Raw genomic sequence first — 139,657 nt, 5'->3', positions numbered from 1 at the left:
CAGAGCTCATTCTAGGCAGGGTAAACAGGGCGCAGCACCCTGTTGCCCTTTTAGTCAACAGAATCCACCCTGTTGCCCTTTTAGTCAAAAGAATCCACCCTGTTGCCCCTGATGTAATAGACTCTAAACCCTTTCTTTCCTCAATCCTTCTTTATTTTTTCTCCAAACTGTACAATGGATTTCTTAAATTTTCAACTATTTTTATTTAGTTTGTCATTGCTGTCAATACATAGATTTATATGGGGAAAAAAAATAGCCATCACACCCCCTTGTTGCACTTGTCTTAGAAAGTTTGCAGTTGCTTCCACTATCATTAAATCATAGTTATTATTAATCAATTTAATTATTAAATCATAACTACAGACACTTAAAAACATACATTTATTATTTTATTAATATATGCAAGCATTTTAAATAAATTACTAAGTTAATTAGCTCAATAACTTGATATATATGTTAATTTATTAATAAAAATGAGTAAATATGATTGCTTTGCTATTGTTAGTAAAATAAAAAAAAATTCTTTCACTAATTGACAATGTTTTTTCATAGAACTAGATCGTGAAAAGCCCATAGATAGAAATTATTGCCCTTTTAGAATAATAATGTCCTTTTTTTAAACGTTTGCATCCAGCCGTTTTTTCTGTCTAGAATGAGCTCTGGCAAATCATGGTGAATTTATAGGCATAGGGTGATCCGGGGTAATTCAGTATCACTTTGTTTCTGGGGTAAATAATGAACCCCTAAGTTTCATTTACAAAAATGAATTTTAAATTCGAGACATGGACAAGACTCCTTGTATACTTTTTACTCAAGTATAACTACAATACATTAACTTAATATTTTTTTTTTGTTTAATCTAACAAAATAAGTATCTTTTAAACTGCTTTCTGTATTTTCCATTTTAAGGATTGTGCACATTTCTGCAAAGATTTCCCTTCCAACCTTAATAGTAAATATTTTGAGTTACTTTCTTTTTCTTTTATATAAAAATAATGTAAGCTTTTGATTAGTTGTTTCACATCTACTGTAAACATTAAAATAGATTATAGGAAACTATATCAAATGTATGTTGCCCCTTACAGATGGAGTAATTATTGATCACTGGGGTAATTCCTGATCATTGTCATTTCTACTTATAAATATAAAAAATAGCTGATAAATATAATTGTTTTTCTTAAATGACAGTTCATTTTTATTAAGTGTAACAACTATAAAATATATTAATTTAATTATTAATATATACCAGGGTGCGAAGCCAGATTTTTCAACAAAAAATAAGCACCTTTTCAGTACTCCTTAACAGGGTTGGCAAAATTTTGCCTCAAAAACCGTCCTGGCAAAAACAGGTTTTTGCCAAGCAAATTGGCAAAAACCTATATTTTCCAAGATGAGAGGACAAAAACACATTTTTGTNATAAAAATTATTTTTTTCTATCATTTAAAGTTCTTAACTTATAAACATAAAATCAATAAAATTCAAAAACATTACATAATCACAATAAAATCACTAGTTTCCGATATATATTGCAGAGAAAATTTAGAAAATCATGCACTTTAAAACAACAATCAACACAGCAAAGAAAAAAAATATCTTTAAAAGTATTTAGCCTATACTGCTCAACACAGAATAATCATTTCGGACGAACAATGGAAACAAAAATCACTCACATTTTTAATAATTTCAATTGACCTATTTTAAATAATGCAACTTAGTAATGTATCACTTTTAATGTGTTACGCATTAAGTAAACTTAAACAATTCTTAAATTTATATATTATATAAAAAATTGCCAGAATTTTTATTTACATAATATTCTATTAATTAATTTTATGAATAAATATAAATTGATCAATTATTTATTTACAAAAAAAATTCATTTTACATTAATAAAAATGTGGACACGATGTTTGTAAAAGTAGAAATATTTTTTTAGAATACATTTGGAATTTAAACTTAGGGAAACTTAGTTTGTCTTAAACCATCTCTCCTCCCTCCCTGGGAATGGTTTATTTAATTAACAAAACAATAAAGAAGATAAACAAATTTGTGAAAGGTCCCATTAAAAGATCAATTATTTTGGGAAGGGTCCGTTTTTATGAAAATATATTTTGTGAAGGGTCTGTTAACGGATCCCAATATCTTCTAAACAGACCCCTGACTAAAATACATCTATAAATAAACAGGGCATAATAGAGCCCCCCCCCCTTCTCACTCATGAGATACTTCGTGATTACTATCTCTTTTTATATAGATATTTTTAAGGCCAAGTTTAGGACTTTAGAAGCCACTTTTGGCCTGCGGCCGTCTCTTAGTGGATTCATGCTTTAACAATAAAGAATTAAAGAGATCCTATGCTTACCACTGTATTCCATAACTTTTCCTTCCCTGAAGAACTTGATAGTTGGGTATCCACGGACACCATGTTGTTCAGCTAGTTCAGTTTCAGCTGTAGCATCCACTTTAGCTAAGAGCAATTCTGAGCCCTCTTTACTCAGGCTCTCTGCTGCTTTAGCATACTCAGGCTCAAGAGCCTTGCAATGTCCACACCATGGAGCATCTGCAAACACACATTTTTAGATCAGAATGAAAGATACAGAGCTATTGGGACTAAAACATTGCAAGACTTATACTTGTATGTGTTTCTTATATGACTAGCATGGGCATGTAAATAATTAAAAATCCTGATGCGTTACACAAGCTATATTCCTTGAGTTATATGATCTGATGATTTTTTTTCATAGTTCTTTATGGGCTTTTACCCGAACTTTTACGAGCTTTACCCTAACTACCAGCAGTTACCATATCTTAGTGATTATTTTCCTGCATTACTGATATTGAAATCTACAATTTACTTCTTGAATTTGCTTCCTTTTGTGATTTTTAGGAGATTTCTGCATTGGGATATGTAGCAGGATAATGACCAAGTCAAGTAACCAAATTTAAAATTCAGAGCCTTGGCGATTGTAAATGGCACTACAGATCACTTCCCTTTTTATTTTAAAACTAGACACTGCTTGGCTGTAATGATCATTACTTTCATGCAGGTATTGACAAATATTTTCAAATGGTATTTTTAAAATAACTGATTGTTAACAATCTATAGATCTCAAAGTAATTAAGAGTATAAATTACAAGTAAATTTAATTATTCAATAAAAGTACTTAAATCCTCCTAATAACTATAAATAAGTCATTTAAATTCGATTTTTTTTTCTTCTTTTTCTTTTTAAACTTAGGACTTTTTTAATTCCTGCATTTTTGTTGACATGGACTAGAAGTATCAGATCTTTTTTAAAGACAGTAAAATGTACTTAACGCAACGATCAAGCATTGAGGAAAACCTTGTACACAGCAAAAAAGGAACTATTTCTCGACCAAATAAAATACGTATACCCGGCGATGTCTTAAAACATATGGTAATACATTTTAATTCATTTTTGTTATCTTTGGAGAAAACTAGATTTACACTCAAATCTATTTAATAAATGAGAAAATAATTCAATATCAATAGCATATGGAGGAAACAATTTAATAGCACAATCAAGCGTGCAATTAAATCATTGCACGTAGTAACGTGACATATCATTTACAAATGCGTTTCGATTATTACTTAAACATTGAAAACAAAATAGTCATCATTTAATTCTAGATCAGTCATAAAATTTGAAACATAAGAAGTTACATTATTTCAAATATAACAACTTCAAATTATACTTACAAAATTCGACTAGGACATTTTTATCTTTAACGGCACCTTCAAAATTATCTTTAGTCAAAACTAATACATGATTTTCTCTCTTAATATCATCGGTAAATGCTACTGTGAACAGGTATGTCAGAAATATTAGTTTAATATACATATTGGAGGATTATACTAATATTAAATCTGAATGCCGGCGATTTATGTTTGCTACACCTGACACTGAACTTGACTAAACGATAATCCTCTAGACTGAGAAAAAAGTCAAACGTGGCAAGCAGTGGCAACAAATGATGAGGAAGCGTTTATAGCTTCACCAACACTCGTGTGGCGACTTGATTGGCTGAGAGGGAGTATCGCGTCTTCATTCAGTGGTCAAAGGTCTTTTCGGTAGAGCTCATTACTTTTTTCTTCTTTTTTTTTAAACTATCTATAATTTCACTTTTAAAATACACGCGTAATTAACTTCTTAAAACAATTCAAAGAATACCTAAAGATTAATATAAAAAAAAGAATAGAAGTTCTTCATTTTCACATTAGATTTGGTTGGAGCCGGTCGTCGATTTATGACTGTTTTTGTCTTATAAAGATTTATATAAATCTATATAAATTTCGGTAAAAATAGATTTTTTTTAAAAAATTTTTCTGATCTCTTTCAATATAACTGCTTAATTAACCAAATATTAACTAAAAGTGGCGTAACCTTTGCAGCGTGCCATACTTTAAATTTTAAGATAGGGCCATGATTTTAACATGATAATGACTTTAATATGAGATAAACGATGAAAATGATTTTTGTAGATAGGGCTTTGTAGGACAGTAGTGGCTCTGAAACGATGGCCCGGAACTTTTTAATGAGACGGAAAAAGGTTCCGGAACTCATTGGCATCGTCAAATAAAATTTATTTGTAGGCACCACCATGTAGTCCAACAAGAGCCCGTGAACACTAGACCTACATCATAGTTTATTGATGTTTGACTGAATGTAAACAATAAAAAGCTTCCTAAAACGGAAAAAATTTAGCAAACTTCAGATGTATCCCTCCGCTTTTGTTAAGCTTACGAGGCGATGTTTGAATAGCCTTGATATTTTAGGAAATTTTATTTTATGTTTAAACTTACGCATAATTTTATCATTCATAAGAGTTTACTGTAATCTATAAAAGCTAAAAATAAGGTGTACGGTTTGCCATATTTTAAGTGTTATCTCTTATTTAGCTATATTTGTAAGAAAATAGTGCTGCTTGTTTTATTTTGGGTTAGCATCATAGCAGGCTTGCGGAATCTTCTGAATTCATTTGTTGTTTGTTTCGTTGAAAGACAGATTGCAAGAATGCGTTATATTAAAAACACTACAAGAATAATAATTTTGGATAGTGCGTTTTTTCAAGCTTAGGTGTAAAAATCGGTCGGAAGTAGTAACCAGGAAGTCTTACGGCGAATTTTGACCACCAGCGCCATCTGAGCTTTACACGGTCAACCATCCATAGCGTTACAGCTATGGCTACACTAACGAGACAATTCAATGGGGAGGAGTTATTATTATTTTTTTTTATTCAAATTCCTTTTCTAAAATTGAGCAAAAGGCACTGTTTTCAGTATCGCTCAGGGCGTGAACACGTCTTCCGCCACACTGCAGAGAAGGTGACTTTTGGGACTCGCGACTGGAGAACGAGAGAGATCGAATGAAATTATAATAAGATTATGAAAAATAATTTGCATAAAATATGTATATAATTTAGTAAGAACTTAACCCCTTCAATTATCATCCCTGCCCCACGCTTTTTTCTTCCGATTTTCAAATTTTAACCATCGTTCTTTTTCCTTACTGAAAAATCAAGGTATTTTTGAGGTATAAATGATGCATTTTTCAAAGATATAAAGGAGGTTGTTATTTGAATACGTGTTAATTTGAAAAGAGTGCAAATGAACACCTCAAATATACCTCATAGCTCCAGAGGTATATATGTATCAACCTGAGGTGTTTCATCTTGCATCTGTGGAGAGGTAGATATCTACTACTTTAAAGTGTTTCGTTTTCAACCTTACGTTATCACTTATCAACTTGAAGTATACTTTTTTACACCTGTAGAAGTATTTATTCAATAACCTAAGGTGTTTCATTGAACACTTCAGGTTATTTTTGATCTACCTCAAGTGCATTTTTTGGCAGTTGGAAAGGTAATTTTTTACTGATGTGAGGTGTTTTATGTTCTACCTCAGGTTATTATATTTCAACCTCAAGTATATATTTCTATGCTTGTAGAGGTATTTTTTTAGCAACTTAAGCTGCGTCATTTTACACATCAAGTTATTATAAATCAGCCTCAAGTTTATTGTTCGACCGTTGGACAGATTGTTTTTTATAAACGTGAGGTTTGCATTAGGTTATTATCTTTCAACTTCAAGTGTAGATTTATATAGTTGTTGAGGTATTTATTTATCTACCTAGAATTTGCCCTTTTACACTTCCGGTTATTATAAATCAACCTCAAGTTTATTTTTTTGACACTTGGAAAGATTATTTTTTATTAACATGAGGTGTTCCATGATCTACCTTAGGTTAATTATTTCGTAACCTCAAGTATATATTTTTGTATTTTTAAAGGTATTAATTTATCAACCTAACATGCGACATTTTACACTTCAAGCTTTTATAGCTCAATCTAAAGTTGCTCTTTTTAATACTTACGAAGGTAATAAATCACAAACGTTAGGTGTTATGCGGTCCACCTAGTTTATTAATTTTCAACGTCACTATTGTTAATATTATATAAAGAATAGTGTATATCCTTACATTTTTTCACTAGTAGAGATCTTCATTTCTTAACCTGAAGTTTTTAATATTACACCTTCGGCAGTAATTTCTTCTTTTGTTAAGCTATAAAAGAAAGTTTCAAATACATAATTCTTCTGTAATTTTAATACATTCAATCAAATTATCTGGAAATGACACTTATAGGAATTTCAGAGTTAAAAAAAAATTATTTGTTGGTACTTACATTTTTATAAGGTAGATATCTAAGGTGCTTGAATTTTTAAAGCTATAAAACTGCAAATTTAAATAATTAGCTGACAATAAATAGTCAGCTGACATTCAAAATACTTTTATTTAAAACTAAAATTTCATTTTTATTACTAACCAACAAAATTATTTCAAATACTGATTCTGTCTCCCTGTTGAAACTAGGAAACCTAAAATAAAAAAATATGAATTAGTAAAAAAGTCGCATTTACAATAATAGCGACAGGTATTAAAATATTATAAATTGTTTTTTTCGTGATTTAAATTAACTGGATGAATTTAACTTTCTTTTTCAGATAAATGGCATTCCACTTCTGCTTGATTTGTTAGTTACGAATATTTTTCTTTCCACCATTGATTTTCTTATTCCACAAAAGATGCGGAAAAGAATGAAACTGATAACCTGTAATTGTGTGCCTGTGATTTTTTTCGCATGCGAATGAGATAGGTGAAAAATATTCACCCGCGAAAAACTCGCCAATCAGGTTCTCTTAGTTGGTCAGAAGATAGCGCTTTCGACAATGCCAACGCCAATCTTCATCTATCAAAAGGTACTTCAAGATTAAATCGAGTTAGCATGTTTTATATACTAGTGAATAGATGTTTAATTTTCGAAGTGGTAATTACGCCACAATGCTCCCTCACCGGAATTTTATCGGGGATAGAATTCGATAGACGGATACCACTAGTTGCCATATTTGCGAAAGACCGGAAGAGCTGTATTAAGTTAACCAGATTATGAGTGCTATTGGTGAGCGCTGTATTAAGTCTACAGTTGTTTGTATAGCCTCTCCTGTGTGCAGATGCCCGTTATGTGTAAATGAGACTGAGAAGCAACATCGTGAGGAGAACGCAGTAACATATAGCAAGTCAACTGTACGACGTGGACAAACTATAGACGTGGGCGCTACTTTCGATGCAAGCGAGTTCATATCACGTCCTTAGTTTACCAATCTGGGGAGAGTGCTTTATCGACTATGTCAACCTTAATCCATCAATAGGTACCTTAAGATTGAATCGATTTTGCATACCTCATATACTAGGGAGTTGATATTTAATATTCGTAGTGGTAGTTACGCCACAACGGGCGCAAAAAAATCTGCCGACAGAGAGAGAGAGGTTCTCCAAAATGGCATACGGTCCTAAGAATGCAAGTAAATACAAAACCCCTATTAAGTAAGTGCGAGTCGTGGTGGCTCAGGAGATGGAGGATTCGCCTCCGGATGATGTGAAACGGGTTCGAATCCCAGCGATGAATGGTTGATATGAATTCCGCACCATTCGTTCACAGTGCTAACGTTTCCAGTGGTAGATGGAGGATAGGTTAGAATTCCCGTGGGAGGTTTTCGCGGTTTTCCTCTGCTTGTAACGCAAATGCGGGTTAGTTCCATAAAAAAATCCTCCATAAATGCAATTTCCTAATACTGGATCCTCCCTTGTCTTCTGGATTGGGTTCAAACTTACAAGGTTACGGAGTTGAACATTGGTAGCCGTAAACTCAAAATTGAGTCGGCTGTCCAATATAAAATAAAATTAAATTAAATAATAAGTATAAATAATAATAAGTGAGAAGCTGTCAAAGAAAGGACTGTACATTGAACGGAATGTGATTAAGTTTCTCCTCGTTTTCATCAACTTTTTACCACCTACTAAGAGAATGGTACTAAAGAGTAGAAGTTTTTTTTTTAGATTTTAGGGTTATGTCATTTTTTATGTCTAGTGTATGGCGATAAATAGATCTAAGACAGAACTTTTTATACATAAAGACACTTAGGACTTATATATATCTAGTTACACGTCTTACATTGTTATCAAGACAAATGATATATTCTTCACTATGCTTTTTTTAAAGCTGAATCGAATAAAATCAACCACAAAACAATAGGACTAATTATTCAGAATTTATAAAAAAATTATGTATAAAAAGTAACATTTTTGGTCTGTACTAGTTCAACATTACTATCCTTACAAATATGGTATTAGTTGCGGTGTATTTTTTTACATGGAACCGAATGAGACTATACACAATCCAATAGGACAAATAGTATTATTTTGAATCAAATTGTATTTTTGAATGATGCTTGTATTTTATATGCATATTTTGCGAAATATTGCAATTTATTCTGCTTGTGTGAAACTAAATAAATTTGCGTTGTTTATTCTGTTTAAAAAAAATTTTAGATTTATTTTTAAATTTCAATTTATTTGTTTATAATAATGAGTTATTAAAAAGCAAAAGAAAAAAATTATACCTAAAACATACATATTTTTTTAACAAATTTCCTGCTCTTTCGATAGATAATCACTCTTATATTAATCAGTATTTGTAAAACTTTGTCCAATCAATTTCAAACATTATGAAAGCATTCTTTTTAACAAATTCCCTACTCTTTCGAAAGATAATCACTCGTATATTAATCAGTATTTGTAAAATTTTGTTCTATCAATTTCCAACATTATGAAAGTGTGGAAATATTTTTAAGATTACAAACAATAAGAAATAACGCTAAGTATACTGGGAACATTTATAAATGATTGTCAATGAGGAAATCCAGCATTTATCTTCTTAGTTTCACATATTATCTTGAGAGATATAACTAGAGAGTGAAACCTGAACAAATTTGAAAGAGGAAAATTAGAAATGTTGAGATTATTTATGCAACACTAGCGGTAAAAATTCAAAGTTACTACCGATTTATTTATTTTTTTAAAAAATGACAGCTCTTCTGCACGATGAAGTAATAAAACATAATAACAATATTAAATTCAATTACACTTTTTAATTTGCTCTCTTTAAAAATCTTATAAAATATTTTTGCTACACATTTTAAGATGAACATAATACCTGAAACATTAGTGGAGACTATTTAAACTCAATTTTAATAAGTTATATGCAATATTTTAGTTATTACTTCATCATGCAAGTTGTTTTCTAATTTTTTTAATTTTATTTCATACTTTTTCGTCTTAGGATTCATTAAGTACTTCAAAAAAAATGTCACCTTATTTTCTATCCACGGAAACACTTTTCAAAGGCATAACTATTAACGAAATAAACAAGTGGTTTCAGATAACTTTAGGAATGCTAATTCGCTGACGTAGTCCCGATTCCTCATGCCATTCACGTTGATGACTGAATATGTAGAATAGTTAATAAACATTAAAGAAAATGCAATCAAATCTTAAACAGAATAGTTAACAATTTTATTTATAACAAAGGATAATGCTAAACTAATGCGAAAGAAATCATTTTTCCCGAAAGAAATACTTAGAACTTTTAAACGATTTATCGGATCGGGAATTGCTCCTCGTGGTCAGAACTCTAGCGCCAACAGACTGAGTAAACATTCATGACTTTTATTTATTGAGCATAAGCAGGAAGTATATAGAACTCAAAAATTAAGTTAAAAATATAGAGAAAACATGGAAAACAATAAGGATTAATGAAAACAAGAAAAAAAAAAATCCTTATAATGAAATATTTTTAAAAATATTTCAAAAACAAAATTTATTTTTAAAAAAAAATTTCAAAAGCCAGAAAACAAAACAATAAAAAGATATAATTTCTTCATCAGCTCACACGATTATTTCCGCAAAAGGAGTGCTCTCTAAAATTGTATCAATATAGCCAAAGCAAATACAATAGTGTGAGGAGCACTAAAAAAATTGAAACAAAAATAGAACACATTAAGTAAAAAATATGTACGAAACAAAACATATCAAGCAGAAAACAGAAAATAAAATGTAAGGAAAATGCAGGGCAAAACTAAAAACGAAATCTATAAAGCGAGCTGGGAATTCAAATGAACTTACACGCATCAGAATCTTTCAAGAATGATTTAAAATATTTCCGTAATAAGATTGCTAGATTACAAAAGATGAAAACTGAAGCGCAAATAGAGGTTAGAAGCATAAATGGCAGGGAGCATTTATGGCGCGTTCTTACTGCAGTACTGAAGCACGTTTGATTCGTTACTTACATTGGATTGACCCGAAAATGGATGTGAGCAAGTTAATATTATACAGAATAATTTAGGGCCCGGAAAGCCTGGTTGGCAGAGCACTGGGCCCATGTCCAAGAAAGCGTGGGTTCGATCCCCGTCTGCCGAAGAAACCCAGTGTAGTAAATAGTGACTGATGCACATTAAATTTGCCGAGTCACAAAGTCTTCCATGTTCCTATAACAACCTCTGGCAGGACTGATCCAGTAGCTTCCTTGTCTTCTGGATTGGTTCAAAACTACAAGGCTACGGAGTTGAACATTAGTAGTCATAAACCCAAAATTGGTCGGCTGTTCAACGACGGTTATAAAATGAAATAAAATACTGGATAATTTAAAGTTTACAATTGATGAGGTTGATATTTAATTATACAACTTTAATGATTTTAGAAAATTAACGTGTATTTTAAAAAAAGAAACATGATTTTCCCGTTTTGCACAGATTTTTAGCCACAGATTTGCCCGAATTGGATTTGCACATGGTAAAAATGTAAATTAACATAGAAGTTTTCAGTAAAGTTATTAATAATTAACAATTAACGCAATGATTACTTATAGAACCTAATTACATTAGTTGGGAATCCGCTGTTTTTTTTAATCAAATTTTAAAAAATGTTTCTCTATTTGTTTTTTGTATAAAAATGCCGTAACACATATTCTTTAAATTCTATTAATTTGATTAAAAGTAGTATTTAAATAAATGTTTTTAGAAACAATAGAAAACCAAGTAATTAGTTTATTTATATTAAAATTAAAATCTTTTTTTTTATTGTATAAATCAACAACGCTATAATATTTTCTTTTTTTTTTAAATACTTAAATCTAAGAAATTTAAATTAATATTATCATCATGATTACGAAGCAAGATTAATTTCTCCGGGTAAATATTATTTAAAAAAATTGTATGATCTTGAAAATTAGAGATAATTAAATCATCAATTAAAGATAATTAAATCATCAATAAATCTAAAAACAAATTAAAAAAATAGAGTAAAAATAATTCAGCTAAGATAGACGAAAAATTAGACCCTTGTGGTATTCAATCAATTTGAATAAAAATTTAGATTTTAAAGATAATTATTAAAAAGACAAAAATTAATTAGAATTTTCTACTAATCAAAATCGCAATCAAGGATATTTTTAAAATCATAGTAATAACTCAAAAGAAAACCTCTTAATGTTTAGAAAGGGAAATGCAAGTGAAGATATCCTGGAAATCAAAAGTTGTAATAGTAGGGAACCGATTATCCGGAACGATCGGGACCATCGCTATTCCGGATAACTGATTTTTCCGGTTCTCTGAATTGCTACAAAAAGCCGTTTTTTTTATTGTTAAACCCAACTAAAAAAATATATATTTGGAAATAATCTTAAAAAGAAGAAAAAACGATCAAGTTATACACTAATGATTATCTCCAAAATGATGGTACGGTAAAAATCTTTCAAAAAAGAAAGAAAAATCCTAAAATCTTATGAGGAAAAAAACATTTTTTTAAAAAAATGGTCGGAAAATTTATCGAATTTCGTTCCGGTTTTTTGGTTTTCCGGTTTTCTGATTTCCGGATAACGGGTTCTGTACTGTATAATTAATTTCGCTTTGTTTAATAAATTCTAAAATCGGTTGATTATTAGTGATAATCCAAGAAAAACCTTCCATAATAATATTGTTAATAATTTTATTTAAGTAGTTAGAGAAAATGGTGCCAGGTTCAGTTAGGTAAGTAGACCCACATGTGATTGTTCTAAATTTTATAGGAATTTTATGAAATTTTGGACTGATAATTAAGTAAGGAAATTATATATTGCTAATTTTAATTTTTAATGTCTTATATAAAGCTAAAAAAAAATTATGATAATATTATTATTTAAGTTATTAAGCTTACAATTTTTACTTTTTTTAACGCCTTATTTAAAAGTTTAACATAGATATTTTTACAAAAGATTGCATAATTATTGCTAGCTTTGTAAATGGGGGTAATTACAAAATTGTTTTGTACTTGCTTAATTGATCGATCAATTTTAGAAAAATTGTTAAATTGTTATTTAAATTTTCTTTATTATTGGAAGCAAAGTTTTTCAAGCAATAATAAACAACCCATTTCCATTCTGTCAATATATTGAGTTAAAGATAATCTATTTGATATCTTTAAACAAAAATTATTGAGAGCATAAAGAATTTTATTAATTAATATATGGTGAATGGGTCTAAATTTTGTCCTTTTTATCATTAAATTCCTAAGTTCTAAATTTCTATCATATTTAAAGTATCAGTAATAATATGCTTATGATGCTTATCAACAAATTCAAGAAATATTTTGAATTTATAAGAAGAAATATTTTGTGTTCTATTGTAAGTAAGTATTCTATTGTACTGTTTCTGGTTGCCTAATTTCAATCCTCATTCATAAGTAAAGAAAAATCGTATTTCAATTATAGATAACATCAGAGTTCGTGGATAATAGATGAAACACCTGTCATCAGTGTATTATATTCCATTTTTATCATAATTGCGTGATCAAACATAGTAAGCGGAACATGTTTAACAAAGTATAATTTGGAGAATATAATAATCCCATTGAAAGGAAAAAAACATAAATGGTATTTTTCCCATTTCACCAACGTATTTATATCCACTTTCACAAATAAATTTACTTGAAAAAAAAAAGGCATGAAATAAAAATTAGTTTTGTATCCACTTTCACAAATAAATTCACTTGAAAAAAAAGGAATGAAATAAAAATTAGTTTTAAATCCACTTTCACAAATAAATTCACTTGAAAAAAAAGGCATAAAATAAAAATTAGTTTTAGATACACTTTTACAAATAAATTCATTTGAAAAAAAAGCACGAAATAAAAATTAGTTTTATATCTACTTTTACAAATAAATTCACTTGAAAATAAATATAAATTAATTTTATATCCACTGTTACAAATAAATTCACTTGAAAAAAAGGCATGAAATAAAATTTTGTTTTATATCCACTTTCACGAATAAATTCACTTGAAAAAAAGGCACGAAATAAAAATTAGTTTATATCCACTTTAAAATGTTAATTAGCTTTTTTTGGATAACGATTTAATTGAAAAATAAAGTTTAAATATTTAATTATAATGTGTACTGTTAGAAGTTAAATGTATTTATGATATCCTGGACACTTTCTCATATGTACGGATTGCGTGTTCAATTAAAACCATTACTTTACATTCATAGAGCTGTTACGGCCGGTAAAGCCAGCGCGCTGTTACATTTTCAAATCTCTTCGAGAAAGAGAGGGACTTTCGGCGATGAAAGCTTTTTTAGAGGCAAATAAGAAAAGTTAAGATTATTTTTCAACAAGACCCTGATAAATTAAAAATTATTATAGAATTTCAATTTTTTTTTAATACCATGTATAAACTGTTCACAAATTTACAAAAATAAGAGGCCGGGATAGCCTGGTCGGTAGGGCACTGGTCCCTTTTCCGAGAGTTCGTGGGTTCGAACCCCACCGGCCGAAGACTCCTCGTGTAGTAAATGGTGACAGATGCACGTTAAATCTGTCGAGTCGGAAAGTCCTCCATGTTCCCATAACAAATCAGTACCTCTGGGGTACAGGATTGGAGATCGATCGTTCTCTGATTCAGGTCAAAATTACGATCTGTGGATGAATGAATGGATGTAAGAATGGATCCGCCCTATAGAACGGGCTGTGGCTGCAGACGAATTCTTGGCCATAGGATGGCGCCACTAAAAAAACAGGAAACGCACACTCTGCCTTAAATTTGCTCGGTTTCACCAAGCAGGCTTGCCCGTGTGGCAAGTAGCATTAGAAACAACAACATCNTTGATTCATTAATAATGCTCAAAACATCTGGATTTTTTTTATCCCCAGCATGTTCCATTTTATTAATTCTTCCATATTGAAGTATAGTATTAAAAAATACGTGTTCAAATTTTAATCTAATATGGCAAACAACGTCTTGTAAAATGATGAATATCTTTTCACGGGTCCCTTAAAAGAATAAGCATCTTTTCTCCATTAATTTTACTTTCTAGAAAATAGTTATTCTTAAAAAAAAAAATTTATTATTACCTAATGACAAATTTCAATAATAAATAATAATCCAAGCATCATTGGCGTCAGTAAGAGAATGATAATTCTTTACGTTTCTCCTGTACAAGTTATTGCTATTTCTCCATTAATTTCGCATATACATACATAATCATATTTGCCACATATATTACCACATTTGCATATACATAATCATATTTGCCACATATACAACCACATTTGCATATACATACATAATCATATTTGCCACATATACAACCATATTTGCATATACAACCATATTTGCATATACATACATAATCGTATTTGCCACATATACAACCATATTTGCATATACATACCAATACATACAATTTTTTTTAATTTTAATTATTGTTAATTTTAAATTGTTTTGTTTCATAGATTTACGTTTAAAAGGCATAATTCAAATAAATATTGTGGTTTCAAATAACTTATAATTATATTTTCAGTACTAGGTGAGGCAAATATTTTTTTCTCTTAAAAACATAGTAAACTGATTTATGTATAAGATTTTCAATGAGATTCTTATTTAATAAATTATTACTGTATATTATTGTTAAGAACCATCCATTTCCGGTCATTCACAGTAACATATGTTATACTCAAAAAGCCTGAATATATATGTTTGTATGTGTATAATATACTATATCAAATTTTTAAGAAAAAATCGTGTATTTAAAATTTGATTTCACAGAAACTATTCAGCAGATTTTGTTACAGATACTCTTTAAAAATTGTTTCTTTGCATGGAATCATCTTTGGAGAAACAAATTTTATAATTGTGTGGAAATTTCTTTTTTTTTTTACAAATACAAATTTGTTGACGTAATCCACTTATGTTTCCATGTTCATGCTGATCATTGAGTTAAACTAACCGAGAGAATAAAAAGCAATTAGATATTAAAGAACGTGCAAAAAACTCTTTTTTTTAAAATGAAAGCTAGTAAATATCACTGATGTGATCTGTAAAATATTTAAAGATAATCGTTAGTAGTCTCATTTTTACCAATGATGAGTTCAAAAACAATGAAAAGTTTCATTTTTTATATGGCTCTACCGAATGAATTAATTGAAAATTTCGAACCTATTTAATGATCTGAGGTCTTCTTGCAGCCGCTGTTCAAATTTAAGGTTAATAGAACAAACGGTTCTGAAGTTATAAGAGAGACTCACAGTTTAACTGTTCATTTTATAATTATTTAGATAATAGTTTTAGTTTCAGAAAAAGTTAGATCTTAGAAACTCTAGGTCAATCAGCTTTACTAGTTCAGTAATTATAGCAAACAAGAAAGAAAAAAATATATAAAAGAGAACGAATTATAGTGTTTTGTTNAGTATTGTATTAAAAAAATGTGTTCAAATTTTAATCTAATATGGCAAACAACATCTTATAAAATTATGAATATCTTTTCACGGGTCCCTTAAAAGAATAAGCATCTTTTCTCCATTAATTTTATTTTCTGGAAAATAGTTATACCTAAAAAAAAATTTAATTATTAGCTAATAACGAATTTCAACAATAATAGTCAAGCATTATTGGCGTCAGTAAGAAAACGGAATTATCTTTGGAGAAATAAATTTTATTATTGTGTGCAAATTTCTTTCTTTTTTTTAACAAATACAAATTTGGTGGCATAATCCACCAATGTTCATGCGAATCATTGAGTTAAACTAACGGAGAGAATAAAAAATAATTAAATATTAAAGAACGTGCAAAAAAACTCTTTTTTTAATGAGAGCTATAAGCTGGTAAATATCACTGATGCTATCTGTAAAATATTTAATGAAAATAGTCTCATTTTTACCAATGATGAGTTCAAAACCAATGAAAAAGTTCCATTTTTTATACGGCTCAACCGAATGAATCAACTGAAAATTTCGAACCTATTTAATGATCTGAGGTCTGCTTGCAGCCACTGTTCAAATTTAAGGTTAATAGAACAAACGGTTCTACTAACCATTGTTTGAACCATTGTTATAAGAGAGACAGACAGTTTAACTGTTCGCTTTATAATTATTTAGATAATAGTTTTAGTTTCAGAAAAAGTTAGATATTAGGAACTCTAGGTCAATCAGCTTTAATAGTTCAGTAATTATAGCAACAAGAAATAAATAAAAGGATACGAATTGTAGTGTTTTGTGTATCCATAGGTCGCTGGTTATCAAAATCAAATTAACGACAAATGTAGTAATGGCTATGAAATTTTTATTTAAGAATATATTTACATATTTACAAACAGCTCACACCATAGGAAGCTGCATTTACTATCTTGTAGCCACGAACTGGCCAGCAGGAGGATTAAATATCAACTGAATAATTAAAGCGTACATGCGAGAGGGTGCTGTTGTACTAACGGAAATATAAAATTAAATTTCAAATTAAGACCGAACATAGAGGTTTATACGAAGAAATTAACATCCAAGATATTTTTTTTATAAAAAGTTTTGCTATGTCAATAGAAATGATACCCTCCTAAAACTTCCTCTGTACACTTATTCCCTTTCTTTTTAAAAAAAAAAAAGTGGGGGAATCGAATTTTTTTCTTTTCTTAACTGGCAAGTGGGGCATTGACACTAGTAACCTTTTTAATGAATAATAAGCACTGCGTTTGACATCCTTTACAAAAATTAAAGGTATTTCTGAAGAGTTGAGGTTATTTTGAGGTAATATGAGGCATATTTGAGGTTGCTGAGAAAACAACCATAAAATTTATATCTCATAAAAGGTTGTAATTGAGGGTTACGAGGTTGTTTTACATACACTTCAGCTCATTTTGAGGTTGTTTTAAATTCAACCAGACTGATGAGGTGATTTCTAAGGCATAACAGGTAGTTTTTCTGACACTTGTAACAAAAAAGGTATTTATGACGTATAAAAAAATTTACCTTATTTCAACTAAAGAGAATGAGGTATTTATTGAGGTGTATGAGGTAATCTTATTTATAATTCTGAAGATCATATGATTCGAATATTTTAAAACCTACCGCTATTATTGCAAATATGATTTTCTTACTAATTAATATTTTTTACTTTTAGGTTTCAATACTTCCAAGTTTCGACAGGGAGGCAGAATCAATATTTAAAATAATTTTCTTAGTTTGCAAAAAAACGAAATATAAGTTTTAAATAAAAGCATTTTGAATTACAACTGACTAATTATTTAAATTTGCAGTTTTATAGCTTTCAAAAAACAAGCACCTTAGACACCTTATGAAAATGTGAATCCCCACAAATAATTTTTTTTTTTTAACTCTGGAATTCGGATAAGTGTCATTTCAAGATAATTTGATTGAATCAATTAAAATTACAGAAGAATTATGTATTTGAAACTTTCTCTTATAGCTTAACAAAAGAAGAAATTACTGCCGAAGGTGTAATATTAAAAACTTCAGGTTGATAAATGAAGATCTTCATTAGTAAAAAATATGTAAAGATATACACTATTCCTTATATAATATAAATAATAGTGAGATCGTTTAGGTGGATCGCGAAGAATTTAAATTTGTAATGGTGTACGGTTAGCTTATAACAACTACTCACTTGCTTGATATTTCACTTTTCCATTCTTTGTTGCCAATGAATAGGAAAGAAAAATATCTGGTTTTTAACAATATGCTTAATAATAGTGTTCTATACATATAATATTAGCGGGGTCAATATTTTTTGTTATTTACGAAGGGCGGGTATTCAGCTGGTAAACAATGAAACGAATGACTAATACAATTAACAATTTTTATTTTGCACAGCGATTTATTTACGAAAATTAATTTTTAGGAGAAAGTATTAATAAACTGACTGATAATCAAAACAAACCTATTAAGTTATAATTGTTACTTTTGGCGTCGTTCTGAAAAGGTTTTCACACAAAAATATGTAATATGTATCCTCTTTTTTTTTCTCCTTCCTCCGACTAGTCTAGTCAATACGATCCTCTTGAATGTTTTGAGAAGAGACGCCCTAATTTTAAATCTATTGAGACACGTATAACAGGAAACGATTGTATCTTTTTTGTTTTGTATTGTTCAGGTGCATAAATAAAGCGACGTGGAAAACAAACTTGTGCCATTTCGTCAAGATTTAAATCGAATAAAACCAAGGCCATTGATTTAAAATTATCTTCTTTTCTTTTTTAACAAAAATCTTGAGTACTTAAGAAAATACTGAAGACTTCAAATAATTTTGAAAATATTTAAGAAAAAAATGAAATTTTTTAATTGTTTAGTCAATAATTAGGTTATATGTCAGGCAGTTGGATTCACGGGTTTGTAACAGTTTCTAAACTAGCTTAAAAATTGCTTTGGGTGTTGGAGGTAGAAAATGAACAAAATAAGTTCAATAATAGTTAACGAAAAAGAACTACAAAAGTGAAGCATAATTTATTATTCCGGAATATGTTAGTTCACTTTGAATTGAAAAACTAGATGAAAAATACTGACGTTCTTATTTGTTTTTCGTAATTTACACCCTTATGCAACTGAAACGTGCTTCTATAGTTTGTCTAAAGTAAGAACTCCCCTAGTCATCCGTCTGGACCCGTGGCTATGGTAAAGAGGTATAACTATTCCAAATAGGGGTGTGGGGTCACTGTTTATGACAGGGTTTGGCTCGGGTACATTGTGTTAGTTCTAGAGGGAAGAGAAGCTACCCTCCCTGAAATGCTTTATTCTTGTTTCCATAGCATCAGACAGCCTCAGACTTTACGGCGGGGGAAGTTCTTACAGTAGACAAACTAGATGGTTGACTGAATGTAAACAATAACAAGTTTCCTAAAACCGAAAGAAATTTAGAATACTTCCGGTGTATCCCTCCGCTTATGTTATGCTTAGAAGGTGATGTGTGAACAGGCTTAATGTTCTATGAAGTTTCATTATTGTGATTTGTGTTTAAATTTAAGCGTAATTTTACCATTCAGAAGAGTTTTCCGCAATTTATAAATTCTAACAGGTCGTGAGCATTTAACAAAATCAATATCACAGCATAAGTAAAGTGTAAGGAGTGCCATGTTTTGNAGTGTTATAACTTCATGAATCAAATTTTTTTAGTCTTGAAAATGTTTCTCTTTATATTTTTTGTGTGACTCCGGAATGAGCACGGATAATCCGCAAACCGGATAATCCGCGGACGGATAATCGAGAGTGTACTGTATTTGTGTAAAATAGCACCGTTTATTATTTTTTGGGTAGCATCATAACAAGTTTGCAAAGTCATGCAGGAAACGGATTTTTTTATTTTTAAATCGAGCGGAAACCATTAGTTCGATCGAATTTTGTTTCAATATCATACGCTGTTATTCAATATACGATCAAACTTGCTTGTAACGAGTACGCGTAACTGGATTTAACAAAGAAATTGAAAATATTTGGTTGGAACAATGTTGAATCTATTGCAGCAAAGCACAGTGGGCCAGCATTCAAGGTTTCGTTTCCAAAATTAGTATTTCCATAAAATTTGTTTCAAAATTTGGGGGGTTTTATATAGTGGTTTTTATGTGCAGGTTAATTGAATTCATAGTTGAAATTTTGAAATACTCTAAAATACCCACACAAAAAAAATGGCGGCTGAAATATGGCGAGCAAAAATAAAAAAAAATATTATAGTACGTTTAAATAATTAAATATAGCAATGAAAATATAATAATTTTCGTAATTTTATATTCAAAATGAAAAGCAAATTATATTTCCGACGTAATATTACAAAATAACGCGAATTAATTACAAAATAACGCGAAAACATGAAGGAAAAAAAACATAATTTTTGTTTTTCGGTATATTTTGTCCACTTTTGCAATACGGGCAAATTGGGGCATGTTTTTTTGAAAGAAGAAACATAAAAGAAGACAACAAAAAAAAGTTTAGCTAATTACCTCGTGGAACTTTTTGGAACTAAATTTCGAAAGTCATTCAAACATTGTAAAATGTCAAATGATAAGATGTAAACTATAAGTTTGTCAAGAGTATTAACTAATCCAACAAATTGAAAAATTATACTATAATTTCAGACTAGTTACTCTGATAAAAATGTAACAGTAAGGTGAAATTTCTGTATATATATCTGAAATAAAAATTTAAAAGTTACATTTAAAAAAAAAAATAACATATTTTTCACTACATTGTACTCTTGTCGGTCCAAAAAGTAAATTAGAATGTTTGTAATGATTATAAATACTACTTAATTTGAACTATATTAAAACTGCCTACACATATTTTCGTTGAAAATTTAATTTTTTAGTTTGGCTAAAGATCATGGTGTTCTGGCCCACAGTGCAGAGTTTGCTTGCTCCAGATCAACTAATTCCTTCTTGGAAAAATTCTTTTTTCGGGATTGGAGTCTTATTTGAAGAACACAACAAGGAGACAATAAGATAGTTCAAAGCTACTTATTTTGTACAGTACAGAAATTTTAAAAAAAAGTGCTATATTTCTATAATTTAGCAAGCATGTAAGAACTAAATGATAAATAAAAATGCTTGGGGAACAGTACCTCACTTGTCGAGATAGCAATACGTCATTAAGTATGAGCACAAATCCGTATTACATATATAAAATAAATTAATTACCTAACTGTTAGCCCTATTGATTTGGGTTTGGTTTCATTCGATTCAGTGTAAAATAATGCACCCATATAGCAATACTTAAACCCCTGTATCTTCCAGAATACGAAATTCCCCCAAAACTGAAAGTTATATACAGTCAAACCCCGCTATAGTGAACTCCCGGATATAGTGAACCAAATGTTCGGTCCCGTGCCTTGCTATACACGCATAATGTTATTCTTTGTGGATATAGTGAACCAAAAAAGTGAGGAAGTTGGATATAATGAACTTTTTTCTGTCTTCGACTAATTTTTTCTTCATTTTTTTTTTTTTTATATTTTCAGGGAATATAAACTATTTAAATGTGAAGTTTGTAACAAATGGAAAAATAGGCAATTAATAATTTCTGCTCATGAAAAAAATTTAGATGGCAGAAAAAAGTAGAGAAAAGCAGATCACAAGGATGTTGAAGAAGCATTGCTGAAGTGGTTCACCATTAGAAGAAGCCGCAATCTGGACAAATGTGGATAAATTTGCTAAGTGATTTTATGAGACTACTTTCATGTGCTCGAATGGCTGGTTGGACAGGTTTAAAAAACGGAATAACAGAAAATCAGGAAAAATTATCTGAGAGTCGGGAAGTGCTTCCATAACTGATGTTGAGGATTGCTTATCAGCTAAAGATAACTAATTTTTCTTGTAAGCAAGACGAAGAGTAATGAAAAATAACACATTTTTTGCTACTACATAATATTCAGTCATTTGTTTGAATAATGTGTAATAAAAGGGAGGAGTTTGGGAACCGTTAGTTAAATTGCCTGCGTTACGGATATAGTGAACACCCGGTTATAGTGAACTGAAATTTCGGTCCCTTGAAGGTTCACTATAGCGGGGTTTGACTGTACTAACAAGGATATATATTTCGTGTTTATATCACTTACAATCCTTATAACATGCCTTTCTAGATTGTAATCACAATTAAAGCTGTTATCAAAGTTGTAATCACAATTACAAGTAATTGATTACTGCAATTGTTTGTTGTAATCACGATTACAGCTGTAAGCAGTCCCGCAGTGGACTGATCGTTAAGACATGGTTCCCAGCAGATCACCGAAGTCAAGCATCACTGACTGCGGTCAGTGTGCGGGTGGGTGACCACTTAGATCAGTCTGCGTAGGGACCGAGGGTGTGCGGTATTGGTCCTCGTTAAACTGTTCTACTGTAAAGTGCTCGACTTCCCGCGCAGGTCGTCGGGCTACCGAAGCGAGGGTGCCATTCCCTCTGCAGAGGATCAAAATTGTGATCGCATGTCTTCGGATCATCCTCAGGGATGTTCCCCAGACCGTCGCCAATAGCCCATTATGCAGCTCTAGTGCAACATAAATGAACTACAACAACAACTACAGCTGTAATCAAAATTATGTTACGTTGTAATCATGCTTACAAGTAATTGATTACTGTAATCGAAAAATGTAATCGATTACATTTTTGCCCGATTCTGGTTCACACTGGATGTCAAATCATTTTAACTTTCAAAAAAGATTACACTGCAGGGTGGTTGTGGCAAAGAAAACTGACGTTATTCAAAATTCGGAGAATGTTATGAGTTAACCAATGATATAAATTTTTAATTAAACTTTAAATGAAATAATCTCATTAGCGAAAATATGTTTTTTGAAATTAAATTTTTTTATTTTTATTTTAAATCATTTATTTAAAACAGGGTGCGTAGCCAAATTATTCAACAAACACCTTTTAAGCACTTATCAAGCACTCAAAAAATATTTTTAAGCACTTTAAAAAAATATATAATTCGGCAGGGTTGGAAAGTTTTTGACAATCGACGGTTTTATCTTGTTTTAATCATCATGTCAAAAAAGAAATTCTTTTGCCATTGTTTTTGACAATTGTCAAAAATCATGAAATTTTGAATCATGTGAAACGAATGGCGTTTTCATACGCTACGGACTGACAATACGCCGAAATAGATTGGGGTTGAATGAATTGTGAAAACGTTGAATAGAAAAATGTGAACTGTGTCTTTTTGCATAATTTGAAGCGAAAATCAACGTAGTAAAGGAAAAATCTCATTTTGGAAAAAGGAAAATTAAGCCATTTTCAAAAACATGAAAAAAACACCTTTAGGGCTTTTAAATAACGAAAATCGAAAATAAGCACCTTTAAGCACTTTTTAAGAATGCTACGCACCCTGTAAAACGTTTGTAAAAAGAATCATCACTATATTTGCACATTATTCACTTTTGGTAAAGAGTGAACAACAGAGAGGTTCCACAAAAAAATCCAAAATGATCGGAAAAACTTTTCGCGCTTCTACAATAATTTCAAGAGAGGGGTAAAAAAAAAAAAGATTATTCCACAATCGGCTAAAGCAAATAAATAAATGAGAAATTTTACAGCTGTCGATCATTATCAGCTCCATTCAAATGCTTATCAGAAGCGATTGTTTTTGCAAATGTTTTTTCAACAAATTTCCTTTATGAATGGTGGATCGTGTAAAGGTAAGCACAGATGGAACTAGGATATAAAATTCGTCGTAAGATTTCCGAGTTACTACTTCAAATGTAAAGTTTGAATAGGCCTTTATTAGATGATTAAATTTTGTAGACAGATTAGATTTTAACTCTAATACGAAGATACATATTTTTTTTCTGTTTATTTACAAATATTATTCCGATGTGCTTTGAATGCTCCTGCTCTAAAAAAAAGAGACAGAGATTCCATTTTGTTTTTACTTGCATAAAGAAAAACAAAAAATTTTCTTTTTCATATTTAATAAACCACAATAAAGAAGGAACGTTATAATGCTACACTGAAGACATCTCCAGTCAGTGTAGTTCTGCCAGCAGCCATTCGTCACAGATAACAACGCCCCCTATAGGTCGTTCGTTACGTTCGCGAATACACGATGAGTCAGTAGTTGTTGATGCTGTAGTTCATTTACGTCGCACTAGAGCTGCACAATGGGTTATTTTATTTTTATTTTATGAGCGTCGTCGAACAGCTGATCCAATTTTTGAGTTTAGGACTACTAATGTTCAACTACGTAGCCCTGTAATTTTGAACTTAGTCCTGAAGACAAGGGAACTCCTGGATCAAGTATTTGGAGATATTTTCTTTCGTGGAGGACTTTTTGATGGAAATAACCCACATCTGAGTTTCATGGAGATGAAGACCACGAAAAACTCCCACAGTTAGCCTGGCAGTCTGGGAAACATCCCTGAGGATGATCCGAAGACATGCCATCACAATTTTAATCCTCTGCAGAGGGGACAGCCTGCGAGCGAAGTCGAGCACTTTGCGGTAGAACAGTTCAACGAGGACTAATACCGCCCACCCTCTGTCTCATCGCAGGCGGATCAAAGTGGTCACCCACCTGCACACTGACCGCGGTCAGAGATGCTTGACTTCGGTGATTTTCTGGGAACCGGGTCTTAACGATCCGTCTACTACGGGACGATGACTCAGTAATACATTAATTAGTACACGACTATTTTTACTAAAGTTCATTAGCACTTAAAAAACTGTTTTAAATATGTCAAAAAATTTCCAGGTCAATTATAACCGCACTGACAATAGAAGTAGTAATATCTTTAAAAAAAAATTTTTTTAAAGATTTCACGTTCCTAATTTTAAGAAGTTTTTGGGAGGCAGTTTTATAACTGATCAATAGTATTAGTTTTACTTTTTACATATTTTGATATTTAACATCAAAACAGGTTTTGACCAAGTTTATTTCATGATGAATAACATAAAAATTTCTTAACAAAATGCAATTTAGCTTCTGTATAAAAACGAATACTGTTTTTAAGTATTTGTCATAATTAATATATAAAAACAATACAATAACTTTGTTTATTTGGTTCTTAAATTTTTGAGCTATCTCTGTTGTGATTTTTGCAACATTGCTAGGTTAGTATAACCTACATAAACTTAACCAATTTTTGCTTGGCGTCCTTTTCAGTACTAGTGGTTCATTGCTAGGATTAATTTTGCAGAAACATGGCAGCTCTGTCTACCATAAAGCATTAATAATATAAACTTTTATAAATGGATCTGAAGAAAAACACATTACTTTCTTAAACTTAAAGTGGTAGGTAACAGAAAGAAATATCCACTTGGTATAAGTTAATATGTACTACCACTTTTTCAGATAGTAGTTTTTCATACATAGACCGCTATTTGTGCTTAGGCATAAATAGATAAGGAAAGGTTTTCTAAATGAAAATTAATAAAACGACGATAGCTTTAGAATTTATTTTCCACATACTGAAAGTTCGAAAGAAAACTGGTAGTGAAGCCATTTTATTTGTAGCTGGTTTTATGGAGGAGTAAAATATGCTCTTACCGCTTTTAATTATAAACTCTTCATCACTATTTCCTTTCACAATGCTAAAAAAAATAATCTCGGTAAACATGGATATTTGCCTGAAAATAATCTGGAATTAAATGATTTTTTTACTATCCGCTTCGATATACTAGCTGCCAGTCCAGCTAAGCAATGTATAGTTAATTTATCTATATATAGTGGTAAACGATTATAAAATGAATTGAATAATCTATAATTACTTAATTATATTTATATAACTTGAATTATACATATAATAATTTGAATTAATGAAGTAATAATTAATATCTTAAATTGAATTGAATGCAGGGATGTTACAGATAAATATAAAAAGTAAAATGTAAGAAGTGGTAGAATGTATGAAGTGGCACTAAAAACGTTAGAAGTGGTAGAAGCACTACTCATTATTTTTTTAAAACTTGTTTAATAATTCAATCGTCACTACCACCATGACATACATTGAAAAATTATTCATATTTAACGCGAATAATTCCTTTGCTGGTTTATCGCCCGCCAAACGCTGTGCAAAGCGTGAAGGTGACGGGTTCGAATCCCGCTGTAACCCTTCGTGACGTCCTTCTACTTCACAAAAGTTAAGTCTAAATTGAGCACAAAAATCGGAAAAAGTATGTAATTTCAATAAAGCCACCCTTTGCTGGTTCACCTTTAAAAGTAACGTGTAAGAAATACGTTACGAAAAAGTTACATATTTTAATCTCTTTTAATAGATTTTTCCTTTTTATTTATCGCCACTTTATATATTGCCATGGAATGAAATAGAAAAACATGCGTTTTGTTATCACTATAAAAATAAAACCTTCGCGAAAATTTGAAAGAATTAAGTTCTTATTCTAGACCTGATGAAGAAAATTTCTTTCTTTAGCTTTCTCCTAACCACCATGAAGAATATATTTTACAGTCAGACTACCAATAGTTCAAATGCCAACATATAAACTAGCCATTTTCGTAATGCAACTTATACATAGATATTTTTATAGTATATCTTTGCCCAATAAACTTAAATTTAGTGTATCTTCTTTTAGAAGATATTCAAGTTCTGATAAAGTTATTATCCATATACAGGGCCGGATTAACCATTAAGCAAACTAAGCACGTGCGTAGGGCACTTGAGGTAAAGGGTGCGTAGCCAAATTTTTCAACAAAAAATAAGCACCTTCTAAGCACTTAAAAATATTTTTAAGCACCTTGAATAATATCATTAGACAGGGTTGGCAAGTTTTTGACAATTGATGGTTTTATCCGGTTTTATTTACAGTGACGTAAGATGATGGCGTGTCACAAACGATGAAATCAACAAGAGAAGGAAAAAAAATGACAATGGGGTTGGTCCCCGTAATCAGCTAAAATTCGAGAGATTTTTCGATTCTATTACAAAATAAAGTCTGAAATTGAGAATTTCTTGCAAAATGTAGCAGAGTTGGTTGCACATGAGAGACAAAAAATCCTTACCACTGAATCAGCTCAGTATACGCAAGTACTTCATCAAACATGTAAAGCAAATGGTGTTATAATACACTACAGACCGATGGTAAGCCGAAATAGATTGGGGTTGAATTAATTGTGTTAACGTTGAACAGGATAATGTCTTTTTTTATATAATTTGTGGTAAAAACCAACATGGTAAAGAAAAATATCACGTTTCGAAAAAGGATAAGCACTTTTTAAAAACACCCATGGGAAAAAGCACCTTTAAGGGCTTTTAAAAAACGAAAAAAAGCACCAATGAAAAAAATTTATTTTTTCTAGAAATTTTTTTTTACACATTTTAATTCGATTATAAATTCTTACAAACGTTCATGGTTTAAATTAAATTGCGTTATATTTATTTCAATCCCGCTGAAACGGAGAAAAAAAAAGTTGTGTATAGCTGGTACCCCATCATAAAATGAACAATGCTCTTTCTTAACAGACGACCATTTATAGTGCGGTTTTGAGAAGAACTCCTCCAGACTAAAAGTCTGTGGCTGTCTGCTGTTATGGCAACAAGAGAGAGCATATTTCTAATGGGGGTGAAATGAAGGTGTGTACTCACGCTGACCTATGCCAAGATCAAGACAAAACTATTCACCCCATACCCCTATTCAAAGTGACTTTTCCTCGTAACCATGGTACCGCCACGACACGAAACTGATGTCTGGAGTTCTCTTGAAAGCCGTACTATACATAGTCGGTGAATAGCTGAGATCTGAAATACAAAACTAGAGCAGGGAAAAAAGCAACTTTCACAAGACACAAAAAAGTACTTTCTCAGAAGAAACATTTCTTTTTTTTACCCTTTAAAAGTGGGAGAGGTATAGTTGCAATGTGGAAAATATGGTCCCAATAATTTATACAGGAAAGCGATTAAAAGTTTTGACCCCTTCAAGATAATTTCACTTTTTACGTGTTTCGCTTTATCTTTGGAAATTGCTAAGCGAATCAAGAAGTTTTAGCACGCAATTATAAAATTCACTTATCCGAATAAAATAATAATATATTTTATCTAGTGAAGGGAATTTTAAATGCAAAGTATTACATTGTTAAGTATGTAATTTTCAACAACAAAATACAAAATTTAAATGAAATTGGTGGAATAGTTCTGGAGAAATCAAGTTTAAAATCTGTTAACTCGGAAACAATTCGATCTACTTTTCGTTCAGATTTTGTATTTGAAAATTACATGCTTTTATAAGGCTGTAAAAATTTTTATGCATTAGAATTCAAAAATGTTTTGACTGCAGATAAAATAATGATTATGCACATAAAATAATTAATAATTATTAAAAAATTTTTTAATTAAATTATCATTAGATTATTACGAATTTTATAATTGCGAACAAAAATCTTTTAATTCGTTTAAAAAAATTTCCTGCATTAGGGAAAAGTGAAATTAACATATTAAGGTCCTAACTTTGGACTGCTCTCTTGCCTAAACTATTGCAACCATATTTTCCAGATTGAGACATCCATATTTTGATAGTCAGAATTTCAAACTCAAGGAAATAAAATGTTTATTCAGATAAAGTATGTTTTGAGTCTTATTTCACAATTTATTATATCATTAAAATATCGTCTGCATTAATTGGCACATTTAAGATTTGACTTTTGAATCTAACTTTTGAGTTCATAAGAATTGAGCATGCCTTTGATCAAAAACGACTCAAGATTAGTTTCGAACTTTTAATGTTTGGACATTCTTCTTTTTTAAGAGAAGAGTTTATTTTCAGTTGAGATATTCAAGCTTTCCTACTTGAGAAGTCGTATACTAAGTTTTGAAATAAAACTACTCATACTGTATTTCTGTTAATTATGGCATTATAGTTAGTTATGTGAGCCAGAATTCTTCTCAAAACTTTCTGTTCTAAAAATTGAATTTAGTAATATTTTTACATCAAAAAAAATTAATAAATGATTAAAAATCTTTTCTTACAATTGTAACAAAATACGGAAATAAACAACCTCCTAAAATAAAAGTGCTACTTAAAGTTATTTAAAAAATTTAAAGCTTTTCATTCCACCAATACTGAATTAAAAAATATGTTTGGAACTTTTCCATTTCTAGTTGGCGTAAAAAAATCTACTTCTTAAGAAAGCTACATGAAGTATCTACATTAGAATATTAAGTAAGTATTACCAGTCAGGGTGCGTAGCCAAATTTTTCAACAAAAAAAAGCACCTTTTAAGTACTTTTTAAGCAGTCAAAAAAATATTTTCAAGCACTACATTCATTAAAAAAAATGCAATATAATTTTCAGACTTTACATGATCATGATAAAATAACCAGTTTCTGACAAAGAACTCTTATCTTGATTAAATTAACCATTATAAAAAGATCAGGTCAGGTTTTATCACCATTATAAAAAGAGGTTTTCCGGTTCGATATCTGAGGGTGGAAAATGAAACCTGAAATCGAGAATATCTTTCAAAATGCAGCAGAGTTGCATATGAGAGTACAAGAATCTCACCGAGTCCAGCTCAGTATATTCACATACGAACCCACAAATATATTTCATCAAACATGTAAAATGATTGGCGGTTTCGTGCGCTATGGACCGACACGACGCCGAAATAGATGGTAGTTGAATCGATTGTGAAAACGTTGAATAGAACAATGTGAAAAGCACGCTTTCGAATAATATGTGGCGAAAATTTTCATGGCAAAGAAAAATAAATCTAATTTTCGAAAAGGGAAAATTAAGCACTTTTTAAAAACACCCATAAAAAAAGCACCTTTAAGGGCTTTTAAAAAATAAAATCGAAAAAAGGAACCTTTAAGCACTTTTTAAAAACGCTACACACCATGCCAGTAGTGCATATTTCCCTCGAATTACAGGAGGAAGTAGTTTGATTGTGGTAAATTTTAAATATGAGTTGATGAGCATTATGACAGATGATACTGAATACAGTTAATCTTTATTTCGATGGGATAACATGCTTTGCTTAATCCAATAATTCAAAGTCATTCACAAGATCAACAAATAATAAATATAAAAAAAATTAAATTTTATTATTTGTGTCGATATTTGTCATTTGCGAAGGATTTTGTAGTATTGTTCAGTGCTGATTCCCCCCCCCCTATGAAGAACAGGTATTCAGCTAGTTAATTAATAAAATAACAATAAATAAATTATAATTAACGTCACTATTTATACAATAACGTTTTGTTATTAGTTAAATGAAAATAGCATTTTAAATTACGTTTGCATTTCAGAACTTACTTTTTTAAAGGGGAGATGTCATATGACATCTGGAACATCATTATCTTGCCAATAAAGATGCTTGCGCTTTTAACATACTTAGTATTTAATTATTGTTACCAGTAGTAGAATTCCAAGCGTAACAGAGGGGAAATCACATAGGTATTTTATCCTAAAAATGTATTAAACATGTGTGAAAACAAAAAATTGTGCAATAATATGCTACTTAAAGGTGCAATGTTTAATTTAATTGCATAAAATAATAAAAGACCCTCATAATTTAATTGCCAGGTAATTAAAAGCGTCGGTAACAGAGGGGAAAAAGAAAATCCCACATTTTTGACGTGCACTGTTATTTCCGCTACATTATGTGATTTCTGTGAACATCCAAAACATTATTGGTAATTTTTTTTTTAATTATCAGATTTCAAGGTAAAATAAATTATTATAAGACTTTTTAAATTGCTTACACATTTTTATTAACTTAAAAAATAATGCAATGTAACAGAGGGTACATTTTTCAAATTTGACAAATAGTTACAGGGAAATATCATGCCATTTAATTAGACATTGCACCTTAAAGTAGCATATTACTGCACAATTTTTTTTGTTTTCACATATATCTAATAAATTTTTTATGATAAAATACCTGAGTGATTTCCCCTCTGTTAACACTTGGAATTCTACTACTGGTTTCAGTTCGTCATGGAATTCATTACAGTTAACAAATATTATGATAAAATACGTGTTACAAATAAAATATTAAAGAAAGTAAGAAAAAAACTAATTTAGACATCAAAAATGTTGACTTTAAATAAGATTATAAGCCTGAAACAGGAGTAATTAGTGAACAGTCCCTAAATAAAACCATCATGCGCTTGTCATTATTAAAAATCATTATTAAATAGAATTTATCATCGAANCTTCACTTCTGTTGTCACTTTTAGTGGTAGTGTGCTCTGCTAATTTTTCTATTAGTTCTTTTATATTCTAGCCCATAGATGATAACGATAACCGCTTGTATTCTGGAGCACCATCGCGTTTCAGATGTGTGACCTGCCATCACGACCGCATTATCGTAATATTGCGATCTGCAGTTTGTTAATGAAATTTCATCATAATTTAATTTCTCTAAAATTGCATTTTCGATCGAGGCTGCATCTTTAGCATGTATTTCAATAAAACTCAAAAAAGATTCTTTGGTGGAAACTTTTTTATTTATAAAATCAGCATCTACATACCTAGCGACTTGGGACATTTGTTCTCGATGAGCGATATCAGGAGTTGAATCAAACAAAAGTCCATAATATTTATTTCTTTTGATATCGTTTATTAGTTAATTTCGAACTGTAGATGCCTGAATTCATTTTGAATCTGTGGTGACAAATATAAGAACAACAAATTTTTTCATACTCTATTCACTTAATCATAGAATCGTCGAGTAGATGTAGTAAGTAATCTTATTTGATTTATTACTTACCAAGAATGTCTTGAACTTGAAAGGTAGTAACATAGTGAAATATACAATATAATTTATGCTGACATTAAACTTACATATATCATTTCATTTTTATTCTAAGCAGTGCGCGATGACAAGGACGTGAATTAAACATTGAAATATATTTAATATGAATTTAATATAATATTTAATATGAATTAAATATTATGAATACTATTTATGAATTAACATTTATTATATTACACTGGCAGTAATTTAAAATATATTTTCCAGAAATCAATTATAATAAAAAAAAACTATCCAGCAATTTTTTGTTTTGCGGACCATTTGGCGCCCCTTTGTGAGTAGCGCCCGGGGCATGATGCCCCGGGCGCCCCTCGCTACGCCACTGACAATGCTCTTTCTTAACAGACGACCACTTATAGTGCGGCTTTGGTAAGAACTCCTCCAGGCTAAAAATCTGTGGCTGTCTGCTGTTGTGGCAACAAGGGAGAGCAAATTTCTAATGGAGGTGAAATGAAGGTTTCGATTGGTTTACTCACGCTGACCTATGCCAAGATCAAGACAAAACTATTTACTCCATACCACTATTTAAAGTGACTTTTCCTCGCAACCATGGTACCGCCACGACACGAAACTGATGTCTGGAGGAGTTCTCCTGAAAACCGCACTATACATAGTCGGTGAATAGCTGAGATCTGAAATACAAAACTAGAGCAGGGAAAAAAGCAACTTTGTGTAACAAACTGATTTTCCACATAAACGTGCCAAAGCATTCTTTTCTTCCCTGAAACATCTTGGGAACCATTAAACCGCCCCCTGTACTTTTGCTTTTTATTTTACAGCCGACGCCACGACACGAAACAGATGTCTGGAGGAGTTCTCCTGAAAGTCGCACTATACATAGTCGGTGAATAGCTGAGATCTGAAATACAAAACTAGAGCAGGGGAAAAAAAAGCAACTTTTTTGTAACAAATTGAATTTCCACACAAACGTGCCAAAGCATTATTTTCTTCTCTGAAACATCTTGGGGACCATTAAACCCCCCCCCCTGTACTTTTGCTTTTTTTTGTTCAGAAAAAAATACTTTTCTTCTATATACTGAAGATAAGACAAACTTGAAACTTTTAAATTGTCGTTCTTTGTGGGAACATCTGTTAGAGAGAAGCGGAGGGCTAATAAAAGAGAGGTTCCTTGATTGATATATTTTTTTTAAAAAACTAATTTCATGATTAGGAGCGCACACTTGCAAATTGAACATTTAAAACTTCCAACAGATTTTGGAATGCGACTCGATCTTGACTCAGTGTCTGTTTTGTTTATTTCATGTTCAAGGAGACTTAGCTTGATACATACTGTTGTCAAAATAAAAAGTAAACGCTCAGAGTAACTTTTGATCTAATCTAATTAACGGATTTTCACATACTCAATAGTTCGAGGACTTTATATGTTAATGAATAACGCTAACGATATTTTGAGTTGTGAAATCAGACACAAAAAAGTACTTTCTCAGAATTAAAATTTTTTTTTAAATATTTTTTTGACAGATTTGGTTTTTTGCCCCTTGAAATGCGGGGGAACGGTAGCTGCAATGTAGAAAATATGGTCCCAATAATTTATACAGGAAAGCGATTAAAAGTTTTGACTCCTTCAAGATAATTTCAGTTTTTACGTATTTGGCTTTATCTCTTGAAATTGCTAAGCGAATCAAAAAGTTTTAGCACACAATTATAAAATTCATTTATCCCAATAAAATAATAATAATCATAATTTATTTTATCTAGTGAAGGGAATTTGAACTGTAAAGTATTACATTGCTAAGTATGTAATTTTCAACAACAAAATACAAAATTTAAATTAAATTGGTGGAACAGTTCTAGAGGAATCAAGTTTATAAATTGTTAACTCGGAAACAATTCGATCTACTTCATTCAAATCTTGTATTTGAAAATTACATGCTTTTAAAATGGTGTAAAAATTTTTACACATTATAATTCAAAAATTTTTAGACTACTTTCAGATAAAATAATTAATAATTATTAAAAAGATTTTTTTATGAAATTATCATTCGATTATTACGAATATTATAATTGTGTACAAAAATCTTTTAATTCGCTTAAAATTTTTTCCTACATTAGCGAAAAGTGCAAAAAGTGAAATTAACATATTAAGGTCCAAACTTTGGACTGCCCTCCTGCCTAAACTATTGCGACCCTATTTTTCAGATTGAGACTAGCTAACATCCATATTTTGAGAGTCAGAATTTCAAATTCGAGGAAATAAGATATGTTTATTCAAAGAAAGTACGTTTTGAGTCTCATTTCACAATTTATATCATTAAAATATCGTCTGTATTAATTAGCACATTTAACCCTTTGACTACTAATGGGAATCATTTGTCCCAACAAATGTTTAAAAATTACTAATGGACATATGTATCCCACCATTAAGTACGGCCGGGACATATATGTCCCAGCCTCTAAATTGATAACCGCTTGTCAGAAAAATCCCAAATACTATATTTGCCTTATTTCTGACCTATTTTGTCCTTTTGAATAATAAACGGGACAAAAAAAATCATTTCTTAAAATTCGTAGTCAAAGGGTTAAGATTGGACTTTCGAATCTAACTTTTGAGTTTATAAGAGCTGAGCATGTTTTTGATCAAAAACGACTCCAGATTAGCTTCGAATTTATGTATGATCTACCACGCTTTGTTTTAATGTTTGGACAACATTTTTTTTTTATGAGAAGAGCTTATTTTCAGTTTAGATATTCAAGCTTTCCTACTTGAGAAGTTGTATAATAAGTTTCGAAATAAAATTATAAAATAACTCGTACTATATTTCTGTTAGTTATGATATTATAGTTACATTTAAGGATCTACTTGAGTCAAAATTTTTCTCAAAAATTTCTGTTCTATAAATTTTGAGTTTAGTAATATTTTGCATTAAATAAATAATTAAAACAAAAAAAAAATTATAAATAATTAAAAATCTTTTCTTACAATTGTAGTAAAATAATACAGAAATAAACAACCTCCTAAAATAAAAGTGCTATTTAAAGTTATTTAAAAAATATAAAGCTTTTCATTCCACCAGCACTGAATTGAAAAATATGTTTGGAACTTTTCCATCTCTAGTTGGTGTAAAAAATCTACTTCTAAAGTAGCTACATGAAGTATCTACATTAAAATATTAAAGTAAGTATTACTAGTCAGGGTGCGTAGCCAAATTTTTCTACAAAAAATAAGCACCTTTTAAGTACTTCTTAAGCACTCAAAAAATATTTTCAAAAACTACAAACATTAAAAAAATTTAATATAATTTTCAAAGACTTCACATGATCATGATAAAATAACCAGTTTCTGACAAAGAACTCTTATCTTGATTATATTAAGCATTAAAAAAAGATCAAGAAATTTTTCGGATCTATTTCAAATGGAGAAAAATGAAGCCTGAAATCGAGAATATCTTTCAAAATGCAGCAGAGTTGCATATGAGAGTACAAGAATCTCACCGAGCCCAGCTCAGTATATTCACATACAAACGCCTAAGTATTTCATCTAACATGTAAAATGATTGGCGCTTTCATGCGCTACGGACCGGCTTGACGCCGAAATAGATTGTGGTTGAATTTATTGTGAAAACGTTGAATAGAACAATGTGAAAAGCACTTTTGAATAATATATGGCGAAAATCATCATGGTAAAGAAGAAAAAAAAATCACATTTTCGAAAAGGAAAAATTAAGCACTTTTTAAAAACACCCATTAAAAAAAAACACCTTTAACAGCTTTTAAAAAAATAAAATCGAAAATGAGCGCCTTTAAGCACTTTTTAAAAATGCTATGCGCCATGCCAGTAGTACATATTCCCCCGAATTACAGGAGGAAGTAGTTTAATTGTGGTAAATTTTAAATATGAGTTGCCTCGAGCAAGAGCATTATGACAGATACTGAATACAGTTATTCTTTATTTTGATGGGGTGGCATGTTTTGCCTAATCCATCCAATAATGCAAAGTCATTCAGAAGATCAACAAATAATAAATATAAAAATTTTTATTTTATCTTTTGTGCAGGATTTCGTAGTATTGTTCAGTACTGATTAATTGCTGCTGGTTATTTACGCTATATTCTGTGATTTGGAACATCCTAAACATCATTGGTAATTTTTTTTTTAAGTATCACATTTTAAGGTAAAATAAATTATTATAAGACTTTTTAAATGGCTTACATATTTTTATTAACTTCAAAAAATGTAATGTAACAGAGGGGACATTTTGCAAATTTGACAAATAATTACAGGGAAATATCATGCCATTTAATTAAACATTGCACCTTAAAGTAGCATATTATTGCACAATTTTTTGTTTTGACATATAATTAATACATTTCTTATAATAAAATACCTGAGTGATTTCCCCTCTGTTACACTTAATTCTACTACTGGTTTCAGTTGGCATGGAATTCAAAACAGTATCATTACAGTTAACAAATAATATTATGATAAAATAAGTGTCACAAATAAAATATTAAAGAAAGTAAGAAAAAAACTAATTTAGACATAAAAAATGTTGACTTTAAATAAGATTATAAGCCTGAAACAGGAGTAATTAGTGAACAGTCCCTAAATAAAACCATCATGCGCTTGTCATTATTAAAAATCATTATTAAATAGAATTTATCATCGAATAGAATTCGTGATTAAATAGAACTATCATTATTTAATAGAATGAAAAGTAGTTAGAATCATTCCAAAAAGATTAAGTTTTGAATTGTATCTCCCAAATCAAAAATAAATAAATAAAAAATAACCCATCAAATTTAATGACTATTTTCACAACTTATTAAAATAAGATAATAATTATTAAAAGGATTAACTGTATCCTGAAAATAGAGTGCAATAAGACATTATCAACACCTATTTTTAAATAATGATATAAGAGTGCACCCCAGTCTTTTTTCTAAGAAACGAATAAAATAAAAATAAGACCTCAGTTCCATAATAACTAATTGGGTCCTTTAAACAACTTCAAGAATCATAGATCCTTTTAAATAAAAAATAATACTTATTTTACAATGGACAACAAACTTACAATACAGCAAAATAATAATTGATTCTGTTAAAGTACCGAATTTCTGACACTCCAAAATTTACATATATTTCCGTAAATGTTTCTCATAGTTGGATAAGTGTTGACAACTGCATAACGGTACCTATTATAGCAGATAGAGATAGGGTAGAAACACAATAACTGTCTGAATAACTCTACAATCAAATAAACAAATGGATAAACAAAGGAAAACAAAAACTTAACATTATTTTCTTTACAATTAACTTACAAATCGCAGCCACAACAGGTTACTCTCAGCAATGTTTTAACTTTTATACTAGACATATTTGTGCTTCAGCAAATGCATACTAGATTCTCTTATTAAAAAGGAAAGAAATTGTAACATGGAAGAGTACTTTAAAAAATTTGCTCAGTCGCCTACATGTGAAACACATAAGCAAGGGCCTGTAACTGACTTATGATGAAAAAAAGGCAAAAAACGACAAAAATTAAAGACTATTCTTTAAAAAAAGTGGGGTTGTTCAGAAAATTCGGTAATAATTAATTCTTCTGAGGAAAAGGGGAAGATAGAGAAGAGGTTTTCACGCTAACTCTTTTTTAGTTGAAACAATCTTTGGATTTCAATTTTTGAACAAAAGCATACTAGTTTTAACATTGATATATCAAGTTTTTTCCTACTTCTTTTCTAGTGAAAGAAATTTTGATTCTTTTGAAATTGCGTGTTTGTAAAAAGGGTATATTTTGAACAAGCAAAAAAAATAAATTCAGGAATATCAGGACAAAAAGTGAAAAATCAAAAGAAATAAAGACAGAATATTTCGTATAAGGCCAACTATGAACCCTGAAATAATTAGCCTCTTAATACCAAAAATAACTCATTTTTAAATAAAATTAAAAATCAAAGACGGTACCCAGTTTAAACCCTGAGGCAGATGTTCTACTAAGGTGATTGTTTTTATTTATTTCAAAAGTTTTTTTTTTTTTTTGCAATCTAAAAATCTAGATACTTAACTAATGATGCCTGGCCAAGACTGTACCCCAATGCCTTGATAGCAATGGCATTAACAATGGTTTATTTAACTGAGATATTTGGGGGGGGGGCTGGGTAAAACAGGACAACCCTTTACAGAAATGAGATTATTTTTTTCCTATTTTGTGTGTACATTACAATCAACATTTTTCAAAAATGCAGAATACATTTTGTGGACTTATACGACATTTTTATTACACAGATAAAAACCAATATTTATTACAAATAAATAATGCTGATAATTTTTACACATTTTACCATTCATTAACTCACACACATGCAGATAATTTCACAAGAAAATCCTAGTGAAAGTGCAAAAGATTATGTATTAGGTAAGCAAGAGTACACAACAGAAAAGTGGACAACCTTTTTTCTTTTCATAAGAGGGTCGCAGAAAATAAAATCTGGCTTTTAAAATCAGCAATTCCTTTTTTTTCTTCTTTTGCATAATAAAACATTGTTTTGAACATGTTTAGTTATAAAAAAAGATTTCTTCAAATAAATATGAAATGTTGAAATACTTAAATTTTTAAATTAACAGATTAATGCCTTGAACAATATTGAATTTCATATCGAAAAACAGTTATAAATTTTTTTATTCAAGTTGTAAGCTTTTTTTTTTCAATACATTTTTTGTTATAAGGGAGGGACACACATACAATGACCTTTCAAGGGCTGCACTCATATTTGCATGACATTCAACAAAACTCATAACTTTTTTTTTTACAATATTGACATTTTAGCAACGAAGAATATAATACATAAAAAAATATATAGTGCGGCTTCTAAGAGAACTCCTCCAGACACCACTTGTGGCGGGTACCATGGTTACGAGAAAAATACACTTCGAATAGGAGTGTGGGGTGAATAGTTTTGGCATAGGTCAGTGTGAGTGAACTAATTGACACCTTCGTTCCTCCATTTCATCCCCATTAGAGTTGTGCTCTCTCTTTTTACCATAGTAACAGACAGCCCCAGACCTTTAGCCTGAAGGAGTTCTTTTCAAAACCGCACTATACTGTATCTATTGATTCATCTTGAAAAAAAAATAATAAAAAATTAAAAATTAGTAAACATTAATAGGCAACAGTAAAGAACATGCTTAAATTTCAGTGCTCAATTTTAAAAAAAAATTTCTTTTTTGGCTGAAAGATTTATACGATGATAGTAATGCAAATTAGTATGACTAAATTTTGACACAAATGTAGTACTTTAAAACTTGTTTTTAAAAAACTCATAGCATTAATTTCATGTTGTGCCATGAAATAGAAAAAAATAAAGTAATTTAAAGTATGAATAATAATAATCAAAATAAATTTATTTACAAATCCAATAGACTAAAAAATAATTCACCAACAAGCAAGAGGGAAGGATAATATAAAAAAATCTTAAAATTATTTACGAATAAAGAAAGAGAAACGGACAGAACAGGAGAATTATAAGTTGCAAAAAAATTAATTATACATCTTGTTAAAGTTTCTATCACTGTTGTTTTGAAATTTACCGAAATCTAAAATGATTAAAACTGATAATTACAATTTAAATACCGTTTCATTATGCAAAATTTCTAAACATTAAAATTTTTTTCCGATTAAAATTTTCTAATTTTTAAATCGAAAATGTCATTGATACTTAAATGCTGTTTCATAATGCAAAATTCCTAAACATTTTAACTTTTTTTTCCTTAAAAAATTCAATGGATAAAAATAAAATGTTTGCACGTCAGAACTAAGTGTTGTCGGATATTTACATAAAATCACATTTGGATTAAAAAAATGTCTTTACTCATAAAAATATCCATAACAAGGGAATGAGTTCATTTTTTTGTAGTCCGAGATGAGGAAAACGATTCCTTTCGCTCTAGTAAGAAATCTTCTACTTCTTCACACAATGTCCTGAATTCTTTTATCCGCTGGGCAATATATCTTTTCTATAATTAACATACAACAAAAAAGACAGATGTATCAATCAAATGTCATTATAATCAAACAACAAAATCAAATAACATTGCATATTACAAAAGTAAAAAAAAAAATTAAACAGAATCAGGGTACCCTAGCAACAATTTGACCCAGTTGGGCTCAAAATTGGCTCACAGGGTGCATAGCCAAATTTTTCAACAAAAAATAAGCACTTTTCAAGCACTCAAGAAATATATTTTTTAAAGCACTTTAAAAAAATATAATTAGGCAGGGTTGAGTCGCGATAGATCAGGGGATAGAGCGTTCGCCTTCCAATGAGGTGAACCGGGGTTCGATCCCGCCAATGACGTGAAATATCCTTAGTGGTAGACGGACCATAGATTAGAGTCCCCTTGTCGTCAGGGTAACCGTGGGAGGTTCTCGTGGTTTTCTTCTCCATGTAACGCAAATGCGGGTTTATTCCATCAAAAGTCCTCCACGACAGCAAATTTCTCCCAATTCTTGATCCAGGAGTTCCTTTGTCTTCTGGATTGGGTTCAAAATTACAAGGCTACGGAGTTAAACATTAGTATTCACAAACCCAAAAATTGGGTCGGCTGTTCAACGACGGTTATAAAATAAAATTAGACAGGGTTGGTAAGTTTTTGACAATTGATGATTTTATTTGCTTGCCAGAGACGAAGATGATGGCGTGTCACCAACGATGAAATTAACAAGAGAAATAAAATTTTCTATCGCTATTAGAGAAAAAAAATTTACAATGTTTAGTTGGTCCCGGCAACCAGGATCAATTTTTACAACAGAAAAATTTTGGTAGCATAAACTATGAGTAGGGCAGCATTATATACGGTAGTGCCATCTATGTTCTGTGAATGAAAATACCTTCAAAAATATTGACAGGACAGGTGGGAAAGTCTCCCATTAGACAGAGAAACGCTTCTGTCCCAAAAGATTTTTTTGAAATTTGCTTGGGACGTATGTGTCCAGTTAGGCGCGAAAGGGTTAAGGGCTTTTAAAACACTAAAATAATTACTTTAAGCCATTTTTTAAAAAGATATGCATCCTGGCTCAGTGTAAGAGTATGCACCGAGTGACCGATATTGGAATGTTTATATTTTTAATATTTAGCCTAAAATGGCCTATATTAGCTGAAGAATGAATTTAAAATATTGGATAAATCTCATAATTCCGCATAGGGCCCATATTGTTTGTAAAGTATCTGTATAATATCGGGTGAATCATACAATATATCGGAAAAATAACAGCCTTTTGAACCCTTATTGAATCAAAATTCGTAAATATCCGTCCAATGAGAGCCTAAATTATTTTGCCGTTAGGATATATACTTAGAGAAGAGGAAAACGTAGAAGGAAAATTTTAAAAATTTTTTAGTTTAATGGAATCTGTAAAGTATAACCAATGAAAGTATAACTTGTAAATAACACGATTAAATAAAATTTGCTATTATTGAATTCCATGCCAACTGAAACCAGTAGTAGAATTCCAAGTGTAACAGAGGGAAAATCGCATTCTATCATAAAAAATTTATTAAATATATGTGAGGGGAAAAAATTTTGCAATAATATGCTACTTTAAGGTGCAATTTTTAATTGAATGGCATTACATTTACCTGTAACTATTTGTCAAATGTCTCCTCTGTTACATTGCGTTTTTTGAAGTTAATAAAAATGTGTAAGCCACTTAAGTCACAAAAGTCTTATAATAATTTATTTTACCTTGAAATGTGATAGTTAAAAAATAAATTACAAATAATGTGTAGAATGTTCCAAATCACTGAACATAGCGGAAATAACAGTGCATGTCAAAAATGTGGGATTTTCTTGTCCCCTCTGTTACGGACGCTTTTAATAACCAGGCAATTAAATTATGAGGCTTTTTTATTATTTTATGCAATTAAATTAAACATTGCACCTGAAAGTAACATATTATTGCACAATTTTTTGTTTTCACATATATTTAATACATTTTTTAGGATAAAATACCTGAGTGATTTCCCCTCTGTTACGCTTAGAATTCTATTTTATTACTATGAATATGGATTTGTAAAATAAATAAATATGGCTTCCAGTTCACAGATTACAGTACAAATCCTTCTCAATATCTTATTTTTATTACAATGGTTATTTTTATTTTATTTTCAAAATTAGAAAAACGCTACAATATTTAATTGAAATAATTCTTTGCTATAAGTGCAGCTAAAAGTTTTCACTTTTAGATATTTATAAATACTTCAAAATTACGAAACAAAAAGAATATTTTGTACCTTATTATTACAAAAACAACAGATATCAAACCTAGCTACAAACATTCACAGTTGTTTGCAACTTTTCTGTCTTTACTACCAATCAATGCCACACAATATTTTCTACCTAAGATCAGATACCGATAAAGTCAAATTTAATGAATTTTGTCATAAAAGAGTACAGTAGCACCTAATTATAAAGAAGTGTTAAATAAAACTTCATTAATCCTTGAAAGTAATGCATCACATAGTAACCCATACTCACTAAAATAACCTAGCACTTACTAATCTCTCAGATACTAGTTATAACCACAAATTCAGAACTAAAATTAGTATACTAATTTACCTATACTAATTTTAGTACACTAAAAGAAGAAAAAAAAGAGATACTTAAAATATTGTTCATGTAAGTATTTTAGCCCAATTACAATTAATCTCACAAGTAATTAAGATTCCATCACAGTAAACAAAAATCATTTGATCAAAAACCATTAACGTGTTCTTTCTTTCTTTTAAATTTTTTTTTTGCACACATACTTAGTTAAGCAAAAATTTTAAATACAGTTTTGGGATATAGTAGTAACTTCAATTTTAATCCCTCTATAAAAATATAATTTTAAACTAAGAAATGGAAATTCTAGAAATAAACATGCATTTTTTAACGAGAGAGGATAAGGAATTTTCTTTATTAGGATCATAATACTGATTTATTTATAGAAATGTCAATTACCTGGATTTTCTGAGGATTTTTCAGAACAATAACACCTTAGTTTTTATTTTATTTCATAAAACAGATAGATTATTTTATTCATGAAAAATTCAAATTACTTACTGTTTTGTTACTTTTTCTAGCAGCTTCAATGCTATAAACTTCTGCAACAGTCAATTGATTTTGTGGCTTTCTCAGTTTCGCAAACAAACAAATTTTTGAATGAGAAAAATGTTCAGACCTACAAGATTCAAATAAAATAATTTTAAAAAAAGGGGGTCCAGATTTGTTATGCCTCTGCATCTTTTTTTTAATACTTTTAATTTCACGCCAATATCCACAATAACTGCAAATGGTACTTATGGTATGTATTGTATTTATGCTCGTAGATAAATGTGACATAATGAACAGGTGAGTGGGAGCCATGTGCATGTGCTAAATCGTAATCAATGTTCAAGGTCCACGCTTATTTGGCTTTCGATTGCTACATATCTGCTTGGAAATTCACTACGATGATGTTTCTTATAATCTGCACAGATTAATTAAGAATTAATTTTAATCTTAATTTAATCTATTTGAAGTGAAGCATGCCTGAGTGAGAAATCTAAATTATTGTTTAGAGGTGTTTTACTTTGAATGGAAAGCGTGTTAAGAAAATTTGTTTTTATGGGAAAAGACTTAGTTTGAACTATAGAGTAAATTTTTTAATTTTGTGCATTTGCTAAAACAAAGATTAAAGATTGCTATAATTTCAAAGTATTTTGAAGAAAAGAAACCCTTTTTATAAGTGAGTAACTTCATGTGCTTATAATGTTATCTTTTTTTTAATGCTTGTTTAGCATTGTTAAATAGTTATGTGCTATATTTTTCAGGGTTGCCAATCAAATCTGGAGAGAAAAAAAAATTCCATGTTTTCCCTGTACATATTATTTGCACTATATTAGGAGGAAAAACACAATCACTCTGCTCTTTTAACAGGGTGCGTATCCAAAGCTTTCAACAAAAAATAAGCACCTTTTATGTACTTTTAAGCACTCAAAAAAGATTTTTAAGCACTATGTACATCAACAAAATCCAAAATAATTTCACAAAAACTTCACACGATCATTATGAAATAACTAGTTTCTGACAAAGAACTCTTTTCTTGATTATATTAGCCATTATAAAACGATCAAGAGATTTTTCAGTTCGATATCAGATCGTGGAAAATGAAGTCTGAAATTGATAATATCTTGCAAAATGCTTCAGAGTTGCACATGAGAGTGCGAAAATTTCACCGAGCTAAGCTCAGTAGACGCAAAAGCGGACCAAGTATTTTATCAAATATGTAAAATGGCTGGTGCTTTCACAAGCTATGGACTGAGGGTATGCCGAAATGGATTAGGGTTGAATGAATTGTGAAAACGTTGAATAGAACAATGTGAAAAGCACGATTTTGCACAATACGTGGCACATATCGACAAGGTAAAGAAAAAATCTCATTTTCGAAAAGGGAAAATTAAACAGTTTATAAAAACTAAAAACACCAAATGAAAAAAGCACCTTTTAAATACCGAAAGTTGAAAAAAAGCGCCTTTCAGCGCTTTTTTTAAAAAAATGCTATGCACCATGTTAAAACAAATAATGCTATAGTATATGAATTAGTTTAATACAGCTGAAATATCCTTAAATATGCCATAGGTTGCACTTTGAGTGGTCACCATTTTTTAAAAGAAGAAAATAAGAAACAAAATTTCCTGTATTTTCCCAGTTTCTAAAGAAAAACACAAAATTCCCTGTATTTTCCAGGTTTTCCCTGTGGAGTGGCAGCCCTGTTTTTACATAAATTGCAGCAGAGATATAACAAAACATATTTAACATTGTAAAACAGTAATTTGGTATTATCTCAATATGCAATTCACCTCTGTAGAAGACATTTATTTTTAGAGTTTTAGTTTTGCTCTTTTAGTGCCACTGCTCGGTATACATTGGCTCAGTATATTCTACAGTGATGTACCACTGCCTGGTATATCCTACAGTGATCTTTTTTTTAAGGTTAACTGCCATTGCTCAGGATAACTTACACTGTTGCTTTAAAATTTGACAGTAACACAAGAGAATTTCAAATTTCATAGGGTAGCAATATTTGATTCCGTTTTTAGCACCTGGTACAAACAATTGTTAAAGATCTGCAATTATTTATGAAATGCCTTGTGTTAAAAAATGACCGTAATACAAGTTAGCTTCAAATTCAATAGGGTAGCAATACTTGATTTTGCCTTTTCATAAGACGAAAGCGGCACCAATAAAAATGAGCTAAAAGTGGATGATGGGAGAAAAAAAATTGCAAAACATTGGGTACAGAGGGAGAACAAATTATTGTTCTGAAACAAAATTACCACTGTGAAACATAAAATCAGTGAGAAACATTAACACTATAAAAAAATGGCCTTAAAGCCTTAACTCAACCAAAATTTGCAACTTCAATTTTGCATGCATCAAACCAAATATGCAGCATAGAAAGAAACGATGCATAAAATCAAACAATTTAAGAGAAAATATAATAAGCTCAACTTGTTCAGTACATCAACTTGTATGGTAAAATTAACTCAGTGTTCTCCCTAAGCGTTTTTAGAAGAGGGGTCTTTCCTGGCTGCCCTTTGATCCATGTCAATGCACTCTCGTTGTGCCCTTTGTCACAATAAGTCGCCATCTCTTAAAAACATTTTATTCATATTCCATTTATTTTAAAATTAATTCACTGTTAAAATAATAATTACCCACTGGTAAAATTATCTGTGTTTATAGATTTAACTCTGATTACTATAACAAATATTTGTGGCGTTAGGATTATTCTCAACTTGTTAAATATTTATAAGTATCTCTTTTTTCAAGGGGATAGGGATATTGATAAATTTTTTTAATGGTTCTAATTTTTAAAATAATTTTTTATCTAACTTATTTTCTGAATCAAACTTTAAATGTTCATTGTTTCACAGTTTCAGTTTAAATCATATAAAATTCTTTCAACTTATTTATCGATTAAAACATTTTTTTAAAAATGATTTATGCCTAGAGATTGTTTATTAGTATGCCTTTAATTATTTTATAAACTACAAATTGTTCTCTTATTCTAATAATGAGAGAGAATTATTTTTCAAAATATACACATAAAATAGTATACAAGGGTAATTTAAAAATAATTTAGAATCAAATTCAGTTACATTACATATTTTAATTTATTTTTAACACTGCTCTTTTTTATGCCCAGGGAGAACTCAGTTAACTCTTATGAAATAAGGCCAAATTAGTTTATGATATTGAGATATTAAATTATAAAAATAATATTGAAAAAGTTCTTATTAAACCAATAGCAACATTTAAGAAAAATTGTTCAACATAATTGTTTTTTAACGAATCAACAACATAGAAGTAAAGAAAAATCCAAGCAAAATATATAGGCACAATCATAAAAATTAAAACATATACACATGAAGTTAAAAATAATGATAAAAAAGTTTGTGAAATAGAGACTTTTAATTTATAATTTATTGAAGTAGAATAAATTAGTTATTTGAATCTTTTCTTCCTATTTTCCTTCTTAAGTTTTGTTTCATTTTTTTTCAATTTTACTAAAAAATTTATTTGTTAAAAGAAACAAAAAATTTTTATTGTGTGCCCTAGTTTTCAATTTACTTGCATATATTGTACAACAGCATTTTACTCTCAACTGCCCATTTATGACTGGGAGGATATGGAGAATTTTTTTGACAAATTGCATGATTGTGGCAAAGCGCACAGACCACCAGATTATTTTCCAGACTAGTTACCCATTTATATGTAGTTGAGTGCGGGCCCCTTACTAGGAATCGAACCCAACACAATAACATTCCTTAACCACTGTGCCATATCAGTTTAAAGAAAACGGTTAAAATTATAGTTGATTTTATACACATCAAATGTGCCGAAGAATGCAAACCAATATATTTTTTCACGAACTCAGAATGAGAATTTTAATGCAACTTTCCAAACCAGCTATCAACAACACAGAATTATATACAGTTAGTGTTATCAAATTCAAATTTGCACAATTCATCGTCATCAAAGTTGGTCAAACAGCCCAATGCCTTCTTCTGAAGATTTCTCCATATCGACATCAGATTTATATTTGATCTCCAATTCTTTTCATTCCCTGCAAGAAAATCAGACCCCCACCCCGAGTCAGCCCATCTCAACCGCAGCATTCCCCGCTTTCTTGTTCCATTGGGTCAAAAAAGCAATATCCTTCTTACCGTATTGTATTGTCATTTTTATTCTTACTTTATTGTTTTTAGAATTGTTTCTGGAGTAGAAAAACAAAACAGCAAAATTACATAAGTCTTGGTAGTTAAGGGGAAAAAACTTATTTGAAATAGAGAATTGTGGAAATCGTCAAGAGTTCTCCCAAGGAATAAAAAAGGTACTTCCTCACAGAAAAGGGCAGTTTGAGTTTCGAAAGGGCGTTAAAATTTATCGAAAAATTACCCTCTTACACTATTTTATGTGTATATTTCACTAAGTAATTTTCACTTATTATCAAATAATAGAAAAATTTGAGGCTTTCTAAAAATAGTTAAGGCAAGCTAAAAGACAATCGATGGATAAATTTTTCTCAAATAAAGTAACCTGAAAAAAGATTAATTGATAAACTTAAAAGCTTTTTTTCTTCATATTTTAAATTCAAAACAATAAGATAATAAATATTTCAAGGTGCATTTTTAAATATTAGGTATTTAGAAAGATTATAGCAAAATTTAAAATCACTAAAAAATTCATTAATATACCCCTTGCAAAAAAGGAAACTAATAAAAATCTAAACAGTTTAACCTAACAAAGGAAATATCTGTAATATATATGTTTATTCTGAAATATTAATTTAATTAATTTATCTAGTGTGTAATTATTATCAAAATAGTGCATTAAATTGTTTTTCAATGGAGTATGTAAACTAAAAATAATAAGTACACATACTTAATCTTTTTAATGATTTATATTTATACAGAAAATAAGACATTCTATTTAAAAATGAATTATAATAGAATTAGATAGAAATATTATAGAATAGAAATAGATTTTAACATAAAAGCAAAATAAGAAAAGAGCTATTCTTTATAAATATGAAAGCAAACTTTTTGTACTACTTTAAATTTTATGTGCTTAAGTTTAAGCTAGTACTTATTGCTAAAAAATTGTACTGGTCATTTTGAGACTAATAATTTCCATTCTTTTCAGTGTCTTGAAACAAAATGTACTTTTTCCTAAAGAAATTCCAACTATGGCTAACAATCTGATCTAATAATACAATATCTTGACCAAAAAAAAAAATTAATCCTAATTATTGAAAGAAGAAAATTCTCATGGGAATATCTTTGTGGCTGAATATCATGTGAATCTTAACTATATAACTGCACAACATAAGAAAAATCTTGTTAAAATGAAGGAATGAAATTAAAAATTAAAGTTAAATAATTATCTAACTAAATAAATTGGATGTGGACTTTTCATCAAAACAAGTGGTTAAGAGAAAAATATTGTCCTGAAAAAATAAAATAAAAAGGCAGGGTTTTTAAGGAATGGCAGCTTATTTTCCCAAAAAGGGTAAGGAGGGTGCATTTACAGAGAAGAGATCAAAGGGAGGGCAAGACGAGCCCTCCTCCTTTTGAAAAAACTTAGTGTCTATGGTAAGAACTCCCCCCTCCACAAAGTCTGTTTCTTTTCACTCTAGGGCTAACATAGTAGACTGAAGAAAAAGATTCCCATTCTCTCGCCGACCCGAGCCGAACCCTGTCCTAAACAATGACCCCCCCCCCACTTGAAATAGTTATACCTTGTTATCATAGTAATGCCACGGGTCCAGACGAATGGCATGGGGAGTTCTTACTTTAGACAAACTATATGATTGGAGAAAAAAGTATAAGTGTGTTATTATGAATAATAATTATTACTGTGATAAAATAACTTAAATATTACCATGGTTCATCGGTAGCCTCCCATCCATCTAATTCTTTAAAACACACATAGCACTGCACTAAATCTGGTTCATTTTCTGTTGGACAATGGAAAAATCCCGCTTCTGCCATCTATAATAAAATTGAATGATTTAATACTATGATTCATTCTAGGCGGGGTTTGCAAGTTTTTGACACCTGACGGTTTTTACCATCATGTCAAAAACCCATAGTTTTGGTAAAACTGTATTTTTACTTGAGTTTAACTGCTTATAATTTAAAATTAATTCATTTTTGGGCAATAAAATTAGAAAAAAAGTTGTTAAAAGACATTTAAGAATAGATTCTTGCATTTTCCCAACATGATTATATCAAAACATACTATTTGAAGTAAAATATTAGGATACACTGGGACATGAAAAATGCGCAAAATTAGTCACTTGCTATCGTATGCTTCGGCAAAGTGACCCCGACTACTGAGCATGTAATTTTGTTTGTAATTAAGTTTTCTTTAATACGCTTTTTCAACTGAATAAAAGTTTTTAACTTGACAAAATATCAGTAATTCTTGACTTAGAGTTTGTTAGTAGTTACAAGTTTTGAAAGTTTTGTTTAGCTTATTTCTAATATTTAAGAAATGCCAAATTTTAAATTCTTCTTTTTAATTCTTGAATTTATTAATAGTTCCAAGTTTTTTTGTTTACTTCTAACAATTAAGAAGTGCAAAATTTTGAATCCTTTGCAAATCAAGCTATAATGATAAAAGTAAGTATCACTATTTTCAATAAGTATATTACAATATTTCTGTATGAATGTATATCCTTCTATAAGAATACATGTATATAGTTGCAAAATCAATAGCAATCATTTACAACATTCATTTATAAAGGCAATTATGTGAAAATAATATATTGTCCGCTATATGCCATAAATTAAAGAAAACAGTAGGTTTTTGACGGTTTTTACCGGTAAAAACACGGTTTTTACCACTGTCATGTCAAAAACCAGTTTTTGACTGCAAAAACACAACCCTGGTTTGTAGGTTGTACTGCCCCGTATGCCTTTTTCACAAGAACTCCATACCATTGCCCTTTACTCTCTGTTATCTGCTCTGATATAATGAAATGCGCCTTGAGGTGTCCCCTCCAGAAAGAAAGATCACACTAATTAGTCTCAAGAACAATTTTTTTCTTGGTCCGTTTCCCCCCTACTTAGTTATGCTTTTTTATGAATTCAGTTTGTCCTCCATTTTCCAGGACTTTTACAATAGACAGAGTAAGTGATTAGGTCAGTCGCTATCCCTTCTCTACAAGCCTCCCAAATGCTGTCTTGAGAGCCAAAATGGCCCAGGGGATAGAGCATTCGCCTTCCAGTGAGGTCAATCGGATTCAAAAAATAATCACCTGCTATTTATAATAAATAATTGTATGCTTAGACTAATAAACAATCCTTAAAACCTTGCTTAATGTGATTCAACATGAAGCAAAACTTGCAAATGATACCCGACTTCTTAAGAATTAGAATTTGTTTTGCTGAAAAATATTTTTTCGTTAATAAATGCCAAAAATATAAATATAACTGACAATAAAAAAAAACTTTTGATCGTAATAATAGTGTATTATATGAAATTATAAAACAATTTGTCATAACAAATCAAGGATAACAAAATTGAGTAACTAAAATGGATTTTTAAAAAAATCTAGCAAGTCAATACTCTTAAGGAAGAAGTTTCGAAGATATTTCTGTATCGTGATCTGTCGGGCCAACTACAGTCACTAAGGTGCCAAATAAATTTTAAAATTAAAAAAAAAAAACCTTTCTAGTAGGCTCCTTTCTGTGATTATATTTTTTTAATTTCTCCCGGGCTGCTGCCCAGAAGAGTTACCAAGACTTAGCCATTATACTACCACAGATCACGATGCAGAAATATTTCCGTTTCAAGTTCCTTATTTCAGACATCTATACACAATACAATAAAATATTATATTGTACAATTAAAGATGTCTAAGAAAAAAGTAAAAGCTGACATCCTTTCCTCCAGAAGTTTCAAAATTGAAACTTTCCCTAATGATTTCTAGTTGAATAGACTTTCACCAACACCTCATTAAAACAATTTTCTTATACATAACAAGCCTGATAACCCTTTAAATGATATTTTTAACTACTGCCAAAATTTTAAAAAAAAGTCAAAAATTTTTAATCAAGTCCATCGCTTTAGGGGACACTTCTTTATAAAACACTTTATTTTCACGTTAATTCCTAAGCTTTACAAAGCACACATACGTAAGCAGCTGTGTATTCTTACAGTAAATTAAGTATCAAAAAAGGCGGGTAGACTTATCATTTTGAGACACTGTAAACAAACCAGATAAATTTTCATAGAAAATCGTGGAAAAATATTTTAAAAGCAAAGATTTGCAATAACTAACTGATGTACATTCTTTAAATAAAATACTTTTGAATAACATAGCAAAATATGTCTTAAACAAACCTTCGAAGCAGAACACACAGAGTTGTCATCAAATGGCCAATTTTGAAAGGAATTTAATCGCATAGCTTCAGTGTACATAGAATCATATTTCTCCTTGCCTATTGTAGTAAAGCTATTTTCGCCCATTTTTATTAACTTATTATATAATATTTTGGTTAAAACAACAAAAAATATTTAACGTTCAAAAACTTGACATAACAATTTCCGCCAAATTTGTTAACTTAAAATAAATACAATCTTATTGGATAAGAGATGATGATCACAGGCGTGCATACTTAAAGTTTAACGTTGTATACTTATAGCTCGCTTATCAAAACTTTTAGGATGATGCCACTGCAACCAAAATAGTTCTTCCGATATACTTTCTAGTCGCGGCGCTAGTAATGGATGGGGTACTGTATTCATGGGAAGTAAAGGCAAACTTTTTACTGTCTTTCCCAGAAAGCATGTAACCCTACGGCAACCATATGTCGGATGTTTTTTAACTGTCCCGAAAATGTTTGCACTAAAATCGTCTTATCAATGAAACAAAAATATTACAATTTCAAACCTTTCATCGTAAAAGGATAAAAAAAGAATTTCAAATCTTTTTTATAAAATATTGACACTTAGGTTGAAAAAAAGCGAATAGTAAACCTGGTTTTAGTATTTTTTATCATAGCTGGTATGATAAGGTGAACAGAAATACAAAGGGAAAAGCTTCTTTAAAAGAAACGAAATAATGCAAATACAAATCTTTTCCCCAAAAATAATAATAAATAATAAAAAAAATCTTATGCAGAAAACCTCATTCAAGAGAAAGCAAATAAACGAACATAATACCTATTTTTTTTTTATTGTTTTCTATTGTCGTGCAAAACAACTCTACAAAAACCTTCTTTAAAGGTTTTCACGTAATCAGCGATTGGATTTAACACGTAAGGAATGTATTTTTTCTCGGTTGAGCTTTTTATGCTGGATACAACTCAAAATGCGAATTTATGAAAATGGACTCAGATAAAAACAAAAAAAAGCGTGCTTTAGAAAATCCATTTGATTCTATTTTTCAAACTCGTATGAAAATTGATTTTTCTAAAGAATAAATTAATGAATAAAAATAAATTCGTAAGGTAATATCGTCCGTTTTCCTAAATCACCTAGCACACTTTAAATTTTTTTTTTTTAAACTTCGTATGTCAACAATTGTTTTTACAAGGCTGTTACGGATCCAATAGATTGATAATATTGGTATTAAGTTTTTCGCTGAGTGGCTGAGTCCATTTTCTTTAACACGCGTTTCGGGTTGTGTTTATTTTTTTGAACACGCATTTATTGCTGCGTCCATTTCCTTAAACAAGAATTTTAGCTCTGTCTATTTTCCTTATCATGCATTTTGAGCTATTGCTCGAATAAAAAGCTCGCCGTCGCTTTTCTAGTTCGTTGGTGCCAATGCTGCATATTGCTTGGCATGATTTTGTCGCCTACCGACTTAAAAGTTTCAGTTAATTAGTTTTTAATAACTTAGTTAGTTAGCAGTTACCGGTTATCTTTACTTATTCTGTCATAGTTAAACAAAAGTTTTTAATTTAAAATGACTGCCCTCATTGATTATTTTGTAGCTTTAAACAGGCAAAAAGGAGCCTTAAAAGGGAGAAGCTTATCAATCTTGAAAGATTGATAACATAAATGAATATTGAAAGTGGTTGAAATATGGAGTAAAAAATTTATGACTTGCTGGAAGTTGCAACTTTTCTTTATCGAAAAAGACATGGAAGAAAGACAAGAGAATTTGCAGATAGGTTTTAGATTTTTTTTCTCTTTGGCTTAATAAATGCGTGAAACATGAAAACAAAATGAATTTTTACATTATAAATGATAGTAATACAAGGGCGGCGCCAGTAGGGGGTCAGGGGGGGCTGGAGCACCCCCGTCGGGCATGGTCAGCCCCCCCAATCGGGAAAAATTTAAAGTCTCGTCGGGAAAATAGTCTGGTCACATTTTTTTTTTTTCTAAAAAATTTCAAAAATTCATTTACAAATGCCTAATAAAAATTTTTGTAGTTGACTTTTTATTTATTTATTTTTAAGAATTAGTAACAAAATTTAGTAAAATATATTGTAAATTCTATGTAATTGTAGTTTCACTGCACTACTCCTAACTTTGCTCATACATTGTTAAACTAGAGTCCGGATGCGATTAGACATGGTTGAAATTGAAGACTTTTCGAAGACCCATAGAAATCCTTTCCCCTCAAACACATCTTGATTTTCTTGGAAACTTATCTTTNATTTTTTCTAGTTGTGCATAAATTTTTTATTGTTTGAGTTGCATTGTTTGAGTAGAATATTTAATTGAGAACACTGTAGAATCTTATGATGGATGTGCATATATTGTTTATTTATTCAGATATCACTTTTATATTTTTTCTTTGTTAATATTTGAATCATGATAAATTTTTTATCAGAACAAATATGTCTATGTCATATTAATTATTTTTCGTATATTAAAAATTATTGCTTATTTTCAAAATTATCTTAGCCCCCCTGTCGGGCTAAGTCTAGCGCCACTCTTTAGTATTCGACTGATAAGGCTTCCTGACGAACCTTTAACTTTAAGCATTGCGCTTTTATTATACTACAAAATTTTTAATTCCCAATTTTTGATCTTAATTATAAACTGAAAGAAATAAGTATTACAATTTTGTGAGTATTAATCTTTTTTAATTAATTATTGCTTTTTATTAGTAAACACTTTTTTTTTTAATATATATTAATAGTATTTTTATTTTAATAAAGGGGACGCACAAATATTTTTAGTCATTTTCATTGATTAGCTGTACAAATAAAACATCAACTATGTGTTATCAAAGTTGTTTCATTCCAGAGATGAGCATCATTTGAGAAAATTCCAGTTTTGGCTAAATTTAGTCAAATTTTATTTTAAATGATTATTCAAATGCGACTTTAGTCCTCATTCCTTATGCATATTATAGCCTAATGATTGATGAATAAATTCATCAGTCTTGACAAACTTTTTTGCTTTTGAATAACATTAACTAATTGCAAATATTACGCTTCCATGTGAAATAAGACTACAAGAAATCATAATGCTCAGTAACAAAATACGATTACAGCACGATTAATTTTAATCCTAATTTCAAATTAGCTTTATTACTTTGTAAGCAATTTAAAAATTTTTTTTGATCATAAATTGTAAAACTAAATGGATTCTGTTATTTAGCTTACTAATAAAAAAAACAATTCAAAGATTGTATGAATAGTTCGCAAAAAAATAAATAAAACAACCTGAATAACTTTTCATCTGAAGATTGGATTACCTCGCACCACAGCTGTCATTATCTCATTAATTAAAGTCGTTTATTTAAAATTCGACTTCTCAAGAACTATTCGACCAATTTTGCTCAAATTACATATTTTGCTATATAAAATTGCCTTCTTTAAAATAATGTAAAAATTTCTTTTATTCATATATTTCATATTTTAAATGTTTTCAACTGTTATGAAATAAAATGAGTTAGTTATTAAAATTTTTTGCATTGGATTAATTTGGGTTATTCGCTTAGAAATACAGCATACTCGAGATATGGCAAACTACGCAGAAAGTAAAAATAACTTTAAAAGGTACATACTTTCGACTGCTGACCAGGCCAAACTATTGGGGCCGTATTTTCCAGATTACGGCTCCCCTTATATTTTGAAGGGTCAGAAATTTAAATCCTCATAAAAATCAGGGACCGATCAAGACAAATTCAGGCCCAAGGCCCACCAAATTTTATGGGCCCCTTGCAAAATACTTTGAAATTAAATTACTGAAGAGTAGTTCTAATAATGAAAAAGAATCTATTAAACTGAATGATTAAAGAGAAACATTCTAAAAAAGTTTGAAAGCAGACAATTGAAGATTATTTTTCTAAGATAAAGTATACGTATCTATATAATGAAGTATCTATAACCCCACTAAAAATAATCTTAAGATTTTCTTAAGAAAATGCCATTTTTTTAAGAAATTCTTCAGAAATCTGAAGAATTTCTTAAGATTTAACTCCAAAATACCTCAAGAATTTTTTCAGACATTTTGAATATCTTCAAGGTGAATTAAGTTTGTCTTCAAGAATTCTTAAGAAAATCTTAAGACATATTCCTGAGTTAGAATTACCTTAAAGCATCTTAAGATTCTTTAAAATATCTGCAAAATATAAAACAACAAAACAATGTTATGCCAAAATAAAAATAGTTTGGTGACCACAAACATTTGAAATCAGTGATTTTTGCTAAAAGTCACTGATTAACTGAATTATTTTTTTATTTAGTACTTGAACCAACACACAGCCCACCTGTCATAAGACTTTTTACTAATTTTTGAGGCCCCTCAGAAATTGTGGGCCTAGGCTATAATTAGGCCCTGCTAAAAATTGTATATTTAATCAGAAAAAGTACATATTCGTGTCTGGTTTCGTAATCGTCAGAGCTAATTGGCATAGTTAAAGATCGCTGCTTTAAATCCCAAAAAAGAAAAAAAAAAGAGTTCAATTAAGTGAAGATGCGATCATTAGATTGAAAGTTATTCGAGGTGTTCCATTTTATTTAATTATTTTGTGCACTGTAGAACATAAGGATATATAAGGATTATAGAAACATAAGGACGCCATTTGCAAATCATGCTTATTCAAGAAAATCGTGTAATTTAAATACTTGTCAGAATGAAATGAGCTTTAATAATAAAAATACAATAAATATAGAGCCTGACTAAGCCAGCGGAATATGGGACAGTTGTCCCGGTCCCCCACATCAGAGGGGGCTCCCCATATCGAACAGAAAGTTTATTTTACTTCTCCTTCTTTAATGAATTTTTTTTTAAACAAAATATCAGTACAGTGTAAAATCCGTTTTTCGTTAGCATCTTCATAAATCTATCGTATGAACACAAAAAATCTATATTTCGTAAATCCATGCTTTCTAGAGCGAAATTCAGCTAAATTTTCTCAACTACAAGGGGGAAATTTGGCTAAACAAAAGTACGGGCTCCTGATTGGGTTAATTAAGTCATCGTAATTGCACAAATTTAGCTGAATTTCGACCTAATGTCAGCAAGGATATGAATTTTTTGCAGCGCGAGGACAAAGTTGACGATCCAATATCCCATTGTTGATCGTTTTATACTTTTTTAATTCAGTTAATTTAAAGAAAATAATAACTTTGTTAAGATAACATTACTTTACATTTTTTTAATTATATATTTTGGCTCTTCAGATGAGCTATATCCCTTTAATGATGAACATCAAATTGTCAAAAAATCAATAAAATGGACGGAATATTTCGCTTGACCATTGAAGCAATTTTTGGTTCTAGTTAATTTTCTTGTTATACATCTATAATGGGGTGAAAAATTTAAATACCTCTATAAAGTTCGGTTCCTCATTACTGAAGTGAAGTAGAGGGGGCCCTGAATATATATATATATCAAAATGCTTTTAAAATACCATTTAACTTTTACTAAGTTTTTCAATTTTATCAAAAATAAATAACGTGAATTTTATAAAACCTTACGATTGTGCTTCAGAATAGCTATCTTTTCCAGCCCCTCCAAATTTTTTTTCTTCTTTCCCTTACCAAAGAGACTCGAACTGATGTATAAAAGCAATTATCCTTACAACATTTCATAAATTTATAATAACTTATGTAAATTTGGTTTTAGTACAAAAATTTCAATGACGTTAAAACAGCCTTAAAAAATAAATAATGTCTGATAAAAAGTTCAACAATCAGACATTAAAAATCATAAATAATGTACAAATCGAAAGTTTTATTTTTAAAAGATATTAAAAAGGAAACAATCTGTTTTCTTTGCCCAGAAAGCAACCCCAAATATTCTCCTCTTGGTCGCTTAGAAACGGAGAAATACTATGTTTTACCGTCCATTCAGTTTGTTTTAGATTTTCACCTTCTATGGCGAGATAATTTGGAATTTTCAAACTTTCACCATACATAGAAATCTTTATTGCGACCAAATTTTTATCTACTACCCCGATTTCAAATATGTAAAATATATACATATATATGTTTATTCAGAGAAAGTACGTTCTTTAGTCTGATTTCGTACCTTAATTAATAGTTAGCACTAATAATTTAGCACATTTGAGATCACCATCATCCCAAGGAACCTTTAAGATTGACACTTAGTTTGTGAAAATCCGATCATTAGAACGAAAGTTATTCAGGGTGATCTTTTTTTTTTTTTTGCCGACTTAACATATTAAGGGCAAAGCCCTCCTCTATCGTTAATTCTTCCCCTTCCCAAAAAGTTAGAAAGCTTGAATTAATTTGTAGCATTTCTTTTTGCGATAAATAAAAACGCAAAAATAGTTTCATTTCAATATTAAAGTTAATAATAAATTGGGAAATTAGAGGGTAATCAGCCGTAAAGCTAAAAATATTTTACATCAAATAATATAATGAATTTTATTTATTTAATTTTATAACCGTTGTTGAATGCCTACCAATTCTCAACTACGTAGCCTTGAAATTTTGGAACCAATCCAGAACTGCCGACCCACTTTTGGGTTTATGACTAGTAATACAAAAAATTTGACTTGAAAGAAAGAAAAAAAAAGGATGCATTTGCGTGATAAATTTTTTTTTAGATATTTTACTCGTTCACGTAGCACATATCGTTTAATTTCACAACTATCAAATAAATTTGGTAACACAATTATAAATTTAGCAACACAAATTAGAAATTTTTTTTTTATTGCTTTCAATTTTCAAGTATAAAATGATTTCAAAATTTTTTTATTTTTTTTTACGATAACAGAAACGTATTATTAAATGTAAAAAGAAAAAAAAAAAGGCCCTGTTTGCTTGTTTAATTTTGAACTATAGTTTCTAGTTCCATGGCTTTTATTCTTTCTGTTTAACGAATACTGGACAACTTTAGTACAAAAATTAAAATTTCTTTTGCATTTTTACATCCATTCTTGCAATAAGAATAGCTCAGTTCATAATTTTAATACTTCGGATGACATTGGGCTCTATTATTTCTGAATACAGACTTCGTCAAAAGGCCTGCTTGAAGTATTTAAAAAAAAATCACACACTCAAACGAAAAAAGGAATTTTTTTGTTGTCTTAACACATATCTAGTTATCTTAACATACCATTTATTTCATTACTATTATTCCGGAGAACCTTTCTTTCAAAAACTGCACTACCATTTTGAGTTACACACTTAACAAGTCTTGGACCCGAACACCAACCAGATGTTTAGCACAACCATGGCAAGAAGATTTAAGGGCAAATCAATACACTATTCGATTAGTTTAAATCGAAGTCATTAAGTATAGCTTTTAATACAATTCACGGAAGGAATGCAAAGAACATTTTTTTCCAGCAATAACTACATATCACGGAGGTGATTGTAAAACAAAGTGAAAAACACTGAAAATTCTTCTGCAAAAAATCGTTATCACGATACAAATTTATAAAATGTACATATAATTTTTTAAAAGATTTATAATATCGATGGAACCTTAGTCGGATTATAAATTTTGAATAGCAAACTTTCGCAAATCAATGGTCTTCAGATAAACGAAATTTGTCGAAAAATCACATGCCCTGCTCCTAGTTATTAGAACTGGAAGAACTACAAAAATCCAGAAAATCCGCGGTACTCCCAGAATACAATTACTTGATTTCAGATAACATCTACTCAGGGAAGGACGATACATAAACCCCGAAATTCAGGGGTACTCCCGGGATACAATAGATAACTCAGATAACATCTACTCATCGAAAAAAATCAATATTTTACTGCAAGAAACTGAAATAAGTTTTTTTTCTTTTACCCAAATTAAAACATAACACTAAGAAAATAAGCAAACACAATTAAAAAATCTCAAGTTTTTATAACATTGAATTATTTTTAGCAATACAAAATCTTCATTTTTCAGTTTATGTATAAAACATTATATATATATATTTTGCTGCTATTACTCAATACATACTGCAGCCAGTTAAAAATCATCTGGCTTTCTACAGACGAAAATAAATTTTTTTTGTATTTTCTAGTTGGATTTAATTTACAATAAATATATGTCACAGAAGTACTTATATAAACTTTTAATCTAATATCATCCAAAAAGAAAATACTCTGCACAAAATTGCAGCTACTTAATTTACAGTCCTTTTTTTACATTTTGATATCACAATAAGAAGTAGAAATACAATTGACATAGTAGTCTAAAATTAAATTATTTGTGGTATATATCTCAGCTTCTCATTATTTCATCGTGACAGTATGTTGTTAAGTATATGATTATACACTTTTTTTTATTTTGTTTAAAAAAAAATTTACATGAATCACCAGTAGGAACAGTACTGCTTTTTATATATTCTTATTTATTTTTTTTTACAAAGTTTACTTTATTTTTAACATAAAAACAGTATCAAAATTCAAGAGTGGCAAATAGACTTAACAGTTTGGACAAAAAGAATGCCAGGAAACAAATTTAACAGTTTAAATAATATTGTTGACGACAACCCCCCTCTTATGTCGCTACAGAAATAAAACAGATACTTAACTTGAGCAAAATGGCCGAAAAAAATAATTAAAGGCACAACCTTGAGACAACATACACAATTTTAAGAAAAATTAACAATTCATAAATTAGCCTATTTATTGGCAGTTATATACAATGTGTCATTTTACATAATTTAAAGAAAACTAAAATCTTTTCATGTCTTAAAAATAATCGGGTCTTTCTTTTTCAGTGGTTCTCATCATTTATTACGGATCAAAACCAATGAAACGGCCGACACGGTTTTTTAAGAAGAAAGTCACATGACCATCCCAACATCAGAAGCAATTGTTCACATTAAATATAAATAAACAAGATAAAACTTGCACCCTTTTAAACACATGCACAAGTCAATCATTCAATAACAAAAGGAATATTTTTTTTATATAAGATGCACCAGTTGCTGCAAATGTTTCTTTTAATTTACAAAACGGGGGATAACTTTGTTTAAATTGCACAGACAATTCATTTTTCCTATAGTAAACTCGGAATAGAGATCCAACTGATTCCTTAGTCGCATCAGGATTCATTACATAAGTTTGTGTCATACACAAAATAACTGCTTTCGAGTCTTTATCTAAGTAAAATAATTTAGAGCATAAGAATCGTCATTCATCAGTCACAGAATCACCAGAATCTGTTTCCTTTAGCCAAGTGAAAAAGGATTTGACAGAATGTAATGCTACGCCTTTGCCTTCCACTTCGTTTATGTCATCACTTTGTTCCCAGTTTTTAAACGATTCTTCGGTGATAACATCATCGTCGTAGAGGATGTCGAAAATCTGCCTTAGAATTCCTAAAATATAAAAAAAAATTGCTTCATTAGCAGGGATTGTAAGTTATAAATTCATACAGCAAAATAAAAATTCAAATAACATATTTCTTAAAAGACTATGGTGTCCACATAAAAAAAAAAATAAACAAAATAATTGCACTTAGTACCACACCCTAAAACATGAAAATAGATGTCAATACTATGAAAATAGCTGCCTAAATAAGAAAAACAATTTTTCAATTATATGACTAAAATTTTATTAAATGGCGGAATTGTCANCGTTAGCCAACCTGCTGTGCAAGTGGTCCTTCACTCAAAAAGGTTGTGCACCCCTAATTAAATGGCTTAATTGTCACATACCAGGATCCATTTAGTCAAGTTGGTAGCAAATATGATAATTTTAATTTAAATGTTAGTGCTAGCATTAAATGAAATACTTTTAATTACTAGAATTTATTCTAGAACAGGGGTTTCCAACTTACACGTGGCTGGGGTCGCAATTAAAAACAACGGTCAAATGACCGGCCACAACTTTATCGAAATTTTATATAGGACTCTTATGTTTGAAGGAACATTAAATATTAATGTCAGATTTTTATCTTAAGTTTTTTTTTAATATTAAAAAGCAAAATAGCAAGCATTACAAATAATGCTTGTTACGCATCGTTTTGAATCCTCTTAATCAGAAACTTAGTGACAAGATTTTTTTCTCTTTTAAATTGAATTCTGTGATGAATTAAAATTTTTTGACTTATTAAGAATTATAGCAAAAAAAAAAAAAAAAAAAATCGAGCATGTGAAATAAATTTTTTTTCTCCTGCTCATCCATTCAAGGAATTTAAATAAAACATGATATTCATTTCCTCTTTTATGCATTTTAAAATTTACAAATGTAAATAATTTCGTTCAAAACGAGTGGTTTCAAAAAGTTAAATGGGAGAATTTCTTAGGGAAAATTTCTGATACACACATGCTAAATTATATTCACAAAATACAAAAGAGCAACATACAAGATTATTTTTATATTTGAATAAATATTTTGTTGGATGCAAAATCTGAGAAAGAATTTTTTTTTGCACCGTTTGTATGTTAAATTTCACAGAAACAAAAAAATTTGGTTCTTTAAAATGAAAGAAAAGTATTTTAAATCCATATAGATTTTTTATGAAAATTGTTCGAAAAAAAAGGACAACTAATATTTTAGTTCGCGGGCCAGATGCGGCCTGCCAGTTGGAAACCACTGTTCTAGTATATTATAGAAAAAAATACTTTTTCATTAAAAAAAAAACATACTCATAATTGATTTAGAATATATATATACATATATATTTTGTGAAAAGTGATGATTCAAATTCAAAATTCACAAACCGTAAAAAACGTTTTATTATTTTTTAAAAAATAATAGCGTATAAAAATTGTTTTTTCGTAATACCATGTCGTGCAGAATTTCATAGCAATAACCGCTGAAACGGCGATCGATTAACAATGGAATCTGTGCAAATTAAGCACATTAAAAAGTTGTAACTGAAATTTGCAATTCAAAATTTTTTATTTTTGAAAATTTTTTTATCGTGTTCAGAAGCTACTGTGGGCTGCAGGTTGTCAATCCTATTTATGCTTAAAAAAACATCGCTAGCAGTACAGAAAAGTCTCCCAATAGTCTCCTTTTCTTTTTGGCCTTTTCAGGCAATAAAAGTTGCCAGCAGCCTCAGGTGGAAAATAGTTGCAAATAGCCCCATTTTTGTCACCTGTGACAACCCTATAACAATACTTTCATTTCTTGGAAGGAAGAAAGTATCAAGCAGTGTTCCTTCAAAATAAAAATACCTGACTTTTACAGGAAAATGTCAACAAAATAAGAGACTATATGCTATAGCATTTTTCATCTCTGGGTCTTGCCACCACTATTGCTATCAAGACTTTAAAACCCCAAGTTACGCAGAAACGCATCAAAGAAAGTGTCATGGAATTTTCAATAAAATAACAGATTTTATTAGGGACATTTTTAGGCGAAGAGTTTAGTTTTGATGCAGCATGCAAGTCAGAAAGTGAAATTCAAAATTATAAATATAAGCTCTTACATATAGCAAAGTAAAAAATATGTATATAAATTTTAATCTAAAGAAGATTTTTTTAAACCATTATTAATAATTACTCAAACTGTTAACAATCAACATGCTGCAGTACTGGCAATAGCACCATACCATCTGTTGTGGAATAAGAGATGTATTTTTGCCACCAGCGGATATTTCATTGCAGCTTTGTTTTGTGCTTTAATTATAGTTTTTTCAAATATGGAGAAGTTTAAGAACAGGGTGGCCAAACAAATCAGATTTCAAATTTCCCTGATTTTTCCAGATAAAAATCTTAAAATTTCCAGGTTTTTATTTCTTTTTTCGTATAAAGTGTAGGATGTGTACAAGAAAAGTGTCTATATTATAAAATATTTTACTCAAAATGTTATTTTTTTAACATATCATCTTGCAAAATCATCTTACAAAAAAAAAAATTCATGGCATAATGATTTGTACTATACAAAATCTTGCAAGGCAAAGTTTTCATAGTCTCTTATAAAGTTTTTATAAAACTTTAGAGACCATGAGATTACAAGATATATGTCATAAAATCATATGTAAGTGGATCAATGAATGAATTACCTTTAGGTTGATTTAGTTGATTCATTAGTGACTGAATAGCATATAAAGCTTGAAGTTCTAGATTTTCATTATGATCTATATACCGTGTTAGTATAGANCATCAGAACAAACTTGAGCCATAAATGGATTCAGCCCAAGGACAGAATTTAAAAACAGAAGCTAATATCCTAATCCCTTTTTCCACCTCCACCAGAATCTTATCTAACTTGCACAGTCCCATAGTGGTCAAAGGTTTCTACATTCGTTTAGCAACCGTGGGAGAATTTTATGTGGCATTCCAGTTTAACACTGTAATGGAGCAAATTTTGATGCAAGCAAAGTATCAAGTATGATGCAAGCAAAGTTGATGATATTTCAACTGTTTGGTGATACATTTCCGTTTAAAAACAACATGGGATAATGGACGAAATAATTTAAATTAAGAAAATTAGCAAATAATTTAAATTAGTAAAATTAAAAAAATTATCAAAGAAAAAAATTTCCCTTTACTTAAAAATTTCCTGATTTTTCCAGGTTTTTATCTAAATTTCCCTGATATATCCAGTATAAAAAAATTCCCTGATAATTCCAGGTTTTCCAGGTGGGTGGCCACGCTGAAGAATATACCTCTTAAGAATATATCTTCGTTAAAAAACAGGAGACTTGGAAAGTATGGCAGAGAAATATTTAACCGTAAAAATACCAAACGATATGCTATTCAATAATCAAAGTTAGATTTAAAATAAATTGAAGAAAAAAAAAAATGCATGGCATAATGATTTGTACTATACAAAATCTTACAAGGTCTTGATCAATGAATGAATTACCTTTAGGTTGATTTAGTTGATTCATTAGTGACTGAATAGCATATAAAGCTTGAAGTTCTAGATTTTCATTATGATCTATATATCGTGTTAGTATAGATATCCTTTTTTTCAATTTCGTAACATCTAATTCACACCCAGAAGAAGCATCTAAAACAAAACAAAAAAATTATTTAAACAAGTTTTCTAACAGAAAAAGAATAGAAGGGGCATGTACATTAAAAATAAATACCTTTTATGGCATTTTCATGGACAGCAGACACCAAGGCACGGATAAATTTAGGTTCTGTACACTCAGATACATTGGCCTGAAAAAAATTAAACCATTTGAGCACAGATTTATAAGAGGGAAAAAAATAGTGTAATATTAAACAAGAGAGCACAATATTTCAGACCAAAAATTCCAAAGTATAAATAATTATAAGAAACAAATGAATACTGAAAAATAAATGACTACATAAAAACTGCATTTTTTTTTTGTTTTAGGCAGCAAAGTTAAGCAAAATAAAGAAACCAATTTGCTTAATAGAAATTTTTGAAAGTACTTTTTATCTTATTTAACAGATATTGTAACACTTTTTCTTCAGTAGAAAAAAGAAAAAAAGAGACAGTTCTGATGGAAAAACTGGAGAAACATGGCTAATTTCGGAATAAAGTTATTTAAAATTATAGCACATGTTTTCGAAGGTCTCGAAAGCATTTGCAATTTTCTAAAACAAAACATATATACACGAAATAAAAAATTTTAAAGAAAATTTAAAAAACATTTCAAATATATTTTAGCATTTCCAAAAACAGTGAACATTTTTATGCCATGAGATAATTTATAAAATTATGAAAATATCACAAAAATTTAAATTAGTTAATTGCTTAAATATATGAAAACCTTTTAATTTTTAGTTTTCAATATTATATGTTAAAACATTAAAGTTCTCATTTGAATAGATTTCTACACTTTAATACTATCAATGATTCTCAATGAAAATGCACATGTTAACAAACTTCATATTCATAATTTTTAAAAAAAACCCATGAAATGTTATTTAGAAGGTTGCAAAATATAAAGCTATTTATTTCACCTTCCTCTTGCAATTAAAAAAGACACAATTAAAAATTGCATTAATTAATGAATAGTCAATCTTGTTCCACTACACTTCACTGCTTTTTCTTGTTATTATTCAAAAAGTTAATTACATTAATCAACATATCACAAAGAATAAACAATATTTACAATAACAAATGATATTTAGCTTGACTTATTTCTTCCTTTACATATTATGAATCTTTTATTGTTTTATTTTAAAATTAAAAAACAAAATACATCAACTTACATCTATCCAATCAAATATTTCTTCACTTTCGTCAGTTTTTTCAAGCAAATCAAGGAGATTCTTTTTTATCTCTTCAATTGCCATTGGCGTGGTAGGCTTTACTTTAGTAGGACAAATTGTGAATTCCAATTTCTAAAAGAAAGTAATACATCATAACTATGCAATTTCAAATTGATTCTTTTGTCACTAGTTTATAAAAATCACACTACTTACATGCTTTAGAATAAATTCATCTATTTTAGCATCGTCCCCTAAAAAGTCTGTCCACTGTAGCTTAGATTCTCGCCATAGCTCTCCAAGTTTGATAGTTCCCTGAACAAAAAAGAAATTTCAATGATTTAACTAATTTGGACACATTTCTTACATCCAATTGTGGAAAAAAAAATTTCTTTAAGACAAAACCACTGATTTATAAATTTCAGTTAATTTTCTTCATCTCAAGACAACAAAACATTCATATACACTACAATAAAACCTGAAGTAACCATTAGAATAACCAAACGTAATTATTATAACAATCTACCATTACTAAACAATTTTTGTTATTGTCTAGTAAAGATTAGCTAAACTGTGAGAGTGAAAAAAAGTTAGGCTCAATTTTTTTTCTTACTTCCAGGAATTCTAAAACAAAATCTGCCAGCCACAAAAAATATCAGATACTGTACTATTCCCATATACCTAATTAGTGACCATATATATGCAAATTTTAAATGTGGTATATGTACATTAAATTATGAAGTTAAATCATTATACCATTCTAAAGGCAACGATCTAGTCTTTACTTTCAAGATAGAATTGTTCATGTTTTATCCTATAAAGTAGATTTCATTTCTACAACGCCATCTTTCCAAAGCCATGTTTTGAGCAATTCAAATTTCATATTGTTATATCAACATTTTAAAAATCATATAATATATGTAGCAACAGCTAACTCAACTATCAAAACACAACATGGATTTAGAATGAAATTCTTGTGTATCCAGAGTGTCTATAAGCGATTACTTAAATGAACATTTAGAACACCATAAAAATATACAGGAATTTTGAAACCATTACTCGAAAAGGGAGAAATCTAAGATACATCCTCCTACTTAGCAATTCTTTTGTAATGAATCGGACTGTATAACAAAATCTAAAGTGCATAAACCAGAGGTCAGTAACTAACAGCCATAACCCGAAAAATATGTGCCTGCTGCGTTAGTTGGCTAAATCATTTAGCAATTTGGATTGTAATTAAGAAATTTTTTTCTATCCATTAAAGTTCTTAATTTAAAAAAATAATATCAATAAATTCAAAAGCATTTTCAAAAACTTTACATAATCATGATAAAAAACTAGTCTCTAATAAATATCGAAGAGAAAATTGTGAAAATAACGAGTTGTTTGTAATTTATAACGACAATCGACACTGCAAAGAAAAAAGCATCTCAAAAGATGGAAAATTCACTTTTTACAGATCCTGAATAATAATAATAAAAAAGAACCTTTAAGGGCTTTTAAAAAACGCAAATCAAAAATAAGCACCTTAAAAACACTACACCCTGACAGCTTATTGAGGTAACCGGGTACTATGTTACGCAGAGAAAAAATGGGTTAAAAATTAAGATGGATAAAAATAAAAAAAACAAATTGCTTACTCTTCTTTTAGCTGCACAATGCAGGGTTGCTGATACCAACAGTCCAGATACAAGGTTTTAGGACATCTTTAAGAACATCTAGAGTAAATTTGTTATCTTCTAGGATAGGCTCAAGGATCTCTCCAATGTACTCCCATATCATGGGAATATCTAGTGCGAACTCATCTATCGACTCTAACACAACTTCGAACCTAGAAATGAAACATTTATGAAACAGGGCACTGTAATTAATGGAGAAGGGAGAGTAATTAATTAATTAATAGCAATAATTAATTAGTGTAATTAATGGAGTAAGGAAAAATAAATTAGCAGAAGGTAATTGGTCTAGGACAGTTTAAAGTTAAACACACCCTTCAACAGGTTAGAAAATCAAAATCCAGGGAGTCAAAAATAACATACTTACCATATATGTTTATATATATTTTTTTTACGCCATGTGAAGTATTATAAAAGGAAAAGAAACTTTATAAAATTTAAACTAAGTTTAATTCTTAACTCTCATTATATTTTATTACATGCATAAAACAATTAAAAAAAAACTGAAAAATATATGTTACATTCCTTTCAAGATTCAGCAAACAAAAATTTATTATGGCCGTTAGACTATTTAAATTTTAATAAGTTTTTTTATTATTTTTTTTTAAACTTGCGTATGTACTGGACACACTGCATGGTCTTGAACAATCTTGAGCTATCAATTTTCTGATAAACTCCAAATTTAAACCATTCTTTTATGATTATGGCATTTTGGGCAGATATTGCAACAAATTTATTCATAGGTTTTAAAATAATCGAGCATTTGAAGAATAACTTTTTGATGCACTCTATTTGCACTACTTATGTTGTCTATGAGGATTTTTAGATTGCTTTTCGTTTTAAACAGCTATTGTTACGGATTTTCACTTGGTTTTTAAAATTTTGATTTCATTTTGCATATAGCAGGGGTGATTGTGAGCATAACTCAGAAATTCTGAAACTTTCCTGAATAAAATCATTAATGACGCATTTCAAAAAAATTTATATCCTTATAAATGTAAATCATTGATATTTTCAAAACACGAAACTCTAATGAAATTATACGCAGCATATTTTTAATTAATAATTACTTATAAGCTTATACTTATCTATATTCACATTTATTATTCTACCAGAAAAAAATATTTACAAATGAAAGAGATAAAGTATAAATTCTAGTTCTAATATTTTCAAATAAAATATACAAGAATTTCTATACATAAATCAGGGATGCGATTGGTCAAAAGGACAAAAAAAGTTGAATTTCCACGTGAATACATTTTGCGTTGTCAATAGAAAAACAGTCTCCTTTATAGTAACTAATTCAAGAAAAAAATTTACTTTTTACAGGATAATTGATTTTAAAATCGTCTGACAAACAGCAATCTTGGACTGTAAAAATTCGTGAATATGAAACACGAAAATTGATTTTGAAATCACGTGACTATGAAACTCGATTTTAAAGATGGGAAAATACAAACTGCGTTATAGAATTTTTAAATCGCGTAAATACAAATCACGATTCATAATTTTTAGTTTCGCGTTAATGCGAATCCCGATGCCTTACTTTAAAATCGCGTATAAATAGGAAAATCGATGTTTGATATTATAAACGCATGAACAAATAACATAGGTTTTTAAAGACATGTAAATACAAATCGTGATATTTGATTTTTAAATCACGTAAATAGGAATCGCAATATATGATACTCAAATCGCGTGAATAATAATCGTAACGAGCAACTTTTAAATCACGTAAATACGAAAATCCATGTTTAATATTTAAATCGCATGAATAAAAATCGAAATGTTAGCAGATTCCAGGCTTGAAACTTTTAAAAGGCTTGTTTGAAGAAGCGACGTCTGATTTACGAAAATAGCTAATATAAGTAAAAATGAGAAGAGTTGGCAATGCAGTTTGAATTTTCTGTATATCTTTGAAAATCGGAAATATATATAATTATTTTACTTTAAAGGCTGAATTTTCTGAAAAAGCGGAATATTTATTTAAAAAAAAGTGAAACTCTTAGATGATCGGAGTTTTTGATAAAAAGGCTGAAATTCGAGAGACAGAAGTGAAAAAAGTGGAAATTCGCTAAAAAGCTGAAAAATCTCATCCCTGATAAATGTGATCAATGATTTCTGGAAACTTCTGGACATTGGATTTCCGGAGCACAATCATCTCTGATATAGCTAAAACTGTTACAATTCGAGAATTCAAATTTGAATAATCATGTAACAAACAAATACACCTCAAAATAAAAATGCTTGATTTTTTCAAACAGTGACTCGTAATCACAAAACTCTGGATCGCGCTACCGTGATATCCATGTTTTTTGTTCACACAAAAATGGAAAACGGATAAGAATCGAAAGTCTGGTAAAAATCATTAAAAAGTGTAAATTAGGGAAACAGCAGAGAATTCTCTTCCTGTTTTAGTTATGTAAATAGAAAAAGAAAAATTTGAGCAGAAAATAATTAAGGTAGAAATACTTGACAATATTGTAAAAAAAGTTATTAAGCATTGCATTAAAGTTTTAAGGTCGATCTTCATTATCAATAAAAAATAAATTAAAAAAAAAAAAAAAACTATCAACCTACCCTTTTTTATAATGGTCGAAGGTGATAATATTTTGTTTGACTAAGTTAAAAAGTAGTTGGCCAAGGGAATGGCGCGCTTGACTAGAGCGCTCTAGGACTTGGTTGATTGCAGCATTAATGAACAAATGGATTGTACTAGGAGAAGCCAGCTCCGTGACACACCTGATTGCTTCCTAAAAGAGTAAAAACAATGAATGGCATATAAATATATTTTCTTATAGAAATGAAGAGGAATGGATCTTAATTCAAAATAAAAATTATGTTTTATTTTTTACTCTATTTTATCTCACATTTAACATAACTCTTTTATTTAATTTAATAAGGAGAAAGGTACAAATCAAAAATTGGAAAAATCCTTTTAAATTGTTAGCCGGAAATTCTTCCGAATACATTTAGCGTTGTCATCCAAATCTGTAAAAAAAAATTCTCTGTGTTTTGTCTAAGCTATACCAGGCTAACTATACTAGTTTTAATTGCCAGAAAAACTTTTAACCAACTTAAAACAAATAATGCTATAGTAAATAAAACAGTTTAGTATAGCAGAAATATCATCCATAAATATCCCACAGAATGAGCATTGAGTGGTCACTACTTTTTAAAAGACGAAAACAAGAAAAAAATTCCTTATTATTTCCTAGTTAGTAAAGAAAAATTCCCAGTTATTTTAGCTGATTCTTAAATTCCCTGCATTTTCCAGGTTTTCCCTGTGGAGCAGCAACCCTGACATTCTTTCAGTTTTATAATGAAAAATCCTATAATATATAACCAAAAGTTAACTAAAACATACCTCAAAATCATTATTATGTAGAAATTCATCAACCAGTGGCCTAGCTTTAACTTCCATCTGATCAATATTATATTCTGGACCTTTCAACGTCAGTTCTGGAAGAATAAAAGGTTAGAGGTTAATAATCAATAATTTATTGCCAATATCAGCAGCTTTTGAAAAAGCTAATACATAAAATAAAAAAGCATACCCATTGAATCAGCTCCCTTGCCATTGAGTTGGAGTTCAGGACTCTTTTTTATTTCAGTAGCTTTAGTCTCACTAGAAGTACCACCTCTAACCAACCCTTTCACTGCTTCTATCACATTATCTCTTTCCTTAGAGGTAGATGGAGTTTTCCTTATGGCAGGAGGCAGCTGCGTATTTCGCCCACGACTAGATTCACGACTTGATGCAGCAGATCTAATAGGAAGAAAAAAGGTATTTAAAGATACATCATGAAATGCATGTGTTACAAAAGATAAGTAGACTATTAAGTTTCTTAGGCACTTACCTTTGAGATCCTCTTCTGTTTTCAATAAAACTAGGATTGGAAGTTTGCTCAGCCAAAGCAGAATATCTAAAAAAAAAATTAATATTTAACATATGATAAAAAAAATACAAAATTTTTTTATTTCTATGACTGCCAACTTTCCTTCCAATCTGTTCATCCCGTGACTAAAATCTTCTACGGTTAAATGCGCTTTACATCTTTTTTTTTAAAGGGAAAAAATTAGGGAGATTTTAAAACCTGTGCACTAATAAAACACCCCTTTGCTTGGAAAATGGTTTTCAAGACCACATAGATTTATGAGAAAAGCAGCAGAGATTGCTCAAGTTAAGTCTAATGCGAATTTAAGACAGTCACAGGCGTTTGGAAACCCAATTAAAAAGTACGGAATTTCAAAAATAGTGAAGAAATTCTTAGCAATAACCGTAAAAGAAAGTGCAAATCAAATAAAATGAGTTCTTGCAAAATTGCATGTTGTAATAAAAATCTGATTAAAAAAAGTGTAGAAATTAGTAGAGTTAATTACAGACAAAACCAGGAAAAAGAAAGCATAATATATGAATAGGAATCAATCGAACATGTCAAAAACTGTTGCCATGTGAAAATTCGCATGTGCCAAAGTATTAAAATTAATGGGATTTTAAAATGAAGTAAAAATTCAGAACAATAACTGACAAGAAACAACTGACAACTAGAAAATAGTTCATTCGAATATATATGTTTTTAAAATAATGTCTTAATAAAATAAAATAAAATGAGTAAAAAAAGGGGGAGGGGAAATATCGGCAACAATAACTGCCAAAAGAAAAGATAAGGATTTTGTACCAAGTAATTATCCAAGTTTGTATCAAGTAATTTGTATACTGGCTTTAAAATCCAAGATTTTATTCTCTTTTGAATATATTATCATATTGCACTATGAAAAGCGCATGAGTAACTACAAAGCAGGAAATAAAAATTTAGAGAACTGGTTTCAAAAACCCAGAAGATTTTAGTCCAGACACCGAAAGGCGAAAACGGTGCAAAAATGCAGAAAGTTTTGGCAAAACGTGGAGTAGTTGTTCAGCTGTATTTGAAATGTAGAAAAATATAGAAAATAAAAATTATTACCTGTTTGTGAGAGCTGTCTTCTCAGGATCAAAAGAACCTGCAGGAGTCTTGGTACCACCACTGCTACCTCGACCCCAACTTTGCATCGCTCTTCCTGGTCCAAGCCTTATGCTATCTACTTCATCAGGCTAGAAATAGTAAAAAAATCAAGTTTTTTATGCTACTCACTAAAAAAATGCTTAAATTAAGTTTAAAAAAAAATTTAAAAAAAGGCACACAGAATGTTTTAGGAAAAATAAAAATTAAGTCACCAGTACAGAAGTCATAACAATGAAGTGTAGTTTAATTTGCTTAAGATTTTGTAATCTAAAATCCTTCAAAAACACAATCAATTGGTTTTATATATCTTATTTATTTCAATTGCTTAGAAACACCTTATTAAATCAAAAATAAAATGGTAAAGCCATTAAGTGCGACATATAAGTTCTCTACACTGGAAAATGCAAATTTTCCAAAATAGTGTGACTTAAAAACTTGTCTATTTGTATATATTTATTAATAACCACATTATTAAAATAGCCTTATATATTAAAAAATAGTCATATATTAAAAACCACACATTTAACATACCGTAGTTATTACCAGATTAAACATTAAAGTCATTTCAAAAGCAGCACATCACTAGATTTCTGATGTCACACAATCAGTTACGATCGAGGAAAAAAAAAATACTTTCATTAAATTTTAAGAACTTTGTGGCAGAATTCTTTCTGGCTTTCTGCGATTAAACTCAAGCACTAATATCTTTCAGCAAAATACTTTTGATAATAACAAAAGATGTATGTTACTAATTTAAGGTAACAAAAAAACATTTATTTATAAAAACATATTTTTAATTGAACATGTAATATTTTTTTTATTATAATATTATAGGCGATTTTTAAAATTTTGCTGGGGAGAAAAACTCACTACTAATTATTATTTCCTACATTGCATTTTGTAAATCCTATATTTGCATTTTGTAGAAAAAATAATAAAAAATCATGCAATTTGTAGCAGTTAATGCTGAAATCACTCGAATCTGAATATTCAAAAAGAGGTTACTCAAACGAGTGTTTCGTTTCAGGGTTTGATAGGTGTAATAAATAATTTCGGATTTTAAAAATTACATGGAAATCAAAAGCAATAACTGCCAAGAAAAACGAAAGAATTGTTGCCTTATAAGGTAAATTCTCGAATGCACAATTCGAACTTCCCATATCATCTGAAATATATTGGGATAATTAAAAACGACGTGAAAATCAATAACTACTGGAAATATAATCGAAGCACTACATGGATATCCGTTTCTATTGGCGTAAGTTGAAGTTGACAAAAAGTGATAATTGAAATGCGTTTAATTGTAAATTTCCGCAGAAAAAACAATTGTTTCTTCCCATCTACTGCAAAACCATGTAACTTTCTGAGACAATGTCGCCGTAATTCTGCCACGGGATTTAATAAATAACAAAATATAAATATCAAACTAACTAAATATAAAAACCACCAGTTTAGAAAGGATATTATGAATAGGAAATTGAACTAAAACTATTTTAACTTGATTTACCATGTAACTAATGTACTATTAACAAAATAAACTTACCTTAGTCAGTTTTAATTTATTAGGATCAACAAGACTATAGCTGCCTTTACTACTTTTTGTAGAAGACGTCCACCCATCTTCAGATGTTCCCATGTTTCGAGCTAAACAAGAAAGAGGTAAATAAGGTACAGGAAAATAGTTTTTGAGTCATACTGCCTATAATTTAGGTAAAATAAATTTCTACAATAACACATACACATCTAATGCAATGTTGAAAACTAGCCACAGTTAGAACTAAATTCTATTGATTTAATTAACTCTATTAATAAAATATCATTACTTCCAAAAACATAAAAGAATAAGAATAATATTAGATTTTTTCCCCTATAATAATTGTACAAATGTAAAAAACCCAATTATAAGCTATTCATGCTTCTGTAATAAATTAGTTCATTTCCTCTAATGACTTAACAATTATTGAAAAAAAATTTGCCAACAAAGAATTTTTACAATTTCTAAATTAATGAACATTAAAATAAAGGGTAACTCATGTTCCTTTTTTTCCGCAGCAAATCTCTTTAATTGGAAAAANAAAAAAAAAAAAAAAAAAAAAAAAAAAAAAAAAAGGCAACTCCGAATATTTTTATTTAAAAAAAATAAGTGGGTCAGAAATAATATATATATATATATTTTTAAAAAAAATAAAGGATTAAAAAGCGTAATACATTGTTATCGGAAAGACAACCATTACTTAAATGCGTATTTAAAAGTACTTTCAATTTCGCAATATATGAAATGTATAATGCTCTTACTGCATTTCGATGGACAAGAGAAAAAATTTACAACTGAAATTTTTTTTGTAAGTTTATCTTAACACTATTTTCCAAATAGTAATTGGACACAATAATAATACTAATTAAAAAAAAAAAAAAATGAGAGCAAAAATGCTGAGATTGAACCAAGACAATTTGTCTGAACAAAGAGTAATCAGTAGATGGTTTCTAGATTGAACGAAAACCCGAAAATAAACACCCTTATGCACTTTTTAAAAACGCTGAGCATCATGCAATGTTTTAAGGTATGTTAATATATACACACCAGTATTTTTTCTTCTGTCTCGGTCATCGGGTACTCTTTTTTGGAAGGACATGTTCTGCAGATTCTGTTGTTGCTCACGTGCTTCACGTTCAGCTTCTTTGTGAATTTGGTCAATGGTTTTAGGATTGTTTTCATCTCTTCTAGGAACCCAATCATTCTAAAAATACAAAAACAAATTTAAATACTCAATTTTAAACACAAACAAAACTTAAAGTCATTTGATAGAATATTTAATAACTTACCCTTTTTAAATCTATAACATCTTGCAACATGAACCTGACCCTAGAACTAGTTAAACGTTTGTCTACAATCTTTTGCATTTGGTTGAAATAATTTTCCATCATCTGAAGAGAGAGAGATTGTCAAAATATGGGTTTAAAATGAGAGAATATAAAGTATTTTGAGAAAATATGCTAAAATATGTTTAATTACAATACATATTACTTCATCAAAAACAGATTATGAAAATTAAACATACCAGTTTATGTAATTCCTTTTAGTAAAAGCTTAAATGAACAATTTCAATTCATTGTTTATTATTTAATTGAAGATAAATTTTTGAATTGTAATATATGGCAGCAAAACACAAAAATGTAAATATTGTTAACTTCTGAATAAAGTATTACATACTGAAATATTTCAAAATTAGGCCATAAGCATGTTATAAAAATAACCTGAATTAGGATGCTTTTTTCTCGTCAAAAGTTTATAAGTAAACAAAAAAATAAACAAAATGCAAAAATATATGCCAAGACTTAACATTACCTTCGCAAATTAACTAGTTTTTGCCAAAGGGCACGGGAAAAATATTATAATGTTAAGTTGGCCCCCCATGATTAGCAAAAATTCCACCTTCTGGAACTACACATTGCAAATTAATTCTTAAGTAAATAACACAAGTGTAAAAAATCTAATGAATCACTACTAATTATTAGAAAACCTCCCAATTGGATCATGCAATCCTAACAGGTTTTGACACCTCATTTTGACTTACTGCCAGTTACCTGACATATATCATTTAGGTTTTTCATTTTATCCTCATTTAAATTAGATAACACCAATACTTTTACCATACCATACTTTTTCGAAAAGGAATACAGAATAATCTGTAAAAAGATTTATTGTTCTACGAATCGGAAAATATGTTTAATAAGCTTTAAAAAAGATTTTTTTTTACTTAATTTGAAGATAAGTTGTTTTTTTTAAACTTACATTTTTTACAAGAATACTTTTCCTCACATTTTATTACAATTAAACACAGATCAAAATGAAAACAAAAAGCACTTACACTTTCTTTTGAACCTTTAACTTTTCGATCATCTAATTCTTTACCTATTGTCTTCAGCAATTTACACAAGCACTCAAGTGATTCTTCATCTCCTTGGGAGATGAGCCTCTTTATACATTCATGCATGATTGGTTCAGTTAACATTCCAAGTTTAAAGAGTTCGCCAATAAATCTAAAAAAAAAAAAGACAATTGTAATATACTTTAAATTTGTTTTTATATACATAAAACTTATATAGAATTGAGAATATTTACAGCCAATGTTTAGAGCTAGGACGCATCTTCATATTTATAGATTTTAAATTTAAAAAACAGAGTAAAGAAAGAGTTGAAACAATAAAATAGCTGAAAAAAATACAAAAGCAAATAAATGTTTTCCTTTTTTTTTATGCAGAATTTTATTTTAAAGATACTTTTCTCGTAGGAAAGAAATACTCCTGATTTTTAGGTTTTCATTTCGGAATAAAAAAACTAAGCCAATGTCTGGTATACTTCTGCTAGAATTTTAAATTAATAAAAAATAAATAACAAAAATACTTAAATCACAGAAGTTTAAAAGATAATTCGCTCTAGAAATGTTTTTTCTTTCATTTCTTAAAAGAACACCATAATTTTTAAAAAACATGATAAAAACATTTTATATTCTAATAAAATATGACTCACTGTGAGTGATGATTTTGCTACGAATTTGAACAAATTGGGGGGAAAAAATTAGATTTTTCGGCAATCTAATTCCATGTCTTTCCAGGATTTTTTTTAAAAAAAATTTGTTAAAATATGACATTTCATGACAAATTATGTTCAATACTGAAATTCGTGACTTTCCAGGTTCGCGGATACCCTGTATATATAATTAAATATTAACTAGGTTTCACATAAAAAAATAAGATTAAAAAGAACCATAAAGTTTCTTTTAATATTTAACATCTGAATATTTTTATTAATCCATTTTTATGTCAAGTATTTCGTTCAACATTTTTACGACGAATTTTAGGAAATAAAATTCTGTAAAAATAAACAAAATAGGAAATGGTGTCATTTTAGAAACAAAGCTATAAATAATAAATGACTAAAATGCTTTCAATAAACTGTAATAAAAATTAGAAATTTGTCAATAATTTTTCAGAAGTATAAAAATTTTAGTTTCTTTAAAAAACATTTAAAACTACAGTCAAGTCTCGATTGTTTGAGTTTCCCATAAATCGTACCTAAATGAGTTTTGCTCCCAAAAAATGACCAATGCAGGCACAGCACTTAGTGAAATGAATGTTGAAATACAAATCTGTGAACGATGTTTTTAAACAATATACATTAGAGAATGATTTTAAAGTACAATTAATCTGATGCAATAATATGAATATTGTAACTTCGTGTAATGCAATAGATTGCTTTAATTTATTTTAAGATTTCTTGAATTTTAAGTTTCAAATCATTCGAATTTTGGAAATGGGCTCTGTCATGTCCACCTCAAATTATAGAGATTCTACTGTATATAATTGACCTCTGATCTATATTTTACTTAATGCTACATATTATCAAGTTTTTGAATTTTAATCACTATTTAAAATTAATAGACGAAAATTAGATAAATTTTTTTTATTATTTTATTATATTACTATGTAATTATCAAAATTACAAGAAAAAAAAACTACTCTTAACACTATAAATTAATTTAATAACAAAATAGCACAAAGATTTTCATTTTTATTTTAATTAGTAAGCAATTAGTAAGATATAAGTGATACGGTTTTAGTGAGAGATTTAGATGTTATTTTTTAAAGGCCATTTTAATACACAGCAAGTATGTAAATTATAAAGTTCTTAGTGTATGAAATAATCACCTTATATTGCCAAGCTGCCTATATCTCATTTTCTTTTCTTCATCATACATTTCCTGCTCTAACTCTTTCTTCTTTTCCTACAACGGAACAATTTTCAAATGAGTAAAGATTTTAATTCTTAACTACTTAAAAATATCTGCCTCTGCTTGGCAAAACAGTTTTTCTAAGTTTATCATAATAATTTAACTCACTGGAGCAGCCTCTTCCAGAGCCTTAACCCTTTCCTCGTGTTTCAACTCATCACTTCTATCCTGTTCAAATTCTTTCTGGCACTTCGTTAAAAGTACTTTACGGAAATTCACAAAGTCCTTATTCTTAGTGGGCACTTTAATCTATATTAAAAACAGATAAATTAATATACACCTTAATGCAATTTACAATCATTTAATTCAAAATTAGTTGGCTTACCAATGCCAAATGCTTGCACATGTTTGCATAGGGAACACTGAAGTTTGGCTCGTCCACAGCCTTCTCAAATATTAAATCAATGATTGTGCACAGTTTTTCCTCGGTGTCGATATTAAGATTTTTAACTTGAGTCAATAGAGTTTCAAACTTCTGTGGCGTAAGTTTATTAAGGATTCCTTGGACACTTCTTTTAAGTTTCTCTTTATCCTATTAATAATAATAATAAAAAAATGAAAATCATAATTTGTATTACACGCTTGTATATATTAAAGTAATAATTTAATGTTATATTAACTAATTACTTAGTTAAATATAACATTAAAACTTGTAGAGTGAACTTAACAAAGAGTAGTTATAATCAGCATGAATGATAAGGAAGGAGATAAATTTATCACAGAATGTGTAAATTGCTATTTATTCAAGTTTAGAAAAAAAACAAGAAAAAAAAAAAACAATTTTTTGCTACTCCGCCAGTATTTTTAAGTTTACCTTTTTATTTCTTTCCTTTTTGAAGAAAATTGCATTTAAAAGTTGGATTTTTCGAAGGTTCAATTCCCTATACTACTGCCTTTTTGGGAGCTTCACGCTTTATTCATTTCAATGAATAAAGCGTGAATGAATTAACTTAATTAATGAATTATCTTAATTAATTAATAATGAGCTCAATGCCTAAAACAATTCACAGCCTAAACACTCCTTCACAAGTGTAAAACTTCATTTTAAATTAAAATTTTGCAAAATTTATTTAAAAAGCTAAAAAAAGGGAAACTTAAGTTAAAAAAACAAACAAACTGCCAATTTCTTACTTTCTCACTTTAACACATGAAATAACAATATTAATCAAAGGATAGTATGGACAGGACCACTAAAAACTTTCACTACAATCGGGTGTTCACTAAATCTAGAGTTCATTATTACGGAATCAGGCTGTATAATAAATTAAAAATTAATTTTGATAACTTAAAAATTTCGAATTTAATTCAGGGTGTGTAGCCAAATCTTTCAACAAAAAATAAGCACCTTTTAAGCAATCAAAAAATATTTTTAAGCACTATATACATTAACAAAATGAAAAATAATTTTTCAAAGATTTTTCATGATCATGATGTAATAACTAGTTTCTGACGAATAACTATTTTCTTGATTTTATAGGCCATAATAAAATGATCAAGATATTTTTCTGTTCGATATCAGAGGATGGAAAACGAAGTCTGAAATTGAGAATATCTGGCAAAATGCAGCAGAGTTGCTCATGACAGGGTTGCCACTCAAATCTGAAAAAAAAAATTCCCTGTGTTTTCCCTGTACATATTATACACAATATATTAAGAGGAAACAACAATTACTGTGCTCTTGTGTGAGTTATATTGGGCTAACTATATTTACTAGCTTTAATTGCTGTAAAAACAGCTGAACACACTTAAATAATACTATAGTAAATTAAATAATTTAGTATGGCTGAAAAATCATGGTTAAATATCCCGCATAGAGTGGTCACCATTTTTTAAAAGACAAAAATAAGAAACAAAATTCCCTGTATTTTCCCAGTTTGTAAAGAAAAAATTAAAATTCCCTGCACTTTCCCTGTTATTTTAAATGATTTTTAAATTCCCTGTATTTTCCAGGTTTTCCCTGTGCTGTGGCAACCCTGCATGAGAGTGCAAGAATCTCGCAGAACTCAGTTCAGTAGGCGCACATACAGACTCACAAAGTATTTCACCAAACATGTAAAATAATTGGCGCTTTCATACGCTTTGGACCAACAGTATGTTGAAATGGATTGTGGTTGAACAAATTGGGAAAACTTTGAATAAAACAATGTGAAAAGCACGCCTTTGCACAATGCACGGCGAAAATCGACAAGTTAAAGAAAAAAATCTCATTTTCGAAAAGGAAAAACTAAGCACTTTTTAAAAACACCCAATGAAAAAAGCACCTTTAAGGGCTTTTAAGTAACAAAAATAAAAAAAAAGAACCTTTAAAAATGCTATGCACCATGTAATTGATTATCCAAGAAATTAATTATCTTACAAACATGCAAAAATTTTTTACATTAAAAATACAAAACAATCAAACATACAAGATCTATCTGGTCACTACCGGCATCTTGCTTGTACAAAGGTTTCCAAGCATTATCAGCTTCATGAAGTTTAACATTTTGAGAAAGGGATATAACTTTTTTGGTTTTAGAATCTCTACCTTGGAGACTACGTCGATTAGTATAATTGTTCATCTGGGGCTGTAAAGACAGAAAAAATTATCACATGTTAAACATATTTGCATAATAACATATATAAATTAAAAAGCAGAAATTTTTCTAGTATTTTTTAAATTAATTTATTTTTATAAAACAATCTCATTTAAAAAGTAAAACATCAAAATTATTAATACTTCAACTCAATTCTAAAACAACAAAAGAAGAATCTCTACAGAGATTCAAGCAATATAACCTAATCCTTTGCTTACAGCTGCCACAACTAATTTACCAGAATGTTAAACACAAGCAGAAGGTTAAAATAACAGCTTAATACGTATGCAAAGAAAAAAGCAATTTATTTTAAAAACAGTATTTTTTTTTATAACCATATTTGTCGAATTGTCTTAACATCCTTAATTAAAAAAAAAAAGTAGACACGTAATTTTTCAAGTTAAAAATTTTTTTTTTTAAAAGTTTCATAATCTATCAAACTAATTATTAACGGAAATATGAAACATACCATTCTAGGTACTCCTCTTTGTGCAAAAGTTGGCAAAAAGTGATCTCGGAAGTTAGGCATCACAGGCATTTGTTGTTGCACCTGTCTGTTGACTTCGTTCAACTTCTGTATATGAGCCTATGAAATAAGAAGTATATTAATTAAAAGTACTTGAAATCCTATCTTAAAAATGGTTCAGTCAATAATGCAGGATTTTTTGATAAAAGAGTTTTAACAGACATATTTCTTACTGTAAATTCATGTCCCTCAAATAATTTGAAAAAATGAGAATAGTCATCAAACAGCACATATAGGAGCAAAATTTACTGCACCTAATATTTCATAGAGAGAACAACTTTTCTGACCCGAGGAATTTTTTATTCTTACTTTTGTATAATTAGTTCTAATTATAAATATATATACATACATACACCTACACACACATGGAGTATCAAAATTTAAAATGAAAAACAATAACAGCTAAATTTAAATATTGTGCACCATTTAAGTGGAGAACTTCCCCTTTCATTTTACCATACAATGGACATCAAACTATTTTTAATTTAAATAACTCTTAGTATACAAATGCTGTAAATTTGGGGACCATATTATTTTTGCTCTTGTTAACTTCATTTTAAAACAACAAAATCCACTTAAAACAATCAAAGAAAAGGTGATTATAAATAAATGGTGTTTAAAACATTGAAATTACACTCCATAGGTATATTCAGGGTAACTGCTACATTTTAGATTTTCAAATTCATGACAAATTCCTTTTTCTCCGACAATAACACAACAATAAATTTTAAAAAGCATTATAACAACATTAATTGAAATGATAAGTATAACCAAAACTGTTATACTCTGCATCTTAATATTTATAGATTTTAAATTTAAAAACCGAGTAAAGAAAGAGTTGAAGCAATAAACNCTACGCTTCAGGCAGATGGTAGTTTGATAAGAGGGGATGGAATTCAAGCTGAAAGAAAAACTTACCTTCGCACTCGCGGAAAAATTAGGTAATTTTGAGTTTGGCCGTCGATCGCAGTAAAATTCGGGAGTTTTTCAAATCAATTCCGGAGGGCGGGAGAATAACTCAAAATTCGGGAGACTCCCGCAAAATGCGGGAGAGTTGGCACGTCTGAATAAAATAGCAGGGGAAAAAATACAAAAGCAAATAATTTTCTTCTTTTCTGCAGAATTATATTCTAAAGATACTTTTCTTGTTCACCGGAAAGGAAAGAAATACTCCTGATTTTTCTGTTCTCATTTCAGAATTAAAAAAATTCGCCAATGACTGGCTTGCTTGCTTCGGCTAGAATTTTAAATTGATAAAAAAATAATAATAACAAAAATTCTGAAATCACAGAAGCTTAAAAGATAATTTTCGCTCTAGAAATTATGTTTTTTCTTTCATTGTTTGAAAGAACACCATAATTTTTAAAGAACATGATTAAAACATTTTATGCTAACCAAATATGACTGTGAGTGGGGATTTTGTTACAAATAACTCAGATATTCTGAACACCAGGAAATGGGAGGGGGTGGGTGGGTAAATTCCATTTCAAAAATAGATTTTTCGGTGACCTAAATCCACGACTTTCCAGGTGTGCGGAAACCCTGTATATTATAGGAATTAAAATTTAAATATTTAATTTTTACAAAAATTTACAATAAACAAAGTTACAGGGGTGATTGTGAGCCCAAGTCAAAATTCCGGAAAATTTCTGGAGTAAGAAAAAAAAATGTATAGCGAAAAAAAATTTAAATATGGTTTTTTCCTTTTTCTTAATACTTCTTAGATTACTTAAAATATATTTAAAATTTTGCACATACCTATACCATTTACACATACCAATGATGACTTAGAGAAGTAATTGAAATTTACAAGTATGACTTTCTTTGTTGAGTTTATGATTATAATAACTATTTACTGATAAAAAAATTACAATTTATCTTGAATATAAGCTTATAAAGTATCTGGCTCTCCCTTACAAACAAATAAAATAAACTGAAATTTTTACGTTCCACCTTTGAAAATTTGATTTTTGGAAACCTTAGCGATTAATGATTTTTTTAAACGTCTTAACCTTCGATCTCCGGAAACTTCTGGATCACGGTTAGCAAAAAATCCGGAAATCCAGAGCACAATCAGCCCTGAATTTACCAAATATGTATATTCTTCTTAGTCTAACATGTTTTGGCTAACCTTTACAGAATAATACAAATTTGATGATGTTTTAAAATATAATGCAACAATATTGCAAATGCAATTCTTTCTTGTGCCCACACAACAAAAATATTCAAGATGCTTTAGTAAAAAAATAACACTAAAACAAAACTAAATAAACAATATACTTTGTCTTTAATGACATCTAGGTTTGGCAAGTTCTGTGGTTTTACTAAGGACGATGGCTGGCATTGTAATTGAAGAAGAAAATCCCTATCATATTGTTTCTTCCCCTCGATATTTACAGGACTCCATTGATCTATAATGAAACACAGTTTATAAACATATGATTTCAATTTACAAAGGATAATTACAACATGATCCAGTAGATTTTTAAGAAATATAAATGTCCTGATAACTGTTGCATAACATAAATATTTTATTGTAATCATTTTAATTATAGTTAACACTATAAATAGTCTGCAATATTTTCCATTTATGATCGACATTAAATGTACTTAAATTTTAAATATTTTTCAATTTGTTAACTTATAATTTTAAATACTAATAAAAAGGAACTTTATACCTGCCAACCTTCTGGGAAAAAAAATCCAGAAGATTTTATATGGTACAAATTTGAACGCAAAATTTGGGAATTGATTATCAAAAAATTCCCTTTTTTAATCTCAGAGTGAGAAGATATAATTTACAATACTAAAATCAGTTTTGAATAGTAAACATTATAAAGAATTGTACATCTAATCAATAAAATAGAATTTTGAATATGTTTATAAAGTAATGATTAAGTTAGTTATTTTCAGAAATTATCATAATGGAAAAAATATGTAATCCATAAAAGAAAAATGATTTATAAATAATAGGTTAACACTATAGGCTTCCAACCATATTTTTAAAATTAAGGAAAAAATTCACACTTCCAAAAAAGCTTCAAATTATTTTAATTAAGCGTTGATAACTAAGACAAGTTGCATCCATCAGGAAGTTAACTAAAACTTACTTTTTAATATATATATTATTGATATTATGGACATTATAATAAAATTAAAGAACTAATTTCTTTAATAATTTCAGTAAAGTTTAATTAAACTATAAGTATTACAATAAAATTATGTAGCAATGTATGAAATTTTAAAAAAAAATTCAATATTAAACTTTAAAAATAAAGGGTAAACATGAAAAAAAGATGTAAGACATAACTTGGTTAAGCAAGATAAGATAATTAAAAAAAAAAAAAACCTTGTTATAATAAATGGTACAAATGACAAAATAAGCTTTTATGCCGTGGATTTAATCTTAATTTTGACTATTAATGAAGTGGCATGTTTAGCCTTTTTTCAAAATATCAGCACTAAACTTATCGTTTTTTCGAAAAAGTTATTTATTGTTGAATTTCCAGATGCAGACTTAACATCTCTAATAAGCTTTTTGGATTTCATCTGCTCAACAATATTTTTTCCGCTGTGACAATTCATAAAGTTGCAAGAGCAAACGTTACAAAATGCGTATTTATCATCATCTTGCGATCGTAAAATGCCAGGAAAAACACTACAGTATGATTGCAAATAACGTTTGTTCATTTTTGTAAAAAACAGAACACTAACCAAGCCTAACAACACTGTGTGCTACCTAACGAAAGTAAACAGCGACAAAACTGGCGTCAATGAGTGAGCCGCAAAGCCTTCTCTCTTCCTCCCCCTCTCCTATATTCAACGGACTCCTCTGAAGATGCGCACACTTCTTCATAAACTGACATCACATTAACACCCTCAGCTGAGTTGGTGAATTATTCGAAAACTGGGTTGTTTCTCCTGACTATGGTAACCCACAACACAATTTCGACGCACATTTTAGAACATTGCTCGACAAAAGGTTCGTAAGCACCAAATTTGAAGATTTTTTAAAATTATTTTTCCAAAAAATCGGGACAAATCCGCAAGATTTTGCTATTACCCAGAAAATGGAGGAAAATCCGTAAAACTTCTGGAAAATCCGGAAGAGTTGGCACGTATGTAATTTATTATTGATAGTTAAAGGATATTTCTTTGATTAGTTTAAATAGAGAATTCTGTAGATTTTAGAACCAAAAAAAAAACCAAATAAGCTTAAAATTGATTATTATAAATGAGGCTCGTCTCATTATGTATTAGTAATATTTATTTAAATATTCAAGCAAGCAATGAATTGTGTAAAAATTCTATTTCAATAAGGATTTTTTTTTTCTTTTGAAAAAATTTATTCAGTTTTAGGGAATTTTCTAAAATATGCAAAAACCAACAGTCTACTGGTAAATCCAGTAGAGTTGGCAGCTATGTAATTAGTAACAAAAGAATCAAATCAGAAAATGAATTCAATTTACAAAAACAAAAAAGGAGACAAAAGTAAATAAACTATTAAAACAAAATGAAAAAGCACCTAAAACCAAATTTGCTTTCTTTAATTTAGAAATTCAAACAAACATTAATTCTGTAAAAATTAAAATATATATGTGTGTTTGTAAGAGAGCACTTCTTCACTGAAGAAGTGTCTTACAAAAACACATATATATTCTAATTTTTACAGAATTAATGTTTGTTTGAATTTCTAAAAAAAGAATAACACACACCTTCTTTGTAGCTATATTTTAGTTTGTTTGATTGTTTAGTTTTATTCTGTGCTGGATCATCTACATTTTCTTTGTCTTCATTTTCAATCGTAGGTGAAACTGAAGATGAATCACTCTGCTGTTCAACTAGTGAGATATCACTCTGAGGTGAATTGTCAGAGAGTATTTCTCCAGGCAGAGGAATAGTACTAAGCAATTCACTATCTACAATTGCAGCAGGTAAAGGAGATAGTGGCTGCTCATCCGCTTGACTTTGAGGGACTGTTGGAGCAGTTGAAACTGACACTGCGACAACCTCCTGAAATTAGAAGAAACCTAGTCAAAAATAGCCAGACACTAATAAATTAAGATTATCTGCATCAAGTCTTAGTGAACAAGCTATGTTGCAAAATTTCTGAAAGACTGCTTAGCTTTAGAAATTGAACAGGATAACCGATTAAAAAAACTTTATTTTCCCCTTTAAAAAGAAATGTTTTTCATTATTATTTATTTATTTTTTTTGATTTAAAACAAAAAGGTAAATAGTCAGGGTGCGTAGCCGGATTTTTTAACAAAAAATAAACACTTTTTAAGCTCTCAAAGAATAATTTTAATCACTTTCCAAAAAATCATAATTAGGATCTGTGCAGTAATAAATTTTTTTCTATCATTTTAAGTTCTTCATTTGTAAACATAAAATCAATAAAACTTAAAAGCATTTAAAAAAACTTCACATTAGGGGTGCGCACAACATATAGCCTGAGGGCCAACATATAGCCTGAGGCCATTTCTTTTACATTGGTTTTTTTTTAAACATTATAAATTTTCAATACAAATTTATATTACTCTATAAAATGCATAGTTTTTTTGTAACTCATTCTGTATCATTTTTGTGTATTCATTCCTAGGCTTCTTTCTGGTTTAGAATTTTAATCCCCTATCCCCAAATATTTATGCGTGTGTGTATATAATATATATATATATATTTGATAAATTAATTAATATGAAAAAGGGAAAAAGTTTTTTAACAAACGTTTAAGTTTTTTTTAGTTTTAATTAAATTCAAATATTTAAAACTATTTAGTTTTCTGCAAATCTGTTAAGTTTACCGAACATCACATTTGCCGATAACATGAGTGCGGCCCTTCGTTAATTTACCTGCTGTGCAAGTGGCCCTTCGTTCATTTATCTGCTGTGCAAGTGGCCTTTCACTCAGAAAAGTTGTAAAAGTTGAAAGTTGTAAACCCCTACTTTACATAATCATGATAAAATAACTAGTTTCTGATAAAAATTGCAGAGAAAATGGTAAAAATCATGCATTTTTTGTAATTTAAAATGACATTCGACAAAACAAGGAAAGAAAACTCCTTTTCAAAGATAGAAAATTAAGCACTTTTTGCAAACCTTGATTAAAAATAACACCTAAACACTTAACTATTAATATTTTGAGGAAAAAAAAGAAAAACTAACAAATATAATCCTTTTTAACCCATAAATATGAAAACATGATTTGTAAGTTTATAAAGAAATGTCATAATTTAGAATTATTTACATTAATGTCCTTATTTAGCAATATACACTTAGTAGTATTAATATCAATTAATTGTTCTAAAATAAACATGTTTTTTTTATTTCATGAGTCAAACAAGAGTGACATATTAATTCAAGATATATCTTTCCAATTAAAAAATATTTAAAATCCATAAAATGATGAAAAGAAATGAACCAAATATAAACACATAAAAAAAGTAAAGATATATTTTAGTACTAACTGAATGAAAATTAAGAATGAATTACTTTATCATTTATATTAACATGACTTAATCTAAAATTCTTATTCAGGTGTTGCAGAATTTAATAAGAAAAATATACCTTAAAAATATTTTTAGTGAGTTTAATATTTTTCTTTAACAATCTAAGTGGAAGAACTTATAGAAATTTTAATCATGTAAAATATTTAAAAATATATAACTAGCCTATTTATTTTCGAGAAATAGAAAAAATAAGTTCTAATTCTTTTCTTTAATTGAAAAATTTGAAAGAAAAAAAAAAGAAATATTTGATTTACACTACAATAGGATTCTAACCAAATGTATACAAATTTAAAAATGATTAACTTAAATTCATCAGTATCTATCTTCTTCAATTTTGTGAAAATTATGCTTTGTCTAATGACAACTATTTATGCCTTAAAATTATTTTAGAAACATCCAAAATAGAATCGGATAAATTAAAATAAGTAAGTTCTAGTTCTTTACTCAAATCCACCCAAGTCTCTTAAATCAGGCAATGTATAACCTATTCAAAAGCCATCGCTTGTTAAAATAAATTTTATAAGGATAACCCAACAATTAGGTTGATCTATTTCATTTCTATTTACATGTTCATTTCTTATTTACATGTTCATTTCTATTTACATGTTTCATTTCTATTTACATGCTTTTTGAGGCAGAAAGGGCTCAGTGCAGTACCTCCTAATTCAGTCTGATGTGCGGTTAATATAATTTATTTAATTTATGTAAGTATTTATAATTTGATATTTTGCTAATTATGGTTCGTTCTTGAGCTAATTTAGTTTTTAAAATAAAATTTATTATTTATAAATGGTAATGTTTTAACAAGTACTATTTGCTTACATTTATCTTTCAAACAGAACAGTTTTAATTATCAAGTTTTGTTACTATAATCCTTCCTATGCATATGTTTAGATCATAAAACAATTTGAACAATAAAAAGTAATTTTGGAAAAATGAAGCCTCATAAAAATTAAATTGAAAAGTAATTTCTATTATCTATTACTATCTTGTCTATTTGAATATTGTTAATTGCTTTAAACAATATCAATTGTCTGCAATGTTGTATGTATGAACAATTGTATTGAGAAAGTAAAATTAGTGTAACAAATATTTGTAACAATGTCATTGATTCCAAATTTAAGACTAGATTCCAAATGGTGAAATTTACCTCTCCTTTATCAAGGAAAGCATCCATTTCTCCACCATCTTTGCTCTCGCCTTTCTTGTTATATTCGGTCTTCTTTTTTTTACCCTTGTTGCCTCTCTTTCCTGAAAAGATATAAAATGTTAAGAATTTAATAGCAGTCACAGTAGAAAGAATGTCTAAATATAGAAACAAATTCAGAAGAACCGTCAGAAAATGTGTAGATACAAAGGATAAAATACTATTAATGAATGAAACAAATGTCTAGAACAAAGTTTCAGGATGAAAAATTGACTAGCAATCAAAAATAAAATTACTATCAATAACTACCAAGTAAAATTCAATGCACGTGGCAGAATTTTTTCGAGCTATCGGCAACAAAACTATAGCACTAGAATCATTCTACAACATACTTTTAATAACAAACATCAGAGTGCATAGCCAAATCTTTCAACAAAAAATAAGCACCTTTTAAGCACTCAGAATATATTTTTAAGCATTATATACATTAACAAAATGTGAAATAATTTTCACGATAAAAGGACCTGTTTCTAGCAAAGAACTCTTTTCTTGATTATATTAGCCATTAGAAAAGATCAAGAGGTTTTTCAGTTCGATATCAGACAGGTGTAAAATGAAGCCAGAAATTGAGAATATCCTGCAAATGCAGCAGAGCTGTAAATGAGAGTAACTGAATCTTATCGAACCCAGATCAGCAGACGCACATGTGGACTCGCAAGAATTTCATCAAACATATAAAATGATTGGCGCTTTCATATGCTATGAACCGCCTGGAAACCGAATAACTGGCTGAATGAATCGTGAAAACGTTGAATGGAATAATGGGAAAAAATGCATTTGCATAATATGTGGCGAAAATCAAAAGAAAAAAAAATTCTCATTTTTGAAAAGGTAACATTAAGCACTTTATAAAAACACCCAATGAAAAAAGCACGTTTAAAGGCTTTTAAAAAACAAAGATAAGCACTTAAAAACGCTCCCTGAAACATATATGTTACTAATTTAGAATAACAGAAGAGCTGTGTTAAAAAATAAATAAAAATATATATTTTTTTATTTGAGCATGGAATAGGTAGTTTTTTATTCTAATATCATGGGTTATATTCTCGAAATTTGGGGGGGGGGTGCAAATTATTTTCTTCCATTTTGTAAATAATTATCCCAATAAAGAAAATTAAAAATCATAAAATCCATAGTAGTAATTACCGAAAATTGTTTCATTTCGAAATTTAGTAGTTTAATGAATAATATTGCATATAAAAAAAATTGTATTTAAAACTATGGACAAATCAATAGCTGCAAAAAATTCCATAGAATTATTGCCGTAAAAAGTATACACTCAAACGCAGGATTTAAATTTTCCATATCGTTCTCAATACATCAGGATGTTTAAAATTTACATGAAAAACAATAACTACCAACAATACAAACGAACATTACATTGATTTACGCTCCATCAGCCATTACATTGATTTACGCTCCATCAGCGTAAATTGTGCAAGTAAAAAAAATGATTATTTAAATGCATCATTAAAATATTATGTATATATTTCTATAGAAAAGAAAAATGTTTTACTTTTCAAAAGAAAAATCTTTCTGCAAGAACTCTAANTTGGATAGAGATTTAATACCAAATATGGATCAATTTAGTTTTTTCTTTTTAATACATCCACAAATGCAAAAGAATATACAGGCTCATAGCATCATTATTAGAATTATTCTATAACATGCCAACATAACTACAATAAAAAAAAAAAAAATTTGACTTACATGCTCTAATATAACTAAATTATCTTTACAAAATAGTGATATTCTCTTTCTCAACACAGTCAATGATTACTGTCGCATGAAATTTCAATATATTTTTCAAATCAAAAAATAAAATTCGAAGTGTAATTTAACTCTAATATAAAGAATGTAAATATTTACTTCAAATATGCAACAACTTAACTAAATTATTACACCAATTAATAAATTATTTATAACTTACTAGGATTTGATTTTTATTATTATAAATACTTTCTTACTACACCTTTTCAAATTTTTATTTTTAAATTAGGATATTTTTAATAGATAAAACCAACTAATTTAGTAAGTTATCTATTTTTAAATTAACTATTGAATAAATTCCATAACACATAAACTATCTAAAGTAAATTTTTTTCAGCGATGATAAAAATGAATACTGAACACTATATGCTTAAAATATTAATTGTAACTGATCATGATACCTTACTAAATTATTCATTGAAAATATGACTTTTCAACATATTAACTTGGGTCACAAATTAATAGGATCAAATAAAATATTGCTTGCATAATTTATTTATAACCAGGTATAAAATACTAGAATCAGAAACATGTTTTTCAGACTCATTAGTTATAAATCAAAATTGAAAACATTAAAAGATGATATACTATTTAAGTATTTATACCAACAATAGAAAATTAAATTGAAGATCTTACTTCAAAAAAAAAAAATTTTGTTTTGTTTTCAACTGATTAATTTTGTTTAAAACGATATTAAATATTCCTGAAAAAAATTCTATAATATATTTTAAATCTAATAGCAACAACTAGAAACATGTAAAAATAAATTTTTATCAACCCATTACAGCTGATCATGACACATTTAATTGACGAGACACGTTACATAACCAAACAAAATTCTAGATCTTTCTAAAATATCTTATTCGCGATAAAATAGGAAAATTGTTTAAAAAATACGTGTAAATGAGCAATTTTTTACGCAAGATTACTAGCAAAAATATTAATAAATTTTTTATTTATTAACAGTTTGTCAAAAAAATAATTTTTTAACAACGGCAATTAACATAATTGCAACCAATCACGATATGGAAATCTCCCCGAACATATTACCAAATAAAATTTAAAAGATTTGTTTCTAAATAGTAGGGATTAATAATTTAAATTTTTTTTTTTAAAAAGTTAACCTTAAAAAGTTGAAACAAAAAATAAATTTTAATAAAATAGTTTACTAAATTAAAAGTGAAGATCACTAGATACGAGTTGTTGTTCAAGCAGGTATTGAACGAAAACATTATTTAGAAAAATAATAAAAGCATAACAATTAAAATTTCTTTTAGCAGACATTGCGTCATCGTGACCGCGGGGCTGCCATAACTTTAAATTTAGATAACAGTTGCCCCCATATGGTTATGAAACAACATCGGATACGCTTACACTTTTTTAGTGGCCTAATTATATTATTCTAAGACAACATCAGAAAGAGAAAGCTATTGAAAATAATTAAGCAACGCATTTAAAGTAACACGTTTAGTATTTCATGCACGTGTAAAAAATCAAACAAAAAATCAGCTGACACAAATATTGAAATAGATCAAATCACGAATAATTTCATACCTTTGCCGTTATAGACCGGCCATCGATCTCCAGTGGGCGGCATATTATAACCCGGCATTCTAATGATCTTTTTCACAAAAACAGATATATATAATTCACTTGAATTTAAGCCAGATCATAAGAGAAAATTTGGGACGAGACGACGAGCAACCATCATGGCTGCTGAGGAAGTAGAACGAAAACACGGTGTGTCTCGTCCGACATCAGAATGTTTTACCGATTTAGTTGCATTGCGACTGCTGCAAGTTCGGGAACATGTCGAACTTTATTGGATCGTGGCACTATAGGAAATGATGAAGTCCTTTCGGATTTATTACGAAAAAAAATAATTCAGAGAAATCCGACTCCTCTACGAGCCCGACGGTGAAAGGGCGACTCGCGCGAAAACGGATGTATCACTGTCAGAGCACACGTGAACAGTTCCCAAACTTTTTTGGCCAATCTCGGGACGTCCAACACCGCCAAGGTCGCCACATCTCGTTATCGAGAACAGTGCGCCGCCGCCACATACACTACATTACGTTCTCTTGTACTTTCATACCTTGGAGAAAAGGAAGGAATGGTATTTTAGACTTAACTATTTTTACAGGATTATTTATTTACAGGACCGATGGGTGACGTTGAGTTTTAAAAATTACGAGTTTTGTAGAGTAAATGCATAAAAAAATTTCGCGCAGATGAATCTATCTTGAAAAATAAATCTATAATAACCTTAATTTATTTAAACTATAAATCATAATAGTTAGATTAATATGTAATTTTAGGTTGTCTAATTAGCGTCTCTTGTATAGTGTTAACCCTAGTGTTAAAACCAAAGAATAATCAAAAACCCTTCACAATTAGCATAAGAAACTTAACTGTTAATTTCATTTTAATTAATATTAAAAAAAAAAACACTGAAATAATAAATTATAAAATGTAGAGGTAGTACTAATTCTAAGCGTATACAAGGTTATTAATAGATTAATCTTCTGACATTGAAATTTTTTATTTTTATTTATTTATTATTATTATTATTTTTTTTTTAAATTTTTCTTAAACAAAAACATGTTCAAAACAAATGTAATTCTAGGATTTTTTAAGAAACATAGAATTTAGGTACAATAAAAGTAAGTTTTTCTTAGAGGAAGTTGAATGAAAATTTTACTATAACCTAATTAACTTTACAAAGTGTGCACAGCCTCAATCGTTTGGCCTTATTCCAAACATTGTTTTACTACACTAAGAAAAAATTAAATTATCAATTAGTCTTCCCAAAAGCTAAATTATTCCGTTCCCTTACGTTACATAATGTATATTTACTGCAAGTAATTATTCACTATTAAAATACATTAAAGCACAGATGTGCAGTCTGATTTATGATTGCAAAGCACATGCTGTATTATATAGACTTACAGGTACTTATAATAATTTGCATTGCAATTTTTAATATTTTAAAAGAGTGGGGGAAACAAATGTTCCGAGTCTGCCACGTTTTAGCTAACAATTTGTAAAACTAATAAAAAGAAAAATTTATCGCTCTATAAATGAGATATTTTTTAATTAGAACAAAGAAAAGAACTTTTTACAAAAAAATATATTTGCTGTGATTCAATATCAGGGATAATATACTAATTTGATGCAATTATGTATTCAATATCAGACAAGACGGCAGCCATTTAAAATAAAATTAATTTCCTCTTTAGTAAGGTTAAAGACTAACATATTAAACTCACGTAATAAAAAATATTAATTTTTTGCATTGATTTAAATACTTATATTTTTTGGCAGAGTTCCTACTCCTAAGCCAAAATAAAATTAAAGACATTATAAGGAACTTTTAAAGGTGATTATACAAATTAGGATATAAAACAAATTTAGAATGAACTGTAAATTTCCAAAACTTACATTTCATTTTTCGTATAGATTCAACATATAAATAAAATTTCAGCTTAGATAGTCGAGTGAAAGGTTAAAAAATTATTGTTAGAAACATTACATATTATTAGAACCCAGAACCAATCTTTTTCTATTTTTTTTTTCATTGTTAAAATTCACTTTTACAAATGGTAAGTATAAAGCAACTATAAAATTTCATTTAAGTCTTTAGAATTAAAATCAGGATCTTATGAAGGTTTTGAGAGAAAAATAAGATAAAAGAGAAAAAAATATTTAAAAGGAAAAATATGCATTTTAAAAAAAATTATGGAAAAATTGAACCTTGTGCGATAACATAAAACTTCAGAAACAGTTTCCAAATTATAAGAGCAGTCAACTATAAATAAAACTATGCGAACAATTAATATTTCGAAATTTTTTTTTATTTAACTAACTTTCATTTTACAGGGATGATTGTGAGCCCAAGTCAAAATTCCGGAAAATTTATTGAGTAAAACAAAAAAAAGTTTAAATCGAAAAATTAGAAAAAAATTTAAACAAGGTTTTTTTCCTTTTTCTCAATATTTCTTAATTTACTTAAAATATATTTAAAATTTTACACATACCTATACCATTTACAAATACCTATGGCGATCTGGAGAAGTAATTAAAATTTACAAATTCTTGAGTTTATGATTATAATAACTATTTACTGATAAAAAATGAATATTAATCTTGAATATAAGCTTATAAAGTATCTATCTGGCTCTCCATTACAAATAAAATAAACTGTGTTTTTAAGTTCCACCTTTGAAAATTTGATTTCCGTAAACATTTGTGATCAATGATTTTTTCAAATGTCTGAACCTTCGATCTCCGGAAACTTCCCGATCACAGTTAACAAAAAATTCGGAAATCCGGATTTTTTCCGGAGCACAATTTTTGCGTGGAACCAAGAACATTTCGAAAATTTCTTCGTAAATTAACTTCCAAATAGCGAAGTGAATTTTCCATTTAACGAATTGTTTTTTTTTATTTTTATTTTAGATCTACTATCTCTATTTCCCAAAATATTTGAAAAATTATTAACTTGTTAACACATTTTATGGGGGAAATGACCTTGAATTGATTTTCCCATCCACTTAACTTTTAGAGGAAGCAGTAAAACTCCTTTCCCTTTTCGTTCGCATTTCATCCAGGCAATGCAACACCTCTAGAAAAGGGAGGAAAGGGTCAAATTCATTGAATAGGAAATGAGCAGGGAAGATACAGGGAATAGGTCTTCAAAGTATGTGATCCCTGGTCCCTTATTGACAAGTCCCATGCGTCATGGCGTCTTCATCCCCACCCCCACTGTTCACTTCCCTTCTAGAAAAACTTTCAACATTCCTCTTTTCACTCAATAGAGCCCTTGAAGTCGACTCCTGTTTTTAGATTGCTGACCAGAGTGCTGCTTGTTGCTGTTCTTGCGGCAGGAAACTGTCGAAGCGAAAGTGACTAACCATTAAAGAAAAAAGTTTAATTCTTCAAGAGGTGGACAAAGGTGTGAAAAAGAAAAGATGTTGCTTCAAAATTTGGTACTCCTTCAAGCAGCTTATCAACGAAAATAAGAAACCGTGATAAGATTGAAAATAATGATTTACCGAATCCTTGTTCATAACGTTTAAAAACATGTGTCTATGAAGATGTAAATGAGGCAGTTTTGAAGTGGATAAGTTATATCTGGTGAAAGTAATGACGTCAATGATAAAGATTGCGAAAGTTGGATTACAGAGAGTCTTAATAAAATTTTAAAAGGCTATAAGTCAGAAAACATTTTTAATGCTGATGGGACGGTTTATTTCCTCAATGTTTGCCTCAAGAGACCTTAACATTTAAAAATGAAAAATGCTTTGGAGTAAAACATAGCTAAGCAAGAGTAACCATCACGCTAGGTGCAAATATGTCTGGCCATAAAAAATTAAAACCATTAATTATAGGAAAAAGCAAAACTCCAAGATGCTTTAAAGGCACAAAATCTTTGGAGGTTGATTATGACTTCAACAAAAATTCATGGATGACGCCAGAAATTTGTGAAAAATGGATTCAAAAGTTGGGACAAACTTATGATTGCAGAGCAACGCAAAATTGCTCTCAATTTTAGACAACTGCCCTGCCCGTCCGAAAGAAATCAACAAAAAACTGAAAAACGTTACAGCTTTTTACTTGCCTCCAAATACACTACATTAACTGAATCGGATATTTTGGACGGTGTGAAATATTGAAATCAATTAAGCCATAAATTGTCAGGAAGACGAAGATGAAGACGGAAATAGTGAAGAAATTAGCAAAACTTCATATGATGAAATGTTCATATCAATTGAAACAATTCGACGTAGACTGAAGTTTGAGGAGAATACGCCTGAAGGAGTTATTGGTGCATTACAAAAATGCGAGACCTATTATGAGAAAAAAACACTTTTTCAAGCGAGACACTCAGACAAAATTAACGGACTTTATCAGTCGCAATGACAATTAAGAACGGATGCGATAATGTATGTTTAAAATTACTTTTATACTAAATGCAGCAATAATTGTAATATATAAAAATTCAACTTTTTTATTCAGTGGAAAATATATGTATCATGATAGAGTAACACTGGATACTGTTTTGTTCTATTCTTACTTTCTTTGCAGAGTTCTTTTATGGTTAAGATTTATAAAATAAATAATAGATAATAATTTACAAGATAAAGGTGTATCAATTGCAATTTTAATTATTTCTAGTGTTTATGAATTCAAGACCTGTTTTGTGTAAGATTTCAAAAGGTGATTTTCTATTTAACGAATTTTCCACATAACGAACTTTTTTTCCGGAATTAGCGACTTCTTCAAATAGAGGTCCGACTGCATATTTAAACAAAATATTAAATCGTTAACCTCTCATTTTATAGCTATAAAATTTCATGCATAATTGAACTGATAATTAGATTAACATTTTTAATTAACTGCGCATAGAGAAATAAAACTTATGAAGCAATTCCATCAGCAACAGTGAAGTTTTGATTTCATTTCTAAAAATAGGAAATATAAGACTCCAATTCACCTTTAAAAGATTCGTGGTAGGAATTTTCTTTTTATTCATAAATATCTTTTGATGTTCCTAAAAATTCTGAAATCGCAAATATTTTAATCACATGTATAGTTTGTGGATGGTCCACCAGATCGAAACATTAAAATTATTCACTTTTTGAAATATTAATTCTTTTGATTTAAACCAGGCCAAAATTCCGCGGATTCCCGGAAAAGTGTCACGTCTGCGTATTTAAAGAATTTCTTTATGAGAGAAATAAGAAGAAAACTGAATATTTTTCTTTTTAAAATTTTTAAAGAATTTTGCAAAAAGTAAACAAAAAAAAGAGAAATTTTTTTTAAATTTTATTTCTGTGAAGTTAGTACAGACACACAGGCTACTAGCAGTAGCCTACTTCTGTCATAATCAATAAACATATTTTTTAAAGACTGGAATTAAGATCCACAAACCCATATTAAATACAAAAGATGCTATAATGTATTTTAAGTACTAATGGAAGTTTTAAAAATCCATATGAACTACTAGCCATAATTATCGCTTTTAGTCTGCTTACACAGCACATGGTTTTATACGCACCTGTTAAGGAAAAAAAATGTTTTGTAATGGCAACAAAGATTTTATATTGATTTACTTAAATGGAAAAACTGGTTTTTGAAAGGGTTAAAATATTTTGTTGCCTAGTTGGGGGGGGGGGACGTTTCATATTACTTAAATTGATCCAAGCATATTTAGCAACTATGACAAAAATTTCATACAAAAACTTGTAGATATATTGCTGTTATCAAGACAAAATAGCACTTTTTGAAAAATGAGTAAATTGGAAAGAATTGGCAAATTGCAAGAGTGATTGTGACACAAAGTGAAAAAACTTTGAAATTTTATGTGCCTATTCAAACATTATAACAAACCATCAATTTTATACTATTCATATTTAACATAATTTTCTGAACTAAGATTTATCACACCTTTATAATAATTAATTTAAGAAAAAAAAAACTTAGTTCTTACAAGAATCGCGATATTGGACATGAAAACGACATTGGATTTTAGGAATTCTAAAATACAAATCACATTATCAGATTTTAAAATCATCTGAATATGAATTGAGACATAGAATTTATGAGAAAGAACGAGAAATTACATATGGCAAAATTAGATTTTTAAATTGCATTAAATGCGAATCGCGATGTACGATTTTTAGATCTCGCGAATACGAAGAGCGACATTGGATTTTAAACTGGCTTGAATTCGAATCGCGATATTGATTTCAAAATCGTGTAAATGTAAATTACGATATTTGATTTTGTTACCAAGCGAATACGAAGTTTTATATTAAGGTCGCATGAATATGAATCGTAATAAGCAGATTCCGGCGTAGTTTTAAATAATAAAAACGGTAAAAATCCGACAAACATACACATAAAAAAATGGCGGAAAAATCACGCGTAAGAAAACGTCTCATTAACACGATTTATCGAAAGCTTTAAAATTTAAGTTTCAGATTGCATTCCCTGCTCCCAGTTTCTAAACCTGAAAGGGTGTTACGAAAAATCCGAATTCCCGGAAACAATCATCTCTGATACTGATCATGGGTGCAAGTTGGAAAAAAGGCCAAGACTGAAAATTTTTTGACTGAAACATACACAATACCCTCACGACATATGCAAACTATCTAAGAAAGCTTTACTATAATACATCAAGTTTAAATACTGTACAAAAAATATTTATTCATCTGTCTTTTGATAAAATAACAACAGGACATAAGAAAGTAGACCAATAACGTAGACCTAAAAAATATTTTTAGAGACAGAAAAAAAAAAATTTCGATTTCCGTCTTCGAGTCAGTCTTGTTTCCGTCTTACTTCCGTCCGCGGACATTTTCGAAAGACGGAAATCCGTCCTGGGGACGGAAGACTTGCACCCATGATACTGATAAAAACAAGTTACTGAGATATCCACTAGATTTATTTGAAATTAGGAAAAATTCTAAGACCTTACAAATTTGAGTTTATTCTGACCTTCGCAACTTCTTTAAGACATTAGGGCTCATGTATTGGCCATTACGGTGATTACAAAAATAAGTCGCTTCAATTAACGAAGGGAATGGACAATTACAGTAAATATTTTTTTGAAAATCTTAATGCATTCAGAATCTCAGAAAACATTTTATTACTTTTCTAAGAGAGCTAATTCTCTATTTATTTAGTTATTTTTAAGCAAAAAACGCTTACTTTCGTTTTCGTCTGAAGCGGAGAGTCACATGATTATAAAGTGACGTCACTTGTGCCCATCCGACGTTCGTTTAAGCCAAAAGCCCATTACGTTCTAGCTTTAATTTAATCCAATTATTTTAGAAAAATTACTGTGAGAACAAATATATGTATAATAAATTGTGCCCTATTGTAGCTTAATGAATATGTGGGCTTAATATAACGTATTTTCATAATATTTTAAATTTCAATGGTACCCACCGAAAAATTGTTAATAGACGAAATTTTCTAGTTCTGAATAGTAAGATATTTTATTCAGTAAAAAAGCTGTGAAATTGTGGATGCCTGATATTACTTATTAAAATGATGTGTTATAAATATAAATAATTTTGTTCTTTCATTCTTTTAACAATGTTAATCTTAAAGTGTATTTCAAATTCATTTTAAAGATTTATTTTCATGTTGTTAAATGAAAAGAAAATGTTGAATCATTTTTTTTTATAAAGAATAGTTTTAAAATTTGAAAACGTAGAAAAGCTTACGTTATTAATTATTTTAATGTATTTATTCTAGCATGAAATTATATTCAGCATAGCAGTAGTCTTTTGAAGAAAAAGAAAAAGAAAGAAATTAATATATTTCAGTCGATTTTATTAACATTATTTAATTTAACTATGTTATAAGAGTACTGAAGTCAAAAGTACGCATTTTTTTAGTTTTACACTACAGACACAGGAATTAAATTTCATACATCCTTGTAAAAATAATTTTTCGATATAGCAAAATTCCCATTTACTCAAAGAATAAAAATGTTGAGAAGGATATCAACATTACTGTGTATTTAATAAAAAATTGTGCATTAGAATTTTTCATTTTGCTCACTTTTTCTAAAATTCTTTAGTTTTAGTGAAACAAAAACGTCTTAATGATACTCGCTGAAATTATGTGGCTAAATTAAATTTCACTAAGTGAAATTTTAAGTGTAAGCTCATAGATTGTAGCAGTGATGATGATGATGGACAGATATATTTCAATGAACTAGATTCGTGAAATTGTTGCTTCATTTTCGGCAATGCCGAATGATTAACTTGTGATTTTTTAAAATATAAACTGCGATAGAAAAATAAAAGCTTCAACTCTAGTAAGGAAAAAAAAATTGCAAATCTAAATTTTATTATCTGAATATTTTAACATTAGCACGTAGGTTATAACGATGATGGATAGATGTTTTTCGTTGGATTAGATTTATGAAAACACTGATTTTCTAAGGCAAAACCGAATAAAAAAATCATTTACCCTATATCTAAATGTATAGTATTTCGATCCAATCTGCGACTAATTTTTTAATTGAGCATTATTTTAGCCCAAAAATAAGTGGAATAAAATAATATTTTTATGAACTTTAACACCACTGACTTTATCTGAAAAGAAATGCTGATTTGCAGCGAAAAGCAGTGTTTTAGCAATAAAAAAAAACAGTTTGAAGTTTTTAAAATCTTTCCTCCATTTTGCACACTCTCAAAGCCATAAGATTAATTCACAAAATGTTTACTACTAATATACAAAGGATGTTCATATGGTTTAAGTGATATCAAAAATCAAAGAGCATTGAGATTAAACCAAAAGTGTGAACTATGATTAACTGTTTTCACTGATAATTCAATTCATTTAATTCAATGTTTTCACAATAAAATTTTTTCCTTGCATCAGCAATAGAAAAATGTGAGTTTGAATAGATTTTAATATCATGAGGAAAATAGACTAACATTTGAATCAATTAATGCAAACAAAATGCTTTTAGCAATAAAGAATATTGATTTGCTTTTGATTTGATGTGAGCATAATGAAACAATGGTATTTTTTCAAGTCTTCTTGCTTGCTAAGTATATGGGACTATTAGAGTTGAGTTTGCTTTTGAGAATCGTAGCCTGCCACAAAGGCCAAATTTTGCAGTCACATCAACTCTGCCTTTAATGTCTAAAAAAGACCATGTTAAAACTGACGTTAAACCTTTTCTATCACTAACTTGTATAAGAAAAATGGAAGAGAAAAACTGGACCAACTGAAACTTCAAGGTAATTAAAACAAAAATTGAAAAATAAAATCAAAATCTTAAGCTAAATAAAAGTCACTGGACAATTAGAACTAGTCTCACAAAGCAAAAGCACTAAACAGAAGTAGCAGTACGCTGTAAATTTTTATACTTAATAAATTTTACCTTTTCTATATGAACCAAACAAATTTTTATCCTTATTTGCAATGTTATTTACATTAGATTTTGTGAGTAAAAAAAATATCATTGAATGAGGATGGAAGCATAGGGGCAACCATCAAAAATTTTTTTAGGACTGAAATTATTCTTTGACCAATTAACATAGTCTAGCGATATTTAATCGAATTTTTAAAACAATTCTTTTAACAAACGAAACAAAATTAACAGCTAGCCTCTTATCTGTATTTACACCAATTTTAGAATTACACAACAAACTTTTTCTTGAAAACATTCATATCTCTACGTATTTTTCACTTTATCATCTTTAATGTTTTGCCTATTACCTAAAATAAAGCTTTCATAAAAAGTAATATTTTATTTTCACAAATTATTCTTAAGTTTTTTTAAAGGATATTTTTTTTTTTTTTAAAATTTAAATAAATATCAATTGGAGGACGGAATTTAGCCTACTGATCATTTCTCAAGATTGATATCAGTTCTCAGGATTGAAGAGTTCAGGACTTAAAAAAGGTCCTCCCATATACAAATGAATGAAAACTTTTGTTATTAGCTAGATTTACAAAATGATTTATTAATTAAAATTTGTAAAATATTAATTTGCATTTGAAGAATCAAAAAATAATGTTTTTTTTTTTAAATCACAAAACGTGCTTAAAATACTTAGTTTATTTAAATAAATCTACATTTACTAAGGGAAAAAAAATGGGAAGAAAGTTTCAAAATATCAATCAAATAGTATCAAAAAAGTAAATTTATTTTTCCTCCATGTTCACCTATATTTCATTCAAAAATTATGGCGACGTGAGTCAAAAAGTCAGGATTACAAACAAAACATAACAATGATAATTAAAAATTACTAAGAAATAATTTCAGCAAACTGCAACATGTTTAAAAAAATTGCTTGCAAGATTAATGAATAATTAACTAAAATTTCATCACTGTTTTTTCTAACTTCTATAAAATTGTGTTAAAACGAACACATAAATATTAGAAATTAGGAAAAAATCTTATTCTAACTCATAAGACCTCAAACTCACATAAGTACCAATCTCTTGAGCGTATAACAAAATTAAGAATAATGAAATCACTGCAAAGAAATATATAGATACAACAAAACGAAAACTTGCAACACATATAAAAATAAAACTAGTACCTTTAATTTTTTTCCTTTATAGTGAACATGAATTAGACAAAGAATTTAGTCTTTTTTAAAAAAGGCTTAGAAAAAAAATAGCTATTGCTCTTTTAAATGCATACCAACTGTCTTCCAAATGTAATTTCCTTATATGTAAAGAAATTCTTAAAGAGCGCTCTTTTCCAAAAAATATTGTAAATTATCTTTTAAATCAATATTGCTATAATAATTCAAAATTTGTTCAATCTACAAAGCGTATTAAACTAAGAAATATTTTGCTACCCAAAAAATATCTTGATATGTCTTAAGGTAGAGTAGTCAAACTGTTATACACTATGACCCATTTTTCAAAAAGTTGAATTTATAGCAACTAGCTTTATCATCAGTTCATAGAGGTTTTATCAGACAACAATACACATTCTTTCTGAAAGATGTATTGAATGGCATTATCATAACCCATGAATTACCAACTAATGATAGAAATGAATTCCCTACAGTTCTGTAACTGGCAGGACAAAACTGAAATAAAGTAAACTGTAGATAGAATCATTGTAGTAAGTAGTAGTATCAAACTGTAGATAGATCAAAATGACTAAAAGTCCAAAATATAAGAATCAATATTTTATGCACATTTTTTGGTGCAACTTACCTCACATTTTTAAAAATTAAATCAAATTTATCATCAACACTAAATATATACATAAATACTTGATATGAATAAGTACAGCAGACAGGGTTTGCTGGTTTAAATCAGTCTTTTTAAAGGGTTACTTTAAAATATAACCAAATAAGTACAGTGGAGCATTGTTTATACGACGATCACTTATAGGACGTTTTAGTGTGGTCCCAAATCAGTCCTATTAATTTTAATGTAAAAATATATTGTTTATATGACGCACAGAATCGGTTATACGTCGGTTTTTAGATTTTGTTCACGTTCATTTAATTTTTTATTTTTTCTTGTGTATTTTAAAAAAAGGCGGCATTTGCCAACATGAATGATACAGAAAAGGGTGCCAANTTCTTAAAATAATACAGACCATCAACAATTTCACGTTCTGATAGTTTATAAAATTATTTTATTTTAAAAAATATACAATTTTAGAAAGAGTAAAGATTAAAAGTTACTTATTTTAAATCTTGTTAAGCAATAAATACAGTGTCACACTGTACTTGCTAGAAATGTACATGAAATGTGCTTTTCAGAGTTTTTAAATTTATATTTCAGTTAATTTTTAGAATTTGTTTCTGTTATCATTGCAAAAAAAAATTCATTGTATGTATGTGGTGTTTTTATTAATGATTCTAATATTTTTAAAATACAATTTTTATGCAAAAGAATATAGTTCAAAAATATTTAAATTTCATTCAAAATATTATAAATTTAAATTATTTTATTTCATGCTGCATTATTTATAAGTACTATTATGCTTGCAACTTTATTGTGTTAAAATAAAGCTTATTCTATATTACTAAATTATTGGTAGTAAAAAAAAAATTTTCTTTCCCTTTTTAACTTTGTATACACCTCATTTGATATTTTCAGTCCCTTCAACCATTCCATTACTTTCAAATATTGTTTAATTGAAAATATACATTGCCTTTGCCTTAAAACATTTCTCATACTCCTAAAAGTTATACATTAAATTTTGAATGCATTTAATTAAGAAAAAAATATGATCCTTAAGCAATCTGATACAATGTTTCTAACTGAATGCTGTAACTGTAAAGTGATGCATAAGCATATTTGAAATATTCAGATACGGGTGCATAGCCAAATGCTTCAACAAAAAATAAGCACCCTTTAAGTACTTTTTAAGTACTATATACAATAACAAAATGCAAAGTAATTTTCGAAGACTTCACATAATCATAAAATAACTAATTTCTGACAAGAACTCTTTTCATGACTATTTTAGCCATTTAAAATGCTCAAGAAATTGTTAGTTTCGATATCAAAGCGGTAACTGAAGCCTGAAATAGAGAATATCTTGAAAAATGCAGCAGAGTTGCACATGAGAGTGCAATAATCTCACCGAACCCAGTTCAGGAGACACACACACGAACTCCCTAGTATTTCATCAAGCATGTAAAATGATTGACGCTTTCATACACTATGGACCGACGGTACGCTGAAATAAATTGTGGTTAAATGAATTGTGAAAAGGTCAAATAGAACAAAGTGAAAAGCACGCTTTTGCATAATAAGTGGCAAAAATTGACATGGTAAAGAAAAAAATCTCATTTTCGAAAAGGGAAAATAAAGCACTTTTTAAAAACGCCCAATGAAAAAAGCACCTTTAAGGGCTTTTAAAAGACGAAAATTCTAATTAAATAACAATTTCGAATTCCTTATCTTCAATCATAAAGGTAAATAAGTTTTGAAACTGAAAATGTCTTTTTCTAGTTACAAGTTTTTTTTTTTACAAACATCATGCCCTTTCAATTTTTTATAAATCAGATGAACGGACCAAATATACAACCCAATTAAACCATACATGTGACATATGGTATGCCGGAAAATCGGGTCTTTAAAATTAACCTTTTAAATCTATTTTGAAAGTATATAAAAATTGCACTCTAGAGTATAATTGCTCAAAAAAATGGAACTGAAATAAAATTTTACTAGTAATTTATTTTTCAACCATCAATGATATGATATCATGTAAAATATCATAAATGTTCTCTATTTAATTGTTATTCCACCAGGTAAATTTTAAGATAGTCCACAGATTGTTAGACAAGATTCTAAACTCCTACCAGTCAACATTAGAGAAATAAAATAACTGAAATTTTACTAGCGACATTTTTTTGGGGCTATGAGCATTAGTTTTCATACATCATGCATAATCATGAAAGTCAACATTGGAAATAATATAAGCACTTACATTTAACGAAGTGAAAAATACGCATATAAATCTTCATCTAAAGATTTTTTTCAAACCATTATTTATAATTACTTAAGCTATAAATACTCAACATACTGCCGTACTGGCAAAAGCACCATCTATTGAGAAATATTTTTGCTATCAGCGGATATTTTATCACTACAACTTTTTTTAAAAATTTATTCAACAAATACCGAGAAATTTGAGAATATATGGGGAAACAGGAGATAATCGTAAAATACAGGAGTCTTTGTTTAAAAACAGGAGACTTGGCAGGCATGTAAAATTAAATAGTTTAGGTGACATCAGCTATGGTGAAATATGCGTAGAGATGGATTTAAATTAATTAAAAGGGGAAGGAGCAGATGCTGTATAATTTGGGTTCTACTATTCTATCTGTCTGATATAAACTTATACATTTTATAACAGTATTTTCAATAAAAAATTTTAAAAAATAATAATAATAAAAATAAGCATGAAATACCTTCTGGAGTCAATTTGGAATTGCTACTGGAAGATAAGATTTCTGTTATGTCACTTTCTACAGACTTGCTTTCATCATAGTTTATACTAGATGGAGGAACTACTTGTGTTTCATGTACAGCCTTCTGAACAACTGGTTCTACAGTTGATATTAATTCATTATCTATTTCTGGGCTCTCATGAAGGCTTTTATCAGCAGCTGAATGATCAGCCCGATTAGATATACTAGAAATCGAAGTCAACTCTTCAGAAACCTCGTGAGATTTTTTCTCTTTCGAACAATTGTAAATAGAGTCTTGTGTTTCTAACGTTGGTTCAATAACTTGAGAAATGCTTTTATCAGTTTCATAAACAGTCTTATTAATACTATTTAAATCAACATCTTTGAGGCTGGGCAAAGAATGTTTTTCAATGCACTCAACATTTCGGCTAATTTCTAAATTGTCAATATCTGATGAGCTTTCAACATCAGCCAGACTCTCAACATCACCTAGTTCACTATCTTCTGGTTCAGCGTCTATTTCATTCGAACTAATAATTGTTTGAGAATCTATAATTCTTGTGTCTTCAACAGAAGAAGATTTAGATAGAGGTTCACTTTTCTCATTTAGAGTTGCAGCCACTTGAGCTGCGAATTGAACACATATGTTTGGATCTGAATTTTCCTGAAAAGAAAAAAATAAATAACTTCATTTTAGAACATGGCTTAATGAGACATATTTTGCTGTGAAAACAAAACTGTTATTTTTATACAATCGTGGAATAAGAGAAGTTGACATAACATCTTACAAGTGAGGTCATACCCTCAGGAAGACTGCCCTATCTTCTGTCCCATGTCCACATAATTGAAAGTTATTTTTATTCATGATAATATCACAATTGCAAGCTTAACATGACAGTTTTGGATTAGGATGTCAAAATAGAAGTTCAGACACAATAACGAGGAAAACTTTTGCATACATAATTATTTTCTTTTGCTTCATTTAAGGTTGTAATTCACTTCTACTTAGCTAATTAAAAATAATGTTACTAAAGATTGTTGAAATATATATTTCCTTCTTAAATTATGAAAAATGTCCTTGTCCATAATTTTACTATATATCCATAATTATAATATATACCTTGCTATATATAAGGGGAGAAAAATAAAAACTTATCAGTAGTGACATTTTGCAATCAAAAGGGCTGAGAAAATAGGATATAGTGTGGCTTTGAGAACTCCTCCAGACTAAAAGTCTAGGGCTGTCTGCTTCTATGGTAACAAGCGAGAGCACATTTCCAATGGGGGTGAAATGGGGGAAAGAAGGTGTAAATTGGTACTCACGACCTACGCTAAGATTAAGACAAAATTATTCATCCCAGATCCCTATTCGAAGTGACCTTTCCTCATAACCATAGTGCCCACCCCGACGCGAGACGGGTGTCCGGAGTTCTCCTAAAAGCCGCACTATAAGTAGACAAAGAATTGCAAGTGAAACCACACCATCAAGGGGATTGTTTGTTGTGTCAAATGATTTATTCTGTGGTGCATTTGAAAAATCAACGTAAGTGACAAAAAAAAAAAAATTCAAAATAGAGATAAGATATTTTGCATCTTTGGAAAGCTACATATTGCAAAAAAAAAAAAAAAATTGTTTCAAAAATAAATTTTGTGTTATCAGTTTTTTGAAAATCTATTTTAGCGTTCATAACATTAGCAATAGAAGGAAAGTAGTTGTCAAACCACTTTTCTTGGAATCAATCGTGAAGCACTTTTATTAGTTTTCCAATTGCCCGGCACTATTATCATAACTAAACTTAAATTTTAATAGTAATTATATAATTGCACAGTTAATATGGTTCACTATTATAGATCAGGATAGTATCATAAAAGTTCAAAGAAAATAACAGGGACTAGATTTCATATGAAAGCTTAATTCTTTTAATAATTCCATCTTCCTTACTCACAACAAAATAGAGCTCCTAAATATCACCATTAATGCGTAATTTCCAACATTTCGGGATTTTGAAATGCCTTCCAAGCAGTAATGAACTAAAGCAGAAACTTAATCAGAACTATTAGTCTAATTGACCTTATAGTTGAAATAGTCTATTTATAATCGTTAACTAAATTCAGTTAATTGTCATTTATCAAAATATATTACTTTTGCTACCACAAAGAAAAATATTTTCTGGATTTACGGAAATTCCGTAGCAGACTGAGAGTGTGATAGTCTATTGTCAGTTTTAAATTATAAAAGTCACTACTAATTTATTCCATTTACTATACATAATAATTTTTTATTTAAAAAAATTAAGCATATTCTTACTAACTTTACACATTTTTAAATACAGTAGAACCCCGATTAACCGAGTTAATGTGGACCAAGACTAACTCGGATAACCGAAAAACTCGGTTAAAGCGAAAAATGCAAATTAAGATAAATCGTGTAGGTTTAAATGTCTATTTTAACAAATACAAAGGGGTCCTTAATTGTTTTTTGTATAACTTTACTTTGGCGTTTTTCTGCAGCAATGTTTCGCCATTTTTTTAAAGATAACAGGATTGCTGGTGTTGCTTCTTCTTGTTGTATNTCGATAACTTTAATAAAAACTTAAGTTTTATTTAAGGCTTTTTAAGTATTTTTAAACTATTGGTAAATTAGGGAAAAAAATGTTACAAATCAGAAATTCAAATCAAATATATCAAGAAACAAGCAGCATTTGAATTCATATACAAGATCATTATTTTAGTTATTAAATTGTTCCCTTTAAAGAATATAGTTTTAAAACTTGCACAATATTTTTATCCCTTATTTAACCCACTGACAGTCATTCACGTAAAAAGTCACGATGGTAATTCATGTAAAAAGTCATATCTTAACCTGCAATCTGCTTCACATAGCAAAACCGGCTTTCCTAGTTATGATAGGGATAGTGTATTAGGGAGAAACATTCTCCCAGTAATAAAGAAGGCTCATAATCTTTTATACATTTAATAAAAATATAAAATCAATTTCAAGATCTTTCTCATAAAACTTTGATATCAACTTAATTTTACTTATTTGTCAAACAGGGTGCGTAGTCAAATTTTTCAACAAAAAATAAGCACCTAAGTACTTTTTATGCACTCAAAAATATTTTTAAGCACTATATACATTAAGAAAATACAAAGACTTTACATGATCACGACAAAATAACTAGTTCCTGTTATATTATATTTAATGTATAAATGACATTATATATTAAGTACTGAATATTTTTCAGTACTTTAAAAAAATATCATAATTAGGATATGAGTAAATTTTCTCCTATTGTTGAAAGTTTTTCATATATATATATATATATATATATATATTAACAAAATGCAAAATAATTTTCTAAGACTTGATATGATTATGATAAAATAACTAGTTTCTAACAAAGAACTCTTTCTCGATTACATAAGTCGTCATAAAAACAACTTATTCACAATTTTCAATATATTCACTATTGAGGGACTCAATCTATATTTAAAATAATCACTTTATTTAATTAAATAAAAAAAATTACGTAAAAAAATTGTGCAAGGAAAAAAAAAAAGAAAAAAACAATTTTAGATGAATATCACTATGTTTATCAGATGAAGAATGACAAAAGTTAACTGTCTAATATGCATGGAACAGGATGATCTTACAGCTGAAAACAAACCACAAACTGAATGTATAACAATCTCTCCATAGAAAAAAAATAGCACAAACTTTTAATAATTCTATTTACGGTTAAATTTTACAAAATTGAGATACGTTTTAGACTACAAATAATCCACATTAAAAATGCTTTCAACCATTTTTAATTAATTTTCACGTTTATTCTATTATGTAGCCAAATTTTTTAACAAAACTTTCCCAGCAAACACTTTTTTATCAATTCAGTCACACGTCTGCTCTCAGCCAACACTACAAAGATGTTAGCCACAGGTTAATGGCAAACTACACGTATTGTGGCACTACGAAAATGTAAAGATTGTTCTGTATGTTCAAACAGAAATATTAAAGGCGGAAGATGCCAAACTAATTATTTTTGCGACACATGTTCACGAAAACCAGGGCTTCATATTGGAGACTGCTTTGAAAGATACCACACGATGGAGAACTACAAAATATAATTTTTACACAAAATTAAAACATATTATTGTGTAACATATGTTTAAAAAAGAATTATAAATTTTATTTTTCCTTCATAATCTTGCATATTATGTATTACTGTTTGTTCAATGAAAATTATTTCCGACTAGCACGACACCCATGAATAAACTTAATATCATTGCAAAGGGTTAATAAGTTAGTGCTTAGGTCTTAAAGGATCGTGCTAATCAAGAAATGCAGCTTTCATTAGGTCAATGACAAAATACCTTAAGCTCAAGAGAATTAATTTGGAATTTAGTCTAGAGGCTATACTGTGCCAGACAAAAAAATTTTTTAGGTATTCAAAAAGCGTTAAACACTAGGTAATGACATAAGAAAAAGAAAGAATTGATTTGGATGAATTGAGTTTAATGACAGAATTTAGAGCATTCACTATGCATTTTAAATAAGCCGATTCAATGGTGTTAACTAGGTCTGTATAAGGAAGAAGAAAAAAAAGGGAAAATGACTGGGGTACTTCAGTTAAATGAACAAGAGTATAAACATGCACTTGGAAAACATTTTTCTTAAAAATAAAATAAAAAAAGACAGGCAACAGCAGTTTGATAAATTCCATCTAATAAAATTATTAAATATAACCCTTATTTTCTTTCATGACAAGAGAATTTAATTATATCTATTATTCTTTATTATACAATTAAATTATGAAAAGTCTCATATGAAAATATGACAATAATGTTAATTAAATATAAATAAATTTAAATGTATTTAAGAAATTCAAATTTTTGAAAACAATTTCTATCATACATGAATAGATTTAATCTTATAAAATTATTATATATGCCCCCAATTTCACTTTATGACAAGAGAATTCAATTATATCTTTTCTTCTTATGCTATTAATCTAGCCCTAAAAATCTTGAAACAAAAAATCTGGTAGAAGATACCAATTCAGAAGATTTTTGGTGTACATATTCATGAATTATGAAAGATTTTTTCAAGTTCAGAATTCTTAGTCTATTGAAAGCAAGTAAAAGGCAGATTTAAGAAAGATGTGCAGAATAATTGCATCACTGAAAAGAGAAGAAAACAAGTAACAAATTTATCACTGCTTAGATTTAATTTGATTTTATCAATCTGAACAATCTCAGTGTAGACTACGGCCCATGAATGAATTAGTCTTAGACTATTACTTACAGTTTCTTTTTCTGGAGTTGGACGAGAACTCTCCTCATCAGTGCTGCCATCAAAAATGTTTTTTCCCGTTGCAGGGTCGATTATTGCTAGTGCTTTTGTTTTCTTTTGTGTCTGCTGAGCAGGCTGCGGAGTAATTTGTTGTGCCGGTGCAATGGGGTTGGTGTAAGTTGGCAGGGACTGATAGAAACCTTTAAATGAAAAGAATAAAAATTATTAAATTACATTGCAAAAAACATTTTAAATAATAAAAAAAGTAGTAATGCACATTATACCATTTGAATTAGCTTGTGGTGGATTATGGTATGGAGTACCCCATTGATTATTAAGATAAACAGGCTGGCCAGTTGCTGCTGGGAATATTATGTTCTGGGGAGGACTAAATGGCCTCTGTTGATACTGAAAATAACCAAATATATTAACTAAGCAAAAATTTACATAAAGCACAGAAAATGTTTTCCAAGTAAAACAAAGAAAATACAAAGATAAATGAAAACATTAATTTCATTAATGATACTTGTGAATTTTTGATAATGGGAAAGTGATTTAAAAGAAGGCCACTTAGGAAAAATTAAAATTTCATGCACATACCATCTTCAACAACCAATATATTTCAACATGGGTGCCACTCTTCAGTCCTGAGGACTGAAATCAGTTTGAAGAGAAGATCAATGGATTTTATTCAATCCTCTCTTTTTTTCGATATATTTTAAAAAATTAAGTTTTCAGAAAATAAATATACCATTTTCCTTTTTAAAAAATGCAAAAAACTTGTTACAATAAAAGAAGAAAAACTTGAAAACTTTGTTATTTTTCATAATTATTGCAAATGACCGAGTAATGATGTCACACCACTATGAAAGAATGGGATTAACAAACATCAACATCTGCTTGTGCACACAAAATTTGTATTGTTAAATCTGAGCCTGCTTGAGTTAGTAATTTTTCTTCTTCTCCTCAACACTTTGGGGTGCTGGACAAAGCTAAATTATGATTATTTTCCTCAAAAAAAATCTAACTAATAGCTCTAGGACAAAACATTTATTATACAGTAGATGCCGCTTAATGTGATCACATCGGGACAAACGTGATTTGATAACAATAACCGATTGATTACAATACAGTAAACGAAAAAAAATTTAAGATAAAAAATGATTTTTTTTACATGCATATTAAAATAAAAATTATTTTAAATTAGGAGTTGTTGCTGTAAAACTCTATAGCATTTAATAGAAATTAATGTACACTAAAGAAAAAGAATTAGTTAGTATACTTACATGAACTGCAGAAAACAATACAAAATACAAAAGGTTAATTATTAACTGAAAAAGAAATCATCAATTGTCGATTGCTTAGCATTCTTCAAAGCAAGTCATTTACGAATCGCTCATAATCATAATGTTTATGAAAGTGTTCCGCGTCAGCTTTGTTTTGCACACCTAGACCTCGATAGCAGTTTCGGGTTCATCATCGGCATCAGAATCTTGTGACGAAGCTTGATCTTTGACACATACGGCTTCGCAAATGTCCTCATCAGTTAACGAAGTAGAATTCTCAACCTTCTCGTCGATCTCCATCCATGCTTCAAAATCCTCAGCATTCATNGAAATTATGATGGTTTATATAAGTTTCTTCTGTCAGTAAGTATTCTCAATTCTTTTTTTTTAATAAGTGTATATATAAAAAAAGATTTATAATTAATAACCATCTTCTAAGTTTATATTTTAAAAAATATTATTTTTCAAGTGTATTTCCACGCATGTGATAATTGATAAGAATCAATGTGGCGTCGATGTGGTGCCCACTATTTAACATTTTTAAAGATGTAACCCTCTTTGTTTTCAAATAACCTTTTCACAGTACCCTTGCAACAATTTTTTTTTAAATAAAGGTATAATCATTCATTTTGTGGATGCTTTATATGCTCCTTTAACTTATAATCAATAATTCATCTTCAAAAAATAATTAAACTGTCTAATTTTTTTTAAACTTTAAAAAAAATTGAGCAAATTCAAAATTTTTAAATCTATTTTAACATTTTCAAATTTTTTTCTTCTTAGTGCTTACAATATTCATCTTAAAAATTTTGTGCATTCATTTGTTGATATATTAATTAGAATATTTTTTATAGATTACTTTGTAAAAAAGTAGAAAAAAAAGGTTAAAAATTCCCGTTAGGTAAAGGCTGTAAAAATTATAATATTTCATAAAATGCTTATTCCATGCACAGTTTAAATAAGTGTATTATACTCCAGATAAAAAAGTTTACTTCAAAGCTTTATCTTAAATAGAAAAAATTCCTTAGGGATTTAATTAAGATTAAAACACAAAATTATCATCTATGAGAAAAAGCACTTTAAAGTCTGTCTGCTGAGTAAGTTTCTATATTAGGGCAATTTAAAATCATTCATAACCTTTTAAAAATGTAAATAGAGAGATGGCTTTTTTAGTGCATTTGAAATAGTTTCAAGTCTTATTATATGCAATAAATCTTTATGTTGATATTTTGGTCATTTTTTGGGTAATGTGACCCCTTAATTATTTGGAAAGCAATGGGTAACCGGATTTATATGCAGTACTTATTATAAATATAAATCTAGTGACATTTCATACGTTATTGTATATTAGTGGGGGGGAAAATGACAGCCTACACGAAATTCTTAGCCATGTTTATCGCAAGTGTGGCATATCTATCAGAGATAACTGTAATCCCCAGCAATATGACAATTCTAATTGAAAGCATAGTCAAGTCAAAAATTTTGACTCCTCTCTTCACTTAATAACTACTCTGATCAATATTAAAAACTAACTTATATACATATATCACATAATATATGGTTTGAGTCACTGTGTGCACAAGCAATCTGCATAACTTCAGACATAAAGGCTTAAAAGTCCAGTAGTTTAGATGACACAATAGAAATCATTCAAGTGAAAAAGCAAACTATTTTTACACAAGATACGGCAATTTCAGATATTTCAAGGGACATAAATGCAATACCAAACAAAACAAATTAAAATTTTAAATAATTTGATAAATTTTATAGTTGCATACTAGAGATGTAACGAAATGGCCAAATAGAATACCAAATATTCGGGGGGGGGGGNGGGGGGGGGGGGGATCTGTCTAATAGAAACGTTAGAAATATATAAGATAAATAAACTGACTAACAGCTATATATATGTATGTACCATAATTTCTAAGAGATGCACTAATAAAGTTTATTTTATTTTACTTAATTAATACTTATTTGAATTAAGTATTTTTAGCTGTTTAATCATTTGATTTCATAATACTTAGGTATTTCCAACCAAATTACGATAAAGCAGTACTATTTTGCATTTAATAAGATTCTTATCAATTTATTGTATTTTTATTACTTATTCTAATTATATTAAGGTTCTTAACCACTTGCTTTACATAAAACTAGAGTATTTCCAATAAGTAATAAATTTTGTAATGCATTTGTGATTGTGTTGTGATCTGAATTGTGCACAATCAAATTATCAAAATTCTCTCTGATCTTAAGTAAGATTGGATATATATTTGTATTATGTATTTAATAATTACTTTAATGATAGTTAAAAGGTTAATCATTTATTTTATATATAACATGTTATTTGTAACAGATGCATTAACTCTAGGATCGATGACGATGGTACGGCGTTTCTGAAGAAAAGAGCTTCCTTTTTAGTCAAAATTTACAAGTGCATCATATATCCAAGTATATCTCGGAAATTACAGTAGTTGAAACTGAATATAATATATATATAGTGGCTGATTATTAGTTATAGCCTTTTTGCATACAATTAAAAAAATACTAGAATATAATGAAAAATAGATATAAAAGGCATAAAACTTTCATTTTATCAAAGCATCCAATCAAAAACTTTTTATTAAAAATAGGTGCCGTTACACAAACAAGTTCATGCAAAATTAACCTAATAGTCCAGTAAAAAAATATCCAGTAGGGTTGGCAGCTATAAATTTGTAAATTGCCTAATTCACAAACCTTGCTATAAGAGTTGTGAATGCTTACAAAAAAAAAAAAAAAAAAAAAAAAACATAACCACCAATAACTCTGAAGTGAAAAAATAGGATATAAATCACCATGTGTTGAAAATAAAAATAATTGTGAATACATATTTTTATTCAAAAACTTCATTTTAGAATATAGAGTATTATCATTACAACATTTAGAATTGAAACAATTAGTTGAAAAGGTTTCTTTCTTACATGAACCCATTTACGATTGTATAATTAAAGCAGATCAGGGATGAGATTGGATAAAAGGCAAAAAAGCTGAATTTCCATGCATGCAATCATTTAATAATAAATTTCAGACAATTTAAGATAATAAATAACTATGTGTTGATATCAAATTGTGTACTAATTTATTAATAATTACAGCGACACTTAACATTTAGAAAAAAGTAAAATTAGCAATTGAAAAAATAAAGTTAGAAATCATATTTTTCTTCAGTTCACAAAAAAGGAAACAATTATTACTTGAGAATCTGCCTAGTTTAGCACATTAAACTACTGAGAACATACTTTAACATTACATTTCTTTTAATAAATACTATTACGTGATATATAGCAAAAATATCAGTAACATAATTTTTTAAATTATTTAGAAAGGAAAATAAACTTTTACAGTTGAAATCACTATGTTCACATTATAATCAGATCTAGCTAAAGCCCTGAGAAAAATATCAATAATTGTGAAGTAGAAGCATTTAGTAGCTCCCTAACATACAGAAATTGCTATTTTAGTTTGAAAAATTACATGATAATAAGCAACTGTTTAGATATTTATTTCTCAATTTATAAGAATTTTGCATTTTATAGGAAAAATAACAGCAACATTTTAAAAATTATTTACAAAAGTAAATAAAGTTTCACAAATGAAACACACAAATGAAACTAATTATGGTCTTTAGCTGCAATTTTTTGAAACATTTCTTTAAAAGTTAAATTCTCTTTTGCTTTTTAATTTCAGATCCCTGCATTTATGTTGACATAGGATCTATATCTGCAGAGGCAGACCTAGATATTCCATTTGAAGTTTTTGATAAGTTTCTTTTTTTTTTTGTCTCTGGTGAAACTTATGTCATAGCTTCTTATTTGTCAGTAAGAATTTCATTATCTTTACTGTCATTTGTGTGTTTTTTTATGTGTTTGAGTCGTTGTCTTTTAGCAGCATATGAACATAACTTCTTTACCACCTCCTTTTCTTTTAGCACATTTATTCGGCTTTTTTACCCCTTGAATACAAATGGCGATCTTATATTCTAAAATCTGATGAATAAGAAACATGACATTGGATTTTAAAATCATGTAAATATGAAACTCTACAGTAGATTCCAAAAATCCAAAACATGCCGTGTAACTCTTAAATCGCGTAAATACGAATCCCAATGCCTAATTTTTAAATCGTGCATGAATACGAAAATTGATGTTAGATATTCAACCACATAAATAAAGCACGACATTGGATTTTAAACTCGAGTGAATACAAATCGCGATATTGGATTTTTAAAATTTGTACATAAGAATAGCAATGTACGATATTTAAATCTCGTGAATAAGAATCGGAAAGTGCAAATTTTAAATCAGTTTAATAAGAGAATCGATGTTTGATATTAAAATCGTGAGAATAAGAATAGAGATATTAACAGATTCCAGGCTTTGGATTTCTAAAAAACTTGCTTGTATTGTTATGTCACATAAATACGAATCACGATGCATAATTAATAAATCGCATAAATAAGAATCCCAATGCCTAATTTTTAAATCGTATATAAATATGAAAGCCGATGTTTGACCACATAACATGCGCCACATTTTTTTCAACGTAGAAGCAGAGTTGTCTGAATTACAAAAATATGAGCGATCACAGGTAAAAATGTGAAAAATCTTATTTTCTGTGCATAAAAGTGGAGAAAATAGCTAAAATAAGTCAAAATGCGGAAGGGTTGGCTGCTACATAGTTTGAATTTTCTATTTAGTTTTGAAAATCAAAAATAAAAATATTTTATTTCAGCGGCTGAATTTTTAGAAAAAGTGGAATGTCTATTTTTAAAAATAGTGAAACTTTTAAAAAAATCAGAGTTTTTGATAAAGAGGCTGAAATTTAGGAGACAAAAGCGAAAAAAGCGGAAATTCGCTAAAAAACGGAAAAATCTCACCCCTATGTTACACTAATTGCGAACTTGGTTGAAAATAAATTGAAGAATTTTTTATTTAAAAATGCAAATAGAAAAAAATTTAAAGAAAATTATTAACCATTTGTTGAAATTGGTGGTTCACAATAACTGGTTGCATAGGATGAGAAAAAGGAGGTAACATCTGTATCTGTCCATAGTGTGATGTTGGTTGTTGCCCAGCTTGGTTGACAACAGTTTGCAATGGTGTCCTACCCATGTTTGGTATAGTTCGTGGCACGCTACTTCGAGCTGTATAGTAGCCCTGAATGAAAAAATACATGGTAATTAATATACATTGATGACAGGAACGGAATTTAGAAAAACAAGGCAAAAGGGGGATAAGATTCTAAATAGAAACAGTATTAGAATAGTATTAAACTTATCACCTTTTTACTCAATACTGTAACAGATTAGTCTTTATTTCTCATAACAAAAATTATTCCATCAAATATGTATTCTCAAATTCAATTAATAATTTAATAAGCCAATATTGATTAAATATATATAAACATGGTCCTCTTTATTAGACAAAATGCCAACTTTTTAATCACTAAAAAAAAAACAAAAAAAAATCAGAGGAAATCTCAACATAACATTAAATATTTACAAAGTTCTACAATTTTACATCTTAAAATTTGGTAACAAGACAGAACTTTTTTCAATCTGTGACTCAATATGTCATAATCAATTATTAAATTTCAAATTACCTTAATAGCAAAAAAAATGACTAAAAAATGCACCAATTGAATTTTGCATGTCATAATGTATAAAAAATAGAGATTTTAAAAAAAAAATTTGAGAAAATTCATAATAGAAATAGCCGACAAAATGAAAGAAACCCCAAACGTATTTACGCTGCTAGGCGCAAATTGAGTGCATCAAAAAGTAAATATTGAAACGAGAGATTCGAATTTTGCAGAATTTGAGCAACTTTTTGTAGAATTTTATAAACTATGAGAAAATCAAATGCACTAACTGCAAAGGAAAAAAAATATCGAAAAAATGTGGATTTATCATGGTATGAAGCGAGTTGAAAAGTGAAAACTAATTATATTTAATTGCAGTCATTTAATAAAGGGGGCAAATATACCACATGAAATAAATACTTTTCTGTTACAAATCGGAATTAGGAATAAAATTGTTACTCATTACACAATAAGTTTTTTTTTTAAATTTAAAAATACCATTTTTTCCAGCAAATGATCTTTCAAATACTTATTATTTCGGAATCAGTTTTCAGATTATCAACTTTTCACTTTTGAGTTGGCTTCAGTAGCTCATTAAATGATTCCAGTCAAAGTTATTACGGCTTTTTTTCCCTAATTCAATCTTATCAAACTTTATCCGAAATATTTTCCCATAAAAATCGGTATAAAGAAGTAGTTATCACACACAAATGAGGACAGAGGAAGAAAAATGGGGAGAAAGGATAGAATAGATGTCTGATGAACGAGATTTTACTAAGTAACACCGAGGTATCTGCAACATTTTAGTTTTTAAAATTCATGACTTTCCATGACTAATTCCAAAAATTTTTTCTCGACTTAAAAAAATTTGCTATTTTCTCTGACAAAAACACAATTTAAAAAAGCATTATAATAACATTAATTGAAATGATAAGTATAACCAAAACTGTTATACTATGTATCTTCATATCTATAGATTTTAAAAAAACATAGTAAAGAAAGAGTTGAAGCAATAGAATAGCTAAAAAAAATACAAAAGCAAATAATTTTTTTTCTTCTGCAGAACTATATTCTAAAGATACTTTTCTTGTTCATCAGAAAGGAAAAGAAATACTCCCGATTTTATTTTCTCATTTCGGAATTAAAAAAAATTCAACAATGACTGGCTTGCTTCAGCAAGAATTTTAAATTGATAAAATTAAAAAAATTAATAATAAATAAATAAAAAAAAATTTGAAATCACTCCAGAAATGATATCCTTTCATTTTTGAAAGAACACTATAATAATTAAAGAACTTGATAAAAACATTTTCTATTTTAACAAAATATGACTGCGAGTGGAGATTTTGTTACAAGTTCAGATATTCGAAATATCGGAACACCATGAAATTGGATAGAGTTCCATTCTAAAAATTAGATTTTTTGGTAACCTAAAATCCATAACTTTCCGTGATTACTTTTTAAAAAATAGTTTAAATCATGACATTTCAAGACAAACTTTGTTCAATACCGAAATCCATGACTTTCCAGGTGCGCGGATACCCTGAGCACAATTTAAATTTTAGATCAGCGGGAACCGGGACTCACAGTTCATACAAATACTAAGAATTCTATCTTACCGGCATAGCCATAGGATTAGCACGCATCTGTTGACCCTGCTGTACTAAAGTAGCAGGCTGAGGGTTAGGTACTGGACCTGCCATCGACTGATGGTGCTGCTGAGCAGTAGGCATTCCACCAGAGTTAGTATACATTCCTGGTTGACCTGCAGCAACCTGCTTATTCATATCATGAGGTGTATTGCTTGAAACAGACAATTGTGGAGTAAAAGCATATTGCTAGAAAAAAAAAGAAGCACTTATGAAAAATAAATATAATAAAAAACTAAATCAGGGTGCATAGCCAAATCCAGGGATGAGAGTAGGCAGAAAGTAAAAAAGAGGAAAACCAAGAATAAATATATATATAAATAAATATTTGACAAAAAAAGTGCGATTTTTAAACTTGTAAACCATGTGATTATAAATCCCTATATGAGGCTTTTAAATCACGTGAATATGAAACTACATGGAATTTAAAAAATGCGAAAATACAAATCATGATGCGTAATTTTTAGATCAAGATNAAATCTTTGTAAGCCTACTTTTTTTTATCCCAAGGAAATGATTTTTAGAGAAACTTCAGAGGGAGGAATGAGGACTTCAATAATTTCGCTCTGCAGAAAATTAAATTCCTCATAAAATATTTTATTTTGTGCAAAAAAAATTTCAGCGGAAATTAGCGGGAAAAATGGAAAAATCTGAGAAAAAGCAGAAATCCGCGAATCCGCGGAAGAATCTCATCCCTGCAAATCTTTCAACAAAAAATAAGTACCTTTTAAGTACTTTTCAAGCACTCAAAAAATATTTTAAAGCACTATATAGTTAACAAAATGCATAATAATTTTCAAAGACATAAGTCTTTGAAAATTATTATGCATTTTGATCATGATAAATTATATATATCATGATTAATATTATATTAATATTATATGATCATGATAAATTGGCACGAATAGATTTTTGACAAAGAACTCTTTTCTTGATCATACTAGCCATTATAAAATGATCCAGAGATTTTTCGATTCCATATCAGAGGGTGGAAAATGAAGTCTGAAATTGAGAATATCTTGCAAAGTGCAGCAGTTGCACATGAGAGTGAATCTCACCGAACCCAGTTAAGTAGACGCACATGCGGACTTGCAATTATTTCATCAAACATGTAAAATGATTGACGCTTTCACACGCTATGGACCGACGGTACACCAAAATAAATTGTGGTTGAATGAAATGTGAAAACGTTGAACAATGTGAAAAGTTTTTGAGTAATATGTGGCGAAAATCGACATGTTAACGAAAAAAGTCTCATTTTGGAAAAGGGAAAATTAAGCATTTTTTAAAAACCGATAAAAAAAGCTTTAAGGGCTTTTTAAAAAGCCTTTAAAGGTGCTATTGAAATAACAGGGTTCATGCTCTACTTTAGAAATAAAGTTCAAGTACTTTTCAAGGACTTTTTAACACTTATAAAATTTTCAAGGACTTAAATTTTACATTTTCAACTAAAATGTTTTGACGATAATAGTTAGTTGACGATAAATGTTAGACGATAATAACAGTACTGAAAAATAAGACTTCCATCGCTCTCTTGATTTCGGAAAGTGATCTAAGTATAAAAAAAGCAAGGGTGATTGGCATGAAGTCAAGAATAAAATTCATGATTCATAAAAACGTCAGATTTGAATTTTGCACAAGGCCTATTTTAAGCTAGGTATACAACCTCTGAATAAGCAAAAATTCGGGCAGGACGGGGGGGGGGATGTTCTATATAATACTGTGATATCAATTAGATATTTAAAAACAACTCTGCCGGGAGATTTTTATTTAATATTTAAAGTGGCAGAAGCATTTAGACAGTGAAATTTAAATTGTTCTTAAATATAATTTTGAAATTTTGACCACTTTTCTAATAAGAAAATTAATCAATTATTGGATGTTGCAGCTGAATTATCATTATAAATTTATTACCGGTCAAACATTTTAAATTGAAACAGTTGCCAACTTTTGACTGTATTAATTAACCACTCATACTTGAATTAAATTTTTTTCAGTAGCGTCGATCATACGCACTTGACAGGGTCACATGAACACAAATCGTAACGAGTAGTTTTCAAATAGAGTATAAATACGAAAATCGATGTTTGATATTACAACATCGATGTTTAATATTGCAAAATTCGTGAATACGAATAGCGACATTGGACTTGCGGAAAAAATAATCGCGATATTGGGGTTTAAAAACGCTTAAGTACAAATCGCGATAATAGATTTTTAAATTGCTTTAATGGGAATTGCAAGTACAATTTTTGAATCACGCGAAAACGAATCACAACACATAGCTCTTAAATCAGTTCAATACGAAGATCGATGATTGATATTAAAATTGCCTGAATGAGAATCGAGATTTTGTCAGAATCTGGCGCAGTTCCCAATATTTAAAATTCCTAAAATCAGCCAAACATACATAAAATCCTAAAATCAAACAGTGCGTGTCATCATCTGAAAGGCGGGAAAGTCATTAACTCACACTTACGTGCGTCAAAAAGTTAAACACAGAAATGCTGGAAATAGGGCCGTTTTCCTGAGTTTTCTATACTTTTCTAGGTCATTTTGAATTTTTCAAGGATTTAATATCGTTTTCAAGTACTTCTAGGGGCCCTTGAAAATCAAAATGAAATTCAAGTACTTTTCAAGGTTTTTTCAAGGCCGTGGGAACCCTGAATAAGCACCTTTGAAATAAGCACTAATGAAATTGAAAATAAGCACTTTTAAGTACTTTTTAAAAATGCTACGCACCATGTACTACGTAGGTATGTATGCATTGCACATTGCAATTAATTTTTTTAAAAATTTATCCCATAGATAAATTTGCACTTTGAAAATTTTACACGCTGTCATATTACTGTAGTAAAACTATTAGGTATTTAAAAATCAATATGGAAATTGACCAAATTGTAAAAACTGCCAAAAATTTGATAGGATAACAGCATTGTTTTAGGGTGGGATCAGCACTAAAACAGTGCAAGGAAACGTACTAAAATTCTAAATTCGCTGACCATAATAACATCATATTTAAAGAATTCCAATCCAAAAAATAAAGAAAATAAAGAAAAAACGATAAATTGCCAGAAATTGCTCAATAAAGGACACGGTTTATCAATAGAACAAGTCAAAAAGTTATACCTTTAATTAAAATAAGCGTTATGATGATACTTGCATATTGCAGTATCATTATAATATCTGAATTTGAGGTGAGGAAAAAAAAGAGGATGAAACCTAAAGAAAAAAACTATAAATAACGATTTTACAAGGAAAAAAAAATAGCAAATTGCATGCATTCACATTAAAATTGACATGAATCGAGCCGTCAAAAACTTATAACTCAAATTCGAATTTTACAGGTCGTATTAAACATTGAAATTCAAGGAAAATAGTGTGAAAATAACCAAAAAAACATCTAAAATAACATGGATTTACGCAGGATTTGTTGTGACCAAGATGAAAGCTAAAATTTGAAACATACACAAGAAATGGTTGAGTAAAAGAATTGGAATTACGATGGAATTGAGCACATCAAATTCGTGAATTTTGAAGAAGCGATAGGAAAACATGGAGTTACAATAAAATCATTTGAATCTAAGATGTTGAAAAGTGATTACTCAAATATGAAATTTGTGTGTCATAACACCGTATTAAAAAGATAGGAATTTATGAACCCTTATGAAAAGGGCCAAACAAACTAGCCAATTGAAAATTGGCACAGATTTACAATGAAATTGAGTGTGCCAAAAAAAAAAAGATAACTCAAATTTGAGATTCATGTGTCGTATTGTACCCATCACAATTACTTGAAAATACATGTAAAAGGACCAAAAAAATGCAAATAACCATAGAAAAAATTAAACTTTAGTATCAAAAAGTGATTAAAAATTCACTTGATAAAAAACAAAAATTAAATTTTTATTTTTAAAATAAAAGATATAATTTCTCTTCCACTTCTCCCTTAGAAGAAAGTAGAGACTTTTAAACATCTTAAATAGATTTAAATATTTAGAGAGTGCTTAAATTAATTTAACAAAACTAAGCACTATTAAAGTGTAAACAAACTCTAGTTTATTGTGAAAACCATCAATATAAAACTGACATTCTTTTTATAAAGAACCTTAATAACCAGTCAGTGTAGAAGTTTTAAAATTTTCATCCCAGATCAGAATTAATTTGTTTTTTTTTTTTAAACAATTCGCTACTTAGTGGGGAAAAAAATTCTATAAAATGTATATAAATACATAACTGATTTCTACTGCACTTATCAGAATACACTTTTAATAAGTTAATACTACTTTTATATAATAATCTTGGTATCAAATCATATAATATTTTATTCTATTGGAAATAATAATCAAGAAATACAAACCAATGATGAAATAATGGAGATGCTTAGGATTTGGCAACAAAATAAAAATAATAATTTTTCTTCACAAATATAAATTTAGCAGTTCAAAATTTACCAATTCTCAGTGCAAAATTAAGGTGAAAAACAACACTTTCAGACATTAAACTAAACTTATTTACTCGCTACATTTCTGAGAATTGCCTAAATAAACTTGTGTATAGCTATTATCTCATATGAATGTCAAAGATATCAAATATAATACAATAGCTACAATCAAATGTAATACAATAAGTCATAGTCAATATATTAGAATATTAAAATATATAAATTACCCCTGGATAGCTAGGTTGACCAAAATCTGCGTGACCTGCACAAAGAAACAAAATTTATTACAACTGAATCAATAATAAACTAAAGATCATTAAAAATAATTTGATACATATACCCCTTAAATAAAATAAATATAAGTCATTTTTGCCAATACACACAATGGTAAATTATTTATTTCTAATAACAGTGTTACAAAAAAAAGATCAAAATTCAGCAATTTTAACTTTATAAATTTCAAAATATTGCCAATATTTTTTTAAAAAATTTTTTTGTTTATAAATAAAAATTTGTTTCATCAAAACATTTAAAAGACTCAAGTGAATGTTTTTATGATTATTAATAATAAGCCTGTAATACAAAAGCAATACATTCAATCATTTGATTAACAACACAATGAAAGAGCAATTGTTTTTATAAAAAACTACCGCTACGTCAACAAGGACGTAAATGTAGAAACATAGACAGATATTACAGAAATAGAAATAAACATTAAGTACAGGTTCTGTACATTAAAATATTAATATCAAACAAATAAAAACATAACTTAAACATTAAAAATTGCAGTTAGAAATTAAATACGATCTATATAGATAGTATCAGATAACGTCAATGCAGATTTGTAGTCAGGATTAGCATAAATATTAACTCAGTATGTTGAAAAATCGAGCAAATAAAAAATAAAAAAATTTAATACAAAAATCTATTCTTGATAATATGACTAGAATCGTCAAACATTTTTTGTGAATTTATATTCATTCAATGAGCTATGATAAATTTTTACGATAAAAAGTTTCACTTAAGTAGTGGATTAAAAAAACCATTGCGATAAGCTTCGAACTATTCTTTAAATATAAGAATTTAAATTTGGCATAAAGAATGTTATTTTTTTTAAAAATAAGAAAAATAAATATTTCGTACTTACTTGACTGCATATGTGCAGTATGGCATGCCGAGTCAAAACAAATAAATTAAAATAATTAATAATCAAACAATATCTGGTGATAATATGTCTTGCAGAGACATATTTCAAAAGATACCAATAATTAACCGAGTAAGAGTATTTTCACACCTTTAATAAGTTTATGTCAACAGTTAGGCTTAATGGTGAACAGCCACGTAAAATTACGAGTAGTCGGACTTTTCTACTTCCTGCTAGCGAATTGCTGGAAGCAGCAAGCGGTGTTTCCACTTGGTTGACAACAAATTCCCCTTCGTACGAGATTTTTCCCTTTCAAGATGCAAAACATTCCCTAGTACAGTATTCATTGTAATATTCTATTTTTCTTTTTTAAAATTCTATGGAATTGTATATTGAGAAAGTGTTAAAAAAAATATAAATCGGAAATATTATGTATAAATTTTAAAAATTCATGTAGAGGATTACTCGACCTTGATTTAAACTGCATATATAAAAAAATTCATAAAAAAAAACTACTTAATATTTGCGAGCAGATATTTAATTCAGTTAAAAACCGTATGCAGAATCGATAAAAGTGATTTCTATTTGCGGATCATCTAAAAATCACGTGATTTGACGGATGCCCTCCACTCACCCACCTCCCTCATCAGCTGCGATCTTTTAAAAAATTCCCCAAGCATGTACTGTTCCAGTTAAAGGAGAGGGAATTTTTAAAAAATAAAGTTGGATTTTAAATGATTTCCATTCAAACCCCTTCCATCTCAGTAAACTGTGCATCCGCAACTTTCGATGGATTACGCTATTCTTTAGACATTCTGTTGAGGATTAAAATGAAAACATAACTAATCAATAAAGTAATTAGATTCGTTAAGTTTCAATGTCTTCCGCTATATTTCATTTTATTCATGAAAATTTAAGAGGAATTTTACCATATAGTAGAAAAATGAAGTACTAATACAAATTCTAATCAAGATATGCGTTTCTTTTTATGTATATAATTTCTCAGATTCTTTTAAAATAAAATTTCTTTAAAAATTAAAATATGTTGAGATGCTTTGAACATTTGTTTATAATTAGTTAAATTTTGTAAATATAATTAAAAATCAATTATAATAACTGTATTAAAAATTGCACTCATAAAAAGTTATTTTACAATATTACAATGCTTGATTCACATTTTATGAAAAGGGGGGGGAATGCTTCACTATTAACTGCTGGAAAACAAGCTAGTTTAATTGAAATTAATTTTTCACTTTTAATTCATTATAAATTTTGAAATTACAAAATAACTTAAAAACTGCATTTTTAAGAAGACTTTGAGAGCAATGGAAAAATATTTTTAAAACGAAATAACTAAATTTACTGATATAGCAAGAAGAAGGAAAAAAAAACACCAAAAAAAATTTTGTCCTAAAGGAGACAGCTTTTTAATGCCATATTGAAAATTTTTGCTAACTTCTACATTAACTTGAAGAATTAGAAATGTATTTATAAGATACGGCCTTCTTTTGAAATTTATTTTTGCTACTTTTATGAATTTGTTTAAATTACATGCCATTGAAAAAAAGCAAAATTTTAAAAAAATAATGAACAACAGTACATTGAAGAAATTACGAAAAAAAAAAAAAAGGATTTATAAATATTATGAAGAATTTATTTGCATTTATAAATTTTGAATTAACATTTCCCATCGAATTTTTAATAAATTATCCCAACTCAAAAATAAAAATTTCTCTGAAAATCATTTTTAATGTTTTTAACAGATTTTTTTGTTTTGTTTAATTTCAATGAATCAGCTTATTTTATAAATTTTGAGTTCATTCATACACCAGAAACAACTTCAGAACTGAAACTAGCTGCTGCTTGTTCATTCAACTGCATTAAGATAATTAGAAGAAAAAAATCAAATCCCCCCAATTAAATAATTTCAAAATAATTAGTGGTCCTTCTTAGGTTAATAGGTTCATAATTGTTAATGAACCTTACTTATAAGACAGAATTCTACCAAAAGGTCGATCATTTAGGTTCCATAGCCGAAAAATATTGGGAGCCGCTTATATCTAGATGATTGAACTAGAAATATGCTTGCAAATTTTCAGTATTAAAACTAAACCTTAAAGAAACGGGTTAGAGTTTTTTTTTAAATGGCTTAAGATTGCATCACATTTATCTGACTTTATTTTCCATAGAAATACATTTGTAACGCCTATTTTATCGATACTTCAGAAACAATTTATCCTGTCATCTTGTTTGTATGAAAGTAATGGTTATCTAATTCTCTACTATGGACGAAATTTTTGCACAGTACTTTGATACTTTTGCCTTAAATTCCTTTCATAGCATTAAGATTTAGATTTAAAGCCTTTATTAAGATTAAAAGCCTTAGATTTTTACTAGGTCTCTGTTATTTATGGGTCAAACATTTGGCAACAAAAGCCACAATTTGGGAAACTAAGGATTTGAAGCTAAATAATTCTGAATAATTCAAATACTTATATAATATTTAGATAATAATTCAAATCAGGGTTGGCAGGTTTTTGACATGTGACAGTTTTTTGACAGTTTAAACCATGGTTTAAACCGTCACGTCAAAAACCTCACTGTCAAAAATGTCGAAAATGTCAAAAACCTATATTCATATGTGAAATTTAATTAATACATAAAATTTATATATTTTTTAAAGGATAGTGTTTCTAAATATGTTCTAGAAAAAATAAATTTAAAATTTTGNTGTTTTTAACAGATTTTCTTTGTTAATTTCAATGAATCAGCTTATTTTATAAATTTTGAGTTCAGTCATACACCAAAAACAACTTCAGAACTGAAACTAGCTGCTGCTTGTTTATTCAACTGCCAGTAATTTTAATATAATTAAATAATTTCAAAATAATTAGCGGTCCTTCTTAGGTTAATAGGTTCATAATTGTTAATGAACCTTACTTATAAGACAGAATTCTGCAAAAAGGTCAATCATTTAGGTTCCATAGACGAAAAATATTGGGAGCCGCTTATCTAGATCAGTGTTCCCCAACCCCCGGGTCCGTGGATCAAATGGCACCAGGCCTCCCATTTCATTGTTAAATTCCTAGGTTTATACCCGAAATTAAAAATATCTGTGTTCCATTAAAATTTTATTTATTTAAAGAAAGGGGGCTCCCAAAGGTGGTGACATAAATTTTTTAATGTTTGTAATGTATCATTGTCTCCGATTACCCCCAGATGGAACCGTCTCATTGCAACGAAACAAGCTCAGAGTTCTCATTGATTTAACGTACTAGTAAGATAAAATGTTAAATCACTTTATGTTTATTTTTATGTGTAACTGTATTTTATTTTGAAAGCATGTTTAAATACAATTAAATTAATAAATCAAAATAATCTTAAATATAAGTAACCAACGCCGCCCAGCGGGCCGCTGTAAAATTATCAATCGTTGACAGGTCCGCGGTGATAAAAAGGTTGGGGAACACTGATCTAGATGATTGAACTAGAAATATGCTTGCAAATTTTCAGTATTAAAACTAAACCTTAAAGAAACGGGTTAGAGTTTTGCTAAATCGCTTAAGATAGCATCACATTTATCAAACTTTATTTTCTATAGAAATACATTTGTAATGCCTATTTTATCGATACTTCAGGAACAATTTATCCTGTCATCTTGTTTGTATGAAATTATTGGTTATCTAATTTTCTACTATGGACGAAATTTTTGCACAGTACTTTGATACTTTTGCCTTAAATTCTTTTAATAGCCTTAAGATTTAGATTTAAAGCCTTTATTAAGATTTAAAGCCTTCGATTTTTACTAAGTCTCGGTTATTTATCGGTCAAACATTTGGCACCAAAAGCCACAATTTGGGAAACTAAGGATTTGAGGTTAAATAATTTTGAATAATTCAAATACTATATAATATTTAGATAATAATTCAAATACTTATCACAATTACACCTGCTTTAAAAAAAATCTTATCTTTTTAAATTTATTATTATTCTTATTTGTCTGAGTAATTTTCATCTACAGAAAACTGAGATAAACTGACAGTGTTCTTCCTACGCAATTTTAGAAGGGCAGCCTGCTCTTTGATCTTTTTGTAAAAATAAGCAGCCCTCCCTTACAAACACTAACTTTTTATTCATATTCCATTTAAAATAAATAACTGTTTAAATAATAATTGCACACAGGTAAAAATATCTGTGCTTATAGGTTTAATTCTGATTACTATTACAAATAATTTCTTTGTAGGGATTATTCTCAACTGGATGAATTTTTATAAGTTTCTCTTTTTTTCAAGGTAAGAGGTATATGTACATTAATAATTTTTTTAAGTATTTTTAAATTTTAAAAATATTTTTAAATAAATACCTTTTTTTAAAGAATGTACCTTTAAATATTCATTTTTTCATAACTTTCAGTTTAAATTATAGAAAAAGGTTTTTAAGTAGTTTATCAATTAATCATGTCTGTTAGCTTATTTTTTAAATTTATGCCCAGAGATAGATCTGTGGCAGAATAACTGCAAGGTTTTGGCAACTTCGGGGCAGCACCTCACGAGAAACTTTAAAAAAAAAAAAAAAAAAAAAAAANAAAAAAAAAAAAAAAAAAAAAAAAAAAAAAAAAAAAGACTTAAGAAAGGTACCAACTTCGAAGGTTATAACTTATAGCCCCACCCCTGGACTAAACCTACAAGTTTTTTCTTTAAATTGCAAGTTTAAAATTTATTTGGCACCTTAGCGATTGTAGTTGGCATGACAGATCACTATACGGAAATATCCCCAATCAGGCAATGCCACGAAATATTTTAAACAAAATTTTTAAAAATTCAGATTTAATTTAAAATTAGATTTTCTTTAAAGTTCACCAACTAAAACATCTGATAATTATATATTGATAATATATCATTGTGAGATATTTGATAACATATTAATAATACTTGATATACTTTAAAAACAATATTATAGTTAAAATTTCTGACTAAAATGTTTAAAGATATTATGAATAACTAATCATTGAATAGATAAAAACCATAGCTATGTTTTTTCAGGCTCACCTTGCTAATGAATGTTAAAGATAGGGAGATTATTTGCAAATTAGATATCTAATGAAGAGTAGATTAGTTAAGATCAAAAAACAAACTGAAAGAAATAATAAGTTACACAAGTCTTGATCTGCACAAACTACATATTTAATAATGAAAGCAATGCATTTAAGTGTTATAAAATTAAATGGGTACAATTGAAATATTTTTTTACTAGCAAATTAGTTTACAAACATTTAAGTAACAAAGTTTCATGCCATTCTTATAAACTTCCAGTCTTTTTAATTAATTCATGCAATAATACGCATATACCTATCATCTTCTCTTAGAATGAAATCTTTGTTATCAATGAAATAAGACATTAAAAAAGAAAATATATATCTCCTTTTAATTAATGCCCTTCTATTATTTTATATAAAAGATAATTCCTACTTAAATTAATATTTCTAAAAAAGATCTACCTCTTTTTATATATATATATATATATATCAGGGTTGGGTTTTTGACGTCAAAAAGTGGTTTTTGACATGACAAGGGTATAATAATGGTTTAAACCGTCAAAAACCCGTCAAAAATGTCAAAAACTAAAGTTTGCCAAAAAAATATATAAACTTCAAAACTACCAACAGTTGCCATGCATTATATTGAAATTTAATTATACTATAGGTAATCAGCAGGTTTTAAAATATTTTNTTTTGTGCAAAATTTTTCTGCACATGCATTTGAATATAAATTTCTGAGATTTTAAATCTGTTATTTTACCTTAATTTTAATTAAAAAATATTTTGAAACCTGCTGATTACCTATAGTATAATTAAATTTCAATATAATGCATAGCAACTGTTGGTAGTTTTGAAGTTTATATATTTTCTTGGCAAACCTCAGTTTTTGACATTTTTGACAATTTTATACCCTTGTCATGTCAAAAACCACTTTTTGACGTCAAAAACCCAACCCTGGGCGCATCTACCGAAAATGACTGTAATCTAATAAAAAAAATACCGATTTGCTTAGAAAAATATATTTTGAAGTAATTTTGACGATCAAGTATACAAGGATCAGGTATCAAATATACATTTTTCTTTTACAGTGTATAAAAATAATTTAATAGAAAAGGTTAACATTCTTTTCAGAATACATTTCTTTATGTAGTGATTTTTCGAAATAAAGAATAATTACCCTAAGATAAAAATTATTCTTTATTATGTTTCAATATCTCAAAAAAAATAAAAATGCAATTGAAAATGAGTTTGATAATAAAATAATCAAATAAAATAATTGATAAAAAATATATTTGATAAAAATATGAAGTTAATTATATTTCAGTGCTGACATCCATAAAATAAACACTTTTATAATATTAATAGGAAAATTTAAGCAACAAAACCAATAGAAAGAAGAAAAGTTAATAAAAAGCATTTAAAATATATTTAAATTGAGAAATTTGTTAAAAAAAAAACACTGAAAAAGGTAATTTTTGCAGAGCTTAACTTACAAACATAAACTAGGAATAAAACTTAATTGCATTTCCACCTCTCAAAGAGTGACTATTTATAAGACATAGCCCATATACACGGATAGAATATAAATTTAATATATCATCTAACTATGAAAAATAGATTTAAAATATTTAAACTAATTGTTAAGATGTATGCAATAATAAAATGACGCAGTAGTACTACCATTTTCTACTTGTTCATTTGTCCATTCTAAAATTTAAATAAATATATAAGGATTCCGTTCATTGAATATATCAATAGTTTTTAATACATGTAACAAATAAATTTTAAATAAATATTTTAAATTGTTAAACTTATAAATTTACTCTTTATAGTTTATTAAATCAGAAATTATGTTAATTCTTATTTAAAAAGATTAATGACAATTTTTTGATCAAAAAACCTTTTTGCAATCAAAAATTACATTTGTTCGGAATGTTCAAACTGGTTTAAACTGCAGATTTTTCCACTTGCATAAAAAAAAGTAGTTCATACGAAAAAAATATGATTAATTCATCAGACCGCCAGAGATTTTAAAAAGTGGTCTATAATAAAGGTGAAAGTAAAAGTATGCGTAACAGGTGGTGGAAGAATTCCTTATCAGTACCGAGGCCAAAATAAATGCAAAGATTCGGATTTTTCCTAGCAGTCCTAAGAACTAAGAAAAAAACACCGGTAAAAGGGGGCAACTTGAAGGTTAAAACTCGTAGTCATCCCCATGCAAGCAAACCTCTACATGCTTTACAAAGTCATTTATGAAAGTCTAAAATTCTTTTGGTACTTAGGTGAATGCAAACAGGTATGAATACATAAACATCCGCAGGTAAGGTCCTATAATATATAATGTCTATTAGATAGAATAAATTTACCTATTTCAATTTCCTTACTCAGATAGTGAAGCATAATTTAAAAGTTAAATTACAAAATAAAAGCAATAACTGATTCACTAATAATTTAACAATAACATTTAATCTCGGAATCCAAGGCTGATTAAACATCCTAACTCTTAAAACGTTAAAATAAAAAATTTAAAATAATGTATAATAAGAATTAACTGATAACCTGAATTTAATTTTACACTCAGCACTTAGCAAAAAATTTAGAATTTTTGTAACATTAAAATTAACTAAGTTCATTATTATTTCCTTATACATAAATTAAATACTTAAAATAAAATTAAACGGTACATTATTTGAACTAAAACAATTGTTTTGCATAAAATTTTATTTCAAAATAAATTTTCAAAAATCTATTGCTAGCGCTCAGAAGCAGCAAGGAAAAAAAACGGAGGTAAAAAGCAATATAATAACACGTGTTGATTCTTATAAAAAGCCAATTATTGAGAAGCATAGGAAAGATAATCCATAATTAAAAAACATTTCAAAAAAGAAATGAATGAAAAGGTATGAATTAATTCTGGTACGCATGTAAAGATAAGTCTTGAGGGAAATGCAATCTTTCCCAAAGCTCATAAATTAATACCTTACCATTATCGATGATGATCAAATAAATCACATTTTAAGATTGAATCATAATTAACAAACATCGTGTGTATAACTAAATAAAAAATAAGTTCTAAATTTTATCAATCAAATAAAATATACTTCAGATAGAGCGTAATGGGGACATGCAGCAGATTCCTGATCTGCTATTGAATGCTCTATCACTCCCGAATAATATTAACACAAAAGATTTTATGAATTATAACTTATAAATGAAGCCAATTAAGCTTACCACGATTTTGGCTGTTCGGAAATGCAGAATACTTTTGATTGTTTTTATTATTTAAACTCATTTCAATTCTCGAAAATTATTCATTTATAGCCCCTGCTAGTTTTTGTGGCAAAGGCAATCGTTGCCAGACTGTTGAGAGGTAAATTATTTTTGAGAAATACAAATGCAGTTAAATTGCAATGATTAACAGTATAAATTAAAAATATAAATATGCCAAATATTTTAAATAACTATTAAATAAGAACTAATCATTTATATGAGCACTAACATCGAGAATTGAAAAGATATAGGTTATTTACTTAAGTTCTAACATTGAAATTCAGCACATGTGCACTTAGGCAGCATTTGCACTGCCTCTAATTCCCGACTGTGATTTTGATTTGTAAATTGTGAGATCTCGATTTGTGCGTGTGAATTCACAGTTTTGAAACTCGGTTTTGAACAAGTCATTGGGCTACCTAAACAGAGAAGTCATCCCCTCTGCAAAGGATTAAAATGGTGATGGCATGTCTTTAGATCATCCTCAGGGATGCTTTCCACATTGTCACCAATAGCCCATTGTGCAGGTCTAGTGAGATGCAAATAAAGTTCCTACCTACGTACATGAATGTAATGAATGCAAGAGCAGACAAGCACTTGCATTTGAATCATATGCACTGAAAATGAACCCATAAAGAACATTCACACTGCATGCAATTACTCTGAGCCAGCGAAAGAAAGTTTAGAAACTACGTGTGGGACGGACGGCTATCTGACGCGATCACATGAGCGATTCCCCTACTGCTAGAATGCTCCATTAGACGCACCTTCATGTATCTCACATAAAAAATCAAAATAACCATCGTCATCATAGTTGGCAAGACAGCCCATTGAGGACTGATGCCTTGAAACCATTCTCACTGGATACAATATTTTCATGTGCAAAAATAAAATTACTTGTGAATGAGATCTTGATTGGTGAGTTATCGGATGGTTACAATAATTCTCCAATCAGGTTCTTATTTACATGCAAGAAATTGCATCTAGTGAGAATAGCCCTTTACAGTTTACAACTGTTCATCAAGTTTTTTACTTTTTAGAATTTCAAGTTTTCCGTATCTTTCAAATTCATAAAATTAATTAAACGATTAGAAAAATTTTGCTTTTCATGACACATTTCTAATCATTGCTACTATTTAATAAATTAAAATTCCTGTAAAACCCAAGAGATCTCCCACACAAAGATCCCAAATCCTTCGCGAGAAAGTTTGGAAAATTCACTGTACCCAGTCTTCCCCACCCCCCTATCCATCTTCAGCAAAAATTATGGTAAAATATTTTTGTCATTGGAGGGTGCTTTGGGGGGGGGGAGAGGAAAACGTGTTTCACACTGGAATTTATGAAGATTGGATAAAAAATTTCAACATAAAAAAAGTCTGAAAAGAACAATGATGCTTTTTTTCTTGTTACAATTTAAGACAGAAAAATTCCTCTAAAATCTCTATCTTAGCTCCAACACTTTTTGTTTTAACACTTTATAGGGGGTCGGGGTTTTATCCTCAAAACCACTAAAATGGACCGAATACCTGCAGTATACTGCAGGTATTCGGTCCATTATATTTCGGTAAGGTATACATTCGGTCCAGGTATACGTATATATTTACGAGTACGTATACGTAAAATTTGTGAATCGAAAGTCCCGTGATAGGTCACTGAACCGAATAATGGGTGCAAGGATCTGGGGAAAATTTATTTCCGTTTCAGATCTATCTCTAAATTGAGCAATATGTGATTCACGGATGACTCATGGTCATTGGATCAGTGGCATAAATAACACCCCCTCAACCCTTGTGGAGGGGTGGGTGACTATCCAGAAATAATACACAATGATAGGGCGGCACAATTTGCGACCCTCCAGCTTTTAATATGCTGCCCACAGCAGCACCTGAACATAGTCAGAAAAAAACTATTATGAATTTTTTTTTTTAAATTAAAACATACCGGAAATTTTTGCTTTACGCATTTAAGTTTTTGACGCGATAAAACTAAATCAATGTAGCTTTTCGGTAGATATTGCTTCGAATTTCCTTAATTTCAATATTTTTAATTCGTCAAAAAAAGCAAATAGCATAGCTTCATGGCAAATATAAGAGGCTTTTTTGTTATTATTCTTTCAACATTTATTGCCCCGCTTTTCCACTGGGTTTCGAAAATCTTGATATTTTTTATCCGGAATCAAAATGACTTTTGATTTTTGAATCATCATTTTTGATGCGTTTTATTTGTGCCAATTTATTCGTCAATTCAAATTATTTTATAATCTTTTTTTTTTTTTGCAATTGTTTATAGTCATTTCCATTTTTTTCAAATTTCGATATTTTTAATACAATATTATTTATACACACAAATCGGGTTTCTTAAACTGTCTACTGTTTTTGAACTTCGTTTCTAATTTTTTTTAAGTTAAAAAAATGTTTAAAAACCGCTTTAAGATTAAACAATTTCTTATAATTCACTAAAGTTAATTGTCCTAAAGCTAAAAATATATTGAACTGAATGAATGAATCTTCCTGAATGATTTGAATCTGGTCTAGAGCTACAATGCGTTTGTTTTATTTAAATCATTATAGATCCCAAACATTTTTTTAAAAAATTAAAATACTTTATTTGTATTTATTAGCTCAATAAAATATTTATCTATCTTTTATTTTAACATTCATTCAAGAGTATTAGAATTACTTTATTTTAAATAAACTTTTGTGTTACGTTTTGTAAAAAAATCTTCCCTTTTCCCCATCTTTATAACCCTTTTTACGACAAATTTATTTCTTGATAAAGATGAAAGACTTTTTTTCTTTTTTTCTTTTTTTTTTTTTGAAAAGCATCAGTCCAGTATTATTTAACTTCGAATGAATTTTTATATTTTAAAAAAAATCTATTTTATGTAAATATATTATTAAGATGGCGGATGAAAAGAGAAAAAAAAAAGAATTAATTAAAAGAATTAAGTTGATAAAAAATTATTATAATTATTTTTATAAAAATTAATTTCAAGCGAATGTTTTACTAAATTGACTGAAAAAGAACTGGGTCTGAAACACTGATATTTATGTCAAAATTATCATAATTACCTTTAAAATGTCTAGATTCCTGCGCATCCGGCCCTACATTCAAATAGAGGTTGGGCACCGCTACATAATGATATTTTTTAATTTATTTTATAAATAATAATAACCTTTAAATAAACTTCGAATATAATTATTGAAAGATAGTACAGAGAATTATTTTCTTGTATTATTAAGATGAATTTCATTTCCGGTGTTGCAAATTAGTAAATGTATGTTACAATTTAGTGCTTTTTCTAAATTTAAAACTTTCCTTCGCAATTATAAATTTCTAATTAGTTAAAAATAAATAATTTAAATTAAAAAATGTAAATTAATAAAAGCGAAAATAAAATGAATGATTACAATTACCCGAATGTATATTTATAGTGCTTTTGTTTCATATTATAATTTTTGAAATTAATTTTAAAAAAATTAAGTAAAATTTTAATGTTAGTGTCTTGTGCGTTGAATAATTGAAAACATTTTTTATTTATTAATTTGTTTTAATAGAACGCAACTATTTCAATGAAATTAAATTTAAATACTCTTACTTCTCATTTTTCATAGTTATTTAGTGTAATTTATAAAAAGATTTAAAACTTTAATTATTATTTATGGTATAAATAACTTTTGTTTCACTGTTAATTGTGCACAGAACTTTCAATATGTTTTGAATTCGAAATTTATTTTTTCATTTGTTAGAATAAAACATTAATTTTGAGCGAAAATTTGATAGATAATTTATGTTAATCGTCTTAAAATTTTTAAAACTGTTATTGCATTTAGTTATAATTGAAATGACATACACTTTCTATGTTATTAATTAATTTTAAAAGTGCCATACAATTTTTTGTCATAATTGGAAATTTATGTATTCTAAAATATTTTATTAGATTATCGAATAACTATTGAAAATTTGACATCGAGCTTAGCGAAGAACGAATCTATCTGGACGTATGAAGGATTAAAAAATGGTAAAAATGCATAACTATATGTAGTATAACTTTTATTCTTTTAACTACGAGTAAATTTTAACTCGTAAATTTTCTTATCTGTCATCTCAAATAGGAGAATTCCATGATTAAATTATAAAAATGGCACGATTCTTTTAAGGCTCAAAAATAAAAGCTAAAAGTGAAATAAACTTGTAATTTTTTTTTCCCTTTTTGGGTACATCACTAAAAACAAGTCTTATATTATATATAGATTTTTAATATAAATACATTTTTAAGCAATCGGGATTGTAAAAGATTATATATTATATTTTAATGAAGCTGTAAAATTAGAACGAAATATATTTCTACTATGAATAATTGCATACTAATATTCATTTAAAACTTTGGAAATGGTCATAATAGAATAGAATAAATGCGCTTAGAAGTGGAGAAAAATTGAATTTTGATTTATATTCATTCATTGAAATTGGAACATAAATTTTTACCTTTTCCATTAAAAAAACTAATATAATACAGACTGTTAGCCATTTATTTTTTTATTATTATTTTTTATTATAATTATTGTGAATGTGAAAACATTAAAAATGAGATTAGCTATAGTTCCATAATATGCTTTTTGAATATTTTTTGTCGTCTGAGAGAATATTTGCATTAATACTGATACAAATGTTATTACAATAACTCTAATTTAAATACAGAAAATGTATAGTGTTCTGTCTTACTTAAAAGAAAACTATTTTTTTTAAAAAAAAAATAAGTAAAAAAGTATAAATGATGACAAAAAAATGCTCCCTTTTCCCTACAAAAAATCTGCTTTCCTTTTACGCTGAGTGTACGTTTTAGCGACTCGGTTATTATAATCTCTATACTTTCAAAATAAATGAAATTAACTACTTCGTAAGTCATTAAGTTTATTAACTATAAAGAAACAAAAAATTTAATATTAGTTTGGGTAGTTGATGAAGAACATAAAGGGCCTAAAAAATAATTCTCATCACTAAACACAACATTTGTTTGTAAAAAGCAAAGAAAGAAAATAAATTCAGTCTTCTCTGGCCTGAATGAAAGTATCAGGAATAACAATTACTCAGAATAACCCGTGAGATAAAGGAAAACTGACCACCCATATTGAACAAAGGGCAGAGAATTTTAAGGAAACGTTTTATCATGCATCTTACTTTATAAGTGATTCATGCATTCTTGCTCCCCACAGAAGGGTTTAAACTCAGTCAACTCTTCAATTTGACAACTTGGTTAAATTATCTACATTAACAAAGCATATGAAATATTTTTCAGATATACCTTCACTTACTGATAAAGAATTGTGAAATATCAGTTTCCCTACACCAAACGGAAAATACTTCTACAATTCATGTTAGATAAAAATGAGCTATTTGAGCTCACCTTAAAAAATATTTCAAAATAAGTTTGTTCACATTATAAATAATTAAGAATATTCTAATGCCAAATTAACTTGTGAAATCGTGTGTTTATATAACACAGGCTACACGCGCTCACACACACTCATATATATAGATATTTGTTGCGCTTTGAAAGCATAAACATTGTAAATTCATAGTGTGGTCGGTGCTTATAGAAAAAGATACAGGAACAGGAACATGGAGAAAATAATAGAATTTTATTAAAGTAAGGGCCGGAGCCCCAAAAAATGAGAACATTACATGCTGGTGGACTGAAAGATAGAGAAGAGCACGATTAACCTTGGAAAAAGGGTTTTTATATCTTTCTGGGCAATATATTTAAATATTAATAGGCCTTAGTAACGTGGGACTAATCAATTTTCTAAGCTACTAAAGACACATCATCACATTTTCTGAGATAATTAGATCAATATTATTACTTTCTTTGTGAGAAAGATTTTAAATGATTGCGCGTATTCTTAATTATTTATAAGCTCTATTTATGGATTATATTTAATATATAATTTCTTTAACATTACGCATTCTATATA

The 139,657-nt window shown here is 28.8% G+C and overlaps 3 protein-coding genes across 7 annotated transcripts in view; all 3 read right to left on the bottom strand.

Moving 5' to 3' along the window:
* The window catches only part of LOC107440338 (protein disulfide isomerase), a 25,019-nt gene extending 20,340 nt beyond the window's left edge, over window positions 1-4,679 (bottom strand). For 2 of the 5 annotated variants that reach the window (XR_011636213.1, XM_043043493.2), the window contains exons 1-2: window positions 3,722-4,679; window positions 2,364-2,561 (exon numbers count right to left, since the gene is read on the bottom strand). Coding sequence is in view for 4 of the 5 variants with exons in the window: in XM_043043493.2 (XP_042899427.1) it covers window positions 2,364-2,561; window positions 3,722-3,863 (340 nt within the window). In the remaining variant the exon portion in view is untranslated. The remainder of the gene's footprint in view (window positions 1-2,363; window positions 2,562-3,721) is intronic. The other 3 variants (XM_043043491.2, XM_043043490.2, XM_043043492.2) reach the window with 2 other exon arrangements.
* A 33,454-nt stretch (window positions 4,680-38,133) lies between these two features.
* On the bottom strand, window positions 38,134-51,612 carry LOC107440337 (baculoviral IAP repeat-containing protein 5). Its single transcript, XM_016053245.3, has 4 exons — window positions 51,317-51,612; window positions 48,848-48,957; window positions 42,983-43,100; window positions 38,134-39,895 (listed from the first exon to the last, which is right to left on the bottom strand). Exons 1-4 carry the CDS (start codon window positions 51,440-51,442, stop codon window positions 39,782-39,784), a joined length of 468 nt encoding a protein of 155 aa, XP_015908731.1. The 5' UTR covers window positions 51,443-51,612; the 3' UTR covers window positions 38,134-39,781.
* Window positions 51,613-59,195: 7,583 nt separating this feature from the next.
* Window positions 59,196-125,672, bottom strand: LOC107440339 (eukaryotic translation initiation factor 4 gamma 3). The gene is given in 31 exon segments (XM_071177894.1): window positions 59,196-60,683; window positions 64,126-64,272; window positions 64,355-64,430; window positions 65,454-65,585; window positions 65,667-65,765; window positions 67,091-67,136; window positions 67,138-67,281; window positions 69,707-69,879; window positions 70,494-70,588; window positions 70,684-70,895; window positions 70,987-71,052; window positions 72,094-72,221; window positions 73,676-73,776; window positions 74,714-74,870; window positions 74,956-75,057; window positions 76,002-76,173; window positions 77,842-77,918; window positions 78,033-78,173; window positions 78,250-78,456; window positions 80,330-80,488; window positions 80,967-81,083; window positions 83,304-83,434; window positions 85,739-86,036; window positions 88,682-88,782; window positions 105,943-106,606; window positions 111,245-111,432; window positions 111,517-111,640; window positions 117,531-117,713; window positions 119,757-119,975; window positions 124,458-124,492; window positions 125,378-125,672. Coding segments are annotated over 31 exon segments (4,692 nt in total). The 5' UTR covers window positions 125,388-125,672; the 3' UTR covers window positions 59,196-60,495.
* Window positions 125,673-139,657: the final 13,985 nt, after the last annotated feature.

Source organism: Parasteatoda tepidariorum, chromosome 2 (genome assembly GCF_043381705.1).
Source record: "Parasteatoda tepidariorum isolate YZ-2023 chromosome 2, CAS_Ptep_4.0, whole genome shotgun sequence".
NCBI classification, from domain to species: Eukaryota; Metazoa; Arthropoda; class Arachnida; order Araneae; family Theridiidae; genus Parasteatoda; species Parasteatoda tepidariorum.
The sequence above is the reverse complement of the archived record's forward strand: the minus strand, read 5'-3'. Positions and strand labels throughout refer to the sequence as shown.

Bases quoted from the DNA above. Each gene is read 5' to 3' on its own strand.
- LOC107440337 (XM_016053245.3), bottom strand. From the start codon at position 51,442: ATGGGCGAAAATAGCTTTACTACAATAGGCAAGGAGAAATATGATTCT. The intron at 48,958-51,316 runs GTTTGTTTAAGA...ATTTTATTATAG, and splicing joins CTGTGTGTTCTGCTTCGAAG to ATGGCAGAAGCGGGATTTTT. The intron at 39,896-42,982 runs GTAAGTAATTTG...TGTTAATTATAG, and splicing joins CTAGAAAAAGTAACAAAACA to AAAAGATATATTGCCCAGCG.